The 144,179-nt window shown below is 44.5% G+C and overlaps 1 long non-coding RNA gene across 1 annotated transcript; it reads left to right on the forward strand.

Annotated features, from left to right (window-relative positions):
- Window positions 1-18,536: 18,536 nt before the first annotated feature.
- Window positions 18,537-110,577, forward strand: LOC138260806 (uncharacterized). Its single transcript, XR_011199001.1, has 3 exons — window positions 18,537-18,610; window positions 31,044-31,127; window positions 110,200-110,577. It is a non-coding gene; the product is annotated as an uncharacterized lncRNA (long non-coding RNA).
- Window positions 110,578-144,179: the final 33,602 nt, after the last annotated feature.

Genomic DNA, 144,179 nt, shown 5'->3' on the forward strand with positions numbered 1-144,179 from the left:
TGTACTTTGGGAGGAGGGTCACAGACACAGTGGCAAAGGACACAGGGGATGTGTGCATGGATGTGGGGTTGGTAACTGCCAGTGAGGGGCGTGTAGTGCTAGCCATGATGGTGATGGAGGTAGTGGATGAGAATGTAGTGCATGCAGGTGTGAGTGGAGACGCTTCTGGGAGGGAGGTGGGCGAGGAGGAGGAGAGGGACACAGTGGAGGCAGGGGATGTTGGTGTGTCTGCATGTGGATGGTGCTTGTGTGAGTGCCTGTGAGATGAAGTGTGGTGCTTGTGTTTGCCTGAGCCACTTCTGTGTGTTGATTTGGGTGATTGCTGGTCTGGGGGCAGGGCAGCAGAGCTGACTGGGGCAGGGCCTGAGGTGTCTGGAGCAAAGGAGATGCCCACCCTCCTGGGTGAGCGGGCACGGGAAACACACTGAGGGGCTGCTGGGAGGGCGGTGCTGGTACGGGGGTGGCGGCTGTACCTGTAGTTGGGGTGGGCACAGAGATGTCCGCCAAGGAGCTGCCATCGGAGGAGGTGTCACTGTCGGTACTGTCCCCTCCTGTCTCCGTCGTGGTGCTCTCCTCGCCCTCTGTCCAACTGGCGCCCTCACCATCAGTGGATTCGGCCTCCAGATCTATGTGGGATGCAGCTCCCTCCATCACCGGTGACTCTGCTCCTCCGCCAGATGATGCTAATGCACACAAGGACAGGGTGACAAAACAAAAAGGGGGGAAGAGACAGTGGATACACTTGGTCAGTGCCAGCAACAACACTACCGTTGGCGTGCACAACTCACAGGGAACAGTCCTATGCACTAAGCCATGCACTACCAGTTACACTGCTAGTCACCAGCCCATGGGGTACAATGCCTAACGCCATTAGCTGCACACCTGAAACCCACAGGACCCTGCCCAGTAGTGGATGCCCACTAACAATATTGGGGTTGGGGTGCATCTGAGCTTGCCCATTATTGAACATACCCTGCCATGTTCGCCGTGGCCTAGGGACACCCATAGTCCACCCAGGTAATACCTTAACATGCGCAAAGTCATGATTCAGAATCTGTACTCATCCCCTTGTGGCTGCAGTGATGCTTTCAAGTGCACATCCAACTCCGGATAGGACACCGCCAGGATGCGGAACATTAGTGGGGGTCAGGGTAAGACGGGCACCCCTTTCTCGATGGGAGGCCAGCCCCAGCTGGGCCTCCGCCGACTTCCTTGCCCAGCGGCGCAGGACCTCCCACCATTTGTGGCAGTGGGTGCTACACCTGTCAAAGACCCCCAGGGTCAGCACCTCTTTGGCGATGGCACGCCAAATACCCTTTTTCTGTTGGGAGCTGACCTGAAGGAAACAAACAGAAGAAAAGGTATTAGTCATACCATCCGGACTGTTATACTCATGGCCCAACGTATCCCCCCATCCATTACGCACATACATTGCCCACCATATATGCAGCACTCTGCCCAGGACCCCTCAGACCCCCCCCTCTACACTGGGCTTACACACACAGCAATCCACACATTCATGGCCCATGCATCATGCTCACAGTGATGACCATAGAGTAAAGTGTACTGGGGTATGACCCCATCAACCAGTCTCTCCAACTCCACGGAAGTGAAGGCAGGGGCCCTTTCCCCAGACACTCGAGCCATTGTCGCTTCCAGACACAGGTCAGAGCAGCACTTGCAGTGTAGGTCCTCTCCTATTGAAGGTCAGGTAGCAAGTGAGTGCACAGATAGAAAATGACAGTCATGTCTGCGGCGGTGCGTACCGTCACCGCCGGCGTACATCGCCATTGGCTCCTGGAACCCATAGGGCCCAATGATAACCAATGCAATCAATGCAATATTGCACGGCGATCGTCGACCGCCAACCGCAACAGCGCACAATGCCAGCAGAATTACCTCATTTCCACTTGTCTCTCCTCACAGGTCCGGCAGCTTCCATTTCAGGGGAGCACAGGCCATGGCACCTACCTGCGTCACAGCAGACATTGGCACATCAACTGACTTACGAGTTCACATACTGTTTCTGTAAAGGAAAGGAAAGGAAAAAATATAAATGTTGACATATGTGTGAATATGACCTTCTGCTCATCGTTTTTCACCCTAGAGTACAACCACTGAGGATAAATAGGAGATGGAGACATCCCCGTGTACAGACCCCTGGAGGACAATGGAGGACAGCCACATTATCCTGACCTACAGACTTGATAGGGCCACAATCCAAGAACTGTGTGCCCAATTGGAACCAGACCTGATTTCACCTATCCGCCACCCCACAGGTATCCCCCCTCTAGTGCAGGTCCTGTCAGTGCTCCATTTACTGGCAAGTGGTTCCTTCCAAGCGACAGTGGCCGTGGCATCAGGGATGTCACAGCCTATATTCTCAAACATGCTGAAAAGTGCAGCTACATCATATTCCCCCAGATGGAGGATTTGGCCACAGTGAAGGCTGACTTCCATGCACTGGGACATATCTCCAACATCATAGGTGCCATTGATAGTACACATATTGCATATGTTCCCCCCCTGAGAAATGAACAAGTGTTCAGAAACAGGAAAAGCTTTCACACTCTGAATGTGCAGATGGTGTGTTTGGCGGACCAGTACATCTCCCATGTCAATGCAAAGTATCCTGGCTCTGTGCATAATACCTTTATCTTGAGGAATAGCAGCATCCCATATGTGATGTCTCAACTCCAGAGGCACCGGGTGTGGCTAATAGGTGAGCCCATGGTCCCCACCCAGTTGATGTAGGTATATGGGTGTGGTGTTGGCCCTAAGGGTGAGTGTGTGGCTAACAGGTATCCCTCAATATTTGCAGGTGACTCTGGTTACCCAAACCTCTCATGGCTACTGACCACAGTGAGGAATGCCAGGACAAGGGCAGAGTAACGTTACAATGAAACTACTAAATTTGTCAAACAATTGACAGACTCCATATTTGATTTTGTTCCAAGGGTGTTTATTTCTGTGATAATAAGTGTTGGAGGTATTGCAATGGGCTGGGTTGCTGATTGAGGAAAGTCCAGGGTAGAGTCCATTCTCTTTGTATCACAGGTGCATTGTCCTAGGGGGCATAGGAAGGGGATCAAGGTGGACAGGGTGACAGAGTAGGACAGAAGGGTGACAATCAGGAGAGTCTTATTTCCTGGCGGGGTCTTGGCAATGTTCTCTTGCTTCTGCCTGGACCGCAGGGACAGTTTGTGGGGTGGTTCTCCTTCTGCGGGGGGTGGGGTGCTGATGGCCTGTTGTTCCTGTGGGGGGCCTCCTGTCCACTAGCGTAGGAGGAGGGGGAGGACTGTTCTTCGGTTTGGCTAGTGTCAGGGGCCCGTTGGTGTGCCACTGCCTCCCTCATGGTGTTGGCCATGTCAGCCAGCACCCCTGCAATGGTGACCAGGGTGGTGTGGATGTCCCTCAGGTCCTCCCTGGTCCCCAGGTACTGTCCCTCCTGCAGCCACTGGGTCTCGTGCAACTTGGCCAGCATCTGTCCCATGGTCTCCTGGGAATGGTTGTATGCCCCCAAGATGTTGGTGAGTGCCTTGTGGAGAGTCGGTTCCCTGGGCCAGTCCTCCCCCTGTCGCACAGCAGTCCTCCCAACTTCCCTGTTGTTCTGTGCCTCTGTCCCCTGAACCGTGTGCCCACTGCCACTGACCTCAGGTCCCTGATCGTCCTCTGTTTGTGGGGTTGCCTGTGGTCCCTGTAGTGGTGGCACACTGCTGATTGACGTGTCCTGGGGACAGAAGGATGGGCCCGCTGGGTGGGTGCTGTGGTGGTGTTTCCTGAGGGGGAAGGCTCTGTGGTGGGTTGGGACTGTGCCTGGGTCACCGACTGTCCAGGGGTCCCTGATGGGCCAGGTTGGTCATCGTGATCCAGGCGTGCAGAGCTGCTGGCATCACTGTGGGCCTCTTCTGTGGGGGGACTGGATGTGGCTGGCACCTCCTCTCCGGTGACGTTGAGTGGGGGTCCTGTGAGAATGTAAATGCAGTGTTATTGTATCTGCGTGTGCCATCTTGTGCATGAGTATGTTTCCCTCTATAGTTGTTATTAGCAAGGCAGCTTTGGCTTGTGGGAGTTGTGCTTGGTTTGGCTAAGTGACTGTCACTAGTGTGCATGCTGTGGTGATGTGTGTCCATGCAGGTTTGTGATGGGGGTCCATGCATTGGTGTTGCATGCAGGGCTTGGTATTGGGATGGGTGGGTTGTGATGGTGGGGTATATGTGAGGTGGTGGGGTGATGGAGGTGTGGGTAGGGGTTGTTGTTTGTGATGGCTTGCAGGTAGGGTGGGGGATAAAGTAGTAAAGATTTGACTTAACAGAGTCCAGTCCTCCTGCTACTCCTGCCAGGCCCTCAAGATGCATGATCACCAAGACTTGCTCCTCCCATGTTGTTAGTTGTGGGGGTGGAGGTGGGGGTCCACCGCCAGTCCTCTGTACTGCTATCTGGTGTCTTGTTACCACGGAACGTACCTTCCCCCGTAGATCGTTCCACCTCTTCCTGATGTCATCCCTTGTTTTTGGGTGCTGTCCCATGGTGTTGACCCTGTCCACGACTCTCCGCCATAGCTCGATCTTCCTTGCAATAGATGTCTGCTGCACCTGTGATCCGAATAGCTGTGGCTCTACCCGGATGATTTCTTTCACCATGACCCTTAGCTCCTCCTCTGAGAACTTGGGGTGTCTTTGTGGTGCCATGGGTGTAGAGTGAGTGGTATGTGTGAGGGTGTGTGGGGTGATGTGTTGGGATGTGTGCTGTGAGGTGCGTGGATGGTGTATGGGTGATGTTGTTTTGTGGCTCAGATTCAGTGGGTGCTCCTGGCTTGTCTCTCTCTCACTTGACAAAATCTTAGGGTCGTAAAGGGTTGTGGGTAGTGTGTGTGTGTGTTTTATAGTGTTGTGGGTGTGTGGGTGTGGTGTGTGTATGAGTGTCAGGTGTGTGTGGTTTGAGTTGTCCAATTTGGTATTGTGTTGTATGTGTGTGTATATTTTGAGCGCAGTGGTATGTACCGCCAATGGTTTTCTGCAGTTGAATGACCACCGCAGTGATTCGTGGGTCATGATGCTGTTGGCGTATTTCTGTTGGCGTAACGGTGTGGGTTTTGGTACCGCCAGTTTATCACTGACCTTTGGGCTGGCGGACTTGTGTGTGTGTCTGTATAGTGGCGTATTTCTATGTGTGGGTCATAATACGGGAGCGGTATACCGCCGCGGTCACGGTATGTTGGTGGCAGTCAGCATGGTGGTAAGCGGCACTTACCGCCAATGTTGTAATGTTGGCCTATGTTACATTTGGGGACTGTGACTGTTTGGATGCAGCTGAGCACAAAGCTTTCCTTGATATGTGCTATGTGAATTTCTTTCTCAAGAGCTTTGGTCCTGTCCCATGGAGTGATTTATATGCCATACAGAGGTGGTGATTCCTAGCGCCCGCCAAGCGAGAACCGCCAGAAGACCGTACCGCGGTCAAAATCCGCAGCGGTCATTCTGGCTTTCCCGCTGGGCGGGCGGGCGACCGCCAAAAGGCCGCCCGCCCGCCCAGCGGGAAACCCACAGCAACGATGAAGCCGGCTCCGAATGGAGCCGGCGGAGTTGCTTTTGTGCGACGGGTGCAGTTGCACACGTCGCGATTTCCAGTGTCTGCTATGCAGACACTGGAAATCAATGTGGGGCCCTGTTAGGGGGCCCCACGACACCCGTTCCCGCCAGCCTGAACCAGGCTGGCGGGAAGGGGGTCAGAATCCCCATGGCGGCGCTGCCTGCAGCGCCGCCATGGGGGATTCTGCAGGCCAGGGGAAAACCGGCGGGAAACCGCCGGTTTCCCTTTTCTGACCGCGGCTTTACCGCCGCGGTCAGAATGGGCCTGGATGCACCGCCAGCCTGTTGGCGGTGCATCCGCGGTCCCCTACCCTGGCGGTCTCGGACCACCAGGGTAGGAATGACCCCCAGAGTGCCTTAAAGGCCACTCATTTCTTCACAGGGAGCCAGTAAAGCTCCGCTGGGCATGAGAGACTGAATGAAATTTAGGTATGCTCATGAGAAGACGTGCTGGTGCATTCTGCAGTAGTTGGAGTTTAGATAAGGAGCGCTAATGAATGCCCTGATAAAAGGCGTTACAATAATCGGGTTTTGACAATACCAGCACAATGATTACTTACTTCTGAAGGTCAAAGGGGATAAATGAAAATATTTTTCTCAAGATTCTTAGTAGAAAAAAGCCAGAGGAAATGTTTGTTATTCCGCTCTTCAAAAGTAAGATTGGCGTTGAAGATCATCCTCAAGTTCCTGCTCTTTGGGACTGGTATAGGTACGGGACCAGGGGACTGTGGCCACCATGACAGGTTCTAAAATGAGGTGTCTTTCTCCAAGAGAAGGACCTCTGCTTTTTTCTGAGTTTAATTTAAGGCTATTGCATTTCATCCAGCTGACATCTTCACACTTGCAAATGTTGAAACAGTGAGAGAACTCTCCAGTATTGCTACAGATGGATGCTATAATTTGAGGTTCATCAGCATAGGAAGTTGTTGAGAAGCCAACGGTTCAGGTCAATTTAGCCAGGAAAGCCACATATATATTAAATAGGGGGCTCAAGGATTACCTAGAAATGAGAAAGAGTTTGACCTAAATTCTCCAAGGGAGGTCGACTACTCCTTGTCAGTGAGGAAGGATCGAAGTAAATCAAGAGTTGTACTACAGATCCCTACTTTGGCCAAGCGATCAATAAAGACAGGGTGGCTCATGATGTCAAAGGCTTCCACAGATCCAAAAGGACCAGTGCAGCCTTTCCACCATTGTCCATAATTGACCTTATCTCCTCAGTGGCCACTATCAAGGCTGATTCTGTACTATGGTTTGTTATGAAACCATGTTGAGTATCGTCAAGGTTCTCATTTTTGTGTAAATATACTTCTACTGTGGTGTCTCGATGATGCTTTTCGAGAGTTTAAACCACCCTTGGCAGGAGAGAAGCTGGATGGTAATTTTTTCCTTGATGGAATTGAGGGAAGGTTTCTTTCACAAAGGAAGTAGGGAAGCCTTTTTCCATTTAATAGAAAACTGTCCAGAAGTAATAATGCTGTTCAATATGGTACAAAGAAGAGGAGCTGATACCGTCTAAGCTATATCAAGGATAATTTTTGGAGGCTAGGCATCTAAGGGAGCCCCTAATTTGGTGTGTACAAATAACTCAAGTGCTTCTTCTTTAGTAAGGAGTAAGGAGTCAGGTCAGCACCCAGTGAGGCTGCACCGGTTAGACTGCCCTAAAGACAGCCCGGCTTCTCGCCCTTGCTACTACTTAAATTCAAGTGCAGAATGTTTGTACTTTGCAGAGTCATAGCAAGACTGGCACCATGACAGCAATGGCAAAATACCTCAAACCCAATGGTTGTGGCCCAGACCCTGTCTGTCCCTTGAGCTTCTGAACAGGGTCTAATAATGGTTAACTGTGAACTAAGTACCTATCTTTTCATGGAGGGATTTGAGTGACAATTATAAATAACGAGGTTGAAGACAAATGGTTTATAAATGTCATCTAAACCACAAGAAAGCATTATAGGATTATGGGCCACATGTACAAAGATCCGGTTTTGCGACTCACAAACTGCATGTACAACAGTGTACTTTACACTGTTTGAGATTCCCAATCGGGTCGCAAATGACCTACCTTGTTAATAATATTCATGAGGTCGGTCGCAATTTGCGATCCCATTGGGAATGGGCACGCTCACAGGAATGGTGGCCTGCTGGAGACAGTAGACCACCATGTCTGTGACTGCTTTTAAATAAAGCAGTTATTTTTTTCAAATGCAGTCTGTTTTTCTTAAAGGAAATCGAGATGCATTTCAAAATCTAAATTGAAAGATTTTCTTTTCATTTTTTCAGAGCAGGCAGTGGTCCGTGTGACTACTGCCTGCTCTGAGAAAATATTTTCGCTGTCATTCATAAAGGGGAAGGGGTCCCAAGGGGACCCCTTCCCATTAGCGAATGGGTTAGCACCAGTTTGAAACTGGTGTTAACTACGATTGATTTGCGACCGCATTCGCGGTCAGAAAAAAATCATTTATACCATTTGGATTCGGTATTAGGAGGTGACGCCCTTGACACGCCTCTTCCTAATACCAAATTGTAAAACCCAAACTGCGATTCGGTAACGAGTTACCGAATCGCAGTTCGGGCTTTGTACATCCCAAAAAGCATTTTTCAAGTCACCAACTGGCCGATTCTGCGAATTGGCCCCTTTGCGACTTGAAAAATGCTTCGTACATCTGGCCCACCAACGGGTCCCTGACACTAGCCATTTGCTACTTGTGCATTTTTTTAATTACATATTTTTTAATTAATTTTAGGTACTCTTTACAAAAAGTTAGGATCATTTGAGCATCACCTGTTTAGTATTCATTCTTTAGCTAACACTGCAAAAGAGCCTGTCAAAATTACGAGAAATGTATGTTTTTGTTGGAAATGAAATGCTAATGTTGAGAATAAATTTTAGGCAACAATGTGCATTATTATAAGTCAAATTTTAAATGCAAAGTGCTTTGTAAGGAAAGCAGAAACATGTATTCTAAGATGTACCTTTTTTTTGTGGTACATTGACACTGTGGAGTAGATTTAAGAAAATATATATAAAGATAAGAACTGAAATGTGGCATAATGTAACTTTTTGCTGACAGGACTCTATATATCTACATATCCATATAGTTATAAATAATATATAAATATACACATACACACATGCCAACACACACATACATTTATAGCTAGTTACTATAGAAAAAGCATTTTTTGATTTGCCTATATCTTTGGTGTCGGTTGACGGATCTTCACAAAATGTTCCCAAAAGCTTTTTGTTAGAAATGGGGTCTTTTGTTGGCAGTCCGGTTACCCCGTGTCCAAGCAAGGACCCTCACTCTAGTCAGGGTAAGTCACACACAATCCAAATTATCCTGTGCCCACCCTCTGGTAGCTTGGCACTGAGCAGCCAGGCTTAACTTAGAAGGCAATGTTTAAAGTATTTGTGTAATAAATCATACAATAACACAATATAGCGCCACAAAAATACACCACACAGTGTTTGGAAAAATATATAATATTTATCTGGATATTTACAGGTCAAAACGATAAAAGATGCAATAAGAAATTGTAGAGATATCACTGAAAAGTGATATGAAGTGTCTTAAGTCTTTAAAAAGCCAACAAATTCTCTTTCAAGCACAAAGTACCTGGTTTGGAGTGAAAAATCTCTGCAGAGGGCCGCAGAGGAGGAGATGCGTGGAAAATGGTGTGTGCGTCGGTTTTGCCCCTTCACACATGGACCTGCATCGTTATTTTTCATGCGGGAAAAATGTTGCGTCGATTTCCGGCGCGCGGACAGTCTCCTCTGTGGGTCATGGGGTTTTAAGACGCCCCGGGGTCTGTGCGTGGAATCCTGGGCTTGTTGTCTGGCTGCGCGTTGTTCCGGTGGGCTGTGCGTGGAATTTTCTCCCTCAGGGCAGGCGCCGCGTTGATTTCCTCTCTGGAAGTCGGGCGGTGTTGTCCAGGCGGGCCGTGCATCGAAGTTCCGGTCGCACCGCAGGCGCCAAGTCGATCTTTTCCTTGCGCAGTCGAGCGGCGGCGTCCCGGGTCGGCGTGCGGTGAATTTTTCACAGCAGAGCAAGCTGTGCGTTGAATTTTTCACCGCACAAGGAGTCCAGTTGAAAGAAAGAAGTCTTTTTGGTCCTGAGACTTCAGGGAACAGAAGGCAAGCTCTATCCAAGCCCTTGGAGACCACTTTTGCAGCAAGGCAAGAGTTCAGCAGGGAAGGAGGGCAACAGCAAGGCAGCAGTCCTCTGTAGAAAGCAGTCAGGTGAGTCCTTGGGCAGCCAGGCAGTTCTTCTTGGCAGGATGCAGGTTCTGGTTCAGGTTTCTTCTCCAGAAAGTGTCTGAGGTGGTAGGGCAGAGGCCCTGTTTTATACCCAAATGTGCCTTTGAAGTGGGGGAGACTTCAAAGAGTGACTAGAAGTGCACCAGGTCCCCTTTAAGTCCAATCCTGTCTGCCAGGGTCCTAGTAGGGGGTGTGGCAGTCCTTTGTGTGAGGGCAGGCCCTCCACCCTCCCAGCTCAGGAAGACCCATTCAAAATACAGATGTATGCAAGTGAGGCTGAGTACCCTGTGTTTGGGGTGTGTCTGAGTGAATGCACAAGGAGCTGTCAACTAAACCCAGCCAGACGTGGATTGTAAGGCACAGAAAGATTTAAGTGCAAAGAAATTCTCACTTATTAAAAGTGGCAATTCTAGAAAAGTAATACTAAATCCAATTACACCAGTCAGCAGGATTTTGTATTAACATTCTGGCCATAGTAAATATGACCTTCCTACTCCTTTCAGATCAGCAGCTACCACTTCAATAATGTATGAGGGCAGCCCCAATGTAAGCCTATGAAGGGAGCAGGCCTCACAGTAGTGTACAAATGAATTTAGGAGTTTTACAGTACCAGGACATGTAAACTACACAGGTACATATCCTTCCTTTTACCCACACAGCACCCTGCTCTAGGGGTTACCTAGGGCACACATTAGAGGTGACTTATATGTAGAGAAAGGGGAGGTTTAGGCTTGGCAAGTACTTTTAAATGCCAAGTCGAAGTGGCAGTGAAACTGCACACAGAGGCCTTGCATTGGCAGGCCTGAGACAAGGTAAAGGGGCTACTTGTGTGGGTGGCATAACCAGTGCTGCAGGCCCACTAGTAGCATTTAATCTACAGGCCCTAGGTGCATACAGTGCACATTACTAGGGACTTATAAATAAATTAAATAGTACAATTGGGTATGATCCAAAGTTACCATGTTTAAAGGGAGAGAGCATATGCACTTTAGCACTGGTTAGCAGTGCTAAAGTGCACAGAGTCTAAAAGCCAGCAAAAAGTGGAGGGAGGCAGGCAGGCAAAAAGTTAGGGGTGACCCCCCTAAGGCTGACAGGTCTAACACGTTTGCACTTACTTCAGCTGCTGTCTGGTAAATTTCGGGGTGATCCGTCAAGCTGGGGCCAAGAAAAAGGGGCAGTCCCAAAATACGGTTTGCCCATTCATTTTTCCATATGGATTTTTAACAGTGATAGCACCAAAATCACTTGATGGAATTACACCAGATTTGGCAGAAAGGTAGCTCTTGGTCCAGAAAGAGGCATTTTAGTTATTTGGTGTGGTTTTAAAAAGTTTTAAAAAATCCAAATTTGTTTGCATAGATACACAAAAGGTTTGTGACCCGCTCCCGATCTCGTGGTGAGATCTGATTGGCTGCCAAAATTTCAACATGGCTGGTGTTGGCAGCCATGTTGGGACCTGGCATCAGCCGAGTCCCAGAAAAAAGGTTAAAAAGAAAGAAAAGGGGTCAAGGTACAGACAGCCTTACCCCTTAGCTCTGGTTAAAAAGTATTTTTTTAAATGTTTGCCCCAAATTGATGCAGATCTGGTGATGTTGTTTTAATGGAAGGGCGACCTCCTGCTCTTCATAACTCTGAAGCCCCCGGGTGGGCCAAGTCCCAGGGGTATTGTTAATTATAATGGGTGGCCAAACACCCCATCCCCCAAGCTCCAGAGATAACCACCTCCCCGGGGCTTTCATAAATTGTCAGGTGAGGGGCGACTCAGGCCCCCCGCATCCCCGGTGACCGCCATCTTTCTGGGGCTTTAATGTAAGTCTATGCAGGGCGCTGTATGTCCCACTGCAGCCCTGGGGACCACCACCTCCCTGGCGCTTCACTCTAATTCTGTATGTGGGACGTCCAGCCCCCCCCCCCAGCCCCAGGGACCACCACGTCCCCGGGGCATCAATCTAATTCTATGTGGGGGAGCACGGCCCCCTGCAGCCCCAGGGACCACCGCCTCCCCTGGGTTCTTTTTGTAGGAAGGGGTCCATGAGGCCCCTTCCTGTGGTGCCACTGATGCCCCTGGGTACCTGCACCCCCCAGGGCCAGCTCCTGCTATGTTCTTGGGTGATCACCCCTGGGACATTGCTATTTGCTGTGGCTTGGGAGCAGCTTTGACAGCTGCCGCCAAGTCACAGCAAACACTCAGCTCTCGCTCTCTATGAGCATAGGTTTCCTGTCTTTCAGTGCCTGCAAAAATGCAGGCAGGGAGACATAGGAAACAATTGCTCTCACAGAGAGGGAGCTGCCTTAGCAGTGACAGCAGTGCTGGCTTCCACAGGAGGTGATGAGTCATCTGGAATTGCTGGGGCTTCCAGGCTCTCCCCACAGCCCCCAAGATTGTGACTGGTCACATGGCTGGGCCCCAGGGAATGGGGTACCCAGGGACGAGATTGGCCCTGGGGAGGGAGGCCATGCGGTCCCCCTCCTCCAAAAAAAAAAAAAATTAGGCTGGGACCAAGAGGAAATGGTCCCCGGGGCCGAGATCGGCCTTTGGAGGGGGCTGCATGGTGTCCTGTCCCCTAAAAAAAAAAATATATATATATTTATGCTGGGCCCTAAGGAATGAGGTCCCCGGGGCTGAGATCGGTCAGTGGAGGGAGTTCGCGAGGCCTCCCTCACCCCTAAAAAAAATCAATTTTAGAAGGACCTACACAGATGAGATCTCCAGGGCAGAGATTAGCCTGGGGAGGTGGGCAACTTGTCCTTCCTCCTAAGAAACAAATAATGTTTAGGTTGAACCCTGGGGTATGGGGTCCCTGGGGCTGAGATCGGCCCTGGGGAGGAGGACCATGTGGTCCCTTCCTAAAAAAAAAAAAATAGTGTTTATGCCAGGCCCTGCGGGTTGTGGTCCCCAGCGCCAAGATCAGCCCTGGGGAGTGGGTTCACATGGTCCCCCTCCCCCCAGAAAAAAATAATAATTAGGCTGGGCCCCAGGAGATGGGGTCCCCAGGGTGGAGATCGGCCTGAGGAGGGGGGCTGTGCAGCCCACCCACCCCCCCAAAATTAAATGCTTGGACCAGGCCTTTGGACATGGGATCTCCAGCAGTGAGACCAGCTTGGGGAGTGGGGGAGCCTTGCATGGTTTGGTTGGTATAGGGGTTGGGTGCTGGGTCTGGCCGCAGGCCAGGCCCTGTGTACAACACCTGCTATTCAAGGTCAAAGGCCGTGCACTGCACAGGGTTGGGTGGTTATAGAGGTTGGCCGCAGGGCCTGGCCACAGGTCAGTCTCGGCCAAAGGCTAGTTACCCCACAAATTACGGCATCCAGGACATCTTTGATAACATCATTGATAATGTCAATGTAATATTTGCAGTAAAATGTTTGAGGAAAATACTGTATAAATGTAATATATATATATATTTATCTTCATGAAATTGTGGAAGTATTATAAAATGAGTATTCTGGCTATAAAGTGTTCTAGGCCAATACTAAAAATATGATATTTTGAGAAAGTTCCTCCTTTTGCATGGTCACCCCCTATTTCATGCTGACTGAAATTGCTTGTTTGTGAATCCACTGGGGCACAGCTGTCCAGATCCCAGTGTATGTTCCTATTCCTTATGCTGTGTGCTTTGTGTGAGACTAAAGAGCAAATATAGGATAATGTGTAATATGTGTACTCTCCTATGAGCACAGAGGTAATTGTTTATTTTCCATTGACAGATACCCTGTGCATTAGGTATTCAACATTCTGGGGTGCAGAAGCAGCTAAGCAGTGATCAGAGCTGAAGCAGCAGGGCAGTGATCCGGTGAAAGCAGTCTGACTGCAACATTTTTCTCTTTTGTCATTCCCATTTCCCCCTTCCTCTCCGGTACTGGCACCAGTGCAGACTCTCTCCTCTAATGAAGAGGGTAGTGCTGAAGGGAGCAGGGGTCTAGCATCACCCCATCAGAACCACCTGGAATTCAGGTGAGTGGCACAGCCTTGACCATTTACAGTGGGGACTGTTCCTTAACTTTTGGTTTCAGAAGGGTCCTCTAAGTTGTCCAGTCCCTCTTTTTCTCTGTCATGTTTTGGTCACCAGGAATGTTAGAAACAGGTTTTGAATCTTGTGATTGCATCTCTCCTGTGGTTTGTTAGGATCTTTTTGTTCTGACAGCAGTTTCGCTACAAAGGTGGGATTTCACTGACATGTTGGTGAGGTTAATATGTTTGTTGGTCTGGATTATGTTCTTGTTTCCCTTTCTGGCAGTTGTAAAGTTCTTCCTCATATTCTATGGCTTGTTGCTTGTCGGTAAAGTCAGTGAAGGTCAGTGTTGTGGGCTACATACCCTTCTATCCCTATGTTTCTCCCTGCCTGTGCTTCTGACAATATTAGACAGAGGAAGACTGAGGAGTCTGTTGTTTTGTTGTGGATGTCACTAGAAATTTTTCCCAGTGTTAATCAGACCTTTATACTGGATCTGATGGTCTAGCAGTTTTGTCAAAACAAAAGGATGATGGACAGAGTGCTGAACAATGCAAACACTCACCCCACTCACAGATCTGGGTTTAATCCATTGTTCTTTTGCTCACCATGCCACCCCAGTTTGGACCCAGCCATATGCAAATCAGTCTTGACCCTGTCCCTCATGGGAACAGTCCAGCCCAAACTGCCAAGCCAGGTCCTGCCTGGACCGGAAACAAGCACCCTGGGACCAGTTTCAGGTTATCACACTTCATCAGCCAGGCTAGCTTGTATCCAGTGGCACAGTGAGCAAGGGACCCACGTCTGGGCATACCCTTCCCACTTAGGGCAACTTTAGCAAAACAAAAAATTGATCAACGGAATGCTGAACAATGCACACACTCATTCCCAGTCACAGATCTGGGTTTAATCCATCGTTCTTTTGCTCACCATGCCACCCCAATTTGGACCCAGCCATATGCAAATCAGTCTTGACCCTGTCCCTCATGGGAACAGTCCAGCCCCAACTGCCAAGCCAGGTCCTGCCTGGACCGGAAACAAGCAACCTGGGACCGGTTTCAGGGTATCACCCTTCATCAGCCAGGCTAGCTTGGAGCTGATACTAGTTTCCACTGTTGCTTAATTTGTGGATTCTCTAGAGTCAAGTCCTCTACATATTCTGGATTCTCCTGATCCAAAGGATTCCCCTGTTGTGCCTTTAGTTTGAGGTCATTCAAGTGTGTTTAAAGCTCATCAATTTTGACCTAGGTTTCCCATCCTCTTTCATGGCTGCCTTTTTCTCAGGGTTACATGGTTTGCCTTTCCCTTTCATTCCATGTTTCACATGTGTCTTATTTCGTTGATGTATGCCATAAGGGCACATACATGTCTCAGCATGCACTGTAAGCAGGATTAGCTTGGTGAGAGAGGCATCAAGTGGTGTTAGTTTCAACTATTGGGTATACTGCCCATTGATCTACTTCCAATTGATCTACTGGGTTTCTGATTTATATGGTCTATTAATGCCTGATACCAATTAGATCATTAGGTTCAGTCATTGGCACTCAGTTTCTTTCTCCAGCTTGCTCTTTCTTGCCAGGACTTCATATGTGCCCCCCTTGATGTATTTATTTCAAGGTTTCAGTTTCAGATCTCATCTTTAGCTCTGTTGTTGGACTTCTCCATGTGTAGTGTTTTCCTCCTCTGACAGTCTTTCATCATCACAGTTTATGAACTGTGAGGGATACGATCTGGTAGGGGATCTTTCAAGCTCTTTTTTGGTTTGACATTGTTGCATTGAATCAGTGCGTGATTGTCAAGTTTAAGATATTTTGTTGGCCCGTCTTGGTAGTTCACCCTTAGTATTTTCCGTAATGTGGTGTGTGGAAGAATGAGGTTGATGACGAGGAGATATTAAAGTTTCAAGTTTATTTGAAAAGTTTATAGTTAAATAAAAACATTAGCATTTTTTCAAAGAAAAGATATTAAAACACATAAATACATTACTGCTATATACCCTTAAAAAACAATATAATCTTTGATACACTATATACAGTGCTATGGGTAAAACAAATTAAAACACACAACATATGTTGCAATAAAACTACCCTTATACCCAGCAAAGCTAACAGCTAAAAAATATCAAATGTTAAAGTGCCATAAAATTTCAAATGCAATCCTTGGGATGTTTTATTTTCAAAATTATCCCACCCATCCTTTTTTTTAAGGTGCAGCTGTTTTTCCCCACAGTCTTCAGCACTAGAAATATCAAAGTGGCAAGTGATGAAGTGCAATTTTAACCTCTAAAAAGCTTGCTGTATTATATTTCAAACCCCTAGCCCACAAAATAAAATACAAACAACTTTCCCACAATGCCTTTTGTACTGGAGTTTCAGGATGCCTGAATAATAAAATACACAATCAAATGTAAAATTAAACATTTTGAAAGAATTTAGGAATGCCCTAATGTGTCTTTAATAGTTAGCCCTCAGCCTAATTTTTACTTGCACTTTCCTTATATCAGAGAAAGATGTTTTTTAAAACGATCTCACTCTAGTTCCCCTTGGGGTTCACCTTGCTTGGTCACAGAGGGTTTTTGATGCCAGTTGCAGACATTTTGTTAGTCTAGAGTTTAAAATAGTATCTGACTATTTAAAACTACTTACCACTGCTTGGCTATACGTACAAATAGATATCTGGTTAAAGGCAACCCTCTACAAACATCTCGGCTCATCGAACAGACCTTTACATATCCAGAGCAGACGGATAACACTTTCTACCCCACAACTGCACAATTACACAGAATAATTAGATCCTTCCCATTTCCAGGGGGACTGTGTTAGCTTGTTCTGGCAGGTCACCGAAACAATACCTAATATATAAGTATTTTTCCCTTCTTGGCCTGCCTCCAGGTATGGCTGGAGTTTAGAGTTTTCTACTCATTTAAAATCAACCATGAGTGAGATCTACTTGAGAGGAGACCCTTATTCATGATGAAAGAAATGTACTTCACTGTGCGGTTAATGACTTTTTCAAAAGCATCATAAGGGATACTTCTATCCCACAAATACCAGACCCCAAGACTGACCAGTACCTGATCCGGGTACTGCTGAGATGGTGCCAATGGATTCAAAATATAACCTTCTTCCAGAGTGCTTGACAGAGCTCGTTCCCTGTAGTTTTCTGTAAGTTCTTCCATATCTTAATGTAACTGAACTTTGTTGCTATAATTTAATTAAAATAATCATTGCTAGAGACAAATTACCTGGGAGATGGAACGGGGACTTGAAAATGTTTGCAATAATCTCATTCAGAGTACCAGCATCTCTGCCATGCAGAGTTTCACTTCTGTAACTAATACTTGACACTAATCTAGATGCAATTACTTGTAGCAGAGGCCGATACTTGGGGCCATTTAACGATCTTTGCAGTGTATGGAAGGCGAGCATCAACAAATGTCCTTTCTTCTGTAAGTCAAGCCTTTGAGGTTAAAAATATCCCCTCACATCAAATGAAACTCCCAGATACTTATATAAATTAACCTGTTATAATTCTTGATTTTGCAGGTATCACCTAAAGGTTTTCTGAATTTTTTTGACTTACTTCCATGACTTTTTCTGTTTTCTCATTTATTATCATTCTATTTGCCTTAGCATATTCATACAGACATTCAAGAAGCTGCCGTAGTCCTACTTTTGTTTGATTTAGGAGAATGACTATTTGGGAGCGTGCACGTTCACCTTGTTTAGCTTTATAGCCAGGTCTGATAAAAAGAGATTAAACAGATATGACACTACTATGCAGCCCTGCTTAAGGCCTTGTTTTCTCTCTATTTTCCTCACCAGAAATGAACCATACCCTATCTTGACTATAACACAGGTGTTAATATATTCCCCAAGAGGGTGACTTTTCTAGAGCCGAATACACTGTACCGTATCGAAAGCTGACTTAAAGTCCACAAAGCACAGGTATAATGGTTGATTTCTTTGATTCCACTTATCTATATTAATAGACAGAGATAAAATATTAACTGCCACCCCTCGCCCTTTCACAAAACCTGAATGGTTTTGCAGGAATAATATAATTTTCAGTAGCCCAGGATAAAAGATCTTCTAAGAGTAAACCTGCATAGTCCTTTGCCTCAGTGTCTGTTAAAGTAATTCAATAATCATTTCCTGAGCAGGAGCAATTTCCTCCTTCACATATCGGGTGAATTATCTAACCCTTCCACAAATTTGGGATGGCTTTGAGCTCTAAAGCACAGTTAAAGACAATCACCAGCTTTTCTGCCCCAAATCCTGGGTTTGTTTTATGTAAAGTATTTGGTGCTCCATTGAGACCAGGTGCCTCTGCCTGCCTGCTCTTCCTGATTTAACTAGTAAGCTGATGGACTGAAATTAATGGTTGTATAACCACAATATATCCACCAAGAACCGTTTTTCCCCCCTCACCTGGGTGGAAGACTCCCACTGTGGCTCCCAATTTGAAGAGTTTCTCCTTTGTATTTTTGGTATGGTGTGCTGGGTTCTTTGGGTTTTGTTTATGGAAGACACAGAAATTACTATAACCTGTGTTATTTTACTGGATGAATTTATTTGTAATGCTGTATCACAAAGGTAAAAGATCTTAGTTCATTGTCTTTGTCTCTTTATAGTATCTCTCTGTTTCTTTTTATTCTTTTGTCTTTTTGGTCGTTGGGTGTTCGCTGTTTGTTGTTTCTGTTAATCCTCCATTTTCATCTCTTCTTTTAGGTATATCTCATCCGGAGTTCGGCTCCCAGGTTGGTGGAATCATGCGGAAAATTAGAATCAGCGAAAGAAAGGGTAAGTGGATCCAGTTCGCTTTCTTTTTTGTTATGCAGAATTGATAAAGTGGGGAGGAGCGGTCAGAACAATGTGAGGAGAAACAAAAAAAGAAAAAAAAATCCAGTGTGGGTATTGGCGGGACCCCGTATAGTCACCTTATAGTGTGTGCGTATAAAACATTTCCTAAAGCATAGCAGTGCTTTTAGTGCAAACCCAGGTGTACAGGAGTTCTTCCCCTCTGTTGATTCTCGTCTCACAAATTATTCTTCCTGCCTCCCCACTTCCACCAAAATCCTGTGGTGCCCGGTATACATGCACATACCTGCAAGAGCCACGTCCCCTACAGGGACGTGGCTGGGTTCTTCGTTTTGTCCCGCGCTGGGATCACTGCACCGGGTTCCTCACTCTGCACAGCGTTCTCTGCCTTCTCCTCCTGTGCTCGCGCCTTCCTCCGTCACTGTTCTTTCTTTAACCCGGATATCCCGGATTCCAAAATGGGTCTGGACCCTTTTTCCCTCACTGGGACCCCCGGGGTATGATAACATTGGCCCGTTTCATTGTTCTCTGACAGGGTTACTGCAACCCTGTTATATTTGGTTAAAGTGATATGTTAAAATCAAACCCAACCAATTCTGATATATCAGAACTTGTTATGGACATTGGAGCTTTGTTCAGCCCATTCCCCATTTTCCAAAACCCCTGTGAATTACTCTTTTTACTTAAAAATAACAACTCAGCCCAGAAGGCATGCCTTCTCAAGGTCTTGTGATCCCAGATTTGCTTCCGATAGGTATTATGAATTTGACAGTTCCATAGTTGCTTCTTAACTAATCTTACAGTTCTATTACATTTCCTTCTTATTTTAATAGTGGAGGCCGAGATTTTAATTTTATTTATGTCCCTAACACTCAGCAATGATGTGGTTTTCAGTGACTTTTAGTGAAAAACATAGCCATAAACATCTTTAAAAAATGTGACCACATAGTTATTGGATCAACAGATTCATTATTCAAACAATCGCTAAACAAAGCAGTTGCATTAGCAGCAATAGCATCAATCAAACCTTCACCCCAGCAGAGTTTCTTATAATTAGCAGTGGCTAATTCTGCTGGTTTGTGTGTAGGGTAATAATAATTAATCTCCACTCTTTGCTGACCATGGTCACTCTTATCTGTCTTTATGATCTGATATTTTGTTACCAAACTTAGTAAAGGCAACATAACCGCTGTGTAATACATTGTTGAGTGTATTCCTGAAAGACTGAGGGCGAGGTGTCTTGCTGATATCTCCCATTCAGGAATCTAAGACCCAAAGCCTCAAAATTTGTAACCAAAGAAACTGCTTTTCCATCTGTAGGACCAGAACCTATAGCCTCCTGATTGCTGTGAGATTGCCCACAAATGATCCTGTTGCAAAATTAGCTCTTCTCTATCGAAAAGGCCACAACAATTTCATATTGAAGTCACCGGCCACTATAAGCCTATCATCCGGCCACTAATGGGGTGAATTCAACAATCAACAAAAAGACTTAACAAGTCTATTAAATGATTTTTTAAATTATTTCATTGCAGGAGACCTGAGCTACACAACCTTTTCCAGTAGACGAGTATATAGGTTTCTATTCTCCAGCACAAAAGGTGAAAATGTTTGAGCACCCAAGGGAGGGTTTGGCAACTTTTATTGCAGTGGGGTAGAAAATGTCTTTTAAACAGGAATTTAAAGTGGACAATGTAAACATCTTGGTAGTTAAACGGTAAAATTGGCATAAAGAGATTGCGAGGCCACTTCTGGTAACTAATCTGTATATATATATCCTGACACTCACTCTAAGAAACCACTGACTTCCAAATTGGTAGAAACAATACTAACAAGTCTACAAGACCCTGTTGCCCCTGGGCTTATAGTGGCCGGTGATCTTTCTGATCAGAATCCACCACTCAAACAGTATATGAGGATAGCACTAATGTTAGCCTATGAAAGGAGCAGGCCTCACAATAGTGGAACATGAATTTAGGAGTTTTCCACTACCAGCCCACATAAAACACACATGTATATGTCCTGCCTTTTACCTACACAGCACCCTGCCCTATGGGTTACCTAGGGCCTACCTTAGGGGTGACTTATATGTAGCAAAAGGGGAGTTGTAGGCTTATCAAGGACTTTTAAATGCCAAGTCGAAGTGGCAGTGAAACACACAGGCCTTGCAATGGCAGGCCTGGGACAGGGTTGAGGGGCTACTTATGTGGGTGGCACTGCCAGTGCTACAGGCCCACTAGTAGCATCCAATCCAAATTCCCTGGTCACATGTAGTGCAATTTACTAGGGACTTAGAAGAAGATCAAATTTGCCAATTGGGTATGAACCAATGTTACCATGTTTTAAGGGAGAAAGCACATGCACTTTAGCACTGGTTACCGGTGGTAAAGTGTGCAGAGTCCTAAAACCAGCAAAAACGCTGGCAAAAAAAGTGGAGGGAGGTGCACAAAAAGTTGGGGGTGACCACCCTAAGGCTGTCAGGTCAAACAGTAAGTTTCAATCAAAACACTTTCAGATAGTTTGTCAAGGACAAATGGACAATCATACTCCTCCACTACGATGTAAAGCAGCATATCTGTTAGAAGCTATGGGCATATTTATGAGAGGCTTGAGTCGCAGTTGCATTACGTTTAGTGATGCAGCAGCAGCACAAACCTCTCAACCATATCTATGAGGACAGTGAGGATTGCCTTACTGTGCACCAGGGATGCATTCAATGGGCATTACTGTGGGTTTTGCCATGCAACACCCAGAGAATTTGATGTATACCCAGATTTAAAAGAGCCTGTAAACATGAGATGTGCCAAAACCTTGCACCCTTCCCAGGGGAGGTGCAACAAGGAGCAATATCTTAATTTCTCCTTGTGTTTTTTTTCTTTCTCTGTTTGCTGAATTCCGCAGCACACATAGAAAGTGGAAGAATCCTTCTGGGATTGTTTTTGTGCAGGAAGATACCCTTCCCTGCACATAACAATCCTGTTGACAATGCAGACACCCTTACATCATGGTGCAAGGGTGCCTGCATTATCTCTAGGCTGCCAAAACTGCACTAGCACAATTGGTAGGGACAGGAATGAGCCCTATCACTTCAATACAGCACATTCCTGCCTTGTCCTTTTGACACAGGGTAGCACTGCCCTGCACCAAAATTTCATAAGTTTGACCATATATATATGAATGTGGCATTTGTGTAAAGCCATCCAAGGGGAAAGGCAGCATCTAGTTGTGGCCAGTTTCAAAGCAATTCTGTCTTCTTTTCAGTCGCTGTATTAAAAACAATAGGCCAACATGTGAATGTACCTGTGTGATAATAGACGTCCTGCTCTGAGAAACTTGCAGGCCGCTATGGGGTGAAAGATTCCTCCAGCCGCGCACTATTAATCAGTCAGTGTTTGTTCTGTTGCACATTTACATTTTTTACAGTTATCAAGGGATAAAGTTCGGAGGCTCTCCCTGTGTCATCTCTGGTTAATATGTCCGAGCAAGTCTGTGAACTGGTTTCAACAGAGGTGATGACTAATAATCCTTCCTATCACCACAATTATGCAAACCATTTTTATCAGTAAATTGAGCTGATTCAATATTTACATGTTGGAGGAAATATAATCATATTGCAAACAGTGGAGATGACCCCTTAATGATTGTCGTTTGTTTGTTCATTTTATTGAGTTTGTCATTCCATACAATAGATTCAATTTGAAAACTGCTTGCACTACGTGTTATCTTGCCCTGCTTTGTGTTTTCAGAACAGACATTTTGGAAATTACCTTCCCTATTTTAGAAAGATTCTGACGCAATTCAATGGTGCCATGAATACAAAGGGCCAGATGTACAAGACCCTAGCAGCTCTTAGTGCCACACCAGCATCATTTTGTTTACTCTAACGTGGCTTTAAGGAGGCCATTCTCCTTTGCCATATTTACAAAGTGTTGCAACGACAAATGTATGCAATAGGGGTGTTCCCAGGCAGGGAGGACACAAAAAGTGGCGCAGTGAAATCTACAAGATTTCACTGCAACATTTATTTCGGCATTTGTAACGTCTGTTTGTGACATTTATGGCACTAATCCAGCAAAGTGCCACAATAGCATCATAAACTATGATGCTATTGTGGAAACAAATGCATTGAAGCGCCATATTGTAAATACAGCATAACCATGGCTTTATTAGGTGGGGCAAGAGTGGCCCAAGAAAAGTGGTGCCCGATGCGCCACTTTCTTGTAGATCTGGCCCAAAATTAGTGTACAATTAAAGATAAATTATTATTTATGCTTTATGCATAACTCCATAATTATCATAATCACCAAATAAACCAATGGTTGATAGAGACAATCACTTATTTTAATAAAACATAGAGAAACTCTTTGTCCTGTTGAGTGGTCCAACGGTGTTCAAAATTGCCTTTATTTATTTGTGTATGTGCCCGTTGCTTATCATGAACCGATAACGTATTGATAATATGTACAGCTTCGTTCCTTACAACTAAGCACTACAATTGTCCTCATAGTGTGCTATCAATGAATTGACCTGTAGACCAGCAGGGGTTGAATAATGCTAGATAATTCGAAAGATGCCCAGAACCATGCCTTATTTAAGATGTATACAATGTCAATCAACTAAAACTAACACAGCAAAAAAAGGTATGTGTCTGTGGACTGATTAATATTTTGAAACATTTAAAGAAATGACCGACTGTAAGTCTTAAAGGCAGGTTTTTCCAGGGGCAGCTGTTGATCTTTGAAAGTGGTGGAGTGTAAATAGGAACCACAAAATTCATAAAGTAACAGAAGCGAGAAAATCCAGCATCCCCTATGAGGGTTTTTATGGGGTTCTCTTGCTGAAACAAATGTAAAAAGTGACACTGACTTATAAATTTTGCAGCACTCTTGTAAAAGAATTGGCGGATAAGTCATACGTATTTCAGGCATGTCAAATAACTGTGATCTATAATTTAACATTGATATGGACTTCTAACACTCTCCAAGTATGTAGCATCTGGATTCCATGTAGATTATAACTGAAAATACATTTAAAATTGTGAATCGTGGAAAAGTTACAAGAATCTCAATCTGGAGCAGGAGACATATGAGTTATCCCTCAGGTTAGGCTGATCTCAATGTCTCCAACACTAAATTAGAACATGGGAATGTTGGGAGCTCCATTAACATTGATGGCTGGTAGAAGCCTGGAGCTCCAATATTCCAGTGGCCTCACGGAGCCAGGGGGAGTTCAAAATCCCCTCTTCTCTGTGAGGCCTTTGTTTTATTTATTAGAACATTCTGCTCTCTAGTGGTGAAATGTTCTAATAGACTTATAGCCCTTTGTACCTGAGCCATAAGGGCATCAAAGTCCACCTCCCTTGTTAAAGACACTCACCTTTGGCTTGGGGCTTTAACGCTAGAGCGTGTCTTTAATGGCCTTTATAGCCTACAACCTCCGGCTATGAGGCTATAGAAAAATCTCTCCTAGATACCCCCTAGGTTTATATGAGGCATATCAGAAAGGTTACACCTACACTGCAACCATTAGTCTGAGGGAGCAGTTGTGACAAAAATGTCATAAGGAACTCTGGGCCAGATGTATTATCACAGCCCTTTGCGATTCGGAAATTGCGATTTTTAAGAAATCGCTATTTCCGACTCGCAAAGTGCCATGTATCACATTTGCGATTCGGTAATAACGATTTCTTACAAATCGCAAATGCTATTACCGAATCGCAAATTGCGATTACGGCCCCATTCACAGCTATGGGCCTGTTGGCCCATAGCTGCAAATTTTTTGCATTTCCAAAATTGCGATTTCTGAACCAGAAATCGCAATTTTGGAAATGCAAAAGCCCAGGGTGCTGGGGGCCTAAGGCCCCCTCTGCTGCACCCCAAAATCCTTTTTTGCAACATGTAAGGTACACACATGCCAAAAGGGCATGTGTGCTTTACATGTTCAATTTAAAAATGCAGTTTAACTGCAGTTTTACATTTTGCACCAGGTTACCACCTGGTTTCATATCATGGTATTTTGCATGTGCAAAATGCCATTCTGCGAAAAATCGCAATTTGCGATTTTTTGCAGCATCGCCTTGCGATGTGGATTTTGCAGATCGAAAATTGTGACTCGCAAAATCCAGGTCGCAACGCAATAAATTGCAAATTTAGCGATTTCTGCTTTGTGGTCTGCGAATGCCTTTAATGCATTGCAGACCACTTTTTTGCACTCGCAAACGGACGAATTGAGCTATTCACACCGTTTGCGAGTGCAAAATATTTTCATACATCTGTCCCTAAATTACTATAAAGTATCAAATGAAACAAAATTAGTCAAGAAATAACAGTAAGTGCAGTTGGACACCAAGGAAATCATATCAGCAGTAAGTAAACCTTAATCAGCATAAACTGTCACTCAAACATCAGTCTTAGGGTGTTCAGCCTTAGGGTGGTCTTCCAACAGGCTTTTTACCTCTCCTCCTCCATTTTGCTGTACCTAATTCTTTGGCCTTAGGGCTCTGAGCACTTTGCCACTGCTAATCAGTACTAAAGTGCATGTGCTCACTCCTTACATTTAAAACATGGTATTATTGGTTTATTCCCTAGTTGGCATATTAAATTTACCTATAAGTCCCTAGTGAAGTGCACTACCCGCACCCAGGACCTGTAAATTAAATGCTACTAGTGGGCTAGCCACACTGATTGCTCCATGTAAGTAGTCCCTTAAAACGTGTCTCAGGTCTGCCACTGCATAACCTGTGTGTGCATTTTACACTGGCATGTCGACATGACAAAATAAACCTTTTTCTATACTCACAACAAGGGGCGAGAGATACCATTCTTCCTTTGTCCTCCTAGACAAATGTCAAAGCAACCACAAGAAAGGAAAGCGGTAACTAAGCAAAATCAACCCCCTTGATTTAGGGAACTCCAAGTGATTTTTAAAAATTGCCCTCATCCACAAAATAGTGGCATCCTTCAGCATAGAGCATGCTACAACACTCTGGTGCAGACCATAGCTCAAGGTGGAGCAAAGTGTGTTATATGGAGCCAATGCTCCATTTTACAAGTGGTCCGCGGCGCAAAATGAATTTAAAACTGTCTATTAGGCTACCTTCCCTAATTTTATTCTTGGTCCCCCTTGGCAGTGTTAAAAACTAGTTTGATGTGTACCTGGGAAATGAGTGTCCTATGCCCCTTTCTGCTATAACCAACATGTTTCGGCCCTACTGTTGTAACTCTGGGTCTTTGGCCTTCGTCTGGACTCAGACCCCTTACCCCACCTTTCTATATCACTTCTCTGTCACTAAGTAGAGGTATGAATTTAAAGCATGGCCATCCTTGCCCTTTCTGGTAACACCTCGGAACTTCCTGTGAAAACAAAAACAGTATCAGTCAAAAAACCACTCGAGAGTAGGCATTTCCAACTGTCCTTATGTCGCATTACTCTCCTTCCAAAACTAGAGGTTGGGGTTGCTTATGCCTTACCCAGACTACGTTTGTGTTTGCTGCTTGGCCAGGGCTCACACCCCAGTCAACCAACAACCCAATTTCTATCACCTTTACAAGTAATATGGAAAAAAAAAATGTTGTCCCTAAACATCAAATTATGCTCTGGATGGCTAACATACAGCGTGCTAGGCCCATGATATGTAATTGTGGGCAGGGTGCCAGTGCCACCATTATGTCAAGTACATGCATGAGACAGACTCATAGGCTCATAACTATCAAAGTGGGGACAGCTTCCGTCATGGACAACATTACATATCCTACATGGCTACCTTAATTTGTTCTATGCTTATAATATTGCAGAAAGGGTACCTTATGTCAGGGCATCCGTTAAATCAGTAATGGTGTATGACACATGGGTGGTTATTCCAGAGTAGCCATAACAAATGTCACAAATCTTGTGCTAATTAAATATGAATTGATAAACCCCACATAAGTGTTGGGACTAACCACAAGTTCACCTGCCATTCTTTAGACAATATTTACAAGGAGCTTGCGTCGTAGTTGCATCATTTTCTTTGAACAGCGTCTGCTCTCTGTTAGCTCCCTATTTACAACATGACGTATTTGGCCAAATGGGTCACTTTCTGGGGTCCTCGTCTGGAAAAAAACAGTACTGGATCTCGCTGCATCACAAAGATATTAATGTATACAGAGTGGGTGTTCCATCTGAAAAAGTCACTCACAACTGACTCAGTGTTATTTACAAGAATATCCTCATTTGACGCTTCTGTCAGATGCGTCTCTCAAAGCCTGCAATGCATCAGAATGCCTACGCCTCCTAAACCCAGGCATAGGGACTGATGCAGTCATATTAAAGTAATCTAGGGGCTAAACAGGTCACTTCTCAAGGAATCTCACTACTACCCCTAGGTTTCTTCTACCAAAAACCAGAGGGACACAACTTCACAGGCCTACAACTAGCAAGAATGCCCTCTAACACATTAGATTTCCCAACGGGGCGCAACAGATTCCACCCCCTTAGGACTCTAGAAGATATCGATTGACTCAGTATGAACCAGAAAGCTCCAGACGAATTACCCCAGATAGAACATAAACCAGGACGGACACCAAGCAAAGAACTTACATCCCATACAACAGACTCCATAGTAAACACGCTCCATAGCCACTCAATACAAAATAGTGCCCCCAGATATTTACCCCAGTCACCAGGTGACATCGTACCTCTGGGTACACCAGTGGACCAGCAAGACATCCCCAAACAGAAAGCAGAGATTGCCCTACTATTCTGGAACATCGCAGGTTTAAATAACAAAATAGACAATGAGGCTTGGGTGAACTTTATAGAAAAACATTCATGTATATGTCTCCAAGAGACTTGGATGACGAGCCCCCTTCACATTAATGGTTATAAAACATTTCACTCCTCAGCTGCCCCGTCTAGGCATGGCAGACCAAAAGGGGGCCTATGCACATATATCTCTAACAAGGTACGACTACTAAATTTAGAAATGAAATTTACGAGTCTATATTACCAAATGATAGAGGGCAACTTGGACAATAAGACTCACCTAGTCCTCATTAATTTCTATAATAATGCACCCTCAGGAGAGTTTGCTAATACCTTACTGGAGATGGGTAATGACCTTAAAAAAATTGCTAATACTAATAACAGTCGTGAGATCCTCATGATCTGGGGAGGTGACTTTAACGTCCACCCCTGCAAAGAAACCTCAGATAAGGTATGTGGCTGGGACCCTGAGGGCATTGGCACAACTCTCCACTTTGCTCATAACACCCAAGGAGACGCACTTAATTTACTGACACAAACTCATAATTTATCCTTTGCAAATGAATTACACACTGCTGAACCAAAGTTCTATCCAACTTACAATGGAAGGGGAGCAAATACTGTGATCGATTACATTTTAATGTCAACCCACTTCTCACACTACCTTAAGAAATATACCTTGCATGACATCGCAATCAGTGACCACTACCCCCAGAGCCTCAATCTTCTAATAACCTCCGTAACAGCTGACAGAGACGACAAGATCAGCCTGTTAGACGATACTGAGTTAATGTCGTGTAACGGATACTCCCTTAAATGGTCACAGATCGACCCTGACTTCTTCCTCAAGCAGCTATTAAGTAACTCGAAGCATGCTTTTGCAGATTGTCTAAGTGAGAACACAGATCCAGGACGATGTGTGAACGCTTTTATATCGATCCTGCAATCTATAAAGAAAGCCCTTACTACTAGAAGGGGTAACCTGGGAAAAAAAAGGGCTACTGGATGGTTTGATTATAACTGCTCACAAGCACATAGGAAACTGAAAAAGGTGCTAAAAGCCCCAATAAGATCGCTAACAGAGATACGAAAGTGCAGACAAGAATATAAAACAGCAATGAAGGGAAGGAAATTGTCTTTGAAAAGAACCCTGTGGGAAACTCTACATACAGCTAGCCGTACAAAAGATAATATTCTTTTCTGGAAAACAATCAACTCACCTATGCTCGGGGACAGAGATTCCCGCAGAATGGAAATAGCGATCTCCGAAGAAGTCTGGATCGCACACTTTTCCAAAACATATGCCCGAGTCAGCAAGGAGAACCCTACATTACACGAACACGAGCAAGCCCCACAGCAATGCACTCGCCTGTTAATAACCCCTCAATTCAGCCTTAAGGAGATAGAGGAAGCCATATCTCTAAGTAAACCAGGAAAAGCCCCGGGCCCCGATGGCGTCCCGATAGATGTATACAAGGCCAATATCCACCTATGGGGCCCCCTATTAACGCAGTCATTGAGGGCCATCTGCACACAAGGTCCCCCACCATCTTGGCGAGATTCCAATATAATTCCTATATATAAAAAAGGTGACCGTCTTAACCCAGCCTGCTACAGACCTATCTCCCTGCTGGACTCAACAGCCAAACTAGCAGGGAGAATCATCCTGAACAGATTGCAAATTTGGGCAGAAGACAAGAGAGTCTTGTCTCCTGTCCAATACGGATTCAGGAAAGGCATTGGGACAGTGGAACAAAGCCTGAACCTAAGTATCATTATAGGAAAGTATACTAAGATCAGAGAAGGCAACTTGCACCTGGCATTCATTGACTTATCCTCAGCATTTGACTGCGTACTACATGACAAGTTATGGGACATCTTAACCAGCATGGGGGTAGATCCAGCAATAATCCAGTTTATACGAGACATGTATTCAGGGTCCAGAGCAAGAGTGAGGTACGGCCTAAAGGGGGAGAGCACCCGCCCTTTTGGCATATTTAGAGGCGTGCGCCAGGGCTGCGTCCTCGCCCCGTTCCTGTTCTCGTTGTATATAAACAACTTAGAAAATGTGCTGGTTAGTAATTGTAAAGATCTACCCCAAATAGGCAACCGTCCTGTCCCGGTCTTACTTTATGCAGATGACGCAGTTTTAATGGCCAGGACCCCGTTAGCCTTACAAAAACTACTAAATACTTGTATTACATTTATGTCACAATTGGGTCTTACTGTCAATTATTCAAAAACATTCATCATGAATTGTGGTGGGAAACGCGGCAAACCCTACAATATTACAACCGCGGAAGGGAGAGTAGAAACCGCAAGCACCTTTTCCTACCTGGGCATAATGTTCGACAATCAGGGCTCCTGGGTTAACTGTAGGAAGATTAAAAAATCCCAGCATATTAAAACAACGATGGCCTTAAGGTTTTTCTCTAAAAGAATAGGGGGGATTACCCCGCCAAACATGATAAAAATTTACAAAGCTAAGTGCATCCCAGCAGTCACGTATGGGTCCGGTATCTGGGGATACACAGACTGTAATCTGCTACAGACGGCTGAAAACGACTTTTTAAGATATATATTGATGGTACCAAAAGGCACATCATCATACATAATTCATTCAGAACTAGGATCCCCCTTTATCACCGACCTGATAAAGATCCAACCCTTACTGCTATGGCACAAAATTTGGACCTCGGAACACACTGAACTAAATAAGGCCATTTTGACCGACTGCATGGAGTCTACATACGCAACAAGGGTGCCATGGCTAAAATTCATCATGACTTTCTTTGAAAACATGGGCAACAAAGCTTATTACACAAATCCAGCTCTCCTGGAAACAATCTCTAGGAAAGACCTGAGTGCTATGGCACTAAAATATCTAGAAGATCTACGATGGGAGGTTGAATCAAAAAAGTCCACCGTCAGTCACAATCAAATAATCTTGTCAACGGAGGCTATTCAGCCTTATCTGATGAACGTGATAAATCCTCGCCATCGTTTTGTGCTCACTAGAATGAGGCTGGATATATTCCATCGTTTGGTGACCTTCCCAACCATGAATGATTGGAGCACCACCCTGAAGGCCTGCCCATGCGACGCAAAGGCACAACAAACCACATTCCATGTGGTTTTATTTTGCAAATTCTACGCTAAGCAAAGAAAGCGTCTAGTAGCCCCTCTCCTAAGGCTAATCAATCTCCCTCAGTGCCGCACCGCGTACACTTGCCTTCAGGTATTATCATCTATCGAGATGTGCAGAACCTTGGCCAATTTTTTATGCTCTGTATTAAGCACAAGAAAGTGCATGGGGGCTACCAACATAACTTGAACTATTTTAGATTATTTATTATTTTTTAATCTCTAAGATTTTAGCTTATCTTATTGTATTTTATTTATTGTTTATCAAAATGTAAATTATTGTTACTTTTATGACTTGTTGAAAGTCGAATAAAGTCCTTGTACTTGTATATTAAAACAGGAATCTGACAACTTGGAGTCACTTTACACCCTGGATGATGTTATGTCTGATTTCACATACACTAGTTGCAGTAGGTCTTCACATGTGACAATCATTGTGTAGGACGACTTGACCAACCTGGAACCAAGGCACCTATGATCTCATCACCCTCTGCAGCAAGGTTATGTGATGTTGTGTATTTTTTTAAAGGGACAGGTCGGGATTGTCACTTCCCCATGGAGGAAGGGGTCCGCAGGTCCAGATCTGCATACTCCAAAGGACAAAGGACAATAGGTAAGTACAAAAATAAGGTAGGTGTTGCAAATATTGCCACTTAACATTGCAACATATACTTGCATTGACTCACATAAAACTATCGCTCATTATGTCACATATACTCAGTTCTCCAGATGCACATAAGTAGACTTTGCCCACTGTAAAGTGACACATAGCCATACTGCTTACACCACATCCTAGATCAATGTTAGATTGTACAAGGTTCTAGTCCACTATTTTGCAGTCTTTCACATTGGTCCCAACACATTAGTCTAGTGTCAGTCAGAACTGACGCAGCGCCTCTGAATTTTCACACATCGCTGAAGTTGCATCAAATGTGAGGCCAACTTCAGCGATGCACCTTTTCTGGGGCTGATTCATTATGACAAAGTTCCCATGGATGTGTCAGAATTTCTGACACACCTTGGGTCCTTGTGTTATGGCACCCTGTATTGTAAATACAGCGCATCTATGGTGTAGTTAGCGATGTTTGCGCATCGTAACTATTTTTGACAACTCGCTACCACAACACAGTGATGCATCACTTTTTGTGAATATGCCGCTTTGTTTATTGATTCTGTGTTGGATATCTCTGATCAACTGCACTCTGCACCAATTCAGACTTAGTTGAGTGGCCAGCAAATACCATGGCAGAGATTGGTAGCCTCAGTGAGAGGACTGATGTTTTAGAGTAGGTAGGGTCAGCTGCCAGGTTCATGTCTCAGGCTGTGAAATGCCCCTTTGCATGTAGGGCCAGCACACCAATATGTGTTCTGAGGCAAACAACAGAGGTGCTCCTAGGCACTACTCTGGGTTACCTATAATCATCAAGAGTCTTTCTTTGCATTGCAAAGTTCAGTTCCCTAACAAGGAGCTCCTTCTAGCAAGAGCTTTACAAACATTTGGGACTGGCATAATTGAAGGTTCAGGCTGATGACGCCACCTCTGGTTGGTTTAGACTCCAATTAGGGAGTGCTCCGGGCTTACAAAATGATTAATGCACAGCTTTTCATAACCTTAGTTAGATACAATGCTTATTGACTCCCAAGTGTCTCCTCCTAAATGATTACTTACATTTCAGTGTGATTGGATTTTTAACTAAAATGTTAAGTGCAGCAGAGGCGAGGGCATGCACAGTGAGCTGATCCTGGATGAAGATGTGGTAAGAGCTGGAGAGATAATTCTTCTCTAGCTGTGGGGTTAATAACCTGAAGTGTATTTGAAACAAGCAGCAGGTGTTATGCAATAGAAACATTAAAGCAGTATCCCTAATAAGTAAAATGTCTTCTGTTCTGAAAAAAACTATTGCAGATGTTTGTATTTCAGAGCTGATGGATTGTCAGGTGTGCTAGTTATGCAATTCAGTCCTTCTTATCTTTCATTTTAGATTGTGCAACCATCGATTTGTAATGGACAACTCAACTGAATGTACTAGAATACAAAGAAATGACTGAAGTGTATGAGCTATTTACATAATATGTGCTGAGACAAGTTCTAATCTTAACGGGGGGAATCTTTTGTAGAGAAAGAAAAGCAGTTCTCTTTTCCCTGGCTGTAGCTCTTACAGTCACCAACAGTAAGCATGCTAGAACATTACTTTGCTTGATGATGCCTGCATGGGTTCTGAGAAGTCCAGTGGCATTGTTCACCTGATAGCCCCTTTAATATGTCTTGTTGAAATAGTACATTTCTTGCTCGTTATCATCAAAGAAGCCTGTGATGTCTTTGTTAAATAGCCTTGTACTTGTTCATCCTGCCTCCATAACATAACATAACATAAACTTCTGCAAAAGAAAAACCAAAGGAGTAGGCTACAGAGAGAGAAAGCTGGCCCTGCATTCCTCCCCTTTTGGAGGCTGGGAGATACTTCTGGATCTATTGCAGTACCTGTGGAGATCACCCTGGTGCTTAAGGGGTATGATCCTGTTTGTCCTAGTCCTGTTCTGACCTGTAAAAAACCGCTCCAGACACAGTGTTATAACTTTGGAAGGGTAATATACCATCCAAGCCAACCTGGAATTAATAAAAGCAACCCCTGATAAGTGTTTTACTGTCATACAGCTCTTCAAAGAGGTTTAACTTAGTCCAAACACAAGGGAGCACCCAATAGAAGTCAAAACAATACCCTTTCAGGCTTAGAGTGATGCATAAATTATGCAAAAAAGAAGCAGAAAACTCTGGGTAGTTCCCTTGTTTATGTAGATAGCAGCTCCTATGTAGAGCACCCTACAACAACAGTGGCCCTCTAAATTTGCTCACTTCAAATGTCTAGCAAAGTTTTTAGGCATAGAATTACCACCTCTCCCCATCAAATATGCTGCTGGGGGATGGGGTCCATTGGGCTAAAATTGGTTTGGGGAGGGGGACAGTGTGCCCCGCCCCTCCGAAATAGTTTGCTTGGCCCCAGGGAATGGGGTCCCCAGGTCCAAAAGCAGCCTGGGGTGGAGCTTGTGGGTTGGTTGCCTTTGGGGGAGTTGGCTGTGGCTAACTCCTAACTGCACATGGCCAGGTGATGTGCGCCCGCCTGGGGTTGGCTGCACGTGGAGGTTTGGCCGCAGGCCCTGAGGCCAACCAAACCCCACCCCCGATGTGCACAAGCAAAAGCCATGGCAGGGAGGGATTGGCTGCAGGTGGGCCAGTCACAGTCAGGCACAGCCAAAGACCATGCACAGCAACGGTTGGATTAACATATGGTAATTAATTATTACTTTACATTAAAAAACCCTTGGATCCTATGAAAAAAAACAAAGGTTACATGAATGTTATTCTTAGGAAATAGCATTAAAAACCAGTCAAAATTCACAGAAAAAAACAAAGGTTACAGGAACGTTATAGTTAGGAATTAAAATTGAGAAAACCTTAGAAATTCACTAAAAAATTAAGGTCATAGGGACATTATAGTTTGGTTCAGACTTAGCACATATAAACACAAGGACATTCAGCAGTTATAGTTATAGTTATTTCAAGAAACTTGTGTCCAAAGATAACTCGTACCATGCACTGCTAATTATCCCACGTATTACGTCAGTCCTGACATCTTCTATGACATCATTGATAATATCACTGCAACATTTGCAAAAAATGTATTAATGAGAAAACTGTCAATGACGGGGCACAACTAATAGTTACTATAGGACACAAGTTAGAGATTCTTCAGTTAATTATAACTGTAACTATAACTGCTGAATTTCTATGGTTTTATGTGTGTAAAATCAGAGCCTAACCATAATGTTCCTGTAGCCTGTAACCTTTGTTTTTTAATATATACAAAATTTTATTTTCATTTTTAACAGTTACAGACGTTTGCCTCAAGAGAACAAACAATTACAACATCTGTGAGCTTAACTGTAAAAGTAGTAGCCCCTCAGTGGTCACATTTCTAAAAGCTAGAGGATCGCAGTATAGATGTTACAACATGCACAGATAAACAGTACACAGACATTCAGCAGGGGTATCACATTGTCACCCATCACTGTTCCACAGGTGACTAAGCATTATTGTTTATTTATCAAAATAGGTATGTAGCGGGCCCCAAATTGCCTTAGGTCTGGAGGCCATTGGCAGTAAAGTACCATAGGTTTCAGCATTATCTGAGCAAGTGAATCTCACACCCAGAGCGCATTGCAGGGCACACCATCTCTTCTCCACTGCATGGCAAATCTATGCTTACCCAGCAAGAGTACAACTACAGTCAGTTTCCTACATGGCGTTTGAACATTATTGATGCATCCCAGCAGGGTTATCAATGGGGAGACAGGTAAGTCCAAGGAAATAATCTCTCCTAGTTAAGTCTGAAGATTTTGCCAGTATGCAAATATCAATGGGCCTTCCCAGGCCATATGAAAATGTCTGCATTAGGGGAACTACATTTCCAGCAGTCTCAGCTCTCAGACCAAAACACTGCATAGATGCAGGGGCATACTATGCTCTGTGTACAAGCATCAATTGTGAAGCCATTGTTTGCCTTTTCATGAGATATCCTTGATTTGCCGACAATAGAATGAAAATTGCACATCAGTAATCCACCCCAAATCTGCCTCCCATTTACTCTTCATGGAGAGTTCCACTGAGTACTATCAACTGGTGGACTATTGTGGTGTGGAAATGGGTAACAAACTAAGTTTCACTAGGGTAAGTTTTAACTGATCTAAGCAATTCCCATTCATACGGGTTCATTGGTAGAAAAATATGTATAAATATATATATTTCCATAGAGACTAGGGATGCAGTATTCACATATTGAGCAAGCGCGATGCCCATATTGGCAATGAAGAGAGAGTCAAGAGTATATAGATTTTTAGCTTGAAGTTTTTTCATTACACCTATATCATGAGTGGGGCAACATGTTTTGATAAGTATGCACAGACGGTGGGGTTGCTGCTAGGTCCATTTCCAAGTCCCTATGAAGTGCCCCTTTATTGGGATGAAACCAATAGTGCACAAACTGTGCCTGGGGGGCATAACAGTACAACTCAAAATTTGGTGCAGAAAAACTGCCTTGTTCATATGAAAGCTGTAGTTTCCTCCAAGAAATCCTAGGCCATCAGCTCCTCATGGCAACCGAATCATCAGTATTCTAAGCTGTTCAAAATTTGCTTTGGTCAGATGTATTATGATATTTTGGAACAGATATAAGGGTTTCTGAAGATGTACCATCTTCACAATTGCTCCTTGTTAGACTTGGCATCATTGGCATGGTCTCCGCTAACTTTTTGCCTCTAGTCCCCAGGTTGTTTCTGTGTGCTGGAATCTGTTTTTGCTGTTTTGTTTGCTATGGCCACTTTACCACTGCTGAGCAGTGCTAAAGTGTAAGTGTTCCCTGTATAAATTGTAGGTGTACATTGACCTATCCATAATCGGCATATTCGATTTACTAGTAAGTCCCTAGTAAAGTGCACTAGAAGTGCCCAGAGCATGTAGATGAAATGCTACCAGTGGGCCTGCAGCACTGGTTGTTCCACCCACATTAGTAGCCCTGTAAACATGGCTCAGACCTGCCACTACAGTGTCTGTGAGTGCAGTTTTAAACTGCCAATTTGACTTGGCAAGTGTACCCACTTGCCAGGCCTAAACCTTCCTATTATATACATGTAAGGCACCCCTACGGTAGGCCCTAGGTAGCCCCATGGGAAGGGTACAGTGTATGTTAAAGGTGGGACATGTACTCATGTGTTTTACATGTCCTGATGGTGAAATACTGCCAAATTTGTTTTTTCCTGTTGCAAGGCCTATCTCTCTCATAGGTTAACATGGGGGATGCCTTAAATATTATTTAATTGCAGATTCCTTTTGGGAGCAGATAGACATGTAGTTTAAGGTCTCTGAACTCACAATTTAAAAATACATCTTTTAGTGAAGTTGGATTTTAGATTGTAAGGGCCATATTTATACTTTTCGACGCACAACTGCGCCAACGCAGTTGTGCGTCCAAAAATCTAACGCCGGCTAACACCATTCTGAAGCGCCATGCGGGCGCCGTATTTATTTGAATGACGTTAGCCAGCGTTAGCCGGCGGAGCTGCCTGGTGTGCGTAAAAAAAAATGACTTACACCAGGCAGCGCCGGCGTAGGGGAATATGGAGCTTGGACATCAAAAAATGGGGCAAGTCAGGCTGAGGCAAAATTTTCGCCTCAACCCGATTTGCGCCATTTTTTTTGACTCCCAACCCCCATTGAAATGACTCCTGTCTTAGCAAAGACAGGAGTCATGCCCCCTTGCCCAATGGCCATGCCCAGGGGACTTATGTCCCCTGGGCATGGTCATTGGGCATAGTGGCATGTAGGGGGGCACAAATCAGGCCCCCCTATGCCACAAAAAAACAAACAAAAAAATACTTACCTGAACTTACCTTAAGTTCCCTGGGATGGGTCCCTCCATCCTTGGGCGTCCTCCTGGGGTGGGCAAGGGTGACAGGGGGTGTCCCTGGGGGCATGGGAGGGCACCTCTGGGCTCCTTCCAAGCCCACAGGTCCCTTAACGCCTGCCCTGACCAGGCGCTAAAAAACGACACAAAAGCGGCTGGACGTCATTTTTTTTGACCCGCCCACTCCCGGAAGTCATTTTTGCCCGGGAGTGTAAATACGGCGCACATGCCTCGGAGTCATTTTTTAGAAGGGAACGCCTACCTTGCATATCATTAACGCAAAGTAGGTGTCCATGATAAAAAATGACGCAAACTCCATGAACTTTGGCGCTAGACGCATCTAACGCCAGAGTATAAATATGGAGTTTGTTTTGCGTCGAATTTGCGTTAAAAAAAACGACGCAAATCCGGCGCAAACGGAGTATAAATATGGCCCTTAGTTTGAAAATGCCACTTTTAGAAAGTAGGCATTTCCTTGCTTAAACCATTCTGTGACTCTGCTTGTTTGTGGATTCCCTGTCTGGTTAATTTTGACAGTTGAGCTGTTTGCACCTCTCCTTTCGACAGTGACACAAAGGGAGCCGGGTGTAGTCTGCATATCCTGATGGCCCATCTGGGCTGAGGGGAGGGAAGGAGTGGTCACTCACACCTGAAAGGGCTGTGCCTGTCCTCACACAATGCAGTCTCCACCCCCTGATGTGTGTCTGGGGCCTGGCCTGGGCAATGTAGGATCTTGAAAACAACAGAGACATCTCTTTGAAGTAGGCCTACTTCACAGGCAGAAAGGGGTATAAGAAGAGCACCCAAAATCCCTGAAAATCAGATTACTTTTGGAACCATGAGGAACCTCTGCCAAGGAGAAGAGCTGGAGAAGCTGGAGGAGGATTACTGCCCCTTTGCCTGTGACTGTGCTTTCCTGGGTTGGCCTGCAGTAGCTGCTTCTGGCTGAGAGAGGACAAAGACTGAATTTTGTGTGACTTCCCACTGGTGAAAAATCTCCAAGGGCTTGCACTGAGTTTGCCTCATGTTGTTGAACTCTCAGAGACATCAAAGACTTCTCTCTGCCAGCAATTGGGGCTTTCTGTCCAGAGTCCTGTCTGCCAAGTGATGCCCTGAGACAAAGAGGGAGTACGTGCTGTTAGGATAGGACATCTCTGTTTGGATGAGGGGGAGGAGCTGTCATCTACCACAGTTACACATCACAATGACTCAGCCTCAGCACTCCCACAAAGGGTTATACACAAGTCTTTTGTGCTTCACGACAAGCTATGGTCAGGAGAGTTAGACAGAAAATGACGGACACTTCTGTAAGAGGAGGACTCTTGAAGTTCCTTTCATTTCAATGTAGCACCAGGCATAAACAGTAGACCCTCAGACCTAATTCTTCAGATCACTTCTTGACCTGTGGAAGACTCAGAAGAAGAACTGCCATGTTGCAAAAAGGACTACCCAGCTGCTCTGATACTGTTCAGATACTCTTCTGCCCTGCAGAATCTCACTTTGCAACCCTTGCATCAGAACAAATACGGAACGACACAACTTGACGTGGACCTTGCCTCACAGCTTCTCTTCGTAACTGACTTCGATTGATGCAACTGGACTCAGGACCCCCACATCACTCCTTCGAACTACAACTGGACCTAACCTGGTTCCTGTACCCGACCCGCAGTTTATCGCGGTCAGCCTGAACATCTGACTTTGTCTTGGTACAGCGTGACCCAATAACCATAGTTGGCGTCTCATGCTTTTAGGCACTATTTTTACTTAAATCTTTGAAATTACATATCTCCAGTTCTACTGAGTGGATTTTTGTTATTTTGGTGTCAAATAACTTACCACGTTATGATCTATTTTCTAAAGTGGTTTGGGATTTTTCTTTTGTTGTTTTTTCACTTTTTAACTGTTTAAGTGCTGCATAAATTCTTTAGACATCACTTCTAAGTTAAGCCTGACTGCTTTGTGCCAAGCTACAAGAGGGTTAAGCACAAGTTAATTTAATAACTGTTTGTGTTTCACCCTGAAAAGCATTGTGATTATTGCTTGAGAAGGGCTTGATAAGGGCTCACACCACCTCAACCAATAACCCGCTTTCTCACAGTCCCGTCATATTCTAATTGTGATGTTATGACCCTGTGATATTTTGCCTTTGAAATTCAGGACCCACAACCACAAAACAAATTCCCCCATTGTAGGATATTGTGCTCCACCTCTCTTGAAACATAGGAAAACTAGTGATGTGCTACCGTATACGGAAAGTTTCATGGAGCTATGCCAGCTTGCAACATTTAATAGACAAAAGTATGAATGATCTGATGTGCAATTTTGAAAAAACCTGGACTATATTTTTGGAGTTAAGAAGCCACATATCATAATCTCCCATAGAAGCTTGGCTCCATTTGTTTCCTGACCCATCTTTAGATAGGCGACCATGCTCCCCACATTGCAGCTGCTCCACAATAACGAATAATGGCTTCACACATCTGTTCTTGTTTCATAGTATGTACTTCCCACAGGGATACACTGATTTATACCATGCAAAGGGAAGTGCTCACTGCTTTCTTTTACTTTGCACCCATTACCAGACACTCCATAGCCATGCTCCCCCTTTTTAGTACACACCACCAACGCTTATGAATAATGAAACTATGATAGTAGTGTTTAATCAAGTTTATATGGTATACTAGAATGTGTTTATTGTTGTTCCTCAGTATCTTCCTCCCTTCCTCCTTTTTGTATATAAATAATGCCTGGAGCTTCCCATGTACTGTGAACGGCACTCTGGCTCTAGTCTCCACCATGCATGTTTTGTGCAATTTACATTCAAAATCCAATACAAATTGCTAAAAATAAAGTAGTGATGAAAATCATTGTGACACTGCTGAAGTAATATCTGATGCCATGTGCTATTTGACTGGAGACATCATTTGTGATTCCATCTATGATATCATACATAAGCAATGTGCACTGCATTGAGAGAATAACGTTGCACCCCAAAATGACAAATGTTTGTTGTTTTTAAATTTTGAATTATAACAGGAAGGCTAGTAATATAAGCATGGAAAGAGAGGAAATAAATACAGTCAAAAAGGCACACATACATATAGGTAGAAGGTAAGACAGGTGGATGGACTGAGGGCATTCAGATAAGATAGATGGATCAAAATATAAATTAAAAAGAAGTGATTAATATAAGGGATAAAGTACCCACTGCCATACATTGTACGGATATTGCAAGTCACTGAGGAGTTCTTTTCTAGGGTTATGGAACTCTGAGATGACTTGAAATATCCTTATCATGTATGCCAAGGAATACTTTAACCCATATGATGCATGGTCACACCATAGCCTTTCCCACAAAGCACTTAAAACCTTAGTGTGTAACTCTTTCATATGAAAGGGCAAGTATGTTTGCAAACATGAAGAATAAAAATAAAATCTGTAGTGCAAAATTAAACACATAAAGACCCTGTTCATATTTGTTGCAAACAGATATTAGAAAAAGTCCAAATCAAGTCAGTTAAAAAAAAAAGTGTCACTAGCTTGAATGTGCAGGAACATACAGAAAGGTGCTACGTTTTCTCTGTCTAAGGAATACAAAAAATAAACATGTTCTCCCTGCTTTTTATTACTGGCTAAAAATAGAGCATCAGAAAGAAAAGCTGTTAGTTTGTGTTGCTTTAAATAGCTGCTTCAAGGATGCTCAGCAACCTGACCTGCCTCTCACTTCAACTTCTGGCTCTGGCAGTAGGCATTGTAAGGTCGACTGTAATAACTTATAATAGTCTATATCTGGGACGTTTTCTTTAATAAGGGTGACTGTGTGTCACAAGTTGCTGATTATTAAGAAATGAGAGACTGAAATTGATACAGGGATTACAAATTCCTATGTATTATAAAAATAATCAGGTACCTGCACCCCCAAATCTCCTACCTTACATGGGTGCAGGATTACAAATGTTAGGAAATGATAAAAGTTTGAAAGAGTGTGCCAGGACATCTGCAACTTGTGTATGTTTCCATGATTATTCCTGGAAAAAATCTGGATTCATGTACTTAAAAGGCTTTCAACATGCATAACTGTACAAAAGCGGCAATCGTGCTTACCAAAAATGCCTTCACTTAATTGCAATTGCATTTTTGCCATGGTTTTATTTCAAACGTAAAATATATTTCCTCATGGATTTGCCCCATTTCTTACATACACCCTGCATCACGTTTGGTGGTGCTCAACCTGCTCCACCTGTTAAAAGGTCTTTTTTCCACTCTACGATTGGGTTGTGAATGACTTTGTGACTGGATGCTCATGAACTCATACATTTCTGAGATTCACTCACCAATAGTATTGCACCATATTGGGGCAATACCTCGTCTGGGGGAATAAAATGACTAATGTTAGTGAATTGTTTATGCATGTAAAAGCAAGACATTTGCAAGTGAAAATTGAGCTTCTTCTTTCAAATGGCTATGTTAATCCGTCCACGAATTGCAATTTCGGCCAATTCACCCCACACTTAGACAAATAATTATTGAATATAAACATTGAAAGTTCAGAACAGATTCCATTTTAATGTCCGAATACGTGAATAACTACAATTCGAACGCAAGTACAATACAATTAACTCACTATAGAAGCAATTGTAAAACAAATATACAGAACCTGCAGTAAGCAAACCTCTCTATTTTCATTTTTGTGTAACCAGTTGCAAAGTACTGTCTATTATTAGCATCTACTAGGCTGTGGCAGTATAGCTTGCTGAATCCACAGCCTTTTTTGTGTATCATAAAATATTCCGCCACCAAGCCCGGTGAAATATGCTATTGTTAAACATTTGGGAAGAAGTAAGTGACGGGATGAATACTGATGCTGAGGGAAACCTGAATCTTAGTCTTGTTAAATGCTTCTTGAAGCACCAGAGCGCAGCAGGAGAGCTATAAAGACGGGCTTCCTAATGGATTGTTAGCAATACCCTAACTCTTCTCGAGACAATAATATTGACTTCACATTAGATAAACATGAATCTTCCAAACAAGGGTTGAATACTCCAGAATTATCTTCTTCGTGTTTTGCTGTTTAAAAGCAATGGGATACAGTCTATAGAGTTTAATTTGAGCTGTAATTACCTTTCCCAGTGAAGTGTGGTAATGAAGTAAATGAAGCAGAGTGGTGAGACGTGGGACACATACGAAGGAATGGGAGAGAAAGGCAGTAACCCTGTGAATAATACTTAACACAGCCTGTTTTGGAACTGTTCACAAAAGTGCACTAATCATTATAGGAGACTAAAAATAATGAGGTTTTTTAATGTAGTTTAAAAATGTTGCACTCAATTGACACAGTACATTGTTCTGAATTGTTTTTGTAACAACTAATACTTTGCACAGGTGTAAAAACAAAATATCCTTATTTGCAAAAATATTCTCAAGACCACAAGTAAAATTGCTGGATGTGGGAAGACTAAGGGGGTGATTCTAAGTCTGGCGGGCGGCGGAGGCCGCCCGCCAGACTTCCCCCCTCCAGAATACCGCACCGCAGTCGGAAGACCGCTGCAGCTATTCTGTGTTTTACACAGGGCTGGCGGGCGACCGCCAAAAGGTCGCCCGCCAGCCCAGTGTAAAACTACCTTCCCACGAGGACTCCGGCTCAGAATTGAGCCGGCGGAGTGGGAAGGTGCGACGGGTGCAGTTGCACCCGTCGCGAATTTCAGTGTCTGCAAAGCAGACACTGAAATTCTTTTTGGGGCCCTCTTACGGGGGCCCCGCGACACCCCATACCGCCATCCTGTTCCTGGCGGGAGAACCGCCAGGAACAGGATGGTGGTATGGGGTGTCAGAATCCTCCATGGCGGCGCCGCGGTCAGAATGCCCAGCGGGGCACCGCCAGCCTGTTGGCGGTTCCCCCGTCATTTTAGCCCTGGCGGTCTTGGACCGCCAGGGTTAGAATGACCCCCTAAATGTGTGAATTTGGCAGATTCCATTTATACCCTGACTATAAGAAAGCTGGAGTTTTCTGACTCCTGGACAAGCCTCTATTTCCGCAGAGATCACCATTCCGCGATGTGAAAAGTTTAATGCAACTAATTATTACTGGGAACGTTAAGATCCGCTCCCTAATTAAATTTCATCAGATCAGACATGCTGGAATTTAAAATGGCAAAAGAGTATAGTATTTAAAGTGATATACTTAGGCCAATATTTATGGGAAAATGCTGGAGTGTGACGCTGTACCAAACTTGGCAGTGCCGCACTCCGTCATTTTCACAACACAGAGATGCACCGTAGTTAAATGAATATGGCGCACCCCTGTGTTGTCCCCGTTGCTGGTGCTAAATTAAGCTGCCAACGGAGGCATCCTTGCACCATCGTGCAAGGATGCCTGCATTGAGGGGTGTGACACTTCTGTGTGTGCTGTTTAATGCAGCTCACACAAAGGTGCCAAACGCCATTTTCAAATGATTGTTTTTGTGCAGGGAGGGACACCTTCCCGCACATAAACAATAATTTTTGCTCTTTCTATGTGTGCTCCAGAATGCAGAAGCAAAAAACATGGAGGAATAAAAGTATTCCTCCTTGGTGCGCCTTGCTAATGCCACCCCTGGGGTGGCGTTAGATTTTGGTGCTGCCTCAGGTTTACAAAATCTCATCAATCTCAGGCAGCATCAAAATGCAATGGGTGTTCCTGTGCCACGCCCACAACAACACCCATTGCACGCCCCTCTGACACAGAAAACTGCATTTGCGGGGCCCATATTTACAAGAAGGCATAACACCACAAAAAGTGGTGATACACCTCCTTGTAAATATGGAGCAGAGGTTAGTGCCACTGTAGCGTCATGTAAAGTGTCGCTCCAGTGGCGCTAGGGGCTCTTAAATATGCCCCTCATTGTGGTGCGAGGAGAACCAAAATCTGCAAGTAATTCCCAAAATCTCAGATTAGTTTACATTTTTCACACCCGAAAAATTCTGAAACCTGGGAAATCAGATTGTTGTAATTTAGTAGTGATTAGATTAAGCATTAGCAGAAGACATCTTGTATTTAGCAACTATTGTGAACATTTCGCGGAATCCATTTGTGTTCATGGCAGCCATTATCTCTGCCACATGCTGCCATGTGCTCGCCATGTGCTCTGTCCTACCTTCCTGTTAACTACTCTTGAAAATCTGTCTAGTGACAAGTTATATTTAGCATCTGCCACTTTCACACTTGCCCTGTAAGATCTACAGCTGTTAGTAATTAGTAACAGACAGTAATGTGTCTACTAGTCCTTGAAAACTGTTAGCCCCTCCTACCTGTTGACTGTGCATTTCCATATGACCTTCTGTGTATATAAGTGTTGCTTCTATACCTTCTTTTTTAGCCCCTGCGTGGGTATAAAAGGACCATGCTCTCTTAGTTCAGTGTGCTACTTCAAACATTGCCGAAGGGTGCTGTTTGAACTGTAGTACCACCTCTTGAGGTTTAATAAACTTTGGGGGTGATTTTAACCTTGGCGGACGGCGGAGGCCGTCCGCCAAGGTACCGCCGCCAAATGACCGCACCGCGGTCAAAAGACCGCGGCGGCCATTCAAACATTTCCTCTGGGCCGGCGGGCGCTCTCCAAAAGAGCGCCCGCCGGCCCAGAGGAAATGCCCCTGCAACGAGGACGCCGGCTCAGAATTGAGCCGGCGTAGTTGCAGGGGTGCGACGGGTGCAGTTGCACCCGTCGCGTATTTCAGTGTCTGCAAAGCAGACACTGAAATACTTTTTGGGGCCCTCTTACGGGGGCCCCTCGGCACCCCCTACCGCCATCCTGTTCATGGCGGGTTTCCCGCCATGAACAGGATGGCGGTAGGGGGTGTCAGAATCCCCATGGCGGCGGAGCGCGCTCCGCCGCCATGGAGGATTCCCCCGAGCAGCGGAAAGTCGGCGGGGGACCGCCGACTTTCCGCTTCTGACCGCGGCTGAACCGCCGCGGTCAGAATGCTCATGGGAGCACCGCCAGCCTGTTGGCGGTGCTCCCGTGGTCGGTGGCCCTGGCGGCCGGTGGCCGCCAGGGTCAGAATGACCCCCTTTGTCTTTTATTTCAGTTTCTGTGCCAACTTCTTCCTATATGGTATGAGGACTTTGTGCAGAGAAGGGCGAACCCCTTGCACTAGTAGGCCTTGCTGAGGCTTACTTCGAAAAGATTTTATTTGATGCAACAAGTAGCAGTTTTCCTCCCAGGCACTCACAATCAGGCCATAAATTTGCGTTTGTGATTATGGCAATTTTGGTATTATGGTATAATCTCAGTCACTATTAACAAATTCATGGGGCCCGGAAAAAAATGCAGAGTTACTCACACATACACTCCGGCAAAAAATGTTCAAAAGCAGTGTTTCTACGCCCATTACACAACCTTGTGCTGTGCAATTAGCAGAATTGTGAGACAGCCTTAGTCTGGTGGCAAAATCAGCAAGAGCCAGGAACAAAGGACCAAGTTTAAAGGTGAAATGATTTCTCACTGCGGACCTACTTTAAGATGTCTTGTTGAGTTGCATGGGTTCCTTGTCTTTACGGTGTGTGTAGACCTTACTAATGGTTCACCCTGTACTGCAGGACATTTTCTTTAGGGGAAAGCAGTGTGTTTGTAGAAAGTTAGTTTATGCAAGATTGGTAGCAGGACCAGTGTTATGATGATAAGACAACTTGCATTGAATGTAGGTTAACCACTGTTGAACTGGGAGATAAAGGCAGCACTAGAAAATGGGTTAATATAAGCTCTTAGTATGCCGTAGTGAGCAAGTGTGAGTCCTCTGCAATAAGATTTGGGGACAGATTTTATACATGTCTACAATATAATTGTGTGTGTTCTAGGACTGTTAAGAAGCTGGATAGATGATTATCCTTCTGTCCCTTCAGAGCAGCTCCTAGTCCTCAGTGTACTAGGTTGTTTGCTTGTGGCCGATATAGCCATTGCAGTCCTGAAGTTAAATCAGGCGCAGCTTTTGAGCGGAGGAGCGTCACCCTCCACCAGCAGCAACCACTGTAAATCATTTCACAAGGAAAGGATAATAAACTCTGTTCATTATCCTTTCCTTGTGAAAGGTGTGGAGCATTGGGGGTGATGAGCAGAGGGGAGTGCACTGTGCACTCCCCTCAGAGTGCATGTTTGTCTGACCGGCCGTCTTGAGCAGGCCAAAAACACATGCACACAGGGCTCTCTCCACAGGCTCCCAGTCTGCCTGGGAGTGCCCTGGCTCCTAACGCTGCTCTGAGAAGCGTAAGGATTGTTCGCAGGGCAGGCTGGGAGCCTGTGCCTGTAGCAGCGATGAGAGGAGTGGTGCGGGAGCGGAGCAGGTAAGTGATTTCGAAAAAGACATGTTAATTTTCTCCCGCACCCTTCCCCTTTTTTCCCCCGTGCCCCCACCCCTCCCCGACAAAGCCCAGTGAGCCGCTCCTGAGTTAAAAAAATACTTTTCTATCTGACTGTTTAGCAAATATACTCTAGAATGTTTCTAGGACATTAATCATATTAGTAATGGATCAATCAAAGTAAATGATGGTGCTGGGATCCACTTAAAGGCTGTAAAACTAAGAAAAACCGAGGAGCTAAATTGATCCTCATGTCCATTCTACTCTCTAAGGGCACCATAAGAGAACAGAAGGAGTTACAGCTGTTTAAAAGACTACTTTTTTAATCACAATTGCACAGGTGGTCTTTATTTGCACAAGGGGGTGACGCTGCTGAAGCCGATTTCTTAATTAGAAATTATTAATGAGTGTTTACGTATTTTGAATAATTAATTCTGTAGAAAATGAATAAAGTAGAGAAAAATAATGTGCACGTCTTAAAATGTGACATCGAAGAATGACCACCAGTGTTCATGAAATGTACTAATTTATGATTAATACTTACAAAATATTGAAAATGTATTAGAATAATGTAGTAATATTTCATATTAAGGGTTATGAATTATGTTCTTGCTTATTAATTGTAGGCCTTAATTTAGCAAGTGTCTTGGCCTAGTTATCAGGCCTCATGCAGAAGATGTATTTCTTAGCGTTTAAGGAAAAAATGCTGACGGAGTGAACTAACTGTGATATGCTCATTGTCTTGTTAAAATGCTTAGCAGAAACTTTCTGTGGGAAACGACGGACAGGAGATGAAGTCTCTAGTAATGTAACAAAACATGTGTAAAATGTGCAAGAGGTCTTTTCCCAGGGCACAAACAATAAAGACACTGAGTGGAGAAGAAGATGCAAGAAATTCGATACCCGATGAGCCAGATGATGAGAACATCATATGGCAGACCAATCAACGACATGTGAAGTGCAAAGTATTAGAATTCATAGATTTGGTACAGAATCACTATTAGATAGAGTAATAACGTACGTTTATCTGACCAATAGGAAAATAGGGGATAGTTTGGGTGACTATGATATAACAACGTGACAGAGGAGAAAGATTCAGATTAGACTTATGCAGATTTGGAGAGAAGAAGAGTCTTTAGAAGAGATTCGCGATTCTGTCATTGGGCTCATACTATCTGCCTGAGAGCCTGATGTGTTGCTGATCAATTGATGACCTGAGGACGAAGACTGATTCTGTTTGCTGACCCATGCTGTGGATAGGTAGATATGACAATGACTGAATTGCATTTTTGTTGTTCCTTTCCTTTCAGGTTACCAACTGCGCTGTCATATTAGTTTTATTTAGGTAGATGTTTTTTCAAATGTATATTCTAAATTCTTTTGCATGAAGCCCCACATGCTAATGCTAATCTGGGTTAGTTAAGGCTATTCGCTTGACGACTGACAATTGCAGGGACAAATGGTTGACAAACTATTTTGTGGAACTCTATGGAATATGCAGTACTATGAAAATTGGTTTTACTAATGATCTGTGTGGATGCTTTGGAATGCCTTGTGATTCAAGCTTTGATTAGATCATGTTTATTGCATCTCCTGGTTAACAATTATTATTAATTGTGTTTGACCCCATTTGTGACCCTGCAGTAGGATGCATGAATGGTAATTGTTGACATACTTGTGTTGTATGCCAGGTGTAGATGCCAACCACTGTGGAGGGTGAGGCATGCACCTGTGTACCAGACCCTGGTTGACTTGGCAACGATGGAAGAATGCTATATCATCTCATACAATCGACTGAACCCTGCTACAATCAGGGAGCTGTGTATCCAGTTGGAGTCTGATCTGCTGCCATCCATCCGACAACTGTGGAAAGTAGCCTCTTTCTAGCTTGGTTACCCCCACATTTGGCCTGTTTGTCAGTGTGTTTGACTGTGTCTACTGGGATTCTGCTAATCAGGACCCCAATAGTCATACCCTCTCCTTCTAAAATTGGTCACTGGATACTGTTAACACATCATTTTACCCAAATTTGGCATACTGGTGTCCCCTTATAAGTCCCTAGTATGTGGTACCTAGGTCACCAGGGCATTGGTGTTCCAGGGGTTCCCTATGGGCTGAAGCATATCTTTTGCCACCCACAGGGAGCCCATGCAAAGGCTTCTACAGGACTGCTATTGCAGCCTGTGTGAAAAGGTGCATGCAGCCTTTCAATACCATTTACACTGCACTAGTCACTTAAAAGTTACCCCTATAGTAGGCCCTCCAGCCCTGATGGCAGGGTGCAGAGTACCAGTGTGTGAGGGCACCCCTGCAGTAGCAGAGATGCCCCTACGACCTTCAGGACCATTTTCCTGGACTTCGTGAGTGCAGGGATGTAAGAAAGTAGCCCCTTTCTAGCATGGTTACCCCCACTTTTGGCCTGTTTGTGAGTATGTGTCAGTATGGTTTTACTGCGTCACTGGGATCCTGCTAGCCAGGACCCAACTGCTCATAGATAAAAACCTATATGTCAGTGTGTTTTGCCTGTGTCACTGGGATACTGCTAGCCAGGACCCCAGTGCTCATAGGTTTGTGGCCTAATTTGTATGCCTGTGTAGTGCCTAAGTGTGTCACCGAGGCTCTGCTAATCAGAACCTCAGTGCATATGCTCTCTCTGCTTTTAAATCTGTCACTGTAAGCCAGTGACTTCATTTACCAATTTCAATTGGCATAGTGGACCCCCCCTTATAAGTCCATAGTATATATTACCTAGGTACCCAGGGCATTGGGGTTCCAGGAGATCAATATGGGATACAGCATTTATTTTGCCACCCATAAGGAGCTCAGACAAACCCTTACATAGGACTGCCACTGCAGCCTGCGTGAAATAGTGCACACACTATTCACAGCCATTCACACTGCACTTAAGTAACTTATAAGTCACCTATATGTCAAACCTTCACTTGCTGAAGGTTAGGTGCAAAGTTACTAAGTGTGAGGGCACCCTTGCACAGGCAAAGGTGCCCCCACATAGTTCAGGGCCATTTCCCCGGACTTTGTGAGTTTAGGGACACCATTACAAGCATGCACTACATGTATGTCAATACCTATATGTAGCTTCACAATGATAACTCTAAATATGGCCATGTAACATGTCTAAGATCATGGAACTGTCCCCCCATTCCAAATCTGTTATTGGAGAGCCAATACCATGCATCCTGGGGACTCCACCATGGACCTCCAGTACTGCCAAACCAGCTCTCTGAAGTGTGCACTGCAGCTACAGCTGCTGACACCTCACAGACAGGGTTCTGCCCTCCCTGGGGTCTGGACAGCCCAGTCCCAGGAAGGCAGAACAAAGCATTTCCTCTGAGAGCAGGGTGTTACACCCTCTCTCTTTGGAAATAGGTGTTACAGGCTGGGGAGGGGTAGCCGCCCCCAGTCTCTGGAAATGCTTTGAAGGGCACAGATGGTGCCCTGCTTCTATAAACCAATCTACACTGGTCCAGGGACCCCTTCTCCCCTGCTCTGGCAGGAAACTGGACAAAGGAAAGGGGAGTGACCACTCCCCTGTCCATCACCACCACAGGGATGGTGCCCAGAGCTCCTGCTGTGTGTCCCAGACTTCAACCATCTTGCTTTGCAGGGTGTGGGGGCACTCTGGAGGGCTCTGAGTGGCCAGTGCCAGCAGGTTACATCAGAGACCCCTCCTGATAGGTCCTTACCTGAGAAGGTAGCCAATCCCCTTCTCAGGGCTATTTAGGGTCTCTCCTGTGGGTTCGCTTCAGATTCGGCTTGCAAGTTTCCTTCAGGAATCCTCTGCAACAACTTCAGCATCCTCTGACCTTGGATCAATGGCAGCCTGCTCCAAGAAATGCTATAACTGCAACAAAGTGTCTACAAGAGACACCTTTCTTCAGCAACCTCAGCTCCAAGTCAGCAACTGCAACAGATTCCATGGTGTGCATGCTCTGGGGACTCCCTGTCTTCATCCTGCACCAGAAGGACTGAAGAAATCTCTGTGGAGTGACCAAGTCACTCCCCTGCTCCAAGCAGGCACCTTGCAAGGCAACAACCGGTAACCTGGGACTACTCTCACTGTGACAAGCTTGCTCCTAAGGACACTGAGGATAGACATCATCAACACAGACTGTCCTGAGGACCTGCTGATGCAATTTGGAGGAGGTAAGACCTTGCCTTTCCTGAGAATGACGGTACCCCTTTGTTTTGTGTCTTCTTTGCCTCCCAAGGCTTCTGTGCACTCTTTGTAAAATTCCTTCATGCACCTCCTGGCCCAGGTCCCCAACACTCCACCCTGTGACACTCAACTCACTGAGTTGTTCTCTGGTGATGTGGGACCTTCTTTTGTTGTGCTGCATCAACTGCATTTTGCACCTCCTTTGAACCCAGATCCTGTGGCTTCTGGGGGTGCTGGCTGGCATCCTGAGGGCTCTCGAAGGTGCTGAGAGCCCCCTCTTCCTCCTCACACAGAGTTGAGGCCCCCAAGTCCCTCTTGGGTCCATCCAGTGCTATTTTGATGAAAAATGCACTTTTGCCATAGCCAAAGCTTGGTGGTGCCTTCCAACACGAAATCTCATCTGCAACAATCTTCATGCCATGGGACATCTTGTGCATCATGCAGGAAGCCGCTGGCATCTTCCTAGGGTGCATTTATGCAGTCTTTGACTAACCAGGGACTCTTCTTTTGCACCCTCTTCTGGGTTGGCAGGGGCTCCTGTCCTTCCTGGAACTTCTTTCGACTTCTGGACTTGGTCCCCTTCTTTTGTAGGTCTTCAGGTCCAATAATCTAGCAGTTGTTCTTTGCAGACTTGGTTGGCTGCTGCAAAATCCCCAAAACGAGGTGAAGTGTGTCCTAAGGAAACTTGCAGTACTTTACTCCTGCTATTCTGGGCTCTGGAGTGGGGTAATTTACTTACCTTTACTGTATTCTCACTCTCCCAGTGATTCTGCACACACTGCACTTGTCTAGGGGGTAATTTGTGATTCACATTCCATTTTTTTAGTATATGATTTGTGTTGCCCCTAGACCTACTTTCTCCCATTGCATCCTATAGGATTTCCTACTGTTTGCATTGTTCTATGACTATTTACTTGTCTAATTTTAGTGTCTAGTGTATATATTGTGTATAACACTTACCTCTAGAAGGGGTATTGTCTCTAAGATATTTTTGGTACTGTGTCACAAATACCTTTATTTTTGGTAACACTGAGTATTGTCTTTACTTGTGTATAAGTACTGTGTAACTATAGGTGGTACTGCATGAGCTTTGCATGTCTCCTAGTTCAGCCTAAGCTGCTCTGCTATAGCTACCTCTATCAGCCTAAGCTGCTAGAACACTACTACTTCACTAATAAGGGATAACTGGACCTGGTATAAGGTGTAGGTACCCAAGGTACCCACTACAAACCAGGCCAGCCTCCTACAGGGGACACCATTGTATGCGTGTACTGGACATAGGTCACTACCTAATTCCAATTACATAAAGGTAACTCCGAACATAGGCATGCCTGATATCAAGCATGTTGTAATCATACACCAAGGCTTTTACAAGCATTGGTTGTATGTTTTCATGCACTCTGGAGGCTCCTTAGAGGTCCCCCAGTATTGCCATTTCAGTCTACTGAGATTTTCCAGCAGCCCCAGCTGCTGCCACCTCTCAGACAGGTTTCTGCCCTCCTGTTGCTTGAGAAGTTCAAGCCCAGGAAGGTAGAACAAAGGATTCTGTTTGGGGGAGGGTGTTATGCCCTCTCCCTTTGGAAATAGGTGTTACAGGCTTGGCAGGGGTAGCCTCCCCAAGCCACTGGAAATGCTTTGAAGGGCACATTTGGTGCCCTCCTTGCATAGTCCAGTCTACACCAGTTCAGGGACCCCCAGTCTCTGCTCAAGCGCAAAACTGGACAAAGGAAAGGGGAGTGACCACTCACATGTCCATCACCACCCCAGGAGTGGTGCTCAGAGCTCCTCCAGAGGGTCCCTGGGTTTTGTCATCTTGGATTCCAAGTTGGCAGGGAACTCTGGGAGCATATGAGTGGCCAGTGGCAGCAGATGATGTCAGGCCGCACCCTCAAAGGCGCTTACTTGTTTCGCTGACCAATCCCTCTTTCAGGGCTATTTAGTGACTCTCGGGTGGTTCTTCAGATTCGGATTGCAAGACTGCAGCAGGAATCCTCTGCATCCTTTACTTCACCTTCTCACCATAAGAAACTGCATCTGGACCCGCCAGGAACTCTACAAAGTGCAACAAAAAAGCAATGACAACTTCTGCAACAATGTATCTTCAGCTCCTGCCAGCAACTGCAACTTTGTCTTGGTGGTGCATCCTCAGAGGACAGCCTGTCTTCAGCCTGTACAGGAAGGAGTCACTCCCCTGCTTCAGCAGGCATCTCTCCTCATTGACAACTGGCAACGTGGGTCCCCTCTCCTGACGAGTTCTGTGGATCCAGCATCATGGTTGGTAGACTGAAGTGGTCCCAATGGTCCTGACGTCCTACTGTCCAACATTGGTGGAGGAAAGATCTTGCCTCCCCAGTCAAGACAGTACCCCGTGCACTCTATCCTATGACACACAGCTTCCTGAGTGGTTCTCCAGCAGCGTGGGATCCTTTGTTTTAGTGCTGTGTGGACCTACGTTTGCACCTTCTTTGTCCCCGTGCTGTGGGACTCCTGTGCATGCTGCCTGGTCTTCTGTGGGCTCTCTGAGTTACTGAGAGCCCCCTTCTGAGTCCCCCTCCTGGGTAGAGTCCACCAGGTCCCTCCTGGTCCCAGGCAGTGGCATTTTCCAGTAACTGCGAGCTTTGCGTGTGACAAGTCTTGTTGGCAGAATTCAGTGACTGCAATCTTCCATCCGGTGTGGAACATCATCTGCACCAACCAGGAACCACATCCGTGTTCTTGGATGCGGTACTAACTGTTGTTCATCACCGGTGGTTCTTCTTTTGCACCTTCATCTGGGTTAGCAGGGGCCCCTGTTCTCCCTATACTCTTCTGTGCTTCCTAGACTTGGTCCCCGTCTTCCACAGGTCTTCAGGTCCAGGAATCCTCTGTGGGTGCCTTGCAGTATCTTCTGGTTCTTGCATAATCTTCTTTCTCATGTTCTTGTGTGTTCTAGGAAAGTTACTGTGATTTATTCCTTCTTTCATGGGCTCTGGAGTGGGTTCTATTACTTACTTGTGGTGTTTTTTTAATACTTCCAGCACCCTTCTACACACTACACTTGCCTAGGTGGGAAACCGATATTCACATTCCACTTTCTTAGTATATGGTTTGTGTTCCCCAGGCCCATTTCTAGCTATTGTGATTTTCACTACTTGCACTGTTTTCTAACCGTTCTTACACCTGATTTTGCATACTAGTGTATATAATTTGTGTATTACTTACATCCTAAGGGAGTATAGTCTCTATGGTATTTTTGGCATTTGTGTCACCAAAATAAAGTACCTTTAGTTTTGTAAAGGAATATCCCATTTCTGGAAGAGGTAGGAGCAGAGGACAATCTGGTGGCAGAGGAGGGAAGAAATATGAGTGATGAAGATGGGATGAGTAAGATATAGGCACAAGGACGGATCTCATCCAGCAGTACTTCTCTACATTTAGCATGTCACATGTTGGTGTACAGATCAGGTGTACTTTTTAATCCATTCCCGATATGAGTAGGTGTTGACTTAATTTGGGTTTCAGAAGAGTGTATACAGGAGTGGTCTGACAAGTAGGTCAACAGTGCCACTGTGATGTTAGCCAGTCCATCTGTCTGTGTTGCATATAGTTCAGACATCATATCTACTTCTTCTCACATTTGTGACTTCTCCATTCTGGTATCACATGTTCATTGGCATAGTTTGCTGATTCTTGTAACTTCAAGTGCTGTTAATACTTGGCATCCAAGGGTGTGATCTGTGTAGTACAACTACAATGAGTGTCTACTACTCAGGTCATTACTGTTAGATGCAATGATTATATTGTCTCACAGTACCTGAACAGGGTTGTGGTCATGTCTGCAAGAGCAATGGATTGTCTATCAATGTGTACACCTACAGTGTAAATTGTTTAACCATCATGATGTGCAGGTACATACTGTTGGCAACAGTGACAAAAATATGTGATGTACAATATGTGCTATCATTTGCAGATGTACTATGGATGATGTTTCACCACTCTTCCCAGTCTGCTACCAGGGGACCCAGGGATGTGTGGACACTGACTTTGCTGCAGGAAACTGGATGACAGCATGGTACATACACGGTTACATGTCGGAACCATGGGTGCTTCAAGCACCAGTGGCTCAACAACGAGGTCGGAACAACGACCTTGTTCTAACCACTAATGCCTTTGCCACAAATGCATTTACAGCGATTTTACCATTGTAAACGCATTCCTGGTAAAGGCATTAGCGATCAGCATGCACAATCCAGCATGCTTCTCCCCTAGCTTCCCACCCCCAAAAATTACGGCGACCCCCATTCCCACAACTACCCCAACCCCCTACCCCCAAAATTACCAGAACCCCAACCACCCTCCCCTAAAACCTAAACCATCCCAGCCCCCACCCCACCCCTCAAACCTAAACCCTGACCCCCTCCCTCTAAACCCTAATCACCCCTATCTCCCCCACACAAAAAATACCCCAAGTCCCCACCCCACCCCTAAAATCTAAACAACCCAACCCCCCAACCCACCCCTTAAACCTAAACCCTGCCCCCCTAAATCCTAATCACCCGAGCCCCCCTCCAAAAAAACAGCCCCAGTCCCAGCCCAACTTATCTCCTTCTTCACTGCGTCGACTCCGACTCCCTTCTTCTGTACCTTAACCACGCATGTACGTTGTTCAGACATGCATGATTAAGGTACCAAAACCAGGAAGTCGTGGAAAACGAAAGCGTTGTTTTGCTTTTGTTTTTCACAACTTCCTGGTTTCGGAGTCATTGTTCTGGGTGTTTCCCTACATACATATCCTCACTGTGTTCAATGACTTAGTTTCACACATTTGTTGCACTAGTACAATGAGTTACTACACAACATCAAAACGTGTGTGTAAGTGCATTTGTTGTGTATATCAAAGGGTGGCTAGGGTGCAAAGCAGTGGGACCATGGTGATCCATTCCATCAGTCTGTAAGGCTCAGCAGTTGGTAGCACAGGTCCAGTATCCATGAGACATTTGGAAATTGGGCTATGGCAGTGGGAAGTCAACAAGATGTCTCAGTGGGACACAAGAGAGACGATTCTTGAGAGGCTCATTTCCTGGCAGTGAGGTTGGTCTTGCCTTCTGTCCCTGAAGGATGTCTGGGTCTGCGACCACGTTTGTGTGAGGGTTCCTCAGCAACAGGGGGCGGCTCACTGGTGGATTGTGAGTTCTTAGGCAAGACCACTATCCAACTAGCTAGCAGCAGATGTAGAGGGGTGGTCAGTCGGTAGGCTAGTGGAAGGGTCCTGGTGGTGGGTGGAAGACTCATGCAGGACAGAGACGAGCTCCTACATCAAGCCTTTCATGGAGGCCATGGTGACATTGAGGGCGTGCCAGTCCTGCATGGTCTCCAAGTGGTACTCCCTCTGCTGGTTCAGGTTTTCCCCCAACAGGTGTAATATCTTGCCCATCTTGTCCTGTGGTAGGTTGTATGTGATATAGCCTTATGAGCAGGTGGCTTTATGATTTGCCTCACCCTGTGACCCCTTAGGTACACTCCCAATGGCCCTAGCCCCCTGTACCTGTGTCTCCGGCATGGTTTGCCCACTCCCAATTACACCAGGACCTTCAATATCTTGTGTGGTGGGTGCTGACTCAGGTCCTTGTAAGGTAGGCACATTATGGACTGATGTGGCCTTGAGACACTGATGCGGGGATGTTGGACAACAGGTGTTGTGGTGGCAGAGGTTGTTGGGGGCTCCATGGTGTCCTGGGTGAGGCTGGTGGAGGTGGGCTGCCCAGAGAGCCCGGATGGGCCAGAAGGTCTTTCAGTTCCAGACATCCTGTGTCAGTGTCATCACTGGGGTCTTCATCAGGTGGGGGACTGGCTGTAAGTAGCACTGGTTGTCTCACCACATTCTCAGTGGCACCTGTGGATGACAGGGATTGTTATTTACATCTGCCTGATGTATGTTCCAAGGGCTGCGAGGTGAGTGCTATTTGTTATGCTTCAGGTGTAGCTATGCAAGGGGAATGTGTATTGTTAGGTGGCTAACTGTTGATACACTGTGGGAGTCATAGTGCTTCATGATGTACATGCATTAGGTGTGTTAGACCTGACATCCTTAGGGTGGTCACGCCTAGATACTGCCTGTCTCCCTCCACTTGTTGGAAACAGTTTTTGCTGGTTTTAGGACTCTGCACACTTTGCCACTGCTAACCAGTGCTAAAGTGCATATGCTTTCTCCCTGAGAACATGGTGACATTGGTTCCTACCCAATTGGCTTATTTAATCTGCTTGTAAGTCCCTAGTAAAGTGCACTATATGTGCCCAGGGCCTGTAAATTAAATTCTACTAGTGGGCCTGCAGCACTGATTGTGCCACCCACATAAGTAGCCCTTAACCATGCCTCAGGCCTGCCATTGCAAGGCATGTATGTGCAGTTTCACTGCCAATTCGACTTGGAATTTAAAAGTACTTGCCAAGCCTTAAACTCCCCTTTTTCAATATATAAGTCACCCCTAAGATAGGCCTTAAGTAACCCATAGGGTTGGGTGCTATGTAGATAAAAGGCAGGACATATACCTGTGTAGTTAATATGTTGTGGTAGTGTAGAACTCCTATATTCGTTTTATACTGCTTTGAGGCCTGCTCCTTTAATAGGCTAACATTAGGGCTACCCTCATATACTGTTTGAGTGGTAGATTCTGATCTGAAGGGAGTAACAAAGTCATATTTAAAATGTCCAGAAGGTAATGTAAAATTCTGCTGACTGGTGAAGTTGGATTTGATATTACTATTTTAGAAATGCCACTTTTAGAAAGTGAGCGTTTCTCCACACTTACATCCTTCTGTGCCTTACAACCCACGTCTGGCTATGTTAGTTGACAGCTCCCTTGTGCATTTCATTCAGATAACCCCAAACACAGGATGCTCAGTCACATCTGCACACATCTGCATACTGACTGGGTCTTCCTGGGCTCGGAGGTTGGAGGGCCTGACACCTACATTTGAAAGGACAGTGGCCAGACCTCACACATTCGACTGCAAAAACCCCTACTGGGACCCTGGCAGACAGGATGGAACTGAAAGGGAACCTGGTACACCTCTAAGCCACTCTTTGAAGTCTCCTCCACTTCAAAGGCACATTTGGGTATTTAAACAGGGCCTCTGACACTACCAACTCACACACTTCTGGACAAGCTACCACTGGTGAAGAAACTCTGAATGAGACCCTGCAACCTGCCAAAAAGGAATTTCCTGGCTGCCCAAAGGACTCACCTGACTGCTTTTCTTCAAAGGACCGCAGCCCTGCTGCCCTGCTGTTGCCCTGCTGCCTTGCTGCCCTCTGGCTCTGCTGAGAAGTGCTGTCCAAGGGCTTGGATAGAGCTTCTCTCCCTTTCTTTGAAGTCTCAAGGCCAAAAATTTGATGCACAGCCTGCATCGCAGTGAGAAAATCACCACACGCCAAACTGGAATGACGCAGCCCGGCTCCCTGAGAGGAGATCGATGCAGTGCCAGCATTACGACCGGAACTTCGATGCACAGCCCACTGGATAGCCGAGCTGGAACAACACAGCCCGACTACCTGTGAGAAGAATCAACACAGCGCCTGCTGTGCAACAGAAATTTCCCCTCATCACCCATTGGATCGACGCAGCTGCTGTGACTTCATTCTTCACGCCCAGGATTTCTCTGCATCATCTCGGGGGCGTCCAAATATCCCGCAACCCGAAGAGGATCCAAGTCTTCATGCCAGAAATCGACACAAGGCCCTGATTGTGTGGAAAGATATCAACGCACCACCTGTGTGCACCTGGAGAAACTGACGCACATCTCCCCGTTTTCCACGCATCTCCTCCTCTGTGGCCCCTTGCGGATAATTTAGACGCAAACCATATACTTTGTGCTTGCAAGAGACCCTTTTTGCTTTTCAAAGACTTTTTATCATTTTCTAAAGTGATATCTCAGAGTGTACTTATCAAATCTTGATCATTTTGACCTGCATTTAATCAAATAAACAGCCTATATTTTTCTAAACACTGCGTGGTGTATTTTTGTGATGTTATACTGCGCTATTGCATAATTCATTGCACAAATACTTTATACATTGCCTTCTAAGTTAAGTCTAATTGCTCAGTGCCAAGCTACCAGAGGGTGAGCACAGGATAATTTGGATTGTGTGTGACTTACCCTGACTAGAGTGAGAGTCCTTGCTTGGACAGGGGGTAACCTGACTGTCAACCAAAGACCCCATTTCTAACAGGGTGAATTTGGGAGTGCGGACTTTGGGACTGGTGTTAGTGCAGTAGGGTGGCCATGCAGGGGATGGGAATACATGCGTTGCAGGTATACTTCATACAAGGGGACTACAGGTGACTTACCAGTTTCCAGTCCTCCGGGGATTCCATTGAGACCCTCAGGGTGCAGGAACGCCGAGACCTTCTCCTCCCATGATGTGAGCTTCAGGGGAGGAGGTGGGGCCCACCGCCAGTCTTCATGAGGGCGATTAGGTGTCTGGACGCTATTGACCGGACCTTCCCTCTCAGGTCCTTCCACCTCTTGCGTATGTTGTCCTTTGTGTGTGAGTGGCTTCCCACTGAGTTCTCCTTGTCGATGATCCTCCACCATAACTCTATCTTCTTTGCCATTAACGTTTGCTGGACTCATGCCCCGAACTGCTCTGGCAAGAACCTGATGATTTCGTCCACAATGGTCCTTAATTCATCATCTGTGAAACGTGGGCACTTTAGTCGGGACATGGTAAGTGTGATGTGTGTGTGTGAGTCTAAGATATTTTAATTGAAATGTGGTGTGTGAGAGATGTGTAGGTGTCTGTGATGTCTGTGTGAAGTGCAATCTTCAGCGTGGTCGTGAAATGTATGTCAGTTTTTTGCCGTGGCAAGGGGTTGTGGGTTGTGTGTATGTGTGTGTTTTATAGGGGGAAGTATGGTGTTTGTATGTGTTTCAGGTGTGGGGTATTCAAACTGGCCTTTGTGGTGTTGTGTTGCAATAGAGGTTCAATTGTGGCCGCTGCGGTCCAACCTCCAATGGATTACCGGCGCGCTATGACCTCTGTGCTGATTTGTGGATCGTATTGGGGGCATGGTCTTTTTTTGCTGTGGTGCTGTGGGTGGTGGGACCGCACCTCCGCCATCGTCGTTTGGCCTGACGATGTCATTTGTGTGGCTGTGTTCTGGAGATTTTGTTTTTGTGTTAATTGGGTGAGCAGATTACCACAGCCATTGGCATTTTGGGGGCCGCCAGCGCAGCAGTCAGGAAAGACCGCCAATGTCATAATGAGGGCCAATGTATTAACTCACAAAAACACTTGATAGAGCCACTTCCAATACGATATGAAGAGAAGCTAATAACAAATGAACAGATACAGATGGTTATTTTCATTATAAGAAATACAAAACCGCCCCACCATCTCCAGCTAATAACACATCTGCATTCCCCCTCTAAAAAGAGAGGTGAACACAGATATATGCTCACTTTAGGATTAATTAGGAAATTATTAGAAATGACAAAAATAATTGGACTATTGAAGTAGACCAAACGTTTCCCACGAGCCGTAAAATAACCTGGACTACATTCATCAGAACAGTATTTGAGGTAAATGAAAACTATTTTCCATAATTTAGAATTAAATAGAAAAAAAAGTAATTTTTTAGCATTGCAATTTTATGAAACATGTTTTGATTTTTTTAAGAGAGCCAATTGGCAGTAGACATGTTTTAAAATATGAATTAAAAATGGTAGAACTGTTTGTTACATATATTTTCTGGTTAGAATTTAGTTCATAAACCTAGTTAAAATGTTTGAAAAAAATCCAAATGTTATTTCAAAAGTTTTAAGACCATCACTGATTTTTAAATGCTTTGATCATTGAAACATTAGATGGACTTTATTTATTTTTTAAAGATAAAAATGGTTAAGACTTTGTGGGTTCTATATAATTATTGCTGGGTTAAAATGTTAAAAAATAAATTATGGGTATTCTAAAAAATGCTGTTATGATGAAAGACATCCCAGAATGTTTTCATCATTAAATATGTAATTATAACATTATACATGCATGTGATTTGAAATGTTTTTGTCTAGTTTACAAAATATTAATACAAATGTATGTTTTTAAGAATGGCAGCAATATACGGCTCAAAACCTTCTCTATAAAGTTTACGTAAAGTTTGAATAGTTTGTGTATAAGAGTTCTAAATATTTGTTACACATTTATGGATGTTTGAACCACATTTGTTTGGAACCATCAAGGCCCATATTTATACTTTTTTAGCGACGCATTTGCGCCGCTTCTTGACACAACAACGGTGCAAACTTACAAAATACAATTGTATTTTGTAAATTTGCACCACTTTTGCGTCAAAAAGCGGCGCAAATACGGCGCTAAACAAGTATAAATATGGGCTCAAATGTCCCACAATAAGGACGTGGACCATGTTTCAGAAATCTCTGACCACTTCCATGGTGATGAGGTATGGCAAAAGACTTTGGGCCTCATTCAGAAATATTTTGTTATGAGTAGATGTGATTTATCCTTGTAACACTTCTGGATTCCCAAATACATTGAGGGGTAAGCCAAGAGAATTACTGGTTTACCCCTGGTGTGATTAAGACAAGAGTAAGACCCTGACCAAGATGAGCTTCCATATTCTGTTTTGAGCTGAAACCGCCATTTTTGCCAAAAGCAGGACAATGTTATGCGATGTCTGCAAATTTTTAAGTGTTTACTCTCGTGATTTACAGCAGGTAAAACTGCACCAAATTGTGACAGCAAATTATGCAAATGCGTGGTTTGTGCACCTTGAAATAGGATTGTTTTATTTTTGTGTTATTCTCCATTACAAGATGTAAAATGTGTAATCGGATACAAAATGTAAATCAGATAATTTGCTAACCTTAAAAAAATCACACATTTTCAGGCTTGTAATTTTCACCTTTTATGAGCAGTCAAACAATGATTTGGGCCTAAGTCACAGCACAAGCTTTGTGAAGCAGGACCAAAGTGACACGATACCCATATGTATATGTGTTGGTGTTTACAAGCTTTCAAGAAATTAAAACCGTGTAACGCCCACTTTTTCACCCACAAGATGTAATTTACTCAGACTGAACCCTCTATGTGAAGGAATCCTTTTACAAAGGTGAAAAAGATTTCTGTGAATTTCAGAGACGGTTTACATACGTTGCAAAGGAAATTTGCAGAGATTAATAAAACGTAAAATACAAAAACAATTGTATGTGTGGCTCAGGGTTCTTCCTGTAAAGGAGAAGATAAAAAAAGAAGCAATAAAACAGGGAATACACCACTGAAACTTCAATATAAATGTACGTGTTTACCAAATGCTGTTTTATCAGAAGCTCTGCATTAATTTTATTACATTCAAAAGACTTGACGTTATGCATGCTGACATGAAGCTGATCCGTGGTCCAAAGCATCTGGTCAAATCACTCAACCTCCACATTCATTCTTTTTGACTGGTGGCTGCAGGTCGTCTATTAATATACTGACGCATCAAAACTACTTTTCAATATTTATTTAAATAAAATTGAGAAGAAACGAGCAGGATTTATTTTATTTGCCAGTTAAATCTTGTACATATATAGCTATGTATATATATATATATATATATATATATATATATATATATATATATATATATAGTTATAGTTAGGACTATGTTTCCATAAGAAAAGCGTTTTTTGACTTGCCTATATCTTTGGCACCGTTTGACGAATCTTCATGAAATTTTCCCCAAAAAGTGGTGCAGCTATTCTTGTTGTGTATGGAAAGTTTTGGGGTGATCTATTAAGCGGGGTCAAGAAAGAGGGGTCAAAAAAAGTTGCGTTTCCCATGTCTTGTGACGAACATGCTGGCAGTACATACTGCCATATTATGAGATTGGCGAGGTTGGCTGCAGTCAACCCGCCACTTCTCCACTCATACCGCCATGGCGGTATGAGGCGCCGGGCCGGAGATGTCTGTTTCCAGTCCGGCGGCCGGCATATGGCATTATGAGCCTGCCTACCACCATGGTTTTTGTGGCGCCTGTCAGAAGCCCGACTTACCTTGGGCAAGGAGGTCTTCCGGGAGGGAACAGGAAGGGGTGCTGCTACTGCCAGCAGCACCGCACCAGCAGAACACTGCCAGGCCGTATTAATGGTCATAATACGGCTAGCCGTGTTCTACTGGTGTGCCGGTGCTGGTGGAAGCAGCTCCAGCTTACCACCATCCAAAACCATGAGCACTGCCGGATTTCCATCCTTATTGTGGCAGAAGTCAGGCAGTGCTCATAATATGGCGGACGGATGGTAGCCACGGTGGAGGTATGTTGGCGGCTGTCACCGCGGCAGTAGGCTGTATGTACCACCGATGTTAAAATGAGGGCCATAGTAAATAAAATTGCTTTATGTTAAAAACCCTATAATCATAAAAACACACCTATATCACACCCCTGGTGTCAGGGTACCTGCACCCTGACTCCTTATGCCACTTTCAATTTGAATTTTCACCCCGGGGACTATGTCCTGTGCAAAAAAATGGCTGTCACAACTTTCTTGTCAGGTTGTGGTCAGCCAATTGCAACGTGTATTTGCGATAATTTGTGAATTTCACAAATTATTCACGACCTGGGATACACAAATGTATTTGTCCTTAATTATCTCCTGAACTACGGAACAGATTTGCACCAAATAAGAAAAAGCACAATATGCGTACCGGCAGCTAGCTTTCTGCCAAATTTGGTGCTATTCCATTCAGTGGTTCGGGCTGTAGACGTGTTGACAGGTCCTTTGAGAGTTAGCATGTGAAAAGCAATGTTTTTGAGCCCCCTTTTTCTCAGCCCCCCGCTTGACGGATCACCCTGCAACTTCCTATGCACACCCTAAGGTAACTATAACTTGCGCCCTTGCCAAGCACAGTTTTTGATATAATTTTATTGGAAATGTTGCAGTGATAATTTCAAAGATGCCATACAAGATCTCATCAATGATATAATATGTGCACTAATTAGCTCTGCATGGTGAAGGCGCGAGTTATGGTTACTTTAGGGTGCAAGTTATAGTTACTTAAAAGAACTCTAACTAAAACTACTGAATTTCTATGGCTTTGCATGAGTACATGAGTACATATATATATATATATTTATTTATATATATATATACATATATATATATATGTATGCAGGGATCCCAAGTTTAGGTGGAGAGCAGTTCCTTTCTGTGGAGCACTCTACAACACCAATTTACACTCTGAATCTAATCTGAGGAGCTCTAAATAGAGCAAAACACATGTCAGGGGTTGATTTTATTCATTCCAGGTTGGCGTGGACGGTAATTTAACTATACAAAGCTATAATATTGTGAATGTCATTGTTTTTTATGATGTATTTAATCTCTAATCCTCAGTGTGCATAGCCTTGATATAGCGTAAATGTTAGCTCTGTACCTCAAGTCACTGAAGTAAGCAGACTGGGACAAGTTTCAGTCATAAACATAGAAGAGGTGTCCAATTGGAACATTTCACATGGATTACTATATTGTTTAATTTTTTAACTTTATGCAGATACTGAGAAGAAGCAAGCCTGTCTTGGTCAGAGACAGATACTTTCCTGATGCTTGCTAATGCCTTGCTGACGAAATGCTTTGCTGACGAAGATTCCTTGAATGCTCTATCCCTTAGAGAGGTATCTTCCTCTCTGCCATTTGCCCTTGCCCCTTGAAATGCCATTTTAGGTTAGAATCTCCACCATGCTGGTGCTTATTTTATTTTTAGTTAATGTCCTGTAAACAGAGTTATTATTTTCCAAATTATTTTTGTCCTTTTTGTGTTTATGTATTTTGCCTACATGTGTCCCTCCGCACAAATGTATTTCCCTAATTTTGCTGGCTGTAAGGTTGACCTGTGCCTAGACAATGATTAATGACTTAACTGCATTTGCATTGACTAAATATTTGTGAAATGTGAGCACTGCGTGATTTCCATGTCTCAGATATTTCTATTGACTTTCTGTATTATCCTTCTAGAATGCTTAGTTTTGCTGATGTGAGCATGCCTAAACTTGCTTTGTCGCAGTGGGCAATCCCTGGTGATTATGTATCACTGTAACTTGGTTTTGAGCATAATCTGCATGACTTTGAGCTGTGTGTTTGTAGTAAAGCTTTCAACTATATTACTGATTGGAGTTTTCCTTCCCTGGCCACATTGGTCATGGTGTCCAAGTTATTTGGGTGGTGATGAAGTAATTTTTGATGGTTCCAAAGGTCCGTCAACCTCTTTGTGCATTTGATTCCTGCAAAGGATGAAAAATGCGTCCACAGTTTTCTGCCCTGCACAGCAGGAGTTGGTCGCAGGCCCTTCCCTGTGGCCAGCCCCTGCTCTTAATTCAATATGGTGAGCCATGGGTAGTCAACCTTCCACAGAGACTGCACATAGCGCATGGTCTGTGGTTAGACCATAAGTATAACCCCCTGCTTTTGGCCATACCTTTTTTCACAGGTAATATCACTGTGAAGACTCAAAGCCATAGATGATATGATGTGATTTACTTTGATGCCATCATTGTCAAATGGTGTGCAATGTCATCGCTGATACCATTAGAATTTTGGTGAATTGACATCCATGCAAGGCTAATGGCTCACATAAGTAAATATGACAGATTTAATCCTCTTCTAAACTTTCTAAAGTTCTTAATACTTTTGTTAACCCTTTAATCTTTATCCACTTGTAAAACAGCTTTCACTGTTTTTTTACAATCTTTGGTAATAATTTCCAAGAGAACTAAATAAAACATATTACAAATCAAACATACAGAGTATATTACTGTATACTTCAAATGTATTGCTTGGTACGACTAAATCTTATAAATCAGTACAGGTTAAGAGTGCCATATTAGAGGCTCTGGAATTGCACAGTAGAGTTTGGGCAACTAACTATGTGCACACCCTTAACAATCTTGCATCCAGATATAAATGGGTAAGACTCATGAGAACATGTTTCTAGTAATCCCGTTGCAAAGCCTAGATAAAACAATGATCCACCCCACCTCCACAACATGCCCACCTTCCCTAATTCAAACTTTAGCTAATGGTTTGCTACACATTATAAACAGAACAGAGAACAATCTGCAAGAGGTAAAGCCTGTAAATCCTTGCTTTTGTCAAACATAAACATTAATACAGGAAAGGAAAATGAGATCAGCCAATTGGGCTAAGTTAAATGTGTCTCCAGGACTTTCCCACATAACAACTCACGGGTATCTATGTAGGTACAACTTACATTCTCTGTGTTACATGTTAAATGCAATTGATCCAGCACTCTCTTCAGAGCAAACCAAAGGAAGAAGAAGGCCCCAGTGATAGCAGTGGCTGTGTAATTATCCTGTAGAAGAGCCACACCTTCAGGATAAGACCAGAGGCACATATACATACCCATAGTGCCCTTGAAAATTCCAAAGAATATGACCATCTCACAACATCATGTTCAGTCACTAGAGGTAACTTGGTTGAAGGGGTGTAGAAGACAGCCCCGTATTTGGTTATATATGTCAATCTGGTCATTGATTTTATATATCATTCTTTCACAATCTACAATTTTTGACAACTCTGCAACCATTCATTGGGTACAGTTCACTTTCTCCAATATCTTAGGAAGCACAGTTCTGCAGCTTCTAGACTACTCTTCACCTACTGCAGCCTATGATTAGAGGTAACACAGCTGACGGACATGTCATTAGGGAGTGAGAGAGGTGCAAATAAGGGATCAGGCAGACATTGTCCAGGTCAGACAGGACCGCCACACCTTGCCCCAGTAGCCTAGTAGTCTACAGCAATTCCATAATATATGAATCAAGTCAAACTCTGCCTCCATACGCCTCCAATAGTTAGTGTGTGGTGCCCGACCTGCCTGGTGTAATTTGACTGTCGGCCAACGTCAGTTATGTGAGAGCTTGAAGTAGTAGAACTTCAGTCAGGATTCCCTGAGTAAGGTATCTTGTGAAGACATAAGTGATGAGCAGTTCTCTGGGGAGTATTCCAATCCTGCAGCAGTCAGCAGTGTTTCCTGGTGAAGTCCCAGTTGGGGGTGAAAAACATGTTCTACAAAGAGCCCATATAATCCTTATATAGCCCCTTTTATACTATGCACATTTTCTTAGGGAGGACTGTATTGATTAGTTCTGAGAGAGGTAAGGGATCTAGGATCTCTGCTAATTTTGTTCCTAAGGCAGTGGGTCAGTTGTTGGTATTTCCAGAATTGTAATTCATCTATATGATATTCACTACTGAGTTCCTCAAAGGGATTGAGATTGTCCTTGTGTAGTAATTTGTCAGCAGTCTGTTGCTACTCACAGTGGAGGGTCCCGCATGTCTGGTAGTCAGGAACCAAATTATGAGAAGAGTTATGCAAGATAAGAAGAACCAATGAGTGGCAAATGAAGTCCCTGCCTCAGAATATGCGTACTACTTAGTAATTTAAAATCAAGGTTTGCCTTCCCCGTCAAACAAAGGACTTAATTTCCAAGCCTATCTGAAGTAACAAATTGTGAATGATGAAAAACAGTAACAGTCCTATGACATAGTTTAAATGGGGCAACACCACCATCCTCACTGCCAGGGCTCTCCTTCAGTATGACAACTGGGGGGTGTAACCACTGGGCAGGTCAAGCCTCATTTTAGCCAATAATAACCTGATCTTATCTTCTGTCATATGAGCCACTCCTGTTTTAGTAGGATGTCCAAATACTTAATTCCCTTTGGAAACCACCTCATGGAGTACCCCATTCCTACATTTGCAGTTCTGTGTAACATCAGCATACCTTCAAACTACCCCAGTTAAGTCTGTAAACAGAAAAGGCCAAAAAGGCACCAAATAAGGTCATTAATGTTGGGATAAAAGTCTGGGGTTGCAATATTATCAGCAACATTTTGTTTGCATCTAATAACAAGTTTATGGATCTAGCCCTCAATGGGACACCACAGATCTGCAGTGAGACCTTCCACTGCCAAAATAAAAAGAAGTGGCAGTAGAGGACAGCCCTGTTGCATGCCACACTGTATGTGTATCATACATGATAGATGTCCTCCACAATTAATTTGTTGGTTCATTGTATAGCCTATGGAATTTATGAATGATCGTAAACTAGTATGGCCATTTAACCTAGTTGAAGACCTTTTCCTCGTCTAAAGAAATATACTACTGCTTCCTCTGACATGTGTCTTGGTTCCCACAGTAAGAGAAAGATGTACACATTTTTCATGCAACAAGTGAATCAAGGCATCTCGCTGTGTTGCATTGTGTGAAAGGGAGAGAGCAGAAATGTTGCTTAGGTATTAAGATATGGCACACTTCTGCAAGGCTGTCTGTGCTACTGTCAGGATTTGTTTTTGTGAATGAAAGGACACCGGGAACAAAAACAATCCTAGAGCCAATTTCCTCTTTATGCTTGTAATGCAGAATTGCTCATGCATAGAGAAGAGGTGCAAGGTGCTCCCCTTTGACTGTTCAAGGTTTACTGCTTTTAGTAAAGCTGGGATTGCATCATATTCCATGGGCTGATCTATGGGAACACACAAGCTTGTTCCACCAGATGCCTACTTATCACAAAGTAACAAAGGGCAGCTCTGCTAATTGCTTAACTTTGTATTTACTATACCACTCAAAGCCAGGCAAAATGACTGTGCTCGGCCTGGTAAATGCCAAAATGGATTTTGTGTCCCAGCTGGGCCCAAAAAATTATGCAACCCGGATGCAAAATCTTAGTAAATCTGAGCCCTAATGTGCCAGCATTCTCTAGTGTTTCCTCAAAGGTCAGCCTTGTACAAACCCTATTTGAGAGGCATCGATCAGTGAGGAAATAACTTTCTAGAGTGTGTTGGCCAGTATCTTGGCCAATATCATAAGATACACAATTAAAACGGTGATGGGCCTGTAACTCCTGCATCCTGAGAGGTATTTCTCTTCCTTGAGAAGAACTGTTATTATAGCCTTGTTGAAAATGGGTCCCAAAGAGCACAAACCCTTGGCCTCCTTAAAGATCTAGTATAGCATGTGAATCACATTGGAATTACACATTTTATAAAATTCCTCAGGGAAATCATCTTCCTCCAGAAATTTACATAGAGGCAATGCTGATATGAGCTCATCAATTTCTTTCAGGGCGATCTCACCACTAAGTAGCCTGTCCCTCATCCAATAAGGTTGGGACATGAAATGAGTTCAGGAAGATACTCTCCTTTTGGGAACCACCAGCATGGTTAGTAGCACATAAAAGGGTATATTTATACTCAGTTTGCGCTGAAGAAGCATCATTTTTTTACGCTAATTCAGTGCACACCTAACACCAAATTTATACTTTGGCTTTAGACACGTCTAGTGCCAAAGTAATGAAGTTAAAGTCATTTTTGGGACGTGGAAATCTACTTTGCATCAATGAGATGCAAGGTAGGCGTTCTCACGCAAAAACTGCCATTATGGCCCTAGCGCCATATTTATCTCAGTGCTAAAACCAAGCACAGGGGGGATGGGGGCCTTAAATAATGGCGCTAAGCTTGCTTAGTGCCGTTATTTAATGCCTGGGTATGGAAAGGCGTTAGGGGACCTGTGGGCATATTTCCATGGTCAGAGACCATGGAAAGAGCACACAGGTGCCATTCCCTGGTCCAAGGGACTCCCCCACCCACACCAGGAGGACAGCTAAGGATGGGGAGACTTACTTGGGCCCCCTAGATGGCACTGTCCTCTGGGCATGGGCATTGGGCTGGGGAACATGACTCCTGTCTTTTCTAAGACAGGAGTCATGTCCATGGGGGTTGTGCATCAAAGGATGATGCTAGTATGGTTGGAGGCATTATTCATGCCTCTGCCCATAATAGGTTCTTCCTTTAATGCACAACCTCTTGTTTCCCCAATGCCTCCCCCACCTAGCTAGTATTTTTTATGACACTAGCCGGGCCAGCAAATGGTCATACCATAAATATGATGCCCGGCTGGCGTCTTGGGATGGTGCGAGCTGGCAGTATACTTTTTCACACTAAACTCTAAACAAGTATAGATCAGGGCCAAAGATTCATAGCAGGAGGCAATTTCCACTGCAATATCCTCTGGATGTGTTAGAAGATGTTCCTTAGCAGATTGTATCACCTGAATGGATGGCTGGGCCTATATCTGCCTCAGCTAACAAGCTAACATTCGGTTCACCTTCTCTCCATGATCATAGTGATGGTCCTCAAATTTCACTAGGGCCTTCAATGCACAGGATGTGGAAAACTGATTGTATTTGAGTTTCTCTGCCTCCAGCTTTGACCACGTCTGACACAGAGGTTGTATTCAGTGTCAGCACCAGTATGCGCTACTCCATGTTTCTCTTCTCAATTTCATGCATCATTATAGCTGTTGATGAACCTCTCATAAGGAGGCCTGGACAAGTTGCCTTCCCTGCTGCTTAGACCATTTGTTGGGAGGTGATTGAGTGTTCCTTCTCAAACTTGTATACCCACAAATGGGTATTCAACTCCTTTCTTTCGTCAAGTAAACAGTATGTGGAAGCCTCCATTCTCCACAGACAGGAGAACGGTATCCTACAGTACAGAGATAAGTCTAAGGTTGTGGGGTTGTGATCAGATATCCCCTCCCCCTCATAGGATTTAAGTCCAACATGGGGTACTCAACAGAGAATAGTAGCCCAGGAAGAGGTCGATCCTGGATGAAGAATGGTGCACTAATGATAGAAAAGTGTAATCTTTGATTTTAGTGTAATCAATTCTCCTCATGTCCACCAGTCCATGTCTCCCCAGGAAATCATGCAACTGTGCTCTGTCAGTGTCATTATATATTTCAATTGATTCTGCCCCTTTTAATGATTGGATCAGGTGCCATATCCCAAGCCGCTCAATTACCAGTTTTGATCTTGCTGCATTTAGACCTTGGGAGTCTGCTTAAGATGTGAGATTCAGTGGTGAGGGCAATGGTCAGAGGTGGACGTTAAAAAGGGAGGAACCAATGCTACATCCTAGTGGCCAACTCATCAGAGCCCTCTTCTGCTCCTAGAAATCGCTAGAAGTAGATTGAACTAGACATAAAAGGTAAATTGTGGGGATATTGACAAAACTCTTATGACGGACAGTATATTCTCAATTCCACAGCCCTGAGTCATGGACAGTGATTGTGTCCTGGGTAGTGGGCAGGGGAGTTTAAACATGCGTGGGACACATGCTTTAAAAATAAGCGGGGTACCATACAGCAAGTGATCAAAAGAGATGGGAATAGAGAAAACGTAACTGGAAAAGATGCAACAGCAGTTGCCTGCAGTCTTTTAACGTTCCTCTGTCACAGATGGTCACCCCTTCAAAGGTGATTGACACATAACCCTTTCTCTTTCTTGACCCAAGACAGTAATGCCCTCATTACAACCCTGGCGGTCGATGTTAAAGCAGCGGCAATACCATTAACAGGCCGGCCGTAACAAAAATGGAATTATGACCTCAGCGGAAACTGCTTACACAGACAGCCACTTTAACACACCGACCACTACGGCGGTAGCAACAAACACCACAGCAGTAACCGCCAAAGGCCAGACGGAAGACAATGTACCACCCACACTATTACAACAGGCCTATCTGCCACCTTTTCTGGGGCTGTACTAATGACATCAAAAGCACAGCGGAAACAGTACACAGAAGGCAAAGGCTTCACCCCTGGAGACACAAGGAAGAACCACGCCGCCTTGGAGCCCGAGTTGCAGGTGTTCCCCATGCTCGTCTATCTTCTTCTTCACTAGGACCACCATCACCGGCGAAGACGACCACAGTGAGTACTGCCGCCTAGCAAACAAGGGAGGGAGGAGGAAAAAGAGAGTGACACACACACGCAACATGCAACACCCCCACCCCCATACACACAAGCAGATGCAGTAACAGTACATACTCACCCCGTACCCCTCAGGAATAATGCAAGGACAAAAGGAATTGATTAAAGTGAGTGTAATAAGATAAAATTGAAGAAAATAGTGCTTCTAAACAAAAAAGTATATACATATATACAAATGGAGGGACACAGCCCAGTTCACAATGTCCGTGGGCCACAGGGCCACATCACATAGGCCAAGGGCCCACTTGACTCCTGCAACAACATGGAGAGAACACTGCAGGGGCATCAGGCCAAAAATACACAGGGATCTCAGGGCGACAGGGAAGTGGGGGGCACCTCAGTCAGAAGATGGTACAACACCACTGGTCCTGGAGGGGGCAACATGCCCATCACTCTGTCCTGGGGAGTGCAAAGCCACAGTCTCTCTAGTGGGTGGTCTGCCCACTGCTTGGTCCTGGGGAGTGCAAAGCCACAGTCTCTCAAATGGGTGGTCTGCCCACTGCTTGGTACTGGGGAGTGCAAAGCCACAGTCTCTCAAGTGGGTGGTCTGCCCACTGGTTCCTGAGGGGGCCTTGTGCCCAGTGTGCTTCATCCTGGCAAGGAGGGGGTGAGTGGATGGCTTCTTCCACTGGTTCTGGAGGGGGCCTTGTGCCCAGTGTGCTTCATCCTGGCAAGGATGCAGTGAGTGGATGGCTTCTTCCACTGGTTCTGGAGGGGGCCTTGTGACCAGTGTGCTTCATCCTGGCAAGGATGCGGTGAGTGGACGGCGTCTTCCACTGGTTCTGGAGGGGGCCTTGTGCCCAGTGTGCTTCATCCTGTCAAGGATGCAGTGAGTGGATGGCTTCTTTCACTGGTTCTGGAGGGGGCCTTGTGCCCTATGATGCAACACTTGGGGAGTGCAAGGTCACAGTCTCTCACCTGGTTGTCACACCCACAGAATTTGCAGGGTCAAGGACGAACTACAGTCCATGGAGGCAGGACTACACACTGCCCATCGGTAGTGATGGCTGCTCAGTGGTGGCAGTGGCGGGGCTGATGTCAGGGCTGAAAGTGGTGGGGGGAGGCTCCAGCACTTCCCCTGCAGCCTCGGATGGCTGCCCACTGGGGCTGGTGGTGGTGCTGGCAGTGGTGGTGGGAGGCTCCAGCCCTTCCCCTGCAGTGTCAGGCAGCTGCCCACTGGGGCTGCTGACGGTGCTGGCAGTGGTAGGGGGAGGCTCCAGCCCTTCCCCTGTAGCCTCGGACGGCTTCCCACTAGGGCTGCTGGCGGTGCTGGCAGTGGTGCAGGGGTCTCCAACCCTTCCCAGGCAGCGTCGGACAGCTGCCTACTGGGGCTGCTGGCGGTGCTGCCAGTGCTGCAGGCAGTGGTGCTGGTGGCAGTGCTGGTGGCAGTGCTGTTGTCAGGAATGCCAGTGGTGGGGGGAGGCTCCAGGTCCTTCCCATGCAGCATCGGACAGCTGAACCGCCATGGTTGATGTTGGGGGCTCAGAATCAATCCCAGTATCAGGTCTCCTGTCCTTCCTGCCTGCAGGCCTCTTGCCCTTGCCCTTCGCAGCTGGTGGTGCCTCCTTGTCCTTCCCCTTGGCCACTGGTGGTGCCTCCTTGCCCTTCCCTTTTTCAGCTGAGGGTGCCTCCTTGCCTTTCCCCTTGGCAGCTGGTGGTGCCTCCTTGCCTTTCCTCTTGTCAGCTGGTGGTGCTCCTTGCCCTTCCCCTTGTCAGCTGGTAGTGCCTCCTTGCCTTTCCCCTTGCCAGCTGGTGGTGACTCATTGCCTTTCCCCTTGGCAGCTGGTGGTGCCTCCTTGTCCTTCCCTTTGGCAGCTGGTGCAGGCACACTGTCAGTGCTGATGGCTGGTTCCCTAGGGCCTCACACACCTGCAGTAGCTGCCACCACTACTGTGGCCGTGGACTGGGTGGCTGAGGTGCTCGCCTGAGTTCTGACCACCCTGGTCTGACGTGAAGGATGGAGGCAGGGGTAGGGAAGAGGTCAACGGCAGAGAGGAAAAGCTTCTTAGGGACACTGGGGTGGGAAGAGGGTAAAGGTTTGGGAGTGGAGGAAGAGGGAGTGGTTATAGGAGGTGTTAGTCTGCTGTGTTTGGGTGCAGGTGCATAGGCTGGATGCTGTTGTGAGGTGGATGGCTGTTGGGTGTCTGAATGCTTGCGTTTGTGTACTTTGGGAGGAGGGGGCACAGACACAGTGGGAGAGGACACAGGGGACGTGTGCATGGATGTGGGGGTGGTGACTGCCAGTGAGGGGTGTGTACTGATATGTGCTATCCGTCACCCCACTGGGATCCGCCCCTTGTGCAAGAACTATCTGTGCTCCATTTTTTGGCATCTGGTTCTTTCCAAGTGACAGTGGGCTTGGCAACAGGAATGTCTCAGCCAATGTTCTCAATAGTGCTGACCAGTGTCTTATCTGCCCTGATAAAACACATGCACAGCTACATTGTTTTCCCCCAGGTTGAGGATTTGCCACGGTGAAAGCTGACTTCTATGCAATGGGACATATCCCCAACATTATTGGGGCTATTGATGGTACACATATTGCATTTGCGCCCCCCCCCCCGGAGAAATGAACAGGTGTTCAGAAATCGAAAGAGCTTTCACTCGATGAATGTGAAAATAGTGTGTCTGGTGAACCACTACATCTTGCATGTCAATGCAAAGTATCCTGGGTCTGTGCATGATGTCTTTATCCTGAGGAATAGCAGCATCCCATATGTGATGACTCAACTCCAGAGGCAACGGGTGTGGCTAATAGGTAAGCCCATGGTTCCCACCCAGTATATGTTGGTGTATGGGTATGGTGTTGGCCCTAAGGGTTAGTGTTTGGCTAACAGGTATCCTTCGATATTTGCAGGTGGCTCTGTTTACCCCAACCTCTCATGGCTACTGACCCCTGTGAGGAATCCCAGGACAAGGGCAGAGGAACGTTACAATGAGGCACATTGGCAAACAAGGAGAATAATCAAGAGGATATTTGGCCTCCTGAAGGCCAGGTTTTGTTGCCTCCATCTAACAGGTGGTTCCCTGTGCTACTCACCCAAGAAGGTCTGCCAGATCATCGTGGCATGCTGTATGTTACATAACCTTGTCTTTTCTGCAGGAGGATGAGGCTGGAGATGGGCGTGTGGCAGCAGTGGACCCTGTAGACATTGACAAAGAGGAGGCAGAGGATGAAGATGAGGACAACAGAACAGCAATAGTATGGCCACTTACTGTACCCTTTGGCATCTTTATTTTCAGATATCTGTGCCCCACTCTGGAGTGTTGACTGCAGCCAACTAAAGGTCATACCTATGTACACATTACTATACAGTTGAATTGCAATGTTTGAAGCTTGTTAAACGTATACATAGTTCAATCAATTGACAGACTCCACACTTTTATTTTTTCCAAGGGTGTTTATTTAGGTGCTTATAAGTGGAGGGGGTATTGCAATGGGCTGGGTTACTGATGGAGGAAAGTCGAGGTTAGAGTCCTGTCTATTTGTATCACAGGTGCATGGTCCAAGGGGGCATAGGAAGTGGAGCAATGACAGTTCAAGGTGGACAGGGTGACAGAGTGGGACACAAGGGTGACATTCAGGAGAGTCTTTTTTCCTGGTGGGGGTCTTGGCAATGTTCTCTGGCTTCTGCCTGGATCGCAGGGAGCGTTTGCAAAGTGGTTCTCCTTCTGCAGGGGGAGGGTTGCTAGTGGCCTGTTGTTCCTGTAGCGGGGCCTCCTGTCCACTAGCGGCAGCGGATCTGGAGGGCTGTTCATCGGTGTCACTAGTGTCAGGGGCCCGTTGGTGTGCCACTGCCTCCCTCATGGTGTTGGCCATGTCTGCCAGCACCCCTGCAAAGGTGACTAGGGTGGTGTGGATGTCCCTCAGGTCCTCTCTGATACCCAGGTACTGTCCCTCCTGCAGCCGCTGGTCTCCTGCAACGTGTACAGTATCTGGCCCATAGTCTCCTGGGAATGGTGGTATGCTCCCAGGATGTTGTTGAGTGCCTCCTGGAGAGTCAGTTCATTGGGCCTGTCCTCCCCCTGTTGCCCAGCAGTCCTCCCAGCTTCCCTGTTGTCCTGTGCCTCTGTCTTCTGTCCTCTGAACCGTGTACCCACTGCCACTGACCCCACGTCCCTGATCGTCTTGTGTTTGTGGGGTGTCCTGTGGTCCCTGTAGTGTGGTACACACTGCTGAATTACGTGTCTTAGGGACATTGGTATGGGCCCGCTGGGTGGGTACTGTGCTGGAGTTTCCTGTGGGGGGAGGCTCTGCGGTGGTATGGGACTGTGCCTGGGTAACCAACTGTCCGGAAGTCCTTGATGGGCCAGGTTGATCATCCAGATCCAGGCATCCAGAGCTGCTGTCATCACTGTTGGCCTCTTCTGGGGGGGACTGGATGTTGCTGGCATCTCTTCTCCGGTGATGTTGGATGGGGGACCTGTGGGGATGTAAATGCAGGGTTGTTGTTTCTGTGTGTGCCATCTTGTGCATGGGTGTGTTGCCCTCTATGGCTGTTATTGCCCTGGCAGCTTGGCCATGTGTGAGTAGTGATTTGGTGGGCTAGGTGATTATCTCAAGTGTGCATGCTTTAGTTATGTGTGTCCATGCAGGTCTGTGATGGGGGTATGTGCATTGATGTTACATGCAGGCCTTGGTTTTGGGAGGGGTGGGTTGTGATGTGGGATGTGTGTGATGTGGTGCAGTGAAGGGAGTGAGGGTGTGGGTGGGTGGTATGTGATGGCATGCAGGTAGGGGGGTGATAATAGTAAAGATTTGAGTTACCAGAGTCCAGTCCTCCTGCTACTCCTGCCAGGCCCTCAGGATGCATGATTTCCAAGACTTGCTCCTCCCATGTTGTTATTTGTGGGGGAGAAGGTGGGGGACCACCGCCAGTCCTCTGTACTGCTATCTGGTTTCTTACTATCACTGAATGCACCTTCCCCGTAGGTCATTCCAAGTCTTTTTGATGTCATCCCTTGTTCTTGGGTGCTGTCCCACGGTGTTGACTCTATCCACGATCCTCTGCCATAGCTCCATCTTCCTATCAATGGATGTCTGCTGCACCTGTGATCCGAATAGCTGTGGCTCTACCCGGATGATTTCCTCCACCATGACCCTTAGCTCCTCCTCTGAGCACCTATGGTGTCTTTGTGGTGCCATAGGTGTAGTGTGAGTGGTGTGTGTGAGGGTGTGTGGGGTGATGTGTTAGGGTGTGTGCTGTAAGGTGCGTGGATGGTGTATGGGTGATGGTGTTTTGTGGCTCTGGTTCTGTGGGTGCTCTTGGTCTGTCTCTCTGAGTTGGCAATATTTTTTTAGTCGTAAGGGGTTGTGGGTATTGTGTGTGTGTGTTTTATTGTGGTGTGGGTGTGTGGTGTGGTGTGTATGTGTGTCAGGTGTGTGTAGTTTGAATTGTCCAATGTGTTTGAATGTGTGTATTTTAAGCGCAGCGGTATGTACCACCAATGGTTCACCGCGGTTAAATGTTTGCCGCGTTGATTCATGGGTCATAATGCTGTGGGCGTAGTTCTGTTGGCGTAACGGTGTGGGTTTTGGTACCACCAGTTTATCACTGAACTTTGGGCTGGCGTACTTTTGTGTGTGTCTGTATAGTGACGGATTGCTATGGGTGTGTCATAATATGGGTAGCGGTAATCTGCCGCACAAGCGGTATGTTGGCGGCGGTCAGCATGGCGGTAAGCGGAACTTACCGCCAATGTCATAATGAGGGCCTAAGTCTTTTGTGCATTCCATCTCTATCTGAATGCAGGTGGTGTGTTGGGAGGCTCCAATCCTGCCATCTCCCAATGACTCACAAACTGACACCAGGCCAGTTTCCATTTGCACTTCTGTATTGCCCAAAAGGTTTTCCAGGTCACCCTGTCTTTGAATTTGGATGTGTGCCCCTGGTACATGACAATCATTGTTGCTGTATCTAGCTGGCTCATTTGAGTCCATCTCCCTGCACCTTAGGGTGCAGTGCAAGATATTTATTTTGCTTAATCACAGTATAATGGGAGAAATCCTCTGTAATCAGTACTGCTAATTCCTCATGTTTGAAGGTGTGTCTATTCTTTTTCATTGCTTGCAGGATCATCATAGCCTGCTGGTACCATAAGAGACAAGCAATAGTGGGCCAGGATGTGTTCGCATTCCCAGAGGAGTGAGCTTGAAATGTATGCAATGTTTGTAATTCCAGAACACCACCAAATGTACTATGTAGCTGGTTTGGGAAAAAGTACATCAGGAAGGCAATCATGTCACCCACCTCAACCGTTCAGGTATACCGTAGACCCTGATGCTGTCTCACAGGTCCTGATGCTATCACACCTTGAGCAGTCTTCAAAATATGCAGTTGCCTCTGTAACTATCCAAGTTTCACATTCCAGTCTGCTTGAAGGCTAAGAAACTGATCCATTTAATCTAAATGCTTATCACAAGTGTCCAAGCAGGAGTGCATGGTCTGGAAGTCAGTTTTGAGGGACTTGTCATCTCCAGCTAAACAATTCTTAATAGTATCGAACGAGGTAATCTTGAAACTCATAGCAGTCACCCCCTTCAGGATTATCAGTACAGTGGCCTGTACCATCTCAATCGGTTTGGTTTGTATTGGAAAGTGGATTATTGGTAAGGGCAGGTAGTACCTACACAGCAATAGGCCACTAACCTCCATTTATGTCCTGTTAGGTCTCAATAAATTAAACCCAGCTCAACCCTTGGTAGCTTGGCAACGAGCGACAAGGCTTAACTTAGGAGACAAGTGTGTAAAGCATTTAAAAATCACAAAACAGTAAATAAGTAAAACACAATAAAAATCCAACACCAATGTATAACAATAGATTATATTGTTATCTTTAAAATGGCAGAAAAACTAACAAAATCGGATAAGGGGAACCAGAGATATGAATTTGTAAAGAATTAGTGCTTTTTAGTGCATAGAAATGAATAGTGCCAATCTAATCATCTACTTCGACTGGGCAAAGTCAAAGATTAAGGCCGACCGCAATGAAGCCCTGCTCTGCTACAGCAAGTGGGAGGCCTCGGTCAAATGCTTACCTTCGGACTTAGTCATTTTCTTGAAGATTTTCTTCCACGGGATGAAGTTGCCAGTCGGGTCCAACCTCCCTGGAGCCCTTCCTCAGATACGTGTTGCAGGAGACCTTGGTGAACATTTCTAAATATGGACTTAGATGAGACAAAAATCCTTCGACAGGGCCAAACCTGAATCTTGATCCAACGTTCTTGGAGCCCTCTTCGGATACACTGTGCGGGAGGTTCTTGTCAACTTTCTACGTTTGGACTTTTTTTGAGATTTTCTTCAGCGGGACGAACTTGCAAGTTAGGCCTGGTTGTGGTTGAGGCAAGCCGTCTAGACTCACCGCAGTGGGTCGGTCCCTCTATGGAGCTTTTTCCAAAAAGTTCACCAGCCTTCTCCAAACTTCCTGATCTTCTTCCAGAAGGTCTTTGAAGGTCCTTTAGGAGTCCACTGCTCACTCCAATGTTCCAGTAGCTCTGAGTTGCTCCTTGAGGATGTGGACTCCAACTCCCAGAATGCACCTGGCTTGAACTCCAAAATGTCCACTAGACAGTGGTCAGCTGGTCAGTTTCTTCAGGATTTGATGTAGAGGACAGGGAGTCCCTCCTTGAACCAGTTGAAGCCAGGCAACGTCCTTCTTGTGGTGAAGCCCAAGTGTGCAGCTGGTGCAGTCTTTCAGAGTGCAGTGTCCAGGTGTAGGTAGGGGATCCAGCAGGGCAGTCCTTCTTCTTCTGATGTTCTTCCTTGTAGGGATCTGAGGTGTGGGAGCAGCTCTGCCATATTTATTGTTGCTCCTGGGTGGAAAGCGGGGGGGCGGGTCCTGGGTATCCAATCTCAGGCAGACTTCTTCCCCCTTTAATAACCACTTCCTGGGAAGTGTGGCAAAAATCAATCCCAGGGAGCAACATTCTTCAAAAATCCAACATGGCTGAAAGTGATTTTTGGAGGTTAGATCTGGCTGAGCCCACCCACTGGTGTGGCTAGAAATCCTAAACATACCCCTCTCCTGCCCTCTCCTAATCTAATCAAGAGGGCACCTAATTGTCTAGGGTTGCAGGATGTGTGGGAGGTGCTGAGCTGCTCCAAATGTCCTCCCCTGCCTTTGAAGACCAATTTGGCAGCTCTCCCCCCTTCCTGCTTTACCATCTGCTGAGGCAGATTTCCTCCCTCAGGCACATCCTTTGTGTTCAGCCCAGGGTACTTCACACTTCATCAAGGGAGCCTGGAGGCAGCCAGAGGCTGGCCAATCTGAGAAGGGTACTATAGAGCTGGCATTGGCAACTTTCAGGCCGAATTTTAAAACTCTTTACCTGAACTAGTTATATTAAATCCAACAATTGTAAGTTGTTAGATTTATTGTAACAATTAATTTACTACCAAACTCAAGGTATCTCACACTTAAGGAGACTTTGGTAATTAAAATAAAGTACCCCCTTTCAGCCTATGGAGGCCATTCACTACAGTGAGGGAAAAATTAATCTGGCTATTTTACCTTACCAGGGCTCATAAAACAATTGTTTTAAGGTCCCTGCTTATAGTTACGTGGCACCCAACCCTAGGGGCACATAGGTCACACCTTAGGGTGACATATATGTAAAAAGAAGATAGTTTAGGATTTTGGAAATACTTGTATTTCCAAAGTCGAATTTGCATATAACTTTATTTTTAAAGCAGCCAGCAAGGCATGCCTGCCTTAAAAATAACACTGGGCACTTCAGCAATGCACCTGTGGGTGCACTACATATGCTAAACCTGTAGGCTTAGTATAGGTAGTGCATGTAAGTCCCTAAACCTACATTCCCTACCATACTCTAGGGACTTATAGGTAGGTTGACATAGCCAATTATAATTAGCTTAATTTGCATATTTATTTTACACCGAGCACAGGCCCTGGGACTGGTTCACAGTACCCAGGGTACCATCAGTGTCAGGAGAACATCAGTAAAAAATGAAATATGGGTGCAAAAGCTTAGAGGGCCTCTGCAATCAGCCCTGTTTTCTCACAGTTTGTGATTGACATGAGACACCTACCAGTGCCTCAACAAAGGTTAATTGTATAATTTCTTGGAGACTTTAGTGATGAGCATGGGGGCAGAAATCAGTGCAACAACAGCAGTCAATCAGCACTGGGCTCACAAGTACAAGCTGTGAGGTGAATGTGAAGCACAGGTAAGGTGAAATTGCCAATAATAGGGCCACAGTTGCAAATTCCAATCAGTGCACGCAGGGGCCAGCCCAGAATGTGGAATGTAGCTTTGTGCCCTCTCAAAGTTTAGTGTATTATCTCCCAGCAGCACTGGGGAAGGGTTTTTCCTTCCAGGTTCAGGGCAAAATACTTCCCGTTCCAACAAATAACTCCATCCAGTTGGGCCAGGATACTCTAGGATAGGCTGCCATATTGAAACAGTTCCCATCCACAGCACCTTTCTGAACTGTTTTAGGCCCCTTGCACATCGTTTCCTCCTCAGTCCTCTGCCCACTGATAAGATAGCATGATGATCAGTCGCCCTTGTAGGCCCTCATTGGGGGAGTCTTTCCTTGCCCTGGAAAATATAGGCTATGCAGCAGGTTGTGCTTGTGTGGTCTACAGATGCAGCTCCCTTTTCCAGGTTGCACCACAGTCTGAACAGTCCTCTAGAGGCCCTGACAGCCGGCATATTGTTCACCTCCGTGTAGCACCTTGTTCTGCCCTCTGGAGTTTGGTGAAGCAGGGGAGAGGCTCAGCAGCAGTCAAACCATTTCACAGACCGCTATCACTGGCTGAGAAATAGCACCGCCTCTCAGCTGGCACTGTTTCAACACCAATACAACTTAATTCCCCTTTACACACTCATAAATTGGACGTGTCAAGGAAAAAAACCTTGTAAGAATCAAATCTAAAGTGCTTCTCAAAACACCTTATTTCTAAAATATGTCCACCATCAAGTATATATTCCAAGAGAATGCAGCTAGGATCTGGAATGACCTTCCAACCACATAAAGCTTTACCCCTTATTGCAAATGTTCAAAGCCAAACCTATTAAACCTAACATTACTCAATGTTCTTGCATGCTGATGATACAGACATTCCTTGTTGTTCTTGCTCAGTGTCGTTGCTTAATTAAATTTTTTTTAATGTGTCAGTTGCACCACTACTATATACATTATGTAAACTTCTTATCACTCTGCTTTGGTTTTAATGACAAATGTTTAATATATTTATTATCGTCGAGTACTTTTACCTTTGTTTCAGAGCTTATCGCCAAAATATTCACAAGCTTGTACTGTAATACTGAAAAACATTGGAAGACATCTTAGTACCTTTTTATGTGTATGTTTTTGTGATGGTTTTTATTAACTTAAAACAATAAAGATGATGATGATGTCATCACTCTGCAGAGGTTTATGAGCGATCCATGTCTCATTCACGCATTAACCACATTCTGACCCTGATTTCTTTCTTTCAACTCCTGCTTCCTATAATTGTATTATGTTTTACATAACTTAGTATTGTACTACTACTTTCTACAAACATTTGTTTAAATGCTTAGATGCTATACTAATGGCAATCTCTAATATATATATTAAACAAATGTTTGTAGAAAGTATATATATATATATATATATATATATATATATATATATATATACATATTCCACCACCAGTAGTCAACAAGATTTGCCGTGCACACAGCTGGTGCAGGTAGCAGAGGGCGACTATCTCTGTATATCTTTTGCACCACTAGACTTTATGATTTCTAAATTCCACACTGCACTCCAGGGAGTAATTTACCCATCAAGCCACTTCTTTATTAGGCCAGCCAGTAAAAACCAACGTGTTTCGACTTAACAAAGTCTTGATCTCGGACTGTGATCCATTAGTGTGAAAAAAAAAGAAAAAAAAAATATATCAAGCGATGAGGAAGACTGGTTAGTTGAAACGCGTTGTTTCTTTTGTTTGTTGCACTTAATAAATTAAGTCAAGTTGATTCACCTTAACCAAGTGCACTGCCATGGAATTTTGGTTATCATATTGATTGAGAGCACAGCCAGCTCTCGCACAACGCACCAACTGAAGAGCGCGTCGCGGTGTGTGGCCGCATTGTTGAGCAAATAATTATACAGCGACGGCGCCCGACATCGTAGAAGCTGTGTTTCTGGAAATAGAAGCGGGTCCTGAATCGGTATTGCGGAGACGGTGTCAGAGGATGCCGTCTGAGTGAAAACTGCGAGCAGGGTAAGTCTGCACGAAACGGAAGCGAAAAAAAACAATTATCTCTAATTCTACTGATGATGAAGTGGCCACAGTCTGGGTTACGGCATTTAAACTTCCCAGTCCACGTCATGGTTAAGGTGATTGATAGCTGGCAAGAATCCAGTTATTAATAGAACTTTGGAATTGAACAGTACAAAAAGGACAAAAACAGTTTAAATATATTCACTTGAAGATGGAAGCTAGGAAAACATAATGGCTATTGACGGCCACAAAATTATTTGATGTTTGTGATCAAAGCACCACGTTAGAAACTACGTCATTACAACAACAAAAAAACTCATCATTGAAATACCAGTTTTTTCAACTGGAAAAACAATATAAAGAGAAATAAGTAAAAGTTGGAAGGTACTTTCATTGGAAAAATATATTGAAGTGCAGAGAATTCCCAGGGGATTACGTATATTTACTATTCCGACATATTCAAATGTAAAATAGATAGAGATATTCCAAGAATGAGAAGAGAACAACACACAATGCTCATTGAATATGATGAGAATACTAAGGGTTTATCGTTCTGCCCTGAGGCTCATTTTAATTATGTAGACACTCGTATAGATGTCTACAAATGTATTCTGAAATTGAAATTAATTAAATTCCACTCTATGCAATCACAGAAGGTGGACTCCAATAAAGATGACCCAATATCTAATGAATCAGATAACTTAGAGTTACAAATTGATCAAATATCTGACTTGAAAACCATGTTTGATTTATATCATAATTTATCAGATGAAGATTACACGGAAATGGAAATGCTTCAGGAATTAAATGTTGACACTAATAGACACAAATATAGTCACTTTAAAGAAAGATCAACATTTTGTCCAGTTCTATCAACTGGCAATAAAATTGATATGTTTTCGGAACTTGTATTGGAAGATATTGATAAATTACAAAAGATAAGACATCATGGATCACGGGAGAATTTAACTAAAAGTGAACGTACAGCAATTAAACATTCGATGAACAATAACAATATCATAATTAAACCAGTGGATAAGGGTGGAAATATTGTGATTTTAAATGTACAGAGTTATATTGCAGAAGCATATAGACAGTTAAAGAATGAATCAAACTATAAGAAACTTAGCCATAATCGCTTAAATCGACTGGTTAACCGGCTACTTTCTAAATTGGATGATTGGTATCAAGAACAGGTACTTAATCTTGATGAATACAAGTTTTTGAAGAAGGAAAATCCAACTTTAACAAGAATTTATTTTTTACTAAAAATTCACAAGTCCCTAATTAATCCACCAGGCAGAACAATAGTCTCTGAACGTGACTCACCTTATGAAAGAGTATCTGATTATGTAGACTTCTATTTGGCCCCTATTGTTATGACATTGAGTCCATACATAAAGGACTCTGGTGATTTATTGAAAATACTGCATTAATTGGAGGGATGAATATATATTGGTTACTATTGATGTAGTCTCTTAATACACATCTATCAATCATGATGTTGGGCTGAATGCGTGTGAATATTTTTCTGAGACAAAGAAATATTGCTGAATTAGAACATTCAAAATTGTTACTGTCCATGATAGACATGTGTCTTAAAAATAACATATTTGTGTTTAATCACAAAATCTATCAACAAATATGTGGGACTGCAATGGGGATGTCTCTTTCTCCAAATTATGCCAACCTAGTAATGGGTTGGTGAGAGAGAGAAGTAGCATGGGGCAAAGAAAATTATATATATATGTATATGGAAAAATTGCCCTATGGGTACGGTTCATAGATGACCTGTTTATCATTTGGCATGGCTCACAGGATGAATTTAAGACATTTTTCAAATCTAAATCAAAATGATATAGGATTACAATTTACATGCAATATGAGTAAAAATTCGATTGATTTTTTGGATATTACAATTTATGTGGAGAACAGTAAAATAGAAACAAAAGTTTTTCGAAAGGAAACTGCGACAAATAGTATTTCATCCTAAATCACTAATAAAAAGTATCCCATATGGTGAACTAATTAGGATGCGAAGAAACTGCTCCAGTGAAAAGGAAGTACAATTAAAATATAAAGAGACTATGTCTAGGTTTAGAAAAAGAGGATATAACAATAGAATGTTAGTAAAGAACTTAGAAAGAATGAAAACTGTTAATCGGGATGAGTTGTTATTTTTAAAACATTCTAGTGAAAAGTAAAAGTCATTTGATGAGAACAGGGAAAGGATGATAATGAACTATACTAAGGAAAGTGGCTTGATAAAGAGTATATTATGTAAACATTGGCATGTGATTTGTAGGGATCCAGATTTGGGACCCAAGGTAGGCTCGGGACCAATGATCACGTATAGGAAGGCGCATCAATAAAAGATTATTTTGTGAAAAGCCACTTATCTCTAAAAAATCAAACATCCTGGTCAATGGAACAACAACAGGGTTTTATTAAATGTAATAAGTGTAAAGAATGCAAGATTGGAAAATCAATGAAATTTGTGAAAATGCCTAATGGAGATGATAAATATATTAAGCACAAAATAACCTCTAATACTAAATTCACTATATATGTGATTGAATGCCATTGTGGGGCAAAATATGTGGGAAGTACAATATGCATGCTTAAAAAGAGAATTCTAGAACATATTATAGCCATCAAAAATAATGATTTAACCAATGCTGCAATTAAACATCTCAAAACACATGGCAATAATGATTGGAAAACTTTAAGATATTACGGGATGGATCACATTCTGGAACATGAAGGAGGTGGTGATAGAGTCAGGAAACTTAGACAATTAGAATCCAGATATATTATAAAAATGAGGACTGGGATACCGTTTGGGATGAACAACGATGAGGAACTTTTCATACATTTGTGATTAACAAGTGGAGTAATAAGGATGAGATTGCTGTTTTAGTAGTTCTAAGTACAATCTTATTTGAATATGATACAAAAATATACTATATAATTGGACATAGTAATCAACAATTGAATTCCAAACAATGGTGTAAAAACTATTTACCATTTTCAAGTGAATTGAGGATATGTAATTAGAGTACTAAAATGTATCATATATTTTTTTAGTGGCCCTTTTTTGTTGGAATTATTGTAAATGATTGTTTACATGAATTAGGGTACACATTCTAATGTATTCTGGATTATTGTGTTGTTGTAATTTGATATTTAAATACCAATTCATTGGTTGAAAATAGCGTCAGTCTACAACATCCATAATGCATTGTAAAAGATACCTGCGCATGAAAGTATAAATGATGACAAAAAGAAAGGACTTTGAAGCTATGAAGAAGATTGGTTAGTCGAAACGATTAGTTTATTTTGTTTGTTGCACTTAATAAATGAAGTCAAGTTAATTCACATTAACCGAGTGCCCTGCCATGGAATTTTGGTTATTATTATTATATATATATATATATATGCATATATATATATATCTGGCATCAACAATATATTTATTATGTCATTTATCTTCCAGATGGTGTACAAATTCTTGTGCTCTCACCCTTTCTTGAAAAAATCACTGCCACTCACACACTATATAAAATATTCTAACATAAAAATAAAAATATTGTGGTGAAGAATACAGAGCACAGTATTCTTAGTGCTTAATTTCTGCCTGTGGTTGAAGGTGGTGTACACTGGCACACATTTTGTGAGACCAGGACATTTTTCTCACCTTCAGATCGTGACCAACAGCAAGAAATAGAAAGGCAGCAAAGGTAGAAAGAAGGAGAAAATGAAAGACAGGAAAATAGTAGCAAAGGGAGAAAACTGGCATGAAAAAATACCAGAAGATAAAGCAAGTAAGCCTACGGTGGTGAAAGAAAGACGCATGAGGTTAAATCAGGATAGATAGGTGTGGCATTAAATGACACCAGCATTCACCAGTGCCATTGGTGGACTCCTTCAGGTCCTTGCACTTATTCTTGCTTTGTTTTGTTACAAATTAAGCACTAAGGGGCATATTTATCAAAGTGCTGCATTGCCCTTACCTCACACAAGGTAACTTAAGGACAGCACAACACTAAAGTCAGATTTACCTAGGCAAGCAAGCCACCTTGCATGGCCCTGCAGGGCTTGGTAAATATCGAGTAATGCAAAGCTGCGTTTTATTATTCTGCCCAAGGGAGGGTTCCCTGGGTGGAGCGTTGGTGTTCCCACGCATCCACCCATGGATTTGGTGCAATCCCAGATTTACCAGGACTGGTAAATCTGGGAATGTGTCAAAATGTTATGCCTTCCCAGGGGAGGCATAACCAGGAGAAATGTCTTTATTTCTTCTTCTTTTGCCTCTTTCTATGTGTGCTGCACTCTGAAGCACGCGTTGAAAAAGGGAAAAAGTCTTATAGGACTGTTAAGTGCAGGACAATGTCCCTTCCAGCACAAAAACAATACTGCCTCTAACACAGTCACCCTTGCACCATGTTCCAAGGATGCCTACATTGGCTCTAGCCAGACGTTGTGTGCCAGTGCAGGCAGAGAGCAAGATTGTGCCATGTCCTCATAAACGTGGCACATTACAGCCCTTTCCTTTCCCTGCAGCACAGCAAGGTGTCTTGCTGCGTTGAATGTGGCCCTGAGTGTTCTAAATGCCGTATTTCTCTCCAGGCAACTAAGTGGTGTTCCCATTTCTCTATTTCTATTGTGTATATCTCATGGTGCTTCTTCTTCTCTATTTCTATTCTGTATATGTCATTTGATTAAAAAAAAGTTTATTCAAATTGCACATACAGCTCTAGTTCCTAGTAAGGACTGAGCATTCATAATATGTTAATCACTTTTTCTTAGGTCCTTCTTAGGCCCTCCTTATGAGTTGCCCAGTAACTGGTGTGTTGTTTATCACACCTGATAAAATCCGACTCCATTGAGTTGGAATGTAATGGGTGGGTCAATCCCACTCAAATAGGAGTTTTGGAGGAATAGCATGAAGATGTTGATGATAACCGCTTTAAAATCTGCATATTCCTCTAAGTGCTGAGCATTTCCAGAGAATAACTATTGGCAGATTTCACCTGTCAATATTTATTACAAAATTAATAATTGTAACATGTGTGGTAACCACAGTTGTCTCACATATCACAATTAACTGTGCTTCTCCTAATGAGCCCATAACGTTTTTGCAATTACCTTGTTTGATATCAATCATGAAGGATGTTGTGAATTAAAATAACCAGATCTCCTTATATAACATTTTTAAACAGACCAAAAACCAGTTTCTTATTTTTTCAAGATGCATCTGAAGTCCTCCTAGTAAAGTCAAAAAGAAATAACACTTAATTACCTTGTCTTGCTTTTGAACACATTGTTCTTATTACTGACTCCTGAGGTTCACAGGAGAAATGTATCAATTACAGAGGACACCACACACGATACAGGAATGCACAGAAAGCCACCATGTTACCATAGGGACACCTAATAAAATGGCTTAACTAAGAAATAACACTTTTCCAGAAATCCAGAATTCCAGAAATCATATAATTCATAATGGAGCAATAATTTAAGTGATTAATTATAATGCAACCAATTTAACTCAAACAAACAGATAACATAATGAATGGTTACTGTTACTGACGGAGCGTGCGAGAGAGCATAAAAAGAGAGACAGTCACATGAATTACAGTGCATGAGAACTTCCTTGGAATGCCTGGGAACAGGTGAACCAGGTGATAAGTCCAAAATGAGGCCATAGTAGTTGCACCACAGCAACATCAGTTCAAATGATAATACCCATGAGTGCATCCTCATACTTATAGGCCCAGATTTACTAAAGATTTACGCTGGCACAGCAGAGAAAAAAGCAGGTTCAATCAACTTTCATGGACAAAATTATATTTTCCACATATTAGTAAATATCAATAAACATTATTTAGTCATTTATTATGCAATATTTGCATTTTAATTTATTACATTATTAAATATGTTTTCCATTCAATAAACAATATCTATGAATTACAGAATGATTTTCTTCATTAAATAGTTGATTAATAACCTTTAACAATTTAGTTGAATGTAAAGATAGTCTTTCTTTTATTTCTGCTTTGCTGCCATTTTCACTGATTACTGTAGTTTCTAACCTTTTTTTTCGTCTTACGTATGCAGTGGCAGTTGTTGTTAGTGGTAGTTGCTGAGAATGCAGCTTGGGTTTCATTTATGGGGATTTCTTTTACAGTTTTTAAGTGATAGTAAAAAGTTGGCTGAGTCTGGTGTATGGCTCATGTTTTTTTAAGTGGTTTGGTTAGTTGGATTTAGAGAAACCATCATAGTTATTGTAGTAAGTGTGTTAGGGTATAGTGATTGAGTTCTAGATAGACAATGGTTTAGATTTTTTTATCTATAAAGTTTAATATTCATTTTCCGATTTTGTTTTTCCTGGAGCATCTATTTTTAAAAACATAGCTTATTCTATCTTTTACTAACATTTGTTTATTTTTCATTATATTTTATGGATCAATTCTGTTGAATTAACAGCCATAGAAAAACATATAAATACACAGCTAATCACATACAACCAAGGGGCTCGCAGCGTCATCATGGATCAGTTAAAATTGCTGGTGCGCTTGCAAAGGTCGTCTTCCCACCTCAGGTTCAGAATCCACAAGCACACTGGCAATACATCATCATTATTCCCCCCACTAGAGGTCGACAAGATTTTTGGACTTGGCAAAGAATGTAGTAGTCAGATTCATTCAATAACAAATCAGTGACATTAGACCATGAGCGACTCTAGTCACCATGAATAATGTAAACACTAATTAAACTTCAAACCAAATAAAGTTTTGAAGCTTTATTACAAACCCAAAAATCAACGTCATGTATATGGTGCGCAAACTAAGTTGTAAACATACATTAAAACCACTGGCTGACCAAAACATCTAAAAGGATTTAGCCTCCTAAACATCAATACTATTAAACCCTCCAAAAGAATCACTTAGATCAATAAAACCACAATGTACACATTGATATCAGATTTCACAGCAGATGATGGTGACATCAGTAAATCATCAAAGTACAATTTTAATAATCAATTTCAGAGTTGGGTCATCCTTATTCCTAATACAAATTGAGACTTACATGTGTGGGAATTGGTTAACCCATGCGGGCAAAGGAAAAATCTTCTAACTATGGCAGCTCACTATAAAAGTATGCTGGTGCAAGTACCTAAACTATAAAGGAAAAAATAAGCCACATTTAGTTATACCTCTGCTCATGGGACAGCAGACAGTATAATTCACTTTCCTCTGACATCTGTCACCAGCAGCATTAGGATGGTGCAGAACATGGGCTGCACATAGGACAGATCAGCAGTTCAGAATTAGTTGTGCATATTAGTAATGAACAGCATAATCAAATAGAGCAATTAAGACTCAGAGACAACTCATCAGAAGACTTGGAGAAGACAGGGGAGACAGCAGCTATCTCTCTCAGGGCATTAGACGGGCTCCCTCAAAGTTTAAAAGTTTCTCACTGATTGGAAATATCTATGGTCCTCTTGATCGGTCTTTCAGGTGGGCTCATCTTTTACATATGATTCAGTGCCCACTGGTTGTCAATAGCACCCTCATTTCAATGATTTCATACAATTCCACCAAACATTAAATTTTCTAGTTATTTATTACTTTAGAATTCTTTATCATAACACACAAAATAAGCAAAGTGTGACCGGGTAGGTCAGTGACGACACGAAGGCAGTGAGATAGGAGTTCAGGTGAAATTTATTGATTCAGTTACTTCTGGCGTGACATGAACTTTGCATAAGTTCTGCTGTTCACTCTTTGTCTGTCCTTCACTGGATTTCAAGCCTCCTTTTCTTTGTCTCTTTCTTCCAGGGGATCCGGGAGGCTCATGTGGGGAAGAACAAGATAAAGTAACGGTAAGTTCCTTTCCTTTCCTTTATTTCTTATTCTTTGTTTTACTACTCCTTCCTATGTTCTGTCTCAGTTGTCTGATGTGTTTTTCCTCTCCTTTGTTTTCTCTATTCCTGTCCTTTTCTCTATCAACTATGCAATCCTTATCGGACGTTCTTCATTGTCTCCTGTGTGGTCTTTTGTCCTATTTACTATTTCCTGTTGTACTGTTTTCTTTTCCTTCTAGTAGCCTTCTTTTGGGGTTTCCTTCCTCTTTCTTCCTTTAGCTACTTGCCTCTCTCTTTCTCTTTCCTCTCTCTCTCTCTGCCCCTTTTCTGGTGGCTTTCTTTTTCTCCTGTGTCTATTTCCTGTTCATTGGCTCCTTTTATCTCTTCTCCCGTTAGTTCTACTTTCTTGTAGAGTTTTCTCTCGTATTTTCTCTCCTACTCCCCCTCTCTCTGTCCTACCCGCTCCTCTTCTTGGTTTGTCCCGCTCCTCCTCTATGTCCTCGCCGCTCCCTTTCTTGTACTCACCTTCCCAGCCACCCTCCCTTTTTATTTTTCCCTTAAGCTGCTTCAGAATGTACCTGGCGATGCCACGCTTCTCCTAAAGAGTGGCTGGAGTCTTCGCTGTGCGCCTCCTGGGCCGCTGTCAGGGCTCCGTATGCGTCCTCACCTTCCCTTGTCTCTTGGTGCTGCACCGGGGGCCTTTTCCATCATTCGTCGTCACTCTCTGCAATTCCGGCGTCCTCTGCGCTCTCCTCTTCATCCGCTGTCCATCCTCCTTCCACGTCGGCGTTTTTCAACCTATGAACTCCACACCGCGCCCCCTTTAATCCTGGAAACCAAAAAGGACTGGATCCTCCGTCCTTCAGTTCCGGGTCACACGCGGCAGCGACAGCTCATGCTGCCTCCACGGACGGGCCGGCGCTGACCGGCCCGTCACACAAAGCCTTTTTCAAATAGGAGTTATAAGGTTCCTGTCTTGTCCGACAGCTAGAACAGATATTGTTACATAGTTAATACTGAAATATGTTCTTCACCTTAAATGCAATAGGACATTCAACATCACATCAACATCCTAGGGAAAAAATTCAGGTTAGAGGGAATAGAATAAACAAATAATTTTCCTCTACTGCTGCAAGAATGAATCTCTCAGGCCTAGTCAAGCTAAGGAAGCCTAAATGCACATTAATTCAATTAAAGCATATAAATCCTGTTGCACACCTACAATTAAATCATACAAGCAAAGCAAATTATTAGATCACATTTAAATGTGCATTTATTTTTCTGCACACATATGACTCATGTTAATTCAATGTAAGTATGATTAAATCATATTTATTTAATATTTCACTTCTAATGTTCATATAGTAAAATACTTTTTTGCATTATTTCATGTCAGTAATTCACTCAAATATAAATTCACAATATCTTCATGCTAAACGTAATGATAAAATACGAATGGCAGCCACATTGTCCACAATAATTTTAAGTGCACATTTTACATTTCCAAGTTCATTTCTCTGTTAGACGTTTAAATGAAGATCTACAAGTTGCCATATGCTAACTTCTATGACACTAAGGTATTAATAAAATGTGATCCCTGTCAGTCCCTCCTCTGACAGTAATCTATGCCGTCACAAGTGAAGGTTTCTCATATATAATGAGACCGTTCAAAACCTTGTAGTTGAATAACGCGTACGTTTAGGTCTCCAATAATTATCAATTCTCTTCATTGTCTGATAATATCTGATTCTCATGTTTTCCATTTCCATTTATTCCCTCCTCTGATTATTCTTTACACTTTGTTCTTCCAGAAATTGTAAGCCTTGTAAAATCTAAGTGCACAAATTATGCACACTGCCACAATCAATAAGGGCTTCAGGATAGTTCTCACAAATCCATTTCCCAAGTTTCCAAACCAAGATCCTACCTTAGACAATCTTTCACTTATTGTCTCCCAACACTTGACTGTTTCAGGTCATTCAAGTCATATCTCGGATTTATCAGATTAGATAAGTATTTCCTTATCTCCTTACTGTTATCAGGAATGTAGATGCAGCAGTATTGTGACTTTAAAACTCGATAGACTCCACCTTCCTTTGCAAAAAGGATGTCTAACGCAGGACGGTTCTGCAAAATGATATTCCCTACCACAACCATTTCCGTATCAATTAGGGGCATCTCATCTGAAAAATCAGTTGACATCTTATCTAAAATTGTTGATAACTGCCTTATCTTTATGTCATTCAAGATCATATCCACTGATGGAATAAAACCTCCAAAACTATCTCCAGGAATCTCTGAACTATTTTTTCCTCTTCTAAATCTCATTTCAAGTCTCTCAATCTCTGCTGCGTTGTCAATGTTTTCTACTTGGTAGATTTTTTGGAAAAAACACTCCTAAATAGCATGTGCCATACCAAACTTTCGGTAACTTGTAATAAGTGTTCTTACCACAGATGTAATATACACCAGACACAGGGGGGTCTTTTCCATTTAGCATAAAATCCCATACAATATTAAACAAAAAGACATGTCTGCATTCATGCATTCTTACAAACTTATTGTCAGCTTTTGATTGCTGCCTATATATACAAAGCTTCTGTTCTGTGTGAGACACTCACCTGAATTCCAGGCATTCTGTTGGGACAATGACAATTCCCCAATCCCTGTGAGGGCTAACATGACCGCGATGAGGAGCACATTGCCCTCTCACAAGTCCCCAAGGGGAAGGGGATTTTGGGAAGAGAAAAAGAAGAAATATGCTGGACCCTGGACTGTGTGTCATGTTGGGCTTCAGGACTTCTGATTTCTCAAAATACTGGGTTCTTGGGTTTAGGATTCTGGGCTGCAAAAGAATTACTTCATTAATACATTGAATTTGCATGAACTATTGCAAAATGTCAGTTATTGTTCACACATTATGCATACATTTGTATAAGGATGAACAAGCCTCTTCCTCTTTTTACAATACTTTCGGAGTCTCTTAAGCAATGTCCAAACTCAAAAACAATCAACTTGATAAAGGGCTTCTTTGTGTTCTGCCAGTAATCTCTTGCCAATAATAGTTTTGATAAACTTGCTCTATTTCTGCTCTCCTAATTCGCAGGGGAGAGCTTGTAACTGGAAATACATCTTTTCCTTAATGTCTGTATAGCAGTAGCTTAGATTCCCACCAAACCAAAAAATCATGCTAGTTCTTATTGCCATAAATCAGTTAAGAGATTAATCTTTATTTACCTTTCTTATTTTCTCTCTTTTACAAGAAATATGGGATTGTAGGCAGAAAACGGAAGACGAGAGCTGGGACTCTGCAGAAAGCCGGCCGGAGGGTGAGGATCGTTAAAACTCAACTGGAGGCTGTCCAGAAGACCAGAAATGCTGGAACTTGACTGGAAGCTGGTCGGAGAACAAGGAAAACTGGAACTCGACTGGAGACAGGCTGCAGGAAAAAGGACTTGTCTTGACTGGAAATAGGTGAGCAGAGCAATAGGTACGAAGCCCAGCAAGGCCTCAGACTCACAAGCATCCTTAAAAAAATCAAATGTGCACATGTGCCTTTTGGCAGTTGATTGCTTGATAAGGAGTGAGCCAACAGCCTCCTGATTGTGGCACATGTTCAATACAGATCACATTGTGAAGAGCACATGTTTTGGCAGTTACAGTTGACACATTTTTAGCAGGTGGGATAAATTGTGCATAATCAAGAAGCATTGGTTATAATAAATGAGACATTTAACAAGCATTGGTTATTGCAAACCTAATAGTCAATGATGTAATGAATATACCCAAATAAGACTGAATGTTGCAAGCAACAGCATCTTACTGTAACCAAGCTCTTGGATGTGCTAGTGTACCCACAACATCTTCTCAACATGTTGCCAATCTAAAGCTAAGCATGCTTGTGTGTCTGGTTTGTTGTGAACTGATTTCTTTCTGGAAACTATACCCTCATCTATATTTTCTTTCTTGGCTTTTTTTCTGTCATCAACTTGATTAATAAACTCCTTTTCTACCTGTGTAACAAGACGTGTTAAATTATTCCGATGAGCATATGCTGTGCCAAATGTCAGAGTAGGTTCAAAGAATCCAGCTTTTGCAATGCTGCTCAAATACTGATTCATGTGAACAAAAGAGAAACCTAAATCGATGTTAGAATAGAAGTCCTGAATGTACTCTTAGTTGTACAGATGTGTTAGTAATAAAATGCAACTAATGCCATACATTAGTGGTAAGCTGTGATAACTGAGTTCTTCTTGTACTGATGTAGGAATTTGTGTACACACATAACAATCACAACATTCATTGTGTCAACATCAAACTATAATAAACATTAGAAGACAAATCTCCCTTTGTGTCATCTAAATTAAGCAATCCCTCGTCCTTTTAGACCTTCTCTTGCTTAGATGTTGTCATTCTCTCTACTGAAATTGCAGTACTTTGCATTTCTTCTTTCATTGAAACACTAATTCCTGCAATCAATAAAGTGCACACAATCATACATACTATAACTAAACCAATGCATACATATTTACATCTACTGGGATTACCCTGTCCTAGGTTCATGGCTTCTGTAGAGTCAGAGAGGGAAAGAAAAGGAAAAAAATATAAAAATCAAAAAGTGAGCAAAATGAAAACAAAGCAAATTTTCAAAGTCTTTTCACACTGTTTACAGCAGTTCTTGATCTTCAGAAAGAAAAATTATTTGGGTTCAGCTAAAAGTTCTCAAAAATAGTTAAAATGTTTGTTTTCAATAGAACACAGTTTGATGATCACTTACGTTCACTTCTAAAGTGTAATGTCTTTGTTGATCAATTGGCAAGGTTATCTCAAAACTGAGTTCAAATGTGATTTCAAGTTCCAGAATGGTTAACTGAATTCTCATGTAAACTAAAGGCCATAAACTTGTTATCCATTCATTGTGACAAGATAGATCCATTCAGGCGAAGAGTACCTGTCATTTGCCACTCTTTTCCTTTTCATTCTCCTTACAGCACTATCTTCACTGTCACTATGATTTGACTCTTAAACTGCTTCTGATACTAATGGGATTTTATCAGCAACTAGTTCATGTGTAGCAGCAAGCCATTTATCTCCTCTCTTTTTGGCTGCAATTGCAATCACAATGTTTTCTGTGCTGGCAGGAGTCAGCTGGCTTTGACTTTGCTCTCCTGCACCCTTGTCTGCAATCAGGTTGTTTGCACTTTCACCACTTTGCACGAATTCTGCTTCAGCCACTGTTCCATCCTCACAGATTGATCGAGCTGAACCCCTTCTTCATCAGCATTCGCGCTTGGAGGATTAGACTCTGTGTTTTCAAGAGGACACTGAACTTTTCATGTATGGCTTGTATGATACAGTTCAGAAGACCAGCACACTTCACAGCTGTTGTTGTCACAAAGATAACCTGAAATGGTCCTTTCCATCTTAGCTCTAGGCAAGTCTTCCTTATGTGTTTCTTTATGACAATGCAGTTTCCAGCGCTCAAGCTGTGACACTGCTCTTGAGCCATTTGAACTGTTTCTGCTTCAGCCTGATGAGAAAAAGAGTGAACCACATCAGCCAGATGTTTGCAATAATCCTGGACTAAGTCATCTGTCATGTTCACATATGTATTTGCAGGTGCTGCTGGTAACCTCATTGCATGCCCCATGAGAATATTGTGGGCAGACAGTCCTGTCTTCCTGTCAGGGGTGCTGCACATACTCATCAGGGCAAGTTGCAATGCATCAGGCCATTTCAATGCTGTGGAAGCACAAACCTTTGCTAATCCAGCTTTTAGTGTTCCATTCATTTGTTTTACCAATCCAGATGCCTCTAGTCTGCAATTGTTGCTCAATGTTCAGTGCAGCACACAACAATTTTATGATCTTATTATTAAAATGAGTTTCTCAATCAGGTTCCAAAGAAGTCGGGAACCCAAAACTTGGTATCAGTCCACTGAGCAGAAGCTTAGCTACAATAAGACTGTCATTCCTACGTGTTGGTTAAGCCTCAATCCAGCGGGAAAACATGCACACACCAACAAATCCATAGCAGGCATTTCAATAAAATCAAGCTACATTCTGTTAAATGGACCTCTCAATCTGCCTATATAGCTAAAATTAACCACTGTGCATTTCCTTACAATCATTTGTTGACAGGTCTGTGAAAGACCACCGATCTGTGAAAGACCGCCTCTGCAATCAACCTAAATCTGGGGTTATACCATGTCTGTTTGAACGTGAGAATCACTGCATCTCTGCCAAGATGAACTTGACCATGATAATATCTTGCCATCGAATTCAACAAGCAATCTGGCAACACAACTTTCCCTTCATTTGAAATCCAGACATCATCTTCCTCCCTCTGAACAGAACCCACTTTCGTCCAACCTGTGTGTTCCTCCTCTGTTGCCTCTTCCTACAATCTCTTAATTTCATCTCAAGTATCAACCATTGACATCAAGAAACTTTGTTTTGTCTCACCTTCATTGAAGGTGACACAATGGAGTGCACAATATCTGGCAATTTGGTCAGCATAGGCATTACTTAATGATACATAATCATTTAGTTTTTGATGGGCTTGACACTTCACAACTGCAATCTTCTCAGGCAACTGTAAAGCATTTAACAAATTATGAATTCTCTCACCATTTCCAATGGGTGAAACTGATGAGGTCATGAAACTGGGCTGGTGTCATAACTGCCTAAAGTCATGCTAACAGCAAATCCATATTGACTATCTGTGAATATTGTCACTTTGAGCTGCTCTGATACACAGCATGCACTTGTAAGAGCAACCAATTCGGCTACTTGGGCAGAAACAAGTCATTGAAGCATGAAGCTTCAACTACTCCTGAGAAGGTGCAAACTTTGTAACCAGCCCTCAGAGTACCTTTGTTGTCTCTTAAACAGGAGCCATCAACAAATACAACTTGGTCATTCTCCTCTAAAGGAGTATCCTGAATATCAGGTTTAGGTTTGGTGCACAGTTCAGTGGCAGTCATGTTCCACTTCATTATCGTCATTTGAATCATTTACATTAATAGGAAATAATGTAGCTGTGCCCAATGCAGCACACCTCATGACAACTACATTAGCAGATCCAAGAATCTATAACTCATAACAGGTAAGATGGGCACTGTTCAAATATTGGGTTGTTGTCCTTGTCAAGAGAACTTCAATTGAGTGTGGAACACAAACAGTTAAAGGGTGTCCCATCACAATGTCTTCACATTGACCTATACTTACACCAGCAGCTGCCTCTGCCTTTAAACAACCAGGCAAAGCAGCAACAGGATCTAATATGGCAGAAATATATACCACAGGTCTGTTTATTCCTCCATGTAAGTGTGTCAAAACAGAAAGAGCACAACCATCACGTTCATGATTTGCAATAAAATGAGCACTTAAGGATTAGTTTTGGCCCACACCTGCAAAATACATATTGTAAAACAAGATTGTTGGGAGATATTTTAACAATAAGTTTGTTTGTGCAAAAGGAAAATGCTACGTGGCTAGCAAAAAAGAGTTTGGAATTTAGGAGTTGTGCAAAACATGCAACTGTGCCTTGAATACACAGTCTTTTGTGACATTTGAGGGAAAGCTGTGACCCATCACAGTGAGGATCAAATGTGACACTGATCATGTAGTGTATGTCATCCAATGTGCATGTGCAAAAAATATGTTGGGAGTACCATTCACAATTTGAAGATCCGATTCTTGCAACATCTTAGAGCAATTAAGAATCAAGACAGATCGTATCCCATAGCGAAACATTTTTGGGAAGTACACAAAGAAGATTGCAAGAGTTTGACCTTCTTTGGAATTAAATATTTGAAAGTAGATTCCCGTAGGGGAGATAGGGTACTGGAATTGAGGAGAGTGGAATCTAGGATGATTTTATCCCTGGGGACAGGAAAACCATGAGGACTCAATGTAGATGCTGAACTACGTATGCAGATCTAGAAATGAATGGTACCTACAAGTAGTGGCAATAAGTTGGAAATGTTACAACAATGTTATTCTACCCGGCGGTTCCCCTCAACAGGTGCAAGTTAGATCACTGACTTTTTTTGGGGGAAAATAACATGTAGAGATGGGTTGGTACCCCAGTAGTAAGGCAAATAGGTTTGAAATGCAATAGCAGCCTTACCTGCTCTTTCTTTTAGTGGCACTCTGTAACTGGTTAATTTAGATCACTCCCGGGAGCTGCCCATGTGGAAATGCAATATTCTAATGATGAAAAATGAAATACATGTACTACAAATCAGTAGTGAGTAAGAGGCTCAGGAGGTATTGTTTTGTTTAGTTGCTTTTTTGGTGATGGGTCATGTTTTTTTGCACTTTGTAAATATCACACTGTTAGCAACTACCTTAAGTGGTTACTCTTTCAATTTTGCAACTTCACAGTCTTTCAGATTTCACTACATTAATTAGATCATTATTATTCACTATATTTTGTCATTATATTTTGAAGCATTTTGAGGAACGTCCGGAAAAAACTTTTTTTGACTTACATATTATTCCTTTATGGCTAGTCTGAATATATTTTTGTTCGATAATAGTGCCACTTGTTAGGATATTGCAATCCGTAGCACAATGCTCTTTAGAAGTGAATGGGTGCAATCCAATTGGGGGATGCTCTAGAATGCAGAACTAGATAGGATACTTCACCTGTTAGGCACCTTGGGATTACACACATTATGTGCAAAACACTAATATCTGTAGAGAGATTAAGTAAAATAGCACATTTCATTTGACCATATATTAAGTTATTCATGAATCTAGCCATTTAATAATTTATTTTACATCTAGTGTATTCCTCAGTTTTTACTTCTTAGTGATGCGATATGCAGAGCACAAGTCAAGCTCGATATCTGATTATGCTGAGAGAAGTACATACTGGATATTTATTGCATGAGCAACATAGATGTGATTTTACAATTTGTAATAATATTAATCAGTTTGTTTTTTATATGTCATGTTGAAATTTTGGTGATACATAGCGGTATCTCACACTGCACACCAGTATCAATGGCATTGTTCAAAATGTTTTGGTCTATTTAATAATGCAGTTTGCACAGCAAGAGCCACTTTATGTATCCTATGCAGGATACCGAACCACCATTTACGAATTTAGCCACATAATAATCTATTTTACAGCTATTAAACTCTATATCTTTCACCTGCGATATGCACAGCACAAGTCACTTTATATATTTGGACCCCAATATGTGATAATGCTAAGAGAAGAACAAACTAGATATTGATCATATGGGCAACATAGATGTGAGTTTATAATTTTGAAGAATGTTAATTAGTCTGTGTTTCATTTGCTATGTTGAGATTTTGGTGATATATAGCTGTATGTTACAATGCACACCAATATCAATGGCATTGCTCAAAATTGTTTTTATCTATTCAATGATGAGGTTTGCGTAGCACAAGTCACTTTATATACTCTGTGCAAGATATAGAACCACCATAAAAGAAGGATTTGTCATTTAGCCACTTTATGTATAACATAGATGTGATCCTAAACAAGTACAGCCACTCAATTGTTTGTTATGATACACATCAATATCAACCCCATTTCTTAAAAAAAAATTATTTTGTTGAATAATTCGGTTTGCACAACACCAGCTACTTTATGTATCCTTTTCAGGACTTGAAACTGTTGCAATTGAAGCACTTGTTATGTAGCCGCCTTATGGGCAACATTGATGTGATTTAAATACATTTGAGTGGCTATATAGAGCCTATATGCTATGCGTTGACAAATGATGCAATAGCAGATGCAGATTCATGATAATTTTAGTTTATTCTTCTCCAGTATGGCACTCACAATACCACTGTGAGCAATGGTATAATATATGACCATGGTGGAGCTGCAGAAAGGAAGAACGGACAATGAATGTATATTGAGGAGTTGCTAACCTTGAAGGGATTTGTCCAGAGGAAGGCGGTCAGCCGAAACTCATTGACGTTTTTTCTTGGGAAGCATTGCACTTTAAATAATCGAAATGGATTAGCTGCGTGCCGCTCTAATTTACATCTCACAATCTTGATGATGCGACTTATGGATGATGTGATGTGGCTGTTAGTGGTGTAAAGGAACTCACCAAGACCACGATATATATATATATATATACACACATATATATATATATATATATATATTGCACATGTGTGATGGAACAGTACATTGTTTAAAAAAAGGCACATTGCTGATCTCTACAAACAAAGTTAGAGATAGATAGTGCCCCAGGTTTTCTGTACCCAAATGTCAATATTAAGAATAAAACTGTATGTTACTTCATCCATATGAAGCTTGGTAAAATCCTGACCAATTTCTGTTGATAAATATAGTAATAGAAAAAGCTAGATACAAAGGCAACACCTCAAGTTGAAAAGCAAACAGAAGACAGTTTAATCCAACAAGTGTAAGACTTTCCAGGCCAGTTGTACGAACATTAATATTACTGAATGGCAACCTGTGATGCAAACCTAATCGTAATTTGGGAATCAGTAATTTCAATGTATCAAACCGACACTTTACCAATTTGCCAATTGGTATGATTTTGCAATTTAGCAATCTCCTAAAACTTAATCAGTATATGGGGAATCTCAAACTGCGAGTTGCGTTTGGCAGAGTCTTGATTACATCACATTGAGGAAGTGCTTTAATGCTTGCTAATTTCACTGCTTTGTACCACAGATGAAGTGAGGATTTGATCTCTGAACTAAGTTTGAGGCTGTTGTTGAGTGCTACTTTAGAATTATTAAGGATGTTCAGGGAAGGATCAGAAAAGGATGATGGCGGCAGGAAAACAAACTTACAATTTAGGGAAAAAGAGCTGGAGGTGCTGACAGAGGAATGTGTGGCTCACAAAGATAGGATTTTTTAAAATAGCACTTTCAGTGTTCTCGAACTACAAAAAAATTTACTATGGAAGGACATAACTGGACAAAATGAATTCCATAGGAATGACCCAGCACACCATCCCTGAAATCTGGAAAAGGCAGTAAGATTTATGGTCGAGGACAAAAGGGAAGGGCACCAATTATGTTGCAGAGGCACGGGGTACAGCCTGAGGATCTTCTCAACATCCACCATCAACGCCTAGAGAAGCTCTAATCACATCCACTCCTCAAGCAGAGACTATTGTTGATTTAACCAATATTGATACATCCAACACAACAATTACATTTCAAGATAAGGAATTTTTGTAATATTTACGAAGTAGTATAATGATTTCCAAAACTATAATTTACTTTCAATTATATTGAAAAAAACTCCATTAAAATGTCTTTTAACTGTCAGATGCATTACGAGAGTTGTGGCCCATACATTTCTGCGTAGTATTGACTCAAACGCCTTCCTCATATTTACACTTCAGTTAAACCATTATCAACAATAATAGCTAATAATTGTAGACCTACTTATTTCAAAATTCTAAAGTAAAATTCAAAAATTATTTCACATTCTACAATGTAATATACACATCTATCCCTGACAGAAGTACATTCTGAGAGAAAGCTCGAAATTGAAAAAGAGGCCATCCCAGAATGTCCCTCTGACATGGAGGAAGCCATATAGTTACCAGCCACACACAGTGAACCAGTCTCATCCAGAAACAAAGCAGTAGTTTCTCCACCACCAGATTTACCCCATGTTTCTCAGGAGTCTACCAAAACCAGAGACACACCACAAACAACTCTGAATGGCTGGCAGGTGCACCAAAGGCTTTTACAGCATTGACGTTCTGCTTCAATGATAGGAAATGTAGGCTTCCTTACACCTGAAGATGTTGCAGAAACCTCATGCTTGTTTGGTGTCTTAGAGGACTCAATGCTCTCGGTGCGCGTCAGCAAAATAAAAACATTAAAGGTATAAATAGTCAGTTACTTGCAATGAGTCATATCATGTCACACACGTTACATGGTTGAGAAAAGTTCACAGAGACTGTAGAGGAGGCACAAAGGTTCATGGGATAAACTATGACAAGAGTACACAGGTTTTGAGTATGCTAGTCAAAAACTTGCAGCAAGTCCATATGATTGAGACATCTACATATGTTGCGATTCTTTTAGCAGGTCAGCACCGTCTGGCACAGACAACCGCCATATTATAACGCCATATTATGAATATTCAGATGGACATGGGCCACTGTAGTAGGGATGTGGCACGTGGACATGTTCAAGTTACAAAAGCCTTAGAAAATATACAAACCAGCAATATTTAATGAGCTGGTGATGTGGAGGTAGGGGAAAGGGAAGAGGCTTCATGCCTTCGTAGCCTTTCTGTGGCAGATGTTATTAATATTCAGTGAACATACAGACACACATTTGGTGCTGATGTGTCTGTCAACCCTCAAGCTCCTCCTACTGAGAAAGCTAGTGTAAGTAGAGGCAAAATAAAGCATTAATATTCTGTTTGTATATTAACACCATTTTTCATTTGTTTTGTGAACGTAACCCGAAACAAATGTTGAAAACTTTACTTCTTGCTGTGTGAATAACACAAAACATTTACATTGTTCAGAAACTTGACTGAAACATTCTTTGCAATGACATAAACACACTGTTGCCTTGAGTTTAATTTGGATACTTTGTTTTTGGCATCTCGTGGTAATTGGTGAAGTGGAATTTAATCCCTGTACTGGATTCAGGTTCAATTTCTACACTGGGTAGACCCCTCCTTTTTATAAGGTTATACAGCATAGGACATGCTGCTATTACTCTGCAATAAATGTGCAGTCTGTCCTGGAGTACTCCCCCACTTTTATGCAGAAACTTAGGGGCTGACTTAAGAGCCCCTAGCGCCTCCTTGCGCCACTTTAGCGTCATTTATTTTTAACGCTACTGTGGCCCAACAATGCCAAAATTGCAGCGCCAAATTTACAAAGTGGCGGAATGCATGTAACCCTTTGCTCTACATTATGCTTGCACCTGGCATAATGTATACAAAGGGGGCATTCCCCTGTTAGGGAGACAAAATTAATGGCACAAAGAAATTTAAAAGATTTCTTTGCGTCATTTATTTTGGCCCTTTAAACGTCTACTTTGAGCAGCCATTAAAGGAGGCATGCCATTGTTTTCAATGGGCCTTAAAGGGCTTTGCAGGATTAGCATAAAAAATTGTGACAGAAATCCTACAAAGCTCTGAACTAGCATAAAAAATGTTGATGCTAGTTCCCATAACTACCGCCATGGTGCACCATATCTTACATACTGTGCATACATGGATGCACATGAAAGTGGCGCTTCACTGGGTGCAGTTCTACTTCTCTTAAACCAGTGCCTAAATCTTCCTTTAAGAATTCCAAATGTGTGCTTGCTTACTGATTGTGTGCTCTTGTGAGCTAGGTTATATCTGCTATCATTTCTGGTATTTGGATTTAAAGAATGTGTCATCATCATCCAAGGATATAATTCTTAAGCATTGTCACCTACAAATAGAAAAAAGTATAAGCAAGTTATTTTTACAGTATTTACATTTCACATTATTTAACACACTCACCAAGCAATTATCCATCCCAAAAGTCAACTTGAGAAAGAGGATGAACATGCTCTGCAGGAGCCCTGGTGATTATTATACCCTTGGATAAGGGACTATGCATTCACCTTCTGCTCACATTGCATTCACACCATTAGTGATTACTTTTTCACAACTACTGCTTCAACAAGTTACTGAGGCATCCGTAATTCCCTCCATCGTTTCAGACCATAACCTCATAAAGTTACATCTTGATCTGGGGCTGCAACTACCATTGTGCTTAAACATTTCTAAGTATAAATATCCTGATCAAAAAGATGTCTAGCCGCTCACGTTCAGAGATATTAGATTGATATCAAAGAGGCATGGCCATATTTAAGAAATGTGGTGCTACAATACATGTAGCGCCACTTTTCCTGTGGTCCCTTGTGCCCCCCACCACCACAATGTGTGCGCCATATTTAAAATACAGCGCACCATGGAGCAGGGTAGGGGCCAATAGCATCAAAATCTCTGATGCTACTGATGTACTGTTCAGGGCCAGCACCAAAAGTTTGGAGCTGACTCTGAACTGTATATAGGGGCTGATTGAAAACAATGGCATGCCCCCTTTGAATGCCTGCTCTGATCTTCTCACAAACCAGATCCCCATCTCTAGGAATCCAGCCAGTAGAAGTTGTTGGCACATCCCTTATTCCTAAGGTGGCAGCAATGGCAGATGATGTATTATCACAGAATTGCTGGCGCTCCTGTAAGACAGTGAGATTTTCATTTATGTCAAAGGGTGTATCTGCTGCCATCAAACCGGGGCCATCTAGATCTAGAAAATACATAGGTATCTCAGAGAGAGCCTCATAAGGAGTGCGTCCTCCCAAGGACCTTCTTGGCAGACTATTCAGTGTTCTCTGGACCCCATATAGATGATGAAGCCAGCTGTGGCCAGAACCTGATACTCTAGCTGTTAAGGACTGTCTTAGATCCCCAGTCCTCCTCTCCATAACTGAATTTCCCTTGGGATGGTAGGATGAGGAGTAATGGAGTTCAACACCCATCACCCCTATGGTGTCCCTGAATGCCCTTGAGGCAAAAGCAGGGCCCGGCCCGAGTGGAATGCTGCAACCACATATGTGCAGAAAGGTCAGCAAGTCTTTTATAATAGTTTGAGCGTCAGCCAACCACTAAGGACATGACATAAACACAGGAATCTAGAACAAGAATCTACAGTGACTAAGATGTATTTGTAGGCACCATCAGGTTGTAAGGGTCCACAATGGTCCAGATACACACACTGAGGTGGCCTGTTGGATACTAAGAGGGATGTCTGCGGAGGACGTTTGACGGTTGAGCCCTTTATCTGCTGGCAGATGTCACAGCAAAGGACATATTGCTTGGTCTGTTTGTATAGACCTGGCCACCAGAAGCGTTTCAGTAAGAGTGTTATTGTGGCCGCAATACAAGCATGTGGAGAAGTGACACCCATGCTCTGCTTTTATTAGATCTAATCTCTGGTCTTGGTTGGGGATCACTCGATCTCCAACCCCAAGAAGTGTTGCATAAGCAACATTCTGAGCACTGATATGGTAAGAGTATTTTGTAGGGTATGCTTTTGGGAGAGGCTTGCCTTTAGCCAAAGCTCTCACAGCAGCCAGAATGTCATTATCCAATCTCATTTGAGAATGAGTCACTGCAGCCACAGAAGCCATAGCCACTGTCAGGGAGGTTGCCCACTGAATCCAACGTGGATGTAATGCTTTAGCGTTAGTGAGGCTTGCTTTGGTGATGGCCCCTAAGGATGGTACCGGGGTAATGACAATAATGTGTTTCCCTTGGGCACGTGGCCTCTTCTTGAAGACAGCCATCTGTACAGCAGTTAGAATTTTTTCTGTGGGTGCAAAGCGTTGTTCTGTATTAGAGTATAAATGTCAAATTTATGCAATGTGCACCATGTCGCCTTCATTAAAGGTGACATAAGTGAACCCAATGGGACCAGCAATTATTCTGATGACCAAATTTGCTTTGTTATCACTGGTGTGGAAGTGTTTTGCTTCTAGCATGTCCTGTTGCAGTCCTCTAAGGAAGTTTGGATGTTCTATAGTCCAGTGTCTGCTACAAAAATCAGGTCATAGTAAGTCATAGAGTGGCTTAATACTTTGTGTATAGTCAGGAATGTAAGTTCTGCCAAAGTTAAAGAAAGCAAGTAAAGACTGTAGTTTCTTGACTGTATTTGGTGGCTGGAGTTGAGCACATTTTTCTAAAAAGTGTGGGCCAGGCTCTTGTCCTCGTTTGATAGCTTGTATCCCAGGAACAATACACTGAGAAAGGCTATTTCAGTTTTCCTAAAATTGAATTTGTAACCAAGGGCTGTGAATCCTAAAATGATCCGATCGACCCTGGCAAGATGAATGTTGAGTTTGTCATCTGTGAGATAGATGTCATCAATATAGGACAATGCCTCGGGATCAATATCATGCAATAACGATGTTACACGGGCTGAGAATAGTCCTGGGATGTTCTTGTAGCTTTAGGGCAAATGGCAGAAACGTTTTTGTGAGCCAAATGAGAATGCACTCAGGTCCCGACTTTCGTGTGCTAAGTTTTGGCAGAAAAAAACAATGGAATATCCAAGGTTGTTTTATATTTTTTACGCACTACGTTGCTAATTAGTGCTGTACTGTGTGAGTTCTGTATTGCATATGTGCGTGTATGACTATTCAAGTGTCTGTAAGACTATTCTGTACGAATGGTTGGGTTTTGCAACAGGGAATAATGGGTTATTCATTGCAGAGACACAGGGCTCAATTACTCCCTGGTACTCAAGATGAGAGAGGATCTTCCTCACTGGAGCTTAGCTTCTTGTTCAACAGGATATTGTGACTACGGTGTACATCTAATAGGTATTACATGGCAAGGAGAATCCTTGTTCCAACCTAAATGACTGCAGTATAGTGTAGGTGCCTGTGCTAAAGCCCAGTCAACAGCGCAGGCTTGTTCCGCCTCAGGAACAAGATCAGAGAAAAAAGACAAAATTACATCTTCCCCATGTGGCAGCTTACAGATGTGTTCTGGTGGCCAGTCCCTCTCGTCCAACAGAATATCACAACTAAGTTAATCCCAGAATATCACACTAATGGTGCACCCTGTGTCTCCCTCAATTTGGATATTTAAATCATAAACCCTGTCGGGTGGGAGAACATGCCCATCCGCTGTCTCGGCTGCAATAAAATTGCTAGTTGCTGTACCATCCATATGATCTTTCAGACCCTGGCGACATATTGTGACGTCTGCTGCACTGCATAGCAGTGTCACTGCCCACGTCTTGTTCTTCAGCAATGCTCTCAAATGTACTGGCATTTTGAATTGACAGAGCTGCCACCTTTTTCTTTTTAAACCGTGGCTTTTGTTGTGGGGACTTATCTTATTTTTTTGTCTGCAGACTGTGGTGAGCCTTTCTTCTGTTTCACGTAGTCAGGACGTCACCTCAACCAGCCCAGTGCCTCGCTATATCTATCTTGTGCGTCCTGAAGGGAACGAGAGGGACGTGAATCAGAATATCTGTCAGGAGCTTTTATATTTTCTCTGTTTCTGAGATTATATTTCCTGTCGGAGTTCTCCGGGTGTAGAGAATCTGCTTTCTGACTTCATTTGTCCTTAACTTGCTTTTGTCTATCCCAGTGCTTTTTGGAACCCTCCTGTGCTTGTTTAGTACCTTCCTTAGGGGTGATACTTTGTATTTCAGGCTTTTTTGGCTTGGCTCCCAAACTATCCCGTCCTATACTGGTATAGGTATTGGATTTTTGTTTTCAGTAGCTGTTTCTCCTGTTCCAGGTGTTGAATATCTCAGAGCCGCTGTTGTATTACCAATGCTACAGCTTCCCCTTTAATGTTACTGAGTATTATTGATGAGACCCCGTCAAAGTTATGCATTAATTTCATCCCCAAATCTAGGGCTGGTGCAGCCCTGTGCTCATTCTGAATTTGTTTTCACACTTCCGGTAAATTGGCAAGTGTTGGGGTACCATGTGTGGTAGTATAAATTGCAGCGAAGACTGTGGCATAGTCATCCACTGAGGGAAACATCTGGAAACGCAAGCACATTGTAAGAATTTCATGTTTTTCATGTGGTCCCGTTTGGGGAAACACAGCTTCCTTCTGATTTGTTTTCTGGGCTACCGGAACGGGATTTTCTTTGGTTTTGTGGGTACTTTACCCATAAGAGTGTACTGTTTGTGGGTTAATCCCAGTAGTAGCCAATTGGTATCCAGCAGGTGCTGATGGTGCTGGACACACTGGTGTAGTGTTCAGAGTTCGCATTATGAACTGAACAAGTTGTCTATATAATTTTACTAGCTCAATGTATATATTGTGCAGATCAGCTGCCTGCATGTTTTGTATACCTGAGTTGGTGTATATGTGGCAAACTTAGGCCACGTCAATCCTTCGCTACCTAAGGGACCTAATCTCATGGGTTGTATTACATGTGGGAGGGCGCCATTAAACCAATTCTGATGTTCTTGATAAGTAATCGGAATTTCAAGATACTGGTATGCTTGGTACCGTTGAGGTACATTTGCAAATCTGTATCTGTGGAATGCGAATGATCTTTGGTCTTTCTTAGGAAAGGTGACCCAAGAGTAGAATGCTTCTGTTTGGTAAGATTCACTAGCTTCTACCTATGAATGTGACACCCCCCCCCCCCTCATCAGTTAAGCCATGTGCTAGTAGGTCTAATGCCAATGCTTGTCTAGCATTCTCACGAATGTCTATGGCATTAGCCATATTGTGAAATGGGTAAGGAGATGGAACACCAAGTGGGGAGAAAAGTCCTTTTAAAAGTTCGAGCTCAAACAACCTACAGCCTAGTTAGGTGCTCCTGTTCAGCTGAGAAGTATCTTCCCCAAGACCACAGACGTCTCTGTATAATGGTACTTAGGATACCTGTCGTGTGTGAGACAGTGATAGTCAGGTTATCCGTAGATTAGTGCCTAAACACCATTATTGATGGTGCCATGTCGTAGTTTGACTCTTGCTCTAGGCAAGACTTATGGTTTAAGGATGACAGCACTTTTTTATGTAGGCGACTAGGCTAATCCTACAACAAGTCACAACTGTCGTCCCAACCCTCCCAGCTCACGAGCAGTACCTCACCAAAACCCCAACACAGTAAAAGGTGATCTGTGGCAGCCTTTATGCATGGAAGCAAGAGTGGGACTTCTCAGGGAGGTTGTGGTTAAACGGAGATTAGCCCTTTCTCACATAACCAACATGTCTCAGTCAAACACGGGCAATAAAGGAGATGCAATAAAGTTTCACTAGGTTGTATTAACAAGACTGCAACCTACAATAAGTTGCATGGGCTACAATTATTAGGATAATGAATAGAGCAAGGAACAGAATAGTGAAACAAGAGTCATGAACACAAAGACCCCAACCATCTTGCAATATCATAAGATATGAAATGGATGTGAAATAGTCCCATTGCCCTAGCACAATGGACCTAATCTCTCACCTAAAGAGAGCTAGGTGTGTTAAACCTAATCTGCCAGTATCATGTCCATGAGAAAAGTCCCTCAACCCTTGTTACCTTGGTATGAGGTTTCTAGATCAGACTCTGTGGGGACCCAAAGACTGGGTCAGCATCAAGGCGAAGTGTAGCATAGATAGCGTTGATGGCATCTGGTAGGAATCCTTCTTATCTGTGTGAGATGACGCAAGTATGTTCTTAAACAATAGATATGAAGGCATGCTTGGGGTGGCAATTATTTAAACAGTTTACTGAAAAGGTAAATTACGTCACTGGCACATGAAACTGGGAAAGTACACAATGTGAATACCTACGATTCTCATTTATCTTTGACACTGATAGTGACGCCTTTACAGAATGGCACTGATAACGTGAAACTAGAACATCTTCATAACTATAAACAAGGCAGCCATTTTGGAAGAACTAATTAAATAAATGTGCTAAAACAGAGCAAGCTAAGTAGGTGTAAAGTCACTGGGTGATAGGGGTACAGGCCTGCAAGCCAGGAGGCTAAGCTAACTCCTGATTCCCATTAAAACTAAATAGGATCCACTAAAGTATAGTAGAAGGTAGTTTGGCTATGGCTTTCTTTTAACACCCCATTAGATGGTCCTTGGGCTCTTTAGCTGTTTAAAGTTATTTCTTGCAATACTTACATGTTGTACATTTTTACTTTAATTGTGAGTTTTTACATGTATGATGACAGGTTATGACCTTTATTGTGTTTGTCTGTTACTAAAATATCAAAGTGTTTCTTTAATAATTGCTTAATATTTATTTTTAGTTTACAGGCAGGAAGAGACTGAGTGAGACCCATAGGCAAAATATTGTCCATGTAAAGGAGAACAGAGGAGGGACAACCAAGAGACAGAATACCCACTATCTCAGGCTGTTGGCGCACGGCCGTGGCCAAGGACGGGAAGGAAGAGGTGCAGTGTGAATTCCTCAATAATTCTGTGGCACAGACCACTGACTACCCTCGGGGACAGCACCTGGACACATGCTTCACTTCTTTCTACGGCAGGGAGAGGATGTGGTGTTATTGTCTGAGATGCCAACTTTGGAACTGGGGTACCAGGTTTGAGTCTTGTGAATCTGGGAAATCACCCAATCTCTCATTACCTAAAAGAATACAATTAATGTGACACTGTGCAATGTAAGTGATGCTCTTGTAAAGGCTCAAATACCTTTGGGTCAAGTTTGCGCTCTATAAAACCACATAAATAAAATCACATATGAATAACTTGTACTTGCTCGAATTGTTCTGGTAAGTCAGTCCCAAAAGCAAACTGGATTTCCAAGCAGTGTTAATGTTTGCCCATTAGTCAGAGATGCTGGCATCACACCGCCTTGGCCGCGGAATTCCGCCACAGCAATTGCGACCCACTGCTCGGAATCCGCCAAAATTGAGACACCCACAGAAGTCCGCCACACCAAAGGTCAGTGATTAACTGGTGAAAACAAAACCTGCACCGTCACGCGAACAGAAATACGCCCACACTATCACGACCCATGAATCAGCACGGCGGTCTCTCAACCGCTGTATTCCACTGGCAGTACACACCGCTGTGCTCAAAATACACACATATTTACAAAACACTGCCAAATTGGACTAATCGAAATACACACACACCTGATACACATAAACACACCACTCCCACACACCCAATACAATATAAAACACACACCCACATCACCCACAAACCCCTACAACAAAAATACCAAAAGAAGGCCGGAGAGAGACACTACAAACTACTACCAAGCATCCACAGGCACACAATACCATCACCCACATAACTTCCATGCACTTCACACAACACACCACTAAATATCACCCCACTGATCACAACACACACCACCCCACACATCACCCACACCACCCTATGGCACGGCAAAGACACCCCAGGTTCTCCGAGGAGGAGCTCAGGGTCATGGTGGAGGAAATCGTCTGGGTAGAGCCACAGCTATTCGGAGCACAGGTGCAGCACACCTCCATAGCTAGGAAGATGGAGCTATGGTGAAGAATAGTGGACAGGGTCAACGCAGTGGGACAGCACCCAAGAAATAGGGATGACATCGAAGAGGTGGAACGACCTACGGGGGAAGGTGCGTTCCGTGGTCTCAAAACAACACCTTGCGGTTCAGCGGACTGGCAGTGGACCCCCGCCTCCTCCCCCACAACTAACAACATGGGAGGAGCAAGTCTTGGCGATTCTGCATTCTGAGGGCCTCACAGGAGTAGATGGAGGAATGGACTCTGGTAAGTCAATTCTTAACTATTACATCCCCCACCCTACCTGCATGCTATCACATACCCCCACCCTCGCCCTCACCCCCATCACTCCAACTCCTCACAAATGTCCCAATATCACAAACCACACATCCCAACACCAAGCCCTGCATGCAACACCAAAGCATGGACACCCATCACCAATGCATGGCCACTGCACATACCCATACATCCCCCTAAACCACCATCACACAAGGTCCCACACAGGAATGCAAGCACTGGGGTACACGGTCACCCACCCATTGCACACCATGGCACACACAGATGCAATAAACATCCTTTTATACCCATGCAGGACCCCTACCGAACGTCACCGAACAGGAGGGTCCACACATGTCCACACCACCAACAGAAGAGGCCCACAGTGATGATAGCAGCTCTGTCCAACTGGTCATCTAGATGACCAGCCCGGCCCATCTGGAACCTCGGGACAGTCGGTTCCCCACACACTGGCACAGGCCACCACAGAGCTTCCCCCCTCTGGAAACACCAGCTCAGCACCCACCCAGCGGGCCCATACCTCTGTCCCCAGGACACGTCAATCAGCAGTGTGTCCACCACTACAGGGAACCCAGGCTAACCCACCACCCCAACAACAACAGGGACCTGGGGGCAGTGGGCACACGGTCCAGGGGACGGATGCCCAGGAACACAGGGGAACTGGGAGGGCTGCTGTGGGACAGGGGGAGGACAGGCCCAGGGAACCCACTGTCCACGGGGCCCTCTCTAACATCATGGGAGTCTACGATCATTCCGAGGAGACGATGGCAACGGTACTGGCCAAGTTTCAGGAGACCCAGCGGCTGCAGGAGGAACAGTATTTGGGCTTCAGGGAGGAACTCAGATCCAACAATTCCACCCTGGGCGCCATCGTAGGGGTGCTGAAGGAAGTCCTCAACACCAGGAGGGACACTGTGGCACAACAAGGGGCCCCTGACACTAGCCTGGACGATGAACTGCCCACCACCTCCGCCGGCGCTAGTGGACAGGAGGCCCCACCAGAGGACCACCACACCAGCACCCCACCCCCTACAGTGGGAGAAGCACCCCGCAAACGGCTCCTGAGATCCAGGACAAAGACAGAGAACGATGCCAAGACCCCGCCAAGAAATGAGACCGCCCTGATTGTCATCCTTTCGGCCCACCTTGTCACCCTGTCCATCCTTAAACTGCCCCAGCTCCACTTCCTATGCCCCTTTGGACAATGCACCTATGAGACTAATAGACTGGACTCTGCCATGGACATTCCTCCACCATCACCCCTGACCATTTTACAACCCCCTCCACTACTTAGCACTTAAATAAACACCCTTAATGCACAAAACAATCTGGAGTCTGTCTGTGATTTCGAATTAGTGTATTAGCAATTACAGTGTCAAAATGCTCTTTCAATTGTAATGTCAACATACCTATGTCACACAGCTCTAGTCCATGAGGAAACAAAGCAGATGTCACACAGTGGGACCCAATCTGTGAAATCGTAAGGGAAAGTGACAACTCAGTGACCATACACTGGGTGAAAACGACAGACAGTAGAGAGGTAGTAGTGTTAAAGTACATGTAGTAGGCAGGCTTGTATTCTTACCTGTGTCTCACTGGAAGTATTGCAGGATCACCGAGTTCCTGTTGTTGATGTCCTCTTCTTCTGCTTCCTCGTCTTCACTGTCCACAGGCTCCACAGCTGCCACAAAACCTCCATCTGGACCATCCTCCTGCAAAAGAGGCACCTGTCGTCGCAAAGCTAAGTTGTGAAGCATACAGCAGGCCACGATGATCTGGCACACCTCTTTGGTGAGTAAAATAGGGATCCACCTGTCATATGGAGGCACCTGAACCTGGCCTTCAGGAGGCCGAAGGTCCACTCTATAATCCTCCGAGTTTGCCCATGTGCCTCATTGTACCGTTCCTCTGACCTTGTCCTGGGATTCCTCACTGGGGTCAGTAACCATGATAGGTTGGGGTAACCAGAGTCACCTGCAAATATGGAGGGACAACTGTTAGACACCCACTAACCTGTAGGGATATCCCCAGACCCAGACAACCATTCTCACTGACTTGCTTCCAGGTGCTCACCTAATAGCCACACACGGTGCCTCTGGAGTTGCCCCATCACATACGGGATGCTGCTATTCCGCAGGATGTAGGCGTCATGCACTGAGCCAGGGAACATAGCATTTACCTGGGAGATGTACTGGTCTGCCAAACATACCATCTGTACATTCATGGAATGATAACTCTTCCGGTTCCTGTACACCTTTTCACTTCTGCGTGGGGGGACCAGAGCTACATGGGTGCCATCAATAGCACCTATGATGTTGGGGATATGTCCCAGGGCATAGAAGTCACCTTTCACTGTAGCCAAATCCTCCACCTGAGGGAAAACGATGTAGCTCCTTACATGTTTCAGCAGGGCAGACGACACTCTGGACAACACGTTGGAAAACATAGGCTGGGACATCCCTGATGCCATGGCCACTGTTGTTTGAAATTACCCACTTGCAAGGAAATGGAGTATTGACAGCACCTGCACTAGAGGGGGGATTCCTGTGGGATGGTGGATAGCTGACATCAGGTCTGGCTCCAACTGGGCACACAGTTCCAGGATTGTGGCACGATCAAGCCTGTAGGTGATGATTACATGTCTTTCCTCCTTTGTCGACAGGTCCACCAGCAGTCTGTACACCGGAGGATGCTGCCATCTCCTCACATGTCCCAGCGGACGGTGCCTATGAAGGACAACAGCGAACACAGAGTCAACCAACTCAGAGGTACGTACACACAGCTTTCACAGAACACGATTCATAATCCGAAATTTGCATGTATGAGTGTTGAGGCAAGGCATAGGTATGTGTGACGCAGTTAAAAATTAAGCTATGTGGGCCCCTGAAATGGCGGCTGCTGACCTCTAAAGTGGGACAATGGGATGTGAGGTAACTGCGCTGGCATTGTACACCGTCGCGGTAGGCGGCCGAATACCGCGGCGCAATGCTGCATTGGTTAACATTGGACCCTATGGGTCCCAGGAGCCAATGACGATGTGCGCCGGCGGTGACAGTAGGCACCGCCGTGGACGTGACCTCCATTTTCTATCTGTTCAATCACTCGATACATGATCTCCGACAGGAGAGGACCTACACTGCAAGTGCTGCTGTGACCTCAGTCTGGAAGAGATAATGGCTCGTGCGTCTGGGGAAAGGGCCCCTGCCTTCACATCGAAGGAGTTGGAGAAGCTCGTGGATGGGGTCCTCCCCCAGTACACGCTACTCTAAGGTCCTTCAGACAAACAGGTTAGTACACAGGGAGCATACTGTATGGGTTGGATGAAAGATGGGGGGGAGATTGAGGCATGCATGAAACGACGGTGAGTGCATGTTCCACATGGCAAGGGTAGGGATGGGGGACAATGACTGTGACGGTGCAGTTGGTAATAACTTTTATTTTTTCTTTGTACAATTCCTGTAGGTCAGCGCCCACCAGAAGAAGGATGTTTGGCGTGCCATCGCCAAGGACGTCCGGACCCTGGGGGTCTATCACAGACGAAGCACCCACCTCTGTAAGAGATGGGATGACATTTGCCGCTGGAGCAAGAAGACGGCGGAGGCCCAGCTGCGGATGGCCTCCCAAAGTGGGAGGGGTGCCCGTCGCACCATGAGCCCCCTGATGTTCAGGATCCTGGCGGTGGCGTACCCGGAGTTGGATGGGCATTTGAGGGCATCACAGAAGCCACAAGGGGGTGAGTACACTCCCATTCAGCTGATTCAGCGCGCAGTGGAGGTGTCTGGGTGGGGGAGGTGGGCTGTGGGTTTCCCTAGGCCAGGGCGAGTGTGCTAGTTAGGTCCCCTTCTTCTGGCAGACCCTGTGGCACCCCACCCCACCTGTGTACAGTGCCAACTGCACCTAGTCAGGCTCCTGTGACATCCATGTGTGCAGATGTCGGCCCTAGCCTTGTAGGCCATGTCCCAGGGATTGAACAGTGGACCCCAAGTGTGCGGCGTAGTGCAGGGGGCTTCTTTGTCTGTCGTGTCCGCCAACGGTAGCTGTAATGCATGGACTCAACATGTCTTTCTTCTGCCGCCCCCCCCTTTTTCTGGTCTCCCTGTTCTTGTGTGCATTAGCATCATCAGGTGGAGGAGCAGTGGCACCGGAGCAGGAGGGAGCTGCATCCTACATGGCCCTGGAGGGTGAGACTACGGACTCGGAATTCACAAGTGGGACGGAGGGCAAAGGGAGCTCCACGGCGGGGACTGGAGTCGAGACCAGAGATACAGACTCGTTCTCTGAAGAGAGCTCCCTTGTGGTGGCTGCCACATCTGTGCCCCCAGCATCTACAGGTACAGCCGCCACCCCCCCCCCACCAGCACCGCCCTCCCAGCAGCCCCTCAGCCTTTGCCCCGTGCCCGCTCACCCAGGAGGGTGAGCATCACCTTCACCCCAGACACTTCAGGCCCTTCCCCAGTCACCCCTGCTGCCCTTAGTGAGGAGGCCATTGACCTCCTCAGGTCCCTCACTGTTGGGCAGTCTACCATTTTGAATGCCATCCAGGGTGTAGAGAGGCAGTTGCAACAAACAAATGCATTCCTGGACGGCATTCTTTCTGGTCAGGCAGCCCTTCAGCGAGCTTTTCAGACTCTGGCCTCAGCACTGATGGCAGCTATTGTCCCTGTCTCTAGCCTCCCCCCTCCAACTACTTCCACCCAGACCCACACCCCTGTACCTCAGCCTACCCCAAGCACACCATCAGACCAGCATGCACACACGTCAACACACAAGGGAAGCTATGGCAAACATAAGCACCACTCATCCCACAGGCACTCACGCAAGCATCACACACATGCAGACACACCAACATCCACTGCATCCACTGTGTCTCCATCCTCCTTGTCTCCCTCCTCCCTCCCAGTCTCGTCTCCACTCACACCTGCATGCACTACATCTACAGCCACTACTTCCATCACCAGCACACACACCACCACACCCCGCTCACGTGCAGTCACCACCCCCACTACCATTCACACGTCCCCTGTGTCCTCTCCCAGTGTGTCTGTGACACTCCCTCCCAAGATACACAAACGCAGGCACACACCCACCCAACAGCTATCCACCTCACGACAGCCTCCAGCGCATGCACCTTCACCCAAAGTCACCAAACAAACACCTCCTACAACCACAACCTCTTCCTCCACTCCCAAACCCCATCCAGCTACCCGTCCCAGTGTTCTAAAAAAACTTTTCCTGTCCACTCTTTCTATAACCTCCCCCACCCCATCAGTCTCCTAGGGCCCGACTCTCCAGGTCCGAACCTAGCACCTCAGCCACAACATCTCCGGGACCAGTGGTGCCAATAGTCACCGGATTCTGGAGTGCACCAGGCAGCAGGGCAGCCAGTGAGGCAAGGAGCCAAAGCACAGACAGTCCCCCACCTGTCAAGCATCAAAAGTTGGTCAGTGCACGGCGGGAGAGGGGGAAGACTCCAGCCACCACAGCTGCTCCCAGTGGTACAGGTGGGAGAGTGGATTCAGCTGCGACACCTTCCAAGGTGGGGAAGGGGAACAAGAAACTCAGCAAGTCTGGGAAGAGCAGCACGGCAGAAAAGACCGCCATCAGCCCCGCTGCCCAGGAGGCCACCGCCATCATCCCCGCTGCCCAGGAGGCCACTGCCATCATCCCCGCTGCTCAGGAGGCCACCGCCATCATTCCCGCTGGGCCAGACAGGACCCCCAGTACCAGCCCCACAGGGCCAGAAAGGACCGCCAGCACCAGCCCTGCAGGGCCAGAAATGACCGCCAGCACCAGCCCCGCAGGACCAGAAAGGACCGCCAGCACCAGCCCCGCAGGGCCAGAAAAGACCGCCAGCACCAGCACCGCTGGGCCAGAAAGGACCGCCAGCACAAGCCCCGCAGGGCCAGAAAGGACCGCCAGCACTAGCCCTGCAGGGCCAGACAGGACCGCCAGCAGCTGAGTCGCTGGGCCAGACAGGACCGCCAGCAGCTGTGTCGCTGGGCCAGACATGACCGCCAGCAGCTGAGTCACTGCCAAGGACCCCGCCACAACAAGCACCACTGAACAGGACACCGCCGCCACAAGCACTGCTGCCAAGGACACCACCGCCACAAGCACCGCTGAACAGGACACCGCCGCCACAAGCACTGCTGCCAAGGACACCGCCGCCACCCGCACCGCTGAACAGGACACCGCCGCCACAAGCACTGCTGGCCCATGAGCGCCAAGGGCACTGACGCTACTGTGTCTGCCATGAGCAGGATGAAGCACTCTGGGCACAAAGCCCCCTCCAGAACCTGTGGAGATTCACATCCACTACCTCAGTCCTTGGCAGGATGAAGCACTCTGGGCACAAAGCCCCCTCCAGAACCAGTGGAGAAAGGCATCCACTACCTCTGTCCTTGGCAGGATGAAGCACTCTGGGCACAAAGCTCCCTCCAGAACCAGTGGAGACTGTTATCCACTTGAGAGACTGTGGCTTTGCACTCCCCAGGATTGAACAGTGGGCAAACCACCCACTGTAGAGACTTGAGAGACTGTGGCTTTGCACTCCCCAGGATTGAACAGTGAGCAAACCACCCACTGTAGAGACTTGAGAGACTGTGGCTTTGCACTCCCCACGATTGAACAATGGGCAAACAACCCACTGTAGAGACTTGAGAGACTTTGGCTTTGCACTCCCCAGGATTGCAGAGTGGGCATGGGGCTCCCTTGTGGATTTGGCACCGTGCACTCAACCGGCTGAGGTGCCCCCCCTTTCCCTTCCCCCTGAGGTTCCTGTTTTATTGATATCTGATGCCCCTGCAGTGTTCGGGTATTGGATGTGGGCCTCGCCCATGCCGTGTGCGCCCAGTGTTCCACGGACTTCAATGGAACAATTCCTGGACTACTATTCTTGGTGTCTATATTTGTTAATAGTGTATATATATATATACTGGATTTTAATATATTACAATGGTTACACTCCTTTCCTTTTGTCTTTGCATTCTTCCAGGGGGTTTGGGGGGTGTAACTGTAATGTATCATGCTGTCTTAGTGTTTGTGTTGCAGTGGGTGAGGGTGGGGGTGGGGGTGTTGCGTGTTGCATGCGTGTGTCCCTGTTTTTTCCCTCCCCTGTGTCTTAGGTGCAGTACTCACTCAGTGGTCTTCGTCGCCGGCGTTCGTGCTCCTGGTAGAGGAGCAAGAAGATAAGGGCAGGGAAAATGTGCAGCTCTGGTTCCATGGCGTCCTGGTTCCTCATGGGGTGTGTAGAAGTGAGCGTTTTCCCTTCGAAGTCCTGTTTCCGCCGTGTTTTTGTTTACAGTGAATCCACCCCGGAAAAGGTGGTGGATTAGTAGGTTGTGATACTGTGGGCGGTACATTGTCTCCCGCCTGTCTGTTGGCGGTGACCGCCATGCTGTTTGTTTGTACCGCAATGGCGGTTGGAGTGTTAAAGTGGCTGTATTTGTTGGCGATTTCCGCCACGGTCATAATTCCATTTTTTTTCCGCCGGCCTGTTGGCGGTCTTACTGACGCTTTAACACCGTCCGCCACGGTTGTAATGACCACCTATATCTGCACTCTCTCCTACTGGGCCCTGTAACTCGAGTTTGTCTACAAGAAAGCAAGCATTTGCAATGCAATAGGTCAAACATTTGCAAGAGTTAGAGCTTTTGCATTGTAAATGCCTAATTGGACTTTTCTTGCCACATAAATTGGTCAACCCTGTCTCATAATTTGGTCATTTCCTGCTACATAATTCCAGTGGCCCTGCATATAACTAAAGCACTTCCATTTACCTTCTTCCTCTATTTGCAGCAAAAAATGAAAATGTTGTCTTTTAGCATCCTAATTTAACCAGGCACCAAAATAAAAGTGCTTCCCATTAGTGAATCAGATAGCACAAAAATGTCCCACATCTGCAAATTTAGAGAAGAGTTTATCATATTTTTAAATCCAGTGGTATCCTGGATCTATTATAATCTACTCATAGTGACTAAAATCGGTAAACCCCTCTCTGCTGGGTCCTTGTTAGCTGCTGGTTGACTTAAGATAAAAAACTAGTGGCCCAACTTTTCCTAGACCACTAAGTGTTCATAGGGCCTGATAAAAATGTTAACCCTCCCCAAATCGCACATACTTCTTCAAGTTTGTGTGCGTGCGTACATGGCCAGCAACATCCCCGGATAAGTACATTTTTGAGTCAGTGATTTTCACTGTACTAGAGTGTTCACCAGACACTAACTTGAATGGGCGCTCTTAGTCTGTGCCCAGCAATGGTTATGCTGTGCCTGAATAAGGACTGCAGAAGTAACGCAAACCCCCTGCAACAATGCTGTGAGGGAATAGTATTGTCTTGTGCTGAAACAGGATGGGCCGGTGAACCATGCTAGGTGAGGGCGGGACCACACTTGCAGCATAGTCGTCCCTCTGGCTGCCGTGGCCCCTCAGAACAGAGAGAGACTCTACACCAACTGTGTCCTTCTACTAGTAACAGCAGATAAGCAAGGAATGGAGATGTAAAATAGGTAATAAAAACAGGTGCTTCTAGATGTCCTCATGCCGGAAACTTGGAAAGAGACCTGTGTTTTTCATTGTAACATTTTGTTTGTAGCAGGGATATGTACGGTAGGGAACCTAATGAACATACCAAGACTACCTACTCCTAATTTCGGCTCATGCCTCTTCTATCGACCTACTTATGTAACATTCTGTGTATTTTATTATGCATGCCACTGTGAGTGGTGCTGCATAGCAAATTCTGGGAATGTCTAAAAATACAGTATTGATATATTCTTCCTTTAAGGAATGTAGATTACCAAACGTGGTAATCACAAAAGAGCTTGTATATGTTTGGGAATGTAGCCAGGTGTAGCGAGTGAGAACGTATATACAGAAAACACATGTGGAGGTAACATGTGGGTGCGCTCATCTACAGTGCCTAAGGGTTCAGCCACCTGTGTAGTTACCAACCACAGACAAACCTTTAGCGATGGACTATGGAATTGGGGCCATTACTAAAAATGACTGCAGAGTTGTGGTCATTACCAATAAAATGTAAGTAATGAATATCTCATCCGTAAAAGCTGTAATAAAAAAGGCAACTAACTGTGTTTAACGGGATAAGCTTTGTGCGGGAGCATTCTCTGTTTCCTTCGGCGCTCAGGCTGGCACTGCAAACTGACCCCTGAATACATTAATCAGCTGGTACCGGAGGTCGGTTTCTGGGGCGGGCTTCAGAAATCAACAAAAACAAGAAACATCAAGTTAGCGATGTGGCATAACATACAGAGCTGTCCAATTTGGGCCTGTGGAACCAGGTGTGAGTCTTGGCGTCAGCTTTACAAAATACATGCACAGCGTAATGGATAAAACTAAACTATTAACATATATAATTAAACAACACTTCGTATGCATATTAAACCTGAAGAGTTTGCTGAGCTGCTAAAATAAAAGCTGTCACACGACAATTGTAAATATCACAATTAAAAAAAGAGTTCCCACAAATAGCATATCAACCATTCAAAGAGTAAGGAAACTGTACCTGGCTGGTGCTCCTCAGCCAAGAACAGGAAGTGATATATCAGCTGCAAAACCTGTTAGGAGGCAGCAAAGAAGAGGACAACGCAGCAAATCTATGGCAAGCAGCAGGTGGGATCAAATTATCTTTACTGAAGACAGCAGGTCTTGCAGACAGCGCATGCACGCTGCCATGGCTCAACCTAAAAAGGGAGAAAGCCAGCAAATAAATTCTATTTTGCATGTCATATCTCTATGTGCATTGGCTCTACAACATAGGATACCATCATCTAATTTTGTGTTTTTTTCAGCCAACAGCATGTTGAAAATTTGCTTTTAACAGTTTTATTATTTTGACATAAAGCAGAATTCCATCATATATTTGTATTTTTCAACCATCAGTATGGTAAAGTTTTGCTTTTGACAGATTTATTATGGAATCAAAACTCCAGCATTCAAAGTGATGTTGGCTAAAAAGCCAAAATTGGCTGGAGGTGTTACACGTGACATAAAGCCACTTGTCGGATGTCTTTCAAAATTTTACAAAGTCACCTACTCCATTTGAAAAACTGCTTTTTTTACTCATAAAGCCAAAAGTAAACTCCCCTCAAATATTGTGTGAGGAATCATGCATTGAACAGGCATTGGCAATGTGGATCTTTTTTGTTCTTATTTCAAGTGTAATGTTTTATACCAAGCTTCACAACATGAAAAAGGTACAACATGGACAGTCGCAACCCATCCTTCCCCAGCACAAATAATACATCAAGGACAGGTCGCAGCAGCAGAAAGAACAACACACAATTCTCTCACACAGAGGATTGGTAGAACAAAGGTTGCCAACACACTGAAGAGTGAGTGTGAGGTATTAAAGAAAGATTTTGTATAATTGAATTAATTTATTTACAGATATAAACATACAGGAAGTACAAAAACCCTGCAAGAAATAGCCATATCTATTATAGAATTACCATACATTCATGTACTCATACAGGATGATGAATGTTAAATAACCTAAAGTGGTATGATTTATATGTGGGTTCCATATCATGCACTTGGATGCATTCAACAATAATAGTGACTACTGGCTGTACAGTGTCCTAGTTATGGGCTTCCTAGTTAGGGTGAGTTCACTTATGGTGACATGTATGTAACCCTTTGTTGAACTGTCAGAACTATATTAACATTTTATATGGGTGACCTAAAATGTTTTTTACTGGGTCTCCCTACCACATGACTAAAAACAGGATGGCTGCACAACAGACCCTACTTCTCCTGCCCATCGACATGTTTAGGTGCTTTTGGCTCAGGCGTATTCCACAGGAATATAGGTATCTCACATCAAACATTGTGAAACAATCCCTGCTTCATAGGACATATATACCAGCCTCAGAAGGGGGCGAGGCAATGGGACAGGCCTTGTACTAGGTTTTTGGTGCGATTGTCAATATGAGCATCTTTCCCTGGGTGAGTCATTGTTATCACCTGCTGCACTATGAAACAGACTGTGTCCATGCTACCAAGTCACACTCCCAACTAATTGAATGTGGGTAGAGGGATTGCATAGGCCTTAAGATTGAGAACTCAACACCAAACCTCTCCTGCCTTGCTGTAATCACTGGGAGAGCAGTAGTAGTGAGACAGTGGCCACCAGATCCCATATTTCTCAGCAGCCCCATTTGTGTTGCATCTTGTGTGGAAAAGCAGTGTTGTGGAGGCCTAAGATAACAGCTCTAGTCTCAGCCTGGACCTCCTGCTCTTCTGCAAATATAAGTGACTGCTACTTTATTTATATCTGTGGTACAAACTTTTATAGAAAAAAGTCTATTTTACATTGTTTCACTTGAGCAGCTTAAACTACATCACTGCTCAGAGCGTCCTTTCTTTTGTGACAATTGTATTAGTGACCCAAGAGGCAAGTCAGTTGTCTTGGTTCCTCCTATACCAGCCTTTTATTTTTTATATTTGGAGCAACATTTTGAGCTATTGGGAGTGGTTGTTTTACAGTGTGCATCCCAATCTATTTCAAGGTGTTCTCAAACACAGGCGGTCATTCTGACCGCGGCGGTCGGCGGTCGCCGCCCGCCAAGCGGTTCCCGCCGAAAGACCGCACCGCAGTCCAAAGACCGCGGCGGGCATTCCAGCTTTCCCGCTGGGCCGGCGGGCGACCGCCAGAAGACCGCCGACCGGCCCAGCGGGACAGCCCCTTCAACAATGAAGCCGGCTCGGAATGGAGCCGGCGGAGTTGAAGGGGTGCGACGGGTGCAGTGGCACCCGTCGCGATTTTCACTGCCTGCTAAGCAGACAGTGAAAATCTTTGTGGGGCCCTGTTAGGGGGCCCCACGGCACCCGTTCCCGCCATCCTGTTCTGGCGGTGGACACCGCCAGAAACAGGCTGGCGGGAAGGGGGTCGGAATCCCCATGGCGGTGCTGCAAGCAGCGCCGCCATGGGGGGTTCCCTGGGCCAGCGGGAAACCGGCAGGAAACCACCGGCTCCCCTTTTCCGACCGCGGCTTTACCGCTGCGGTCAGAATCGCCCAGGAAGCACCGCCAGCCTGTTGGGGGTGCTTCCGCCGCACTCCGCCATGGCGGTCATGGACCGCCAAGGTCAGAATGACCCCCACAGTGATCATTGAAAAGGAGATACAGTGGAGAAACGTAATTGCCCAGTGTCACACAATCTGTCAATCTTGGAAATAGGGAATGAAACAGTATGCAATTCAGATCCTGGGTAGATTTAGCATTTCCCCTTCTGCCCTGATGAAAATATTTATTAGCTACCCACAAGGCAAGTCAATTGGTTTATGCCTCCTATAAGAGGACTTAACTGTTGTCATAGATGGAGGAACATTATGGTATATTAAACCATATGCAAGAGAAGAGTTTGTGCAGTGCACTTCCTGAACGAAAGTATTTCAAGTGAGCTCAAATGTGGTGATCACTGAAAAGGAAGCAGAGGGTAGAAAAGTAATGGTGCTAGGTCACACTGTTTGGTGAAACTGGGAATCTGTAATTGAAAGGTCAGTGACCACAGCTAGTTTTGCCCTCAGTCCAATAAAAACTTCTTACTGGCCAGGGCATGTTGTTAAAGGACATTCAATTTATCCTTTGGTTTGTTTTAATCAGATGGGACAACAGCAGTGAAAAAACCCTCTTCACAGAGCAGTACCTCATTGGGCAGAAACAGAGTAAGAATCCCTCCTTCAGAGGACTGGTACAGCTACAGTAGCATCATCACAAGAAGCAACACCGGCTTTAGCTCCTCATGGACTAGGGATGACATGGCAATAGCAAAGCAAGTTTCCCTCTCTCACAGAAGGCAATAAGTGCAATTTTCCATTTCCCCAAAACAAATCTGAGCTGTACAAGCTTTCAGTGCTTCCAGACCATGAATTAATAAGGCACGAGTGACATGTAGGTTACACACTGTGTAGAATCAGTGCTTAAGCAACAGAGAAGAATATATAGGTGAGTGATTGAATGAATATGCAAATTGTGACACCATTCTCACTGAGGTGATATACCATGTCAGCATTCTGTAAATCCTGCTGCAGTCACTCTGAGATCTTTGTTTCTCTGTTTTTTCCACATATAGAGAAATAGTGATAACCTAGTGTTAGACCTGTCAACCGTAAGGTGGTTTTCCCCCAAACCTTTTGCCTGCTTTGCCTCACTTTTGTTGATCTGTTTTTGTTGGCTTTAACACCCTGGGCACTTTACCACTGCTAAAGTGCATGTGCTCCCTTCCTAAAATATGGTAATATTGGTATATCCACAGTTAGCATATTTAATTTACATATAAGTCCCTAGTAAAGTGCACTATATGTGCTTGAGGCCTGCAAATAATTAAATGCTGCTAGTGTGCCTGCAGCACAGGTTGTGCCACCCACTAAAGTAGCACTTTAAACATGTCCCAGGCCTGCTACTGCAGAGACTGTGTGTGCAGTTTGATTGCCATGTTGACTTGGTATTTAAAATCCCCTGCTAAACATTAAACTCACCTTTTCTTACATATGTCAACTCTACGGTAGGCTATATGTAGCCCACTGCACAGGGTGCTCTCATAGGTTAACACTGGGAGGTTCCTTATTACATTTAATAAAGTGTTGTTCCTGATTGAGAAGGAGTATACCTCTCATGTGTAGTACTTATAGAATTGTAATGATAAATCCTCTTTAATAGTAAAGTTGGATTTACTATTACAATTTTGAAAACACCACTTCTTGAAAATTGGCATTTTTCTGCTCTTAGCCCTGTGTGCCTGCAGCCTGACTCCAATACACATCTGAGCTCGGGTGACATTCTCTGTAGACAGCACATCGCCCGGTGTGTGACTCAACGACGACTCATCGCCTACACCTAAGGGATTCAGCAATGATTTTTCAAATTGGATTCTCTACTTTTTAGTCTTGTTTTGTTTATTAAATTAAGCTTTATTTTCTAACCAGGTGTGGTATCTTTTTGTGTGGTGTTTTCATTGTTATAATGTTTTAGGTGTTGCACAAATACTTTACCCATTGCCTCCTAAGTTAAGCCTGCCTGCTCAGTGCCAAGCTGGCAGGGGGTGAGCACAGGTTGATTTATGGTGTGTATCTATTTTTCCTACTAGTACTAGGGTAGATAAAAGAAGATTAGTTTTACTAGAAGGTTTAAGGAATATCAAACTCCTGATTCTAAATGGGAGAATAGAAAATGATACTCCTGCAAAGGTTACTCATAAGACCCACTTTGATTATGTAATTGTTTTGTTTGTTACTTTTAATAGGCTATCACGCATGGAAGTCCTAGATGAGATTTATAGTGAGATAGATGTGGGATTAGTGGAGTTAGGACCCTATAGCCTTAAGGATGAATCAGTTGGGTTTAATGGCAGAATATATTTGAATGCCAAAGCTTCTGTAATACCAAAAGAATCGCTGATGGCATTAGTAGGAGGTCAGCAGCTTCCTTTTTTAGACCAGCTGATAAGGCATTTAACCTGTGCTAAAACTCTGGTCTCTGTCTGTAAAAAAAACAACCGATCTTTGCGGAGGGGATCACATCCGGATTCGGTAAGAGGCATGAACAGAGAAATAAATAGATTAGCAAGGGAACAATTCCTGCACTTCTCAGCAACTTACTTTATCTCCTTAAGAGGAGAAGATGCAGGAAAAAACATACCCTAAGAAAAGAAAAGGAAGACCACAACTGGGTTCAGTTAAAAGAGGCAGCTTCAACGTAGCGATCCCAAAAGATTCTGGAAAATAATTGCTGATAGCTATGGTTCCAGATCTGAGTCTCTTTCAGTTCCCATAAAAGAGGCACTATGAAGAACTTATCTTGAGGATCTTTATTCTGCAAACACTGATTCTGTTTTTGTGGCTCTTCCTCCTACAAGTGCTCCCTTTTCTCCCTCAGTATGTTATGCCCCTTCTATGAGGGACATTGTGGGAATTATGAAGAGAATTAGATACTCAGAGGCAACGGGCCTGTATGAAATTCCCATGACAGTCATGAAAAAGGAGCACCTATTGTGGGCCTCCTTTTTCACACCCCTTTCTGCTTATTGCTACCAGCATGGGGTTACTCACTTTTCCTGGTCTGGAAGCTTTTTGATCCTGCTTCATAAAAAGGAATCTAGGCACCTCCCTGGCAATTATCATCAATAGTATTACTAGATGCGGTAGGAAAAGTATTCACTAAGAGAATATTGGGGAACCTTACTGAACGGATGGTAGAGGAAAAGATACTCCCCATTGAGCAAGCAGGACTCAGGAAAAAATATTGCAAATTAGACAATATTTGTATGTTGAAACTCATAGCTGAAAAGTGCACCCTAATTCAAGAAGTTGATGTCTATATGGTGTTCATAGACTTTTCAACGCCCTTTAATGGGGTAGACCAGCCCTTACTTTGGAAGAAATTAAAGAAGTTGGGTGTGCCTGACACCTTTCTTTCATTAACAGTCGCCCTGCACTCCTCTACTTGGTGTGAACTGTCATCAGGGGGTGATCGAGGATTATCTTCTGCAATGCCTGAAACAAGGGCTGAAACAAGGGTGTCTGCTGGCCCCATTGCATTTCTCTTTGTATGTGTCAGATCTCCCTAATTGTTTTGCAGCTAAAAAGGGAGATTCTCTGAAGATAGGTGGCTGTCTTTTCCCCTCTCTGATGTATGCAGGTGATATTGCAATTTTGGATTTAACACCTAAGGGTTTGAAAAATTGGTTGGTGTCCCTCCAACAGTATACTGCCTTACACTATTTGAAAATCAATGTATTAAAGAGTAAGATAATGACTTTAAAAAGCAGAACTTTTGGCAAGATCTGTAACTATGTTTCGAGTGTGAGTCCGGAAAAACTGGAGATTGAAAAATCATAACCCTATTTAGGAAAACTTGTATCGGGTAATACATTGGATAAAGCCTACAAAGATCATTGTTCTTCCAAGTCCTACTCACATGGAAATGGGTTACGTGGCTCTTATAATGCAATGGGGCAAAAACATTTTATGCAGTCGCTATCTGTTTTCAAGGTAAAACACCCTTCAACAATATTACGTGCAATAGAATCCATGGATGTGATCAAATGGGAATTTCTAGAGAAACCGAAGGGCAAATTTTACACAAGTTGTGTAATTTTAGTACAACTGTTCCGACTTCTGCCATTAGGTTGGACTTTGGTCTGACAAGCTCCTATGTGCAAGGGAGTGCCAGTGTAAATCAGTGGGGCTATCAGTTGAGGAACAATGAAAAGGATTCTATGAGGATTCTCATTAATCAAGCAATATTTAGTTCAGACCAAAGCAAATCCTCTATTTTTTGAGGTTTTAACTTGGTGCTGTGGTATTTTGGTTTGCAGGAAGAGGTTGTTACCTCCCTCTCTCCATTAGAATTTACAATCCAAGTAAAATGTGTGATCTGGGGATCCAGGATCTTAATCATGTTCTTTTTGTTTGTCCCACAATATTACCTTTGTGACATTGCCTTTTACAGCCAATGTTTTTACAGATTAATGTTAATTCTTTTGGGGCAGCACAAGAGTTTCTTTTTTACCCAATTTGTAAGAAAATCTTTAAATATTTTAAAGGCTTAGTGGATTTATTTTAATTGGTTTCTAGGTTTGTTGCTATGTTGGGGGAGGGATTTCCTTTGCTTGTTCATTATAATATAATTTGCACATAATGTCTATTGCCATGCCAATGGGGAACTTCTTCGGAAGTGTATTTTGGAGAATTTTGTATTTAGGTCTACTATTTTTGTTTCTTATCTTTAACGTTTGGCATTTAAGGCTCTAAAGCCGTCATTACAACCCTGGCGGTCGGGGATAAAGTGGTGGTAATACCGCAAACAAGCTGGCGGTAACTACCGCCAAATTATGACCATGGCAGTGAGAACTCAGATAGACTGCCACTTTACCACACTGACCGCCATGGCAGAAACAACAGCCACCACGGTGGTAGACGCCTACAGCCAGGTGGAAGTCAATGTTCTGCCCACCATATTAAGAAACATCAATCCGCCACCTTTTCCGGGGCGGTACCAACGACATCAAACACCTGGCGGAAACATTGCGCAGAAGGGAAAGGACTCACCTTTGGAAACACAGAGAACAACCATGCCGCCATGGAGCTTGAACTTCAAGTATTCCCTATGATTTTCTACGTCCTTCTCTACCACAAACACCAACAATGGCGAAGACAACCACGGTGAGTACAGCCACCTAGCACACAGAGGAGGGAGGGAGGAAAAAGACAGTGACACGTACATACACCACACACAACCCCACCCCCAACACCATACACACAATCAGCTGCAGTAATAAAACCTCTGAGGAATAATGCAAGGACTGCAGTAATGTGCAAAAGTGAGTGTAATAATAACAACATAGTAGAAATACGAAAATTCAATCTAATGGTATATACATATGTACAGTTCAAGGGACACTGCCCAGTCCTCATTGTGCGTGGGCCCCAGGGCCACAGGCCAAAATCCAAGGCCCCACTTGTCACCTGCACCAACATGGAGAGAACACTGCAGGGGCATCAGTTGGAAAACAGGCAGGCACCTCAGGGGGAAAAGGACAGGGGGCACCTCAGCCAGCAGATGGAACAACACCATAGGTTCTGGAGGGTGTAACATGCCCTGTGCTTGGTCCTGGGGAGTGCAAGGCCACAGTCTCTCAAGTGGGTGACTTGCCCACATGCTCTGGAGGGGGCAATATTCCCTGTGCTTGGTCCTCTGGAGTGGAAAGCCACAGTCTCTCAAGTGGGTGACTTGCCCACATGCTCTGGTGAGGGCAGCATGCCCTGTGCTTGGTCCTGGGGAGTGCAAAGCCACAGTCTCTCAAGTGGGTGACTTGTCCACATGCTCTGGTTAGGGCAACATGCCCTGTGCTTCTGATCCTGGGGAGTCTGGGGTTGGTGGGTGTCTTACCCACTGGTTCTGGAGGGGGCATTGTGCCCTGTGCTTCTGATCCTGGTGAGGCTGGCGTTTGTGGGTGCCTTATCCAATAGTTCCTGAGGGAGCATCGTGCCTTGTGCTTCTGATCCTGGGGAGGCTGGGTTTGGTGGGTGTCTTACCCACTGGTTCTGGAGGGGGCATCGTGCCCTGTGCTTCTGATCCCGGAAAGGCTGGGGTTGGTAGGTGTCTTAACCACTGGTTCTGGAGGGGGCATTGTGCACTGTGCATCTGTTCCTGGGGAGTGAAAGGTCACAGTCTCTCAGCTGGGTGTCATACTCACAGGATTTGTAGGGTCCAGGCCACACAGCAGCCCATGGAGGCAGGACTACATGCCGCCCGCCGGCGGTGAGCTGCTCAGTGGGGGTGCTGCTGCTGGTGGTGGTGGGGGGAGGCTCCAGCCCATCCGCTGCAGCCTCGGATGGCTGTCCACTGCTGGTGGTAGTGCTGCTGCTTGTGGGTGGAGGCTCCAGTCCATCCCCTGCAGCCTCGGACGGCTGTCCACTGAAGGTGGTGGTGCTGCTCCAGCTGGTGGTGGTGGTGAGGGGAGGGTCCAGCCCATCCCCTGCAGCCTCGTATGGCTGCACAACCATGGTTGGTGGGGGGGGCTCCGTCTGAGTCCCTGCATCAGGCCTCTTGTCCTTCCTGCCATTCCTGGCAGCACTTGGGGCAGGCTCCTTGCCCTTCTGGGCAGCAGCTTGGGCAGGAACCTTTCCTTGAGGCTGCCTGGTGCCGTGGATCCTTTCCCACCACTAGTGGGTGTGGAGACTACAGGGCCCATGGACTGGGTGGCTGAGGTGCTTGCCTGGGTTTTTGCCACCCTGACCAGATGAGTAGGACGGGGGAGGGGGAGGGAAGAGGTCAATGGTGGAGAGAAAAATCTTCTTAGGGACATTGTGGTGTGAAGAGGGAGAAGGTTTGGGAGTGGAAGAAGAGGGAGTGGTTGTGGGAGGTATCTATCTGCTGTGTTTGGGTGCAGTTGCATGGGCTGGATGCTGTTGTGAGGTGGATGGCTGTTGGATGTCTTAGTGCTTGCATTTGTGTACCTTAGGAGGTGGGGTGACAGACACAGTGGGAGGGGATACAGGGGACATGTGCATGGCTGTTCTGAATGTGTCTGCCGGTGAGGTGTGTGTTCTGTTAGGTGTGGTGGTGATGCCCGTAGTGGATGAGGATATAGTGCATGCAGGTGTGAGTGAAGATGGAACTGAGAGGGAGGTAGAGGAGGAGCGGGGGCAGTGCAAATTTTGGATGTTGGAATGTCTGCTTCTGGGTGGTGTTTGTGTGAGTGCCTGTGGGATAATGTGTGGTCCTTGTGTTTACCTGGGCCACTCCTGTGTTGTCCTGTTTGCATGCTTGTCTGCCTGTGTGTTTGGGATATGTTGGGGTTGAGGTGAATGGGATTGGGAAGAGGTAGTTGGAGGGGGGAGGGTGGAAACAGGGACAATGGCTGGCATCAGAGAGGAGGCCAGAGCCTGGATTGATCTCTGTTGGGCTGCCACACCAGTGTGAATGCCCTCCAGGAATGCATTAGTCTGTTGCATTTGGGCTGCCAGCCCCTGGATGGCATTCACAAAGGTTGACTGCCCTACAGAGATGGATCTCAGGAGGTCAATAGCCTCCTCACTCAGGGCAGCAGGGCTCACTGGGCAGGGCATGAGGGGCCTAGGGCGAAGGAGATGCCCACCCTCCTGGGTGAGCGGGCACGGGCAACTCGCTGAGGGGCTGATGGGAGGGCGTTGCTGGTAGGGGGGTGGCGGCTGTACCTGTAGCTGGGGTGGTCACAGAAGTATCTGCCACCACCAGGGAGCTTCCATCGGAGGAGGTATTTGTGTTGGAACTGTCCCCTCCAGTCTCCGCTGTGGTGCTCCTCTCGCCCTCCGTCCAACTGTTGCCCTCACAGTCAGTGGACTCTGCCTCCTGGGCCCTGTGGGATGCAGCTGCCTCCATCGTCAGTGCCTCTGCTCCTCCACCAGATGATGCTAATGCACATAAGGACAGGGTGACAAAACAAAAAAGGGGGGGAAGAGCCAAAGAATACACTTGGTCAATGGCTGCACCAACACCACCGTTGGTGCACACACCACCATCACACACAGGGAACAGCCCTACACACTATGCAATGTACTGCCAGTAGTAATGCTAGCCACCAAGGCATGGCGAGGTGCACATACCCGCAAATGCTGCACACCTGGGACCCACACAGCCCTGACCAGTTGTGGATGCCTACAAGCTAGATAGCATGATTATCACTTCAGAACCCTGCCCAACATGGGACCTACTCTGCAATGTCAGGCCTGGCCTAGTGGCACCCATTGACACACATACCCCGCCCGGGGTCCCCACTACCATGCATAAGTTGTGATGATGAGCACTGTACTCCCCCCCTTGTAGCAGATGTGATGCCCTCAAGCACTCATACAGCTCCGGATAGGCCGCCACCAGTATGCGGGCAATCAGGGGGGTCAGGGTTTGACAGGCACCCCTTCCTCATTGGGAGGCCATCCCCAGCTGGGCCTCTGCCATCTTCCGTGCCCAGCGACTCAGGTTCTCCCACCGTTTCCGACAGTGTTGCCGTAGACCCTCAGGGTCCGCATGTCCTTGGCGATGGCACGCCATATACCCTTCTTTTGATGGGCACTGACCTGCAGAGAAATACACACAGGAAATGGTATCAGTCAGACCATCCTGCCTGTTACAATTATGGCCCACCATACCCCTTCACATTGCCATTTGCACACACAAGGCCCAGCACACAAGCTGCACGCTGCCCAGGTGACCTCCACCCACCCCCCTACATGAGGCCTTCACACACACCATTCCATGCATTCATGCCACATGCATCGTGCTCACAGTGTATTCACCTGTTAGTATAGAGGCCCATACAGCAGTCCGTACTGGGGTAGGACCCCATCCACCAGTCACTCCAACTCCGCCGAGGTGAAGGAAGGGGCCCTTCCCCAGTCACACGAGCCATGGTAGGTTCCAGACACAGGTCACAGCAGCACATGCAGTGTAGGTCCTCTCCTGTTTTGAAGGTCAGGTAGCAAGTGAGGGATTAGATACAAAATGGCGGTCACGTCTACAGCAGTGAATACCGTCACCACTGGCGTACATCACCATTGGCCACTGTACCCATAGGGCCCAATGTTAACCAATGAGGAGTTGCACGGCGGTTCCCGACTGCCTCCTGCAACGGCACACAACATCAGCAGAATTATCTCACTTCCACCTGACCCTCCACACAGAACAGGTGGATGCCATTTCGGGGGGGCAGGCCCTGGATAATAACTGTGTCACAGTTCAAAATAGGACATACAGGACAAATACCACTTATACATAACAAATTAAAATCACGCATTGTACTGTTGTGGCTACGATGTTCAATTTGTGACCGGCTCTTCACTCTTTTGACCCTCAGACTGCGACCGCTGTACAGACCCCTGGTGGACTTGGCAACAATGGAGGATAGGCACATTATCCTCACCTGTAGACTTGACAGGGCCACAATCACGGAGCTGTGTGCCCAACTGGAGCCTGACCTGATATCTGCTATCCGTCGCCCCAATGGGATCCCCCTCTTGTGCAAGTCTTATCTGTGGTCCATTTCTTGGCAACTGGTTCTTTCCAAGTGACAGTGGGCTTGGTAGCAGGAATGTCACAGCCAATGTTCTCAATAGTGCTGACAACAGTGTTGTCTGCCCTGATTAAATACATGTGCAGCTACATTGTTTCCCCCCAGGTGGAGGATTTGGCCACAGTGAAGGCTGACTTCTATGCAATGGGACATATCCCCAACATCATTGGGGCAACTGATGGAACACATATTGCATTTGTCCCCCCCATCAAATCAACAGGTGTTCAGAAATTGTAAGAGTTTCCACTCCATGAATGTCCATATGGTGTGCTTGGTGGACCAGTACATCTCCCATGTCAAAGCTAAGTATCATGGGTTGTTGCATGATGCCTTTATCCTGAGGAATAGCAACATCCCAAATGTGATGGCCCAACTATAGAGGAACTGGGTGTGGCTAATAGGTGAGCCGTGGTTCCCACCCAGTAGATGTTGGTGTATGGGTATGGTGTGGACCATATAGGATGTGTGTGCCTAAATGTTGTCCCTCGATATTTGCAGGTTACCCAAACCTATCATGGCTACTGACCCCTGTGAGGAATCTCAGGACAAGGGCAGAAGAACATTACAATGAGGCACATCGGCGAACAAGAAGGATTATCGAACACACCTTTGGCCTCTTGAAGGCCAGGTTCAGGTGCCTCATTCTCACCCAAAAAGGTCTGCCAAATAATTGTGGCATGCTGCATGGTGCATGTTGCACAACCTTGCATTGAGATGCCATGTGCTTTTTCTGCAGGAGGAGGAGGCTGGAGATGGCCGTGTGGCAGAAGTGGACCCTGTGGACAGTGAGGATGAGGAGGCAGAGTATGAGGATGAGGACTACAGAACTGCAGGGATTCGACAATACTTCCTATGACACACAGGTAAGACAGTGTTACTTCACATTTTATTGTCAATTATTTGTATATCTTTGTCACTGGCATGTTGTTATTTCCCACTTCTATGTCCACTCACTGTACTCTTTGGCAACTTGCAGTTGCTGGTGCCACACTATTGCTCCCGGTGTGATCACTGCAGCCAACTACAGTTCTTTCCTATGTGAACATTACTGTACAGTTGAATTGCAATGTTTGAACCAGGTTACACGAATACATACTTAAAACATTTGACATACTCCATACTTGTATTTTTTCCAAGGTTGTTTATTGAAGTGCTAAGAAGAAGAGGGGCAAGTGCATTGGGATGGAGTGATGATGGAGGAAAGTCCAGGGTATTGTTCCAGTTTATTTGGTGCACAGGTGCATTGTCCAAGGGGGCATAGGAAGTGGATCAATGGCAGTTCAAGGTGGACAGGGGGACAGATTGGGACACAAGGGTGACAAGCAGGAGAATCTAATTTCCTTGCGGGGTCTTGGCAATAGTCTCTGGCTTCTGCCAGGATCACAGGGAACATTTGTGGGGTGGTTCTCCTTCTGCAGGGAGAGGGGTGCTGGCGGTCTGATGGTCCTGTGGCGGGCCTCCTGTCCACTAGTGGCAGCAGAGGTGGAAGGCAGTTCAGATGTCTGGCTAGTGGCTGTGGCCCGCTGTTGTGAGACTGCCTCCCTCATTATGATGCCCATATCTGCCGGCACCCCTTCTATGGAGACCAGGGTGGTGTTGATGGCCTTATCCCCTGGTACTGTCCCTCCTGCAGACTCATGTTCTCCTGCATGTTGTCCAGGATCTGGCACAGCGTATACTGGGAATGTTGGTAGGCTCCCAGAATCTCTGCAAGTGGCTCCTGGAAAGTCGTTCCCTGGGCCTGTCCTCCCCCTGACACACAGCACCCCTCCCAGTTTCCCTGTTGTCCTGTGCCTCTGTCCCCTGAACCATGTGCCCACTGCCACTGACCCCCAGGTCCCTGATTGCCTTGGGTATGAGGTGTACCCTGGGGTCCCTGTAGTGGTAGACACACTGCTGATTGATGTGTCCTGCGGACAGAGGTATGGGTACGCTGGCTGGGTGCTGTGGTGGTGTTTCCAGATGGGGGAGGCTCTGTGGTGGTGTGTGACTGTGCCTGGGTAACTGGCTGTCCAGAGGTCACTGATGGGCCAGGTAGGTCATCCATATCCAGGCAACCAGAGTTGCTGTCATCATTGTGGGCCTCTTCAGTTGGGGGACTGGATAGTACTGGCACCTCTTTGCCACTGACATTGGCTGGGGTACCTGTGGGGATGTAAATGTGTGTGTTATTGTTTCTGTGTGTGACATATTGTGCATCAGTGGGCTGCCCTCTTTGGTTGTATTTGCCCTGGCAGCTTTCACTTGATATGTGTCCATGCAGGGCTGTGAGCGGTGTCCATGCATTGGTATGGCATGCAGGGCTTGGCATTGGGATGAGTGATATGTGATGGTGGGGGAGGTGGGAGGTGGTGGAGTGATGGGAGTGAGGGCGAGGGTGGGAGTATGTGATGGCATGCAGGTAGGGGGTGATAATAGTATAGAGTTGACTTACCAGAGTCCTGTCCTCCTGCTACTCTGGCCAGGCCCTCAGGATGCATGATTGCCAAGACTTGCTTCTCCCAGGCTGTTAGTTGTGTGGGGGAGGAGGTGGGGGTCCACTGCCAGTCCTCTGTACAGCGAGTTGGTGTCTTGCTGCAATGGAAAGTACCCTCCCCTGTAGGTAGTTCCACCTCTTCCTGATGTCATCCCTTGTTCTGGGGTGCTGTCCCATGGCATTGACCCTGTCCACGATCCTCCACCATAGCTCCATCTTCCTAGCAATGGATATCTGCTGCACCTGTGCCCCAAATAGCTGTGGCTCTACCCTGATGATTTTCTCCAACATGACCCTTAGCTCCTCCTCTGAGAATCTGGGGTGTCTTTGTAGTGCCATGGGTGTTGTTTGAGTTGTGTGGGTGAGGGTGTGTAGGGTGATGTGTTGGGGTGTGTCATGCCGGGTGCATTGGTGATGTATAGGTGTAGGTGGTAGGTGGCTCTGGTTTTGTCTGTAGTCGTGGTGTCTGTCTTGTGACAATTTTTTGTATTCGTAAGGGGTTGTGGGTAATGTGGCTGTGTGTTTTATAGTGGTGTGAGTGGGTAAGTGTGGTGTGTGTATGGTGTCAGGTGTGTGTTCTTTAAATTGACCAATGTAGTTTTGTATGTGTTTGTGTATTCTGAGTGTGGCGGTATGTACCACCAATGGTTTACCGCCATTGAATGTCCGCCGTAGTGATTTGTGGGTCAAAATGTGATGGGCGTTGTTCTGTTGGCGTAACGGTGTGGGTTTGGATACCGCCAGTTTATCACTGACCTTTGGTGTGGTGGACTTGTGTCTGTGGCTGTATAGTGACGGATTGGTGTGTGTGTGTCAAACTATGGTGAACGGATATCAGCTGTGACAGTATGTTGGCGGCAGTCAGCAAGGCGGTAAGTGGGATTTACTGCCAATGTCTTAATGAGGGCCTAAGTATCTAATTTATTCTGGAGTTAGGATAGTTGACATGTCTGTGGAGGGAACTCCTTGGTGGCTCACTATGGCATAATTTGTTTACATTTTTTGCTGCTATGTAGGTGAAGAACCTGCTTAGGTTACTATTATGGAGTAATTTTGACTGACGTTCAGTATTTACGAACTTTGTTTCTATTCAGTTTCTTATTTTTCATGATGTAATATTATGGTATTTTATGTACTGTATTTTGATTTTGTGGACCTTTTCTGAGCTCCAAATCATGAATAAGGAATTGATTGACTGATTGATTGATTATGTGTAACTGACTTACCCTGACTGGGATTGTGGTTCCCACTTGGACATGGTGCATACCTCTGCCAACCAGAGACCCCATTTTGAACAATCACCACAAACTTGCCACAGACTATGTATCTATGCTGTAGAGAGGTACACAGGTGTCAACGTCTTCAAAAAGGTTTTGTGCGTCAGGCTGTGTGCAATCCCATCCTTGGGACTATGAGTCGAATCGCGTTTTCCATATAGTTTATAATCGGAGTAGGGCCTATATTTATTTACTAAACAGTGCAGGAGTGCTCGTGCAGTGCTGCACAATCTTATGCTGCACCTGGAGCACTGTTTATTAAAAAGCAACGCAATGATTTGCCTTTCTTTGCTGAGCGTTGAAGCTCTTTGCACCATAAGAACGCCCAGGCAAAATGGTGATTAATGTATCGCCCTAGATGTTGACTGAAAATATATATCACGATAGTTTATCTTATTGCAACCTAAACATTTTTTTACTGTGACAAGAATATTTTGGTATTTTTTTGCACAAGACTCATAGTGAAGGGTATTATCAAAAAGCAGGCAGGCTACCAGGAGCAACGCCGTTTAGGAAGGAAATCGTGTGTAACCCAGTTTAACACGGCAAAATGCCAGCCTGTTAGTCTGATGGTTAGAGGAATATTTCTATTTTTGAGGCAATAGCACGCGCCGCACGCAGAACATAACAGAAGCGTTAAATCCACATCAGAGATGAATAAGGGAGAAAAATTCTAAATCTGCAGAAACCAGCCTTTTCACTTTCACAGATAAAAATCCATTATTTCATGATAAGTTATTGGCGCGAGCGAGGTAAAGCAGGACGTGATTGGAGCTGAAAGCCATCCAGTCTTATTTATCCCTGCTTCTCTGATTTAAAGCGAATCCTGGCTGTGTGCAGATGATAACTACGAGCAAAGGTTGACTTCAATTGGAGCTGTACGATGAGCTGTCTGTGTGTGGGGGGAAATATCACCTGTTTTACAGATACTGAGTGACAGTGACAAAGCAGATGAGGCAGACTAGATCAATGGCAGAAAAAAAGCTGTCACATTATGATAAGTGAACTATCGCTTATAATAATCTCCCGCAATAGACTCCTCTGAGGGTAAGATTTGATTATTTGAACACATCTTAGTGTTAATTATGGCTGGGCTGAATTTCCAATCTAATTTGTATTTTTACAGCAAGTGACATTTGAAAGCTTGAGGTAATTTTCGGTGTCCTATTAGGTGTTTGATATTCAGTTTGCAAGTTTTGCTGGCTTTTCATTTAACACCCATTTAGCAGTATGTATTGACATGGAATAAACATTAGGGAGGCAACAAGGTCTACAGAGAATCTCAGGGGTAGTTCCTATTAATCCACTTTTAATGGGAAGGAAATGGTAAAAAGATATCTGCTTTGTTTATGAACTGTGACTATGGTAGACTCTTAAGGCATCAGGCAGTACCACAGGATATGGTCAGGGAGGAATTTAAACACCGTGGCGAATTCGGTTTAGTCACAGTGGTTACCCCTGGATATAACCGACAAATGGGAAACCTTAAACTTAAGGCTACCTCATTCAAGTCACATCACGGGTTAATTTGGTTCTGGTTTCAGGCTTTCTCAAAACAACTGCATCATTTTGCAATGACATGTCCATTCACCAATTCGTGCAAAATGTTGTTGCGCTGGTCAACTGGTACGAATTTTGATTTCGCTCTAGTTGGTTGAAGCAAATGTTGGTGCAAAATTGGCATCGGTGCAAATTCGCCTGGAAGTTAAACAGTTTGCACAATCTGGCCCTCCAAGTAATAGAGGTATACTAAAATCTAAATGCTGCATTTGTCCTTTAAATATTGTTTATGTTGAATTTACTCTGATTCCACACTTGTTTTTAATTGGAAACTACACTTTCTACCCTTTAGAAAAGTCTTTCAAAGTTTTTCTGTGATGACGCCACATTGCAGGCATCACTTGGAAAGAAAGATGTTTGTTCATATACTTTATTGTCATTTGGGTCCCTGACCTCAGACGACTGTCTTCCAGTCCTGGCTTTTGGGTTAACAGCAATTCCGTGCTCGAACTTACAGTTTCATTCTCCCTATTACGAATATGGTCTAACAAATCCCAGCACGCAAAGTGCTGATTGGAGCAAAATTCATGCTCATGAGTGTAGGGTCACTTGGCTAACTATCAAAAAGACGAAAAATACATACCATTGTTTGACCTCAATTTGTATTAATATACTGTGACGTGAAATAGAGAAACATAAACTCTACTTTTCTTAATGGTTCTTGTTAATTTTATAACGCGCGTTGCGTTTTTATATTTGCACACGGCCCTTGGCTATATTTTCTTCACAAAACTGCTTAGCTAATTGGATTGGTTGTACAGGGTGACCAATGGATTTGCTGGGACTCTGAAACCGATTTATACTTATTGGGGCAAAACTGCACTAACGCAGTTTTGCACCAAAAGGTTAACCACCGGCTTGCACCATTTCTGAGCACCAGCCGGGCACCATATTTATAGAATGGTGCAAGCCTGTGCAAAGGGTAGGCTAGCGTAAAAAAAAATTACGTTAGCCGGGTGGGGCTGGCGGAATGGAAGAAAGGGGTTTTGCACCAAAAAATGAGGTTAGGCAGGTTAGAGTAAAAAAAAAATTACTCTAACCAGCCTAGCATCATTTTCTGACACTAAATCATCCATACCACATGACTCCTGTCTCAGAAAAGACAGGAGTCATGCTCACCACCCCAATAGCCAGCACAGAGGACCAGGGTCCCCTGGGCATGGCAAGTGCACTCAGTGCCATGTAGGGGGGCCCATTTCAGGTCCCCCAGTGGCACTTAAAAAAAAATACATGTACATACCTATACTTACATGGGATGGGGTCCCCCATCCTCAGTTGTCCCTCTGGTGTGGGTGGGGGTGTCCCTGGGGCCTGGGGAGGGCACTTGTGGGCTTATTCCATGGTGTTTCAAAATGGAAATAGGCCCACAGGTCCCCTAACTCCTGCCCCGACCCAGACATTAAATAATGGTGCAAAGCTTATTTGACCCCTCCTCCCCCCGTGCGTGATTTTTGCACGGGAGCATAAATAAGGCGCTAGGGCCGTAGAGTAATTTTTTGCCCGGGAACACCTACTTTACATCTCATTGACACAAGGTAGTTTTCCGCAGGCAAAAAATGACTTTAACTCCAATATTTTGCGCTAGACATGTCTAGCGCCAAAATGTAAATATTCAGTTAAGTTTGTGCCGGATTTGCGTAAAAAAAATGACGCAAATCCGGTACAAACAAAGTATAAATATTCCCCTGTATCCATTAGGGTGTTCTCATTTTGGTGTTCCATTACAAAATGAGATGAAGCCTTCTTGTATTTTTACATTCCCACAAACAACATTACTCTAAATCATTTCAAAACAAATCTTGATTATAATTTACATTATATAAGCTATGGTTATTTATTAGGAATTTGGGGCAGACAATTAATGGATGTCCTCATTTTGGAGCACAGTTTAAAAAAAGAAACGCTCTGAAAATATTTTGCACGCTATCACACTGTTAGACCTGACAGTCTTAGGGTGGTCACCCCTAACTTTTTGTCTGCGTCCCTCCAGTTTTTGGACACTGTTTTTGCTGGTTTTAGGACTCTGCACACTTTACCACTGCTAACCAGTGCTAAAGTGCATATGATCTCTCCTTTTAAACATGATGACATTGGATCATACCGAATTGGATTATTTAATCTCCTTGTAAATCCCTAGTAAGGTGCACTATATGTGCCCAGGGCCTGTAGATTAAATGCTACTTGTGGGCCTGCAACACTGATTGTGCCACCCACTTAAGTAGCCCCTTAACCATGTCTGCCATTGCAAGGTCTGTGTGTGCAGTTTCACTGCCAATTCGACTTGCCAATTAAAAGTACTTGCCAAGCCTAAAACTTCCTTTTTCTACATATGTCACCCCTAAGGTAGGCCCTAGGTAACCCCTAGGGCAGGGTGCTATATAGACAAAAGGCAGGATATGTACCTGTGTAGTTTACATGTCCTGGTAGTGTAAAACTCCTAAAATCATTTTGCACTGCTGTGAGGCCTGCTCCTTTCATTGGCTAACATTAGGGCTGCCCTCATATACTGTTTGAGTGGTAGCTGCTGATCTGAAAGGAGTAAAAGGTCATATTTAGTTTGGCCAGAATGGTAATACAAAATCCTGCTGACTGGCGAAGTTGGATTTAATATTACTATTTTAGAAATGCCACTTTTAGAAAGTGAGCATTTCTCTGCATTCAAATCCTTCTGTGCCTTACAATTCACATCTGGCTAGGTTCAGTTGACATCTCCCTTGCGCATTCACTCAGACAAACCCCAAACACAGGATTCTCAGCCTCACTTGCATCCATCTGCATATTGAATGGGTCTTCCTAGGCTGGGAGGGTGGAGTGCCTGACACTTACATATCAAAGGACAGTAGTCTGCCCTCACACAATGGACTGCCACACCCCCTACTGAGACCCTGGCAGACAGGACTGAATTGAAAGGGGACCTTGTGCACTTCTGAGCCACTCTCTGGAGTCTCCCCCACTTCAAAGGCACATTTGGGTATTTAAACAGGGCCTCTGACCCTACCAACTCAGACACTTCCTGGAGAAGAGAACTTGAACTAGAACCTGCAACCTGCCAAGAAGAACTGCCTGGCTGCCCAAAGGACTCACCTGACTGCTTTCTGAGAAGGACTGATGCCTTGATGTTGCCCTGCTGCCTTGCTGCTCTATGGCTGTGCTGAGAAGTGCTCTCCAAGGGCTTGGATAGAGCTTGCCTCCTTTTCCCTGAAGTCTCAGGACCAAAAAGACTTCATTACTGCAAGAAGACCTCCCTGTGCGGTGGAAATTGACTCACAGCGGGCAGAAAATGATGCACAGCCTGCATTGCGGTGAAAAATTCACCGCACGTTGAACTGGAACAACGCAGCCTGACTTCACAAGGAGAAGATCGACGCGGTGCCAGCGTAATGACCGGAAATCTGACGTACAGCCCACTGGATCAACATACAGCTGAGTTGGAACGACACAGCCTGACTTTCTGAGAGGAATCAATGCAGCACCTGCCGTGCGGTAGAAATTTCCATGCAACGCCCACCAGATCAATGCAGCCCCTGTGACTTCATCCTGTCAGCGCCTGATTTCAACGCAGCATCCCCGGGGCATCTGAATACCCCGCAACCCGAAGAGAATCCAAGACCGAGAACCAGAAATCATCACAAAGTCTTCCCTGTGTGAAAAATAAATGACGCATTGCCGTGTGCACGGGAAATCGACGCATACCTCCCTGTTTTCCATGCATCTCCTCCTCTGCGGTACCTTGCAGATATTTTGAACGCATACCAGGTACTTTGTGCTTGCAAGAGACATTTGTTGCTTTTAAGAGACTAAAGGCACTTTATTTAATTTCTACAGTGATATTTTAAACTTATACTTATTGCAACTTAATCATTTTTACCTGCGTTTTACCAGATAATATTTTAATGTTTTTCTAAACACTGTCTGGTGTATTTGTGTGGTGTTCTACTGTGTTATTGCATGATTTACTGCACAAATACATTACACATACCCTTCTAAGTTAAGCCTGACTGCTCAGTGCCAAACTACCAGAGGGAGGGCACAGGATAATTTGGATTGTGTGTGACTTACCCTGACTAGAGTGACGGTCCTTGCTTGGACAGGGGGTAACCTGACTGCCAACCAAAGAACCCATTTCTAACACATACATTTTGTGAATATATATTCAAATTGTGTTTACAGCAAAATACATTATGAAAGATGTGAAAATACATAACCACAATTTTGCAGCACCAATTATAAAAGTCTTTTTAGAAGTTCAGTCAAATGTCATGTTGAATAAAACATTTTACAACAGGTGTTGGACCTTGCCCTTGTGGCAGGTGATCCCCTGACATTTTGCCTAATTCCTCCTATTTTTTCTGACCTCTCGCTGTTGGCTCTAGGACTCTGAGCACTTTATCACTGCTGATCATTTAGGTGCTCTTCCATCTAAAGTTGGTATGATTGGCTTATACCTAATTGACATATTTAATTTACCTGTAAGTTCCTTGTACAGTGGTATCTCTATACCCAGGGCCTGTAAATTAAATGCTACTAGTGGGCCTGCAGCGCTGCTTGCGCCACCCACTGAAGTAGCCTTTCAAACGTGTCTCAGGCCTGTTAGTGCAGGGCCTGTGTGCACAGTTTTCTGCAATAGGGACCTGGCATCTAAATTTAGTTGCCAGGCCCTGAACTCTACTTTTACTACATGTAAGTCACCCCTAAGGTAGGCCCTAGCTAGCCCTATGCTCAGGGTGCTATGTATGTAAAAGGCAGGACATATGTCAGGTTGCGTGGCCTGTCCTGGTAGTGACAAACAGCCTAACTTGGTGTCTCACTGCTGTGAATGCTGCATTCTCATAGGATTGCATTAGAAATGCCCTGCTTTATATGTATGGGGTGTTGTCTGATTTATGAGGGGTAGTGTAGGCATGTTTGGTATGGTTGTAATGGTGTTAAGAAATGCTGCATACTTGTGTAGGTATATCTTTTATTACTATTGCAGAAGTGCCACTTCTAGAAAGTGAGAGTTTCTCTGTGGTTATGACTCTGGTGTTTTGCAGCTTCACTCCAATCCTAGTCTGGGCAGAGTGACAGTTGGGCTGTGTGCTTACTTTTCAGACAGCCTATACATAGGGAGGGTGGAGGTGTCACAGAGGTGCATCTACATACTGAATAGTCTTCCTGGGCTGAGAGAAAGGAGAGGCGGGGCACACCTGCATCTGTAAAGGCCTCACACAATAGGGTCATTTACCCTCAACTGATGTTTGGAGCCTGTGCTGGAGGAGAGAGGGGGCACTCCCAGAACCAGTAGTAACTGGTTGGAACCTCCTCTCCTCTTCCTTTGTAACACACTGGAAAAATGAGTATAAGTACAGGGGAATTTTCCCCACAATTTGGAGAAACTTTGGAACTTACCTGGAACTGGACACAATGCTGCTGGAGGAACTCTCCAGGAACCGCCATGGACTGCTGCTGCTGTGCTGACCTGTGACCTGGATGGTCCCCTAGAGGAACTGCCACTTGCCTGCATCCCCCTTGTGCTGGCTTGTGTGCCTTTTCTATTAACATTGTTCCCCAGGGGCAGGTTGCAGTGGCCCCTGACCCCTGCAACTGTTGG

Source organism: Pleurodeles waltl, chromosome 10, assembly GCF_031143425.1.
Source record: "Pleurodeles waltl isolate 20211129_DDA chromosome 10, aPleWal1.hap1.20221129, whole genome shotgun sequence".
Lineage (NCBI taxonomy): Eukaryota > Metazoa > Chordata > Amphibia > Caudata > Salamandridae > Pleurodeles > Pleurodeles waltl.